Source organism: Podarcis filfolensis (assembly GCF_964270895.1).
Source record: "Podarcis filfolensis genome assembly, chromosome: 8".
NCBI lineage: Eukaryota > Metazoa > Chordata > Lepidosauria > Squamata > Lacertidae > Podarcis > Podarcis filfolensis.
In genome coordinates, this window is record NC_139611.1 from 87,528,014 (window position 1) to 87,642,570 (window position 114,557).

The 114,557-nt window shown below is 48.4% G+C and overlaps 1 protein-coding gene across 1 annotated transcript; it reads left to right on the forward strand.

Annotated features, from left to right (window-relative positions):
• Positions 1-6,919: 6,919 nt before the first annotated feature.
• LOC310768651 (leucine-rich repeat and fibronectin type III domain-containing protein 1-like protein) lies at positions 6,920-74,969 on the forward strand. The gene is made up of 6 exons (XM_083627217.1): positions 6,920-8,270; positions 47,533-48,946; positions 64,317-64,927; positions 68,548-68,669; positions 73,001-73,162; positions 74,644-74,969. Exons 2-4 carry the CDS (start codon positions 47,556-47,558, stop codon positions 68,613-68,615), a joined length of 2,070 nt encoding a protein of 689 aa, XP_083483343.1. The 5' UTR covers positions 6,920-8,270; positions 47,533-47,555; the 3' UTR covers positions 68,616-68,669; positions 73,001-73,162; positions 74,644-74,969.
• Positions 74,970-114,557: the final 39,588 nt, after the last annotated feature.

Here is a 114,557-nt window from a genome sequence, read left to right on the forward strand (position 1 = left end):
GGAGACTCTTGAGAGTCCCATGGACTGCAAGAAGATCAAACCTCTGCATTCTGAAGGAAATCAGCCCTGAGTGCTCACTGGAAGGACAGATCCTGAAGCTGAGGCTCCAAGACTTTGGCCACCTCATGAGAAGAGAAGACTCCCTGGAAAAGACCCTGATGTTGGGAAAGATGGAGGGCACAAGGAGAAGGGGACGACAGAGGACGAGATGGTGGGACAGTGTTCTCGAAGCTACCAGCATGAGTCTGACCAAACTGTGGGAGGCAGTGGAAGACAGGAGTGCCTGGAGTGCTGTGGTCCAGGGAGTCACGAAGAGGCGGACACAACTAAACGACTAAACAACAGCAACATGAGTCCAGCATTCAACAGAGGCATCGCCCCAGAACCTGCCTCCAGTGCGAAGGCATGTAATGCAGTAACAAAGATGACGGTGCATCTGAGCATGAACAAAGCGCATGAGCAGAATGGAGCGGAGGAGCTTGTGAGGCAGAAAGTGTGTCAGCCTGGGACGCCGGCAGCCCTCGCTTGCGAAGTTAAGCCTCTCAAATGCCCCAGGACTAACTAGCCGGAAACTTGCGCAGAACAGGCACATTTCCCCCCACAGAGTACCTGTTTTATTAAGAGCAACTGACAGGCCTATTATTCCCATCTCCCCGAGCTTCCTAATCAGACATGCTTTATACAGGATTATTTGGGTCTCGTGGAGGCAGCCTCTGTTTTTCTCTCTCTCTCTCTCCCCACCCCTTGCCCTCAATGCACCACATTTCCCAGACAACCCATCTCATGTGCCTTGCTATGGACGCTGGGTTATTAATCCCTCTCACGGACTCCTCTCCCAGAGGCCAACTTGGTGCAGCTGCCGATATTAAATTGGGAGGGCAAGGGGAAAAGGAGGGAGATCTCTTTAGAACTTAGCAATTATTTCCCTGGCTAAGAAAAGGGAGGGGAGGAGGGAGAAGAGGAGGAGGCTGGGAGGCAGAGAGGAGAGGGGTGTCCCAGGGCTGATGGGAGTTGTAGTATATATTTATCTATTACATCTATTCCCCCCCCCCCAATTTTTTTTATTCATTTTATAACACAAATAAAAAAGACAAACAGAAAAGACAAACAGTACAAACAAATTCTTGTCATATCCTTATTTTTCTAAACATTAAGTGGGCTTCCCCAAGTCCCACCTATCTGATTTTCATTTTCATCTTTTAGCATTAGGTCCATTAGGTCCCCAGTCGTGGCCGACTCTGGGGTTGTGGTGCTCATCTCGCTTTATTGGCCGAGGGAGCCGGCGTACAGCTTCCGGGTCATGTGGCCAGCAGGACTAAGCCGCTTCTGGCGAACCAGAGCAGTGCACAGAAACGCCGTTTACCTTCCCGCCGGAGTGGTACCTATTTATCTACTTGCACTTTGACGTGCTTTTGAACTGCTAGGTTGGCAGGAGCAGGGACCGAGCAACGGGAGCTCACCCCATCGCGGGGATTCGAACCGCTGACCTTCCGATCGGCAATTCCTAGGCTCTGTGGTTTAACCCACAGCGCCACCCGCGTCCCCTTTAGCAGTTTACATATATCATAATTTCTAACCATCTTTTTTTTATCACACTTAAAATAACTTCACGTTTTATCACTTACAAATAATACTATTTTAAAATACCCTATCTTCTACTTCTAACCCTACAGCCTATATCCACTTCCAAAGCTATTCTAAGATTTAAATATTAACATATTTTTTTCAAATATTCCTTAAACTTCTTCCAGTCTTCTTCCACCGTCTCTTCTCTCTGGTCTCGGAGTCTCCCGGTCAGTTTGGCAAGTTCCATATAGTCTATCTATTACATTTCTCAAAGAGGAACTCAAGATACTGGCACACAGTCATCTCCCTGCCCATTTGAGCTTCGCAACATCCCTGTGAGGTAGGTTTGGCTAACTGGCCCAAGGTGAGCTTTACGGGTGAGTGGTGATTCGGAGTCTGCTGTCTCCTGGGTCTCCAGTCCAGCGCTCTAACCACTATGCCACACTGTCAGTGAATGGCAAAGGCTGCTTTTATCTGCCGCTTTTTCTTCTCTGTAAAATTCCACACTCACCAGGGCGGCAGCTTTTGTTTTGAGTGGTGGAGGGTGTGTTGTGTGTTGTGTGTGTGTGTGTGTGTGTGTGTGTGTGAAAGAGCAATTTTCTGTTAAAGGATGGATGGCGGCTAACAGATTGGGTTTGAATCCTGACAAGACAGAAGTACTGTTTTTGGGGGACAGGAGGCGGGCGGGTGTAGAGGATTCCCTGGTCCTGAATGGGGTAACTGTGCCCCTGAAGGACCAGGTGCGCAGCCTGGGAGTCATTTTGGACTCACAGCCATCCATGGAGGCACAGGTTAAATCTGTGTCCAGGGCAGCTGTTTATCAGCTCCATCTGGTACGCAGGATGAGACCCTCCCTGCCTACAGACTGTCTTGCCAGAGTGGTGCATGCTCTGGTTATCTCCCGCTTGGAGTACTGCAATGCGCTCTACCTGGGGCTACCTTTGAAGGTGACCTGGAAACTACAACTAATCCAGAACGCGGCAGCTAGACTGGTGACTGGGAGCGGCCACCGAGACCACATAACACTGGTCTTGAAAGACCTACATTGGCTCCCAGTACGTTTCCAAGCACAATTCAAAGTGTTGGTGCTGACCTTGAAAGCCCTAAAGGGCCTCAAAGGCCCAGTATACCCAAAAAAGCGTCTCCACCCCCCATCGTTCTGCCTGGACACTGAGGTCCAGCTCCGAGGGCCTTCTGGCGGTTCCCTCGCTGCGAGAAGCCAAGTTACAGGGAACCAGGCAGAGGGCCTTCTCGGTGGTGGCACCCGCCCTGTGGAACGCCCTCCCACCAGATGTCAAAGAGAACAACAACTACCAGACTTTTAGAAGACATCTGAAGGCAGCCCTGTTTAGGGAAGCTTTTAATGTTTGATGTATTACAGTATTTTAATATATTTTTGGAAGCCGGCCAGAGTGGCTGGGTATAAATAATAAATTATTATTATTATTATTATTATTATTATTATTATTAAATGACACAGGTCAAAGCAGCGCTGGAGGTGTCCCCAACTGGCAGCAGCTTCAGACCAAACACATTCACCACTGGCCCAATCGCCTTGCAGTTACCATCACTTTGCTGTGCAATCTTTTTTTTCCCCCAATGCAAAAATTAGACAAAACTTTATTTGCAGCTTTGAGTGGGAGTTCCATATGCAAACTCTCCTCCACTTCCTGTTCCTTGAGATGGCAGGGAAAATTCATTAACACAGAGACAAGATGAAGGATGCTGGTACATGGTCCCCAGATCTGAATAGCAAGGTGGATAAGAACCTAAATCCACTTAGTCCAGCATCCGAGTCCATCACAGTCTCCTGTGGGAGGAAATCCCTCACTTTAGCTATCCACTGCGTGAAGAAATCCTATCGTTTATCTGTCCTGGATATACAGAATTTGGCTTCTTTACAATAAGAGAGCTTGATAAAAAAATAGATATTTTTTTCTTTGTTTCCCAATATGCATGCAGAGCGTATTGGAAGCAAAGAAGCATTCTTGCAGCAGATTTCCCAGGGAGCAATATATCGAAACACACCCCCTGCCCAGTTCCTGCTAACTTTCCTGCAAGAACTTCTCTGCTCAGCTTCTCCCATTCAGCTCAGATGCAAATTGACTTCCTCTCATCTGGAGAAGCAATCTGCGCTGGGCATCTCATTTCAAGCAACAGAGAGAGGTCCTCAGCTATCAGGAGACTGGCTCTCCTGTCGTTAGTTCCCAGTACTTCTTCACACAGAGCATAGTTAAACTATGGAACTCACTGCCACAATGCTGGTTGGCCATGAACTTGGATGGCTTTCATGGAGGAGGAGAAAAAATTCACCGGTGGTGACGGCTATCGATGGCTCCTAGCCAGGATGGCTCTGTTCTGCCTCCATGGTCAGAGGCAGCGATGCTTCTGAATTCTGGCTGCAGGAAATCACAGAGTAGAGTTGCTCTTGGGCTCGAATCCTGCTTTCTGGTTCCCTGCAGCCACAGTGATAAGAGGATGCTAGACTAGGTGGGCCTTGGTCTAATCCAGGGGTCAGCAAACTTTTCCAGCAGGGGGCCAGTCCACTGTCCCTCACACCTTATGGGGGGCTGGACTATATTTGTTTGGGGGGGAAAGAATGAATTCCTATGCCCCACAAATAACCCAGAGATGCATTTTAAATAAAAGGACACATTCTACTCTTGTAAAAACACGCTGATTCCCGGACCGTCTGCAGGCCGGACTGAGAAGGTGATTGGGCCGGATCCGGCCCCCGGGCCTTAGTTTGCCTACCCATGGTCTAATCCATCACGCTCTTTTTATTTTCTTATGAGCTCCCACCCCAGAGATCCTTTTCACGATTAAGGAATTTTCCTGGGACTTTCTGCAAGCGAAGCCTGCTTCCCTGCTGAGCTAAGCTAAGCCGATCCCTGATTCTGATGAATATTCCCGCGCAGGGGGAGGCAGAAGACAGACCCCCCCATAGCAGTGCTTATGAGAGCACTCAACATTTTGCAATTTCTGCATCCCCACATGATGACGCCCTTAGGATGTTGCAGGTTTCAGTGCCCAGATAAAATTGGATGCTTCAGATAGGACCCATTGTGTTTATGCTAGCAAGCTTCTGAGCTACACAGAACCACCACCCTCTTTCCCATTTCTGTGCCACATACAGGTTTCGGCCAGGAGCTCGGGGGGGGGGGCAGGAGGGAGAGGATCTATTAATATCTTTGCTGAGCCAGCCGGCCAGGCTTAATCCTGGCATGAAGTGCTGACTCCCCCAAACCTACCCAAAAACTGGGTTACTGCCATGGCTGAGTTCCTTCACGTTGGGAAGAAAAGCAGGAGGGCGGGCAGAAAAGGCCTCAACCTGCATTTCTGGAAGGAGATGCTGGGGAAACTACGCTGCTTATAAATCTGTTGCCGTAGAGCAGCGGGCAGGGAGAGGACACCTCACATCTCAGGGCTGAAAGTTAGAATCATAGAATTGCAGAGATGGAAAGCTGTTGGGTTTTTCTTTTCTTTTCTTTTAGGAAACCACCAAAATTTTGAGCCTTTTGGGGGAGACCTCCACCAAAAATTGTGATTTTAAGCCATGGGTAGGCAAACTAAGGCCCGGGGGGGGGGCGGGCAGATCCAGCCCAATTGCCTTCCAAATCCGGCCCGTGGACGGTCCGGGAATCAGCGTGTTTTTACATGAGTAGAATGTGTCCTTTTATTTCAAATGAATCTCTGGGTTATTTGTGGGGCCTGCCTGGTGTTTTTACATGATTAGAATGTGTCCTTTTATTTAAAATGCATCTCTGGGCTATTTGTGGGGCATAGGAATTCGTTCTCCCCCCCCCCAAAAAAAATATTGTCCGGCCCCCCACAGGGTCTGAGGGACAGTGGACGGCCCCCTGCTGGAAAAGTTTGCTGACCCCTGTTTTAAGCTGTTTCCGGTGCTTTTTCCATTGCATTGACATACATCCGGGGACATTTTGCCAATTTGGCAAAATCTTCCTGATGCCATTTTCACACCCGAAAAGCAAGACATGTCAGGAATGGCAAGCCTACCCTGGGTGAATTTTTGCATAGAAAGAGCCAGTGTAGTGGTTCAAGTGTTGGACTAGGGTCTGGGTGAGGCCAGAGTTCAAATCCCGCCACTCGACCATGAAACTCTCCGGAGGTGACCTTGAAGGTTAGAAGAGGGTCGTTGTGGGGATTAAATGAGGAGACCCATGCCTGCTACCTTGAGCTCCTTGGAGAAAAAGGTGAGATATTTCAATGGCTGCAGATTCTTGTGCTCATGTTCTGCTCAAAGGTATCTCTGTCCGGTTGGCTGCTGTGAGACCAGGATGCCCATCTATCGACTTATATCATGTTCTTATGTAAGTTAAATTGTTCCTTATGGTCCATTTGCAAAGCTAAGCAGGGTCCGTTCTGGTTTCACGTTGGATGGGAGACCATGTGTTAAGATTCTTGCATTGCAGGGGGTTGGACTAGATGACCCTAGAGGTCCCTCCCATTCTATTATTCTAACATTGCGTTTAAATAACCCGCTCTGGGACCTTTGTTGTTGTTGTTTAGTCGTGTCCGACTCTTCGTGACCCCATGGACCAGAGCACACCAGGCACTCCTGTCTTCCACTGCCTCCCGCAGTTTGGTCAAACTCATGCTGGTAGCTTCGAGAACATTGTCCAACCATCTCGTCCTCTGTTGTCCCCTTCTCCTTGTGCCCTCCATCTTTCCCAACATCAGGGTCTTTTCCAGGGAGTCTTCTCTTCTCGTGAGGTGGCCAAAGTCTTGGAGCCTCAGCTTCAGGATCTGTCCTTCCAGTGAGCACTCAGGGCTGATTTCCTTCAGAATGGAGAGGTTGGATCTTCTTGCAGTCCATTGGACTCTCAAGAGTCTCCTCCAGCACCATAATTCAAAAGCATCAATTCTTCGGCGATCAGCCTTCTTTATGCTCCAGCTGTCACTTCCATACATCACTACTGGGAAAACCATAGCTTTAACTATATGGACCTTATTGTCCATGGAATTTTCTTGGCAGGGATACTGGAGTGGCTTGCTGGTTCCTGCTCCAGGTGGATCAGGTTTGGTCAAAACTCTCCACTATGACCTGTCCATCTTGGGTGGCCCTGCACGGCAGAGCTCATAGCTTCTCTGAGTTATTCAAGACCCTTCGCCACGGCAAGGCAGCGATCCATGAAGGGGTATGGGACCTTAGAGAAGAAACGCGGCAACCAGCCTGCCCTGGGTGCCAATGATGGGTGCGTGTGAGCGTGCAAGCCAGCTAGCCCCCTAACCTGGGTGGGGCTTCTTCTGCGCCTTTAAGAGCCGGCGGGGCGGGGCGCCCGGTGCCTGGTCCGGAGCCCAGAAGCCGCCCTGCTTGTTCGCCGGCGCAAGCCAGAAGGAGGCGCTCCCTGAAGGCGCTGCTGCTGGCGCCGGGCATCCTGGGCCAGGGAGCCCGCGCCGGGTCTTGCAGGCTGCCGGCTCCGGCCCTCTCCATCTGCCCTCGGCGGGGCCATCCTGCCGGCGCGCTCCCTGCATCCCTCTCTCCATCCCCCGCATCTGGTACCCATCGCCTGGCAACCTGCATCCTCCATCCTCTGCGGATGCTCCGCTCTTGCCCCGCCGACCTCGAGCCCTAGAACCGCCGGGATTTTTTTTCCTCTTCCCTCCTCGGGGGGCTTTCTTCACATGCAGCGCCCGGCGGAGAGGGGCTCGCCGCTGTATCCCCCCACCCCGCTCCAAGCTGCGATGCCCACGGTGGGCGTGGGCCGCCCATCCCCCAACGGAGCAGTCCCTTTGCCCGGCAGCGCCCAAGCCGCCCTCTTTGGCTTCTAGAGAGATCTGCAAGGGCGATAGAGGAGCGGCGCTGTGGGGAGGGGGCAGAGGACAGGAGAGCCCCCCGGGGGACGCGCACCCCGTGCAATATTAACTCTTTGTCCTCCGCCGCGGAGGGATTGCAGACGGAAGAGATGGTGGTCGCCGCTGATTGATTTTATTATACATTAAACGTGCGCGTATATCTTCTCTGCTATCCGGGGCTGCTAATCTAACGCGGAAAAGGTGTTTTCTGGGGGTCCCCTGGATGGCCGCTGCCTTTGCGAAGAGAAACCTCTGGGCAGTTTTGCAAGCTCCACGCCCTGGTGGGGGGAGAGAGAGATCGAGAGAAAGAGAGAGAGAGAGAGATCCCTTCCCCCATCTCCATCTTCCTCATTGGAGACCAGCTGAAGGAAAGCAGAAGGGATCCCTCCGTCGGATGGCTCCCAGGGCTTGAGGATCGCTTCCGAAAGGTGAACCTAGGAAGATCTTGCAGGAAGGAGATGGGCTTTCCTCTTTGTTCTGGACAGCATCGTTTCAGGATGTGAAGCGACGGGCACCTCTCCTGGCGCAGCGAGAAGACCGCTGCCTGGGGACCTCCAGCCCATCTTTTGCACCGAGAGCCTGGCAGAAGACAGCGAGGCTGGCGCGGTGGGCTTCGAGCTCCCCTCTCCCCGCTCTGTAGCTCTACAGATCTTATTTCATCGCAGGGGATTTTGGCCAACCGGGGTGCCAATGGGCGCGCTGCCTGGGGTCCCTGGCGGTGCAGTGCTCTCCTCCGAACGGGCACATCGGTTTCCCCGATGGGAGCCCGGCTCCCAGTTCTAGGGACTTGGAGGAACTGGGATGGATGGTGGAGCAGCTGCCCTAGGAACCGGCCGCCGTGGGGAGTGAACCCCAACGCCTATGGGTCCCTGGAGCTGCAGAGCAAGGTACGTTGCTGGGCTGTCGGGGCTTCTTGGCACCCAGAGACTCCTCCGCAGATTTGGGGCGGAAGGCGACCTGTCTGGGATCCCGAGGGAGCTGGGTGGAGTATTGGCTCTGGAGACAATGTTGTAAAAAAATAAAAATAAAATATATTTGTAGCATGCTCTGCCTTGTGGGTCTTACAAAACCTTGCCCAAATAGAAATCTATGTTGCTAAAGAGCTCTCAGTTGCGTCTATCGGCTAGAAACATTTTGGGGGGTGGATTTGTGATAGATTTGGTCTTTTTGGTTTTTATTTTTTGAGGAGTTGGAGGAAGAACCAGGATTTTAACCAGATAAATGTGGTTTTTCTGAGCATGTGCAGAGTGCATTTGCTTTGCCACTGAATTCCTGTGCCTACTGAGGCCTCGCCCGACTTTGGCCATTTAAAAAAAAAATCTGGAAGATGAGGAAGAAGAAGTAGAGCATGTGCAGAGTGCCTTTCCCCATCACGGCTCAGTTATCCTTGCAAGGGCCATGGGAAGTGATGGGGAAGTCCTATACCACCTCATCCCTTCCTGTCCCCTTGATTTTCTTTTCGTAGTCCACCCCCCGCCTTCCTGCCCTGTTCATTAAAAACAGAATTATTCTAATCTACTCTTTCACGATGGGTGTGTGTGTCACACACTAAGGAGACGGATCAGTGGAGATTAAAATAAAAGAAAATTAGACACAAATAAGAACTCTCCAAATGGCCATCAAACCCTTGGCTCCCGAGGATGATATTGCTATCGATTACTATGGGGTGTAATTTGCATGCCCAAGTGCTTTACAGCGACTGTCTCCTTAACAAAGAGGAGTGATTAAGATGCTTTAGCGATCACCCCCCCCCGCCGTAAAATGGGGGGTTTTAATTATTGAACTCTTGGGTTTTGTTGTGAGATCATTCCTTCAAAGCCCTTTGAGCGAGGAGATGGGAGCGCACAGTGATTCATAATAATATGATCTCCCCTTTTTGTGGCTGCCTCGCCCAGCGTTCGCTCCCAAAGAGAAGTTGCTTTGCCCCCTTTTAAAACAAGCTAGAAGGGAAAACATCGCTTCCTCCGGACTGTGAAATTGCACTGCCCCCCCCACTGCGTGGGGTGAACCCCCAAAACCCTTGCAGTGTGGGAGTGACGTGTGTATGTGTTTGCGCCTTGCCCTTCCTGGCACCCCGAAATTCGCTGCCCACTCTTGCCAGAGTTGCTAGGAGAGCTGAGCCAATGAAGCGAGATTAAGGAAATTTACGAGATTTCAGGAGTCTCTATATCTGTGTGATATAAGGTGTGGCAAGTGACTGAAAGGGTTTTTTCCCCCTGTTCCTGAGCCCAGGTTTCCATCTCGCAGCTTCGTTTGGATGGCTCCAACTCTGTTTCTCCCACAAACACTGATTTTTTTTAATTTCAGCCATTTGGGACCTGGTGACTTTTGCATTATTATTATTATTAACCCACCCTTCATCCTAAAGTCTCAGGATGGGTTGCAACGATAAAACACAATATTTAAAACAGTTTAAAACTGTGGGGTGTAGTGGTTAGCGTGTTGGAGTAGGAGCTGGGAGACCAGGGTTCAAATCTCCCACAAGACATGAGTGGCTGTGACCATGTGTGTGTGTGTGTGTGTGTGTGTGTGTGTGCAATCACTGCCTCTCAGCTGACCCCCCTGCACAGGGTTGTTAAACAGTGGCGTAGCGTGGGGGGTGCAGGGGGGGCCGGCCGCACCGGGCGCAACATCTGGGGGTTAGGGTTAGGGTGCGCAAATCCATGGGTTAGGGGGCGCAAATCCACGGGTTAGGGGGCGCAAATCCACGGGTTAGGGGGTGCAAATTACTTGCCTTGCCCCGGGTGCTGACAACCCACGCTACGCCACTGTTGTTAAATAAAGAGGAGAACCATATATTACATCACCTTGAACTCATGGGAGAAAAAAGGGATATGAATGCAACCAACAAATAAATAATAATAAACTTGCAATCACAAAAATCAGGCGGGTCCTAAAAATATACACCCCAAGTGTCTAAAGCCAGGGCGAAGGGGCTTGCAATTTCCATCCCCAATCCCAAATTTCCTACAAGCAGAGGGCAAGAATCTTGGGCTGTAAGTATTTTGGGAATGTACGCTGTTGAGCAGCTAGTTTAAGGCAGGCTTTGCTAATCTGGTGCCATCCAGATGTTCTGGGCAACAACTCCTGTAAACTGCTGGGAGTTGTAGCGCACATCTGGAGGGTGCCAGGTTGGCAAACGATGGGTTAAGAGAAGAGGCTGGCTGGTTCTTTCCTCTGATGGGGACAAGAGGTTATAGGGCAGTGTTTCCCAAACTTGGTTTCTCCAGCTGTTTAGGGACTACAATTCCCATCATCCCTGACCACTGCTCTTGCAACTAGGGATGATGGGAGTTGTAGTCCAAAAAAAGCCAGAGAACCAAGTATGAGAAGCATTTGTATAGGGACACAATCCAAACACCTTCGTTCTGGGCTTCAGCACACCTCAAGTTGGGAATCTGGGGTATCCAGCGGCGATCCTCTCCAGATGTTGTGGGGGGCTCCCATCACCCTGACAATTAGCCACAAGATGATGGGAATTGTAGTCCAGAATATCCAAAGGGTTGGCTACCCATGGAGTGGATAGGGAATATCCATTTGTTTCTCTTTCATTTCCTTTCTCAAGTCTCTAGTCCTCAAGAAAGGCGGAAAGAAGTTTAGGGGTCCGCACTGAGCACGGACTTGGAACTTTTTTCGCAGAACATGTGAACTTTCCCCCAAAGTGTTTGTGTCCCCCCAGCCCCCATTTTGACTCTGCACCAGAAATAGTCATTCTGCAAGAGGCAGGCAGAAACATTCAAGTGGTAAAGGGGTGGGACATTTTGAACCCTTCCCTGACCCTCTTTTTTGGGTGTGTGTTTGCTTCTCCTGCCCCCCCCCTTGTCCCATGCCCTTGTTTCACTTGCTAATGTGAGCTAAATAAATTCTGCAACAAACAAACAAGCAAGCCCAAAGCCTTGCAATATTAATACGTCATGTAAATTAAAGCTGTTCTGCATAAATTAGTTGGAGCGGAGCGAATCTGGACTTTCTCTGAGCAGAAATCCGAGGGTAGCGTATGCATTATGGATTCAGTAACCCGCAAGTTGTTTTCCTCAGCGGAGCTCTGAAGAAGCTCTGTGCCTCATTTTGCACAACAGACCCAAAAAGAGAGTCGTGCTTTATTCCCCCCCCCCCCCGCCGCCTTGCAGTTTGGCTTACTTGCTCGAGTTACCACATCAATGAAAGATAAAAATGCAGAGAGAATACAGAACTTATTGCAGCAGAATAAATATCATATATTTATTCAAGCATATATATATATATATATATATATATATATATATATATATATATATATATTCTGCTGCAATAAAGAGTTCTGTTATGAACTCTTTATCTTTATGAATTACGGTGCTGGAGGAGACTCTTGAGAGTCCCATGGACTGCAAGAAGATCAAACCTCTCCATTCTTAAGGAAATCAGCCCTGAGTGCTCACTGGAAGGACAGATCCTGAAGCTGAGGCTCCAGTACTTTGGCCACCTCATGAGAAGAGAAGACTCCCTGGAAAAGACCCTGATGTTGGGAAAGATGGAGGGCACAAGGAGAAGGGGACGATGGAGGACGAGATGGTGGGACAGTGTTCTCAAAGCGACCAGCATGAGTTTGACCAAACTGCGGGAGGCAGTGGAAGACAGGAGTGCCTGGCGTGCTCTGGTCCAGGGGGTCACGAAGAGTCGGACAGGACTAAACGACTAAACAACAACAATTTATTCAAGCACCCTGTTAACAGATCTGATATAGGCCGCATTTTACGCAAGGTGTTTCACCGTGAGCCAAACCAGCTTCCTTTCGCATGAGGTCTTCATCAGTTGCTTAATGCAACCTTAGAAAACACAGCAAACCTGTACAAATAAAATAAAAATAAATGAAGGGCACGTTAAGGTCAGCGCTTCTGAAGTTATCAGCCAACCGTACATCAAAAGTGGCAAACTAAATATTCACCAACAGGCCTTGACATCTGGCGCATAAAATTTTAAAGGAGGCAGGCAAAACGATTCGCTTCAAATCTACGTTCTCAACAGCTGCCCTGGGTAGATAAACTGACAATTGTCAGTAATAACCAATTAAATTCGCATCTACTCTCTGAGGCCCCCAAAGAGTTTTGGGGGGAGAGGGAGGTTGGATTAGATAGGGCACAGTGAACTTTTGGCCCTCTGGCTGTTGCCAAACTACAACTCTCATGGCGACTGGCCGTGCACGCTGGGGCTGATGGGAATTGTAGTTTAGTAGCAGCTGGAGGGTGCCACCTAGATTCGACCTCGGAGCCCCAACCTTCAACTCAGTCATGCATTTGGTAACCCCTCTGCCCTGTGGAACTCCCTCCCACCAGATGTAAAGGAAAACAACTATCTGACTTTTAGAAGAAATCTGAAGGCAGCCCTGTTTAGGGAAGCTTTTAATATTTGATGTTTTATTCTGTTTTTAATCTGTTGGGAGCCGCCCAGGGTGGCTGGGGAAATCCAGCCAGATGGGATGATGATGATGATGATGATGATGATTATCCCAACTAAACATTAGGAGTTACTTTCTGAGAGCAAGAGCCGTCTGAGAGGGGAACAGATCCCTTAGGAAGTTGGTGTAATCTCTTTCATTGGAGGCTAGATAGCCGCTTGCCAGGGATGCATTCGCTGTGAATCCTGCATTGCAGGGGGTTGGAGTAGATGACCCCTAGGAGACCCTTTCCACCTCTTCAATTATATGATTAAATTAGAAAAAATGAATCATGAAGGCTGGACATGGTGCAAGGAAATCAGGACAAATTCTCAATAAACCGGCCATCTGGAGGAGCCCCTGCTCCAAATGCCCCATCCAAACGCCCCCTGCATTGCAGCGGGTTGGGCTAGATGACCTTTGGGTGTTTTTTTCTGTTAATGGAGAATTCTGAGGGCTCCCTTGGACAAAAAAACAAGGACACCAGCCTGGAATACCAGAGCAAAACAGCAGCCAGGAGGCTTGGTCTTGATTGAAGACTGTCGCAACAGGACTCCCACCTGCCACCAGGTGGAACAAGATGGAAGCCCCTAACAAAAGAGAACACAAACTTTTATTAGCTGCTAATCCCAATGTTACACCCCCCAAAACTACATCACTCATACATCATGAAAGGGGAGGTCTGGTGGCAGTAATCTGAGCATCCTGGACCCTGCCCCATGGTTCCCCTTGCCCTCCACCAAACACCCACCAAGTGAAGCAAAAGAGATCTTTACATTTCCCTGTTTCCCAGCCAAGTTCATCACACCCTTTTGTCTTCATCTGGGTTTGTTCTTTCCGGAATGGCTACCTGTCTGGCACTCAGGTATCAGGATGCCAGGGATTATCACTCAGGCAGAGGGGCTGCTGAGGAGCTGAGCTCACATGTATATATGAATTTCTGAAGTTTTCCAGTGAGCCAGTACATAGATGCATTTATCAGTGAATTCCTACATTTGGTATCGTGCAGCAAAGGCCCTTGGAATAGATAGGAAGAAACTGTGATGAAGTGTTTTGTGGGGACAAATCACAAAAGCGATTGTGCTGGTTTCGGTAGTGGGCTGCATGTGGATGATATCTGCTGGAGGAGCAACCCACCCCAACCTAGACATAAATTCCTGCAACATTTCCACGTCTAGAATTCTATGATTGGTCAGGTGGCCTTTAATCCCTCACAGCTCCCAAATAGGAGGAGGAGGAGGAGGCCTAAAGTGCAAAAAAAAAGCAAGGAGGGCTGTGCCCTAATTCTGAACCTAATTGTGTGTCATCCCCCCCCTTCAGCCTCCCCTCATCTCGCTTTTGCCCGCAAGGCTCGAGTCATCAGAACAGGCCGTCTGTAGCTGGAGGCATTGCTCATAATGTTGCCTATTGGCTCTGAAATTAATGACAGCAGGTGGGGGGTGCGGGCGGGGGAAAGGGCAGGCTTCCAGCCTCCCAAAGAAGCGCTGGAATCCTGGCAAAAGCAATTTGCTACCAGGGGAGGAGGAGGAGGAGAACAGTGGGCCTTAATGCCAATTGACTCAGCTCTCTCCCTCCACGATGGGCCCCAGCCTTGGCCTGGCTCAATGGGGTGCCCTCGACGTGGGTTGGCGTTTGGTCCCAGGTGCGCCAAAGCACCACGTTCATAGGGCTTGCCCCCTGCCTGCCCGCCCACCCGAGCAGATGTTGGATCTGGCCATGGTGACGCATGCCTTAGTTAGCTCCCGGTTGGGCTACTACAACATGCTCGGAGGTGGGCTGTCTTTGAAAAGTGTTCAGGAGCTCCAGCTTCTCCAGAAAGCGACAGCCAGACCTCCGAATGTGATCGGTTACATGAAGAAATGGAGGCAGTGAGAGATTTTACTTTCTTGGGCTCCATGACCACTGCAGAAGGTGACAGCAGTCACGAAATTAAAAGAGGCCTGCTTCTTGGGAGAAAAGTGATGACAAACCTAGACAGCATCTCATCCTCTGTCGTCCCCTTCTCCTTGTGCCCTCCATCTTTCCCAATATCAGGGTCTTTTCCAGGGAGTCTTCTTTTCCGTATAGTTAAAGCTCTGGTTTTTCCAGTAGTGATGTATGGAAGTGAGAGCTGGAGCATAAAGAAGGCTGATTGCCGAAGAATTGATGCTTTTGAATTATGGTGCTGGAGGAGACTCTTGAGAGTCCCATGGACTGCAAGAAGATCAAACGCATCCATTCTTAAGGGAATTAGCCCTGAGTGCTCACTGGAAGGACAGATCCTGAAGCTGAGGCTCCAAGACTTTGGCCACCTCATGAGAAGAGAAGACTCCCTGGAAAAGACCCTGATGTGGGGAAAGATGGAGGGCACAAGGAGAAGGGGACGACAGAGGACGAGATGGTGGGACAGTGTTCTCAAAGCTACAAACGTGAGTTTGACCAAACTGCGGGAGGCAGTGGAAGACAGGAATGCCTGGCGTGCTCTGGTCCTTGGGGTCACAAAGAGGCGGACACAACTAAATGACAGCAACAGGGGGCATGTTGAATAAAGACATAAGAAGAGCATGCTGGATCAGGGAAGAAGGCCACCTAGTCCAGCATTGCAGTCTCTCCTCTCCCCCCAGCTGTTTCCAGCTGCTGATCTTAAGAAGTATTTCTGCCTCTGACAGTAGAAGCAAGGTATAGTCATTATGGTTGGTAGCCAACAATAGCCCTCTCCTCCTCCCTGAATTTGTCTAATTCCCTTTTAAAGCCATCTAGGTTCAGCTGTGTGGAGGATTTCCCTTTATCGGGCTCAAATCTTCCAGCATTCAGCTTCCTTGGGAAGCTACGTGTTCCTGTCTTAAGAAAGACTTTCTCCCTCCTATTGGTTACTACCAAACTGCTTTAAGTGAATTCAAATCACCAGGGTCTGATGAGCTGCACCCATGGGTAATAAAGAAGCTTGCAGATATAATCTCGGAGTCTCTGTGTATAATATATGAGAATTCTTGGGGAATACATGAGGTCCCTGCAGACTGGAGGCAGGTAAATGTTGTCCCCATCTTCAAAAGGGGGGAAAAAGGAGACCCAGGTAACTACTGACTTGTCAGCTTGGTGTCAATACCAGAAAAGGTCCTTTTTGTTGTTGTTGTTTAGTCGTTTAGCCGTGTCCTCCTCTTCGTGACCCCCTGGACCAGAGCACGCCAGGCACTCCTATCTTCCACTGCCTCCAGCAGTTTGGTCAGCTCAGGCTGGTAGCTTCGAGAACACTGTCCCACCATCTCGTCCTCTGTCCTCCCCTTCTCCTTGTGCCCTCCATCTTTCCCAACATCAGGGTCTTTTCCAGGGAGTCTTCTCTTCTCATGAGGTGGCCAGAGTCTTGGAGCCTCGGCTTCAGGATCTGTCCTTTCAGTGAGCACTCAGGGCTGATTTCCTTCAGAATGGAGAGGTTTGATCTTCTTGCAGTCCATGGGACTCTCAAGAGTCTCCTCCAGCACCATAAAAGGTCCTAGAATGGATAATTAAACAGTGAGTCTTTGAACATTTCGGAAAGGAGCTGTGATTATTAAGACCCAGCATGGGTTTTTATCGAAAACAAGTCATGCCAGACGAATCTCATTTCTTTTATTTTGATAGTCACAAGCTTGGTGGATCAGGGAAATGCTGTGGACATAGTGTATCTTGATTTCAGTAAGGCTTTTGACAAAGTGCCCCATGATTTTCTCACGAGGAAGCTGGTAAAATGTGGGTTGAATGAGGTAACTCTTAAGTGGTTTTGTAGCTGGTTGACTGGCCAAACCCAAATAATACTCATTAACGGTTTCTTGTTTTCCTGGAAAAAGTGACCAGTGGGGAGCTGCAGGGTTCTGTCCTGGGCCTGTTGTTGTTCAACGTCTTTATAAATGACTTGGATGAAGGAATTGAGGGGATGCTCATCAAATTTGCAGGTGACACCAAACTGGGAGGGGTAGCTAATGCCACAGAAGACAGAAACACTCTTCAAAATGACCGTAACAGATTGGAGTACTGGGCCCAAACTGATAGAATGAATTTCTTTTTTTTTTTTTATAATATTTTTATTCAAGAATTTTTTCCATATAAACATAACATACATAAACATAAACATACAAAGACAAAAACAAAACAAAAAAAACATGTACCATTTCATATCCTAATTTCTTATACCTTTCTTCCCCGACTTCCTCATGCCTCCCTTTTCTGTATTCCAAATTCTTATCGATTACTCAGCAAATCTTCCCTTATTTTGATTTAGATTTAAACTAATCTTCCTTATTCTCCTTGTCTTAACCATTGCTAATAGTAACCATTTACTTTCCAGTCCAACATCATTCTAACTTTCGTTAACTTTGTGATATTTCTTTAAATAGTCCTTGAATTTTTTCCATTCTTCTTGCGCTGCTTCTCTTCCCTGGTTTCGGATTCTGCTCGTCATTTCTGCCAAACCCATGTAGTCTATCACCTTCATCTGCCATTCTTCCAGTGTGGGTAGCTCTTGCGTCTTCCAGTACTTCGCAATGAGTATTCTAGCTGCTGTTGTAGCATACATAAAGAAAGTTATATCCGTCTTTAACACCCCTTGGCCGACAATACCCAAGAGAAAGGCCTCTGGTTTCTTGGGGAAAGTATATTTAAATACCTTTTTAAGTTCATTATAGATCATTTCCCAGAATGCCTTAATCTTCGGGCAAGTCCACCAAAGATGAAAAAATGTACCTTCAGTTTCTTTACATTTCCAACATTTATTATCAGGCAAATGGTAAATCTTTGCAAGCTTGACTGGGGTTATGTACCACCTATATATCATTTTCATAATATTTTCTCTTAAGGCATTACATGCCGTAAATTTCATCCCGGTGGCTGATAGAATGAATTTCAATAGGGACAAATGTCAGGTTCTGAACTTAGGCAGGAAGAACCAGCTGCACCAATATAAGATGGGGGACACCTGGTTTCCCAGTAGTACATGTGAAAAGGATCTAGGGGTCTGAGGAGACCACAAGCTTAATATGTGTCAAGAGTGTGATGCAGCTGCAGCAAAAATAAAAATATCTAATGTTATTTGAGGCTACATCAAGCGAAGTCTAGTGTCCAGGTCAAGGGAAGTAATAAAAGGTAAAGGGACCCCTGACCATTAGGTCCAGTTGTGACCGACTCTGGGGTTGCAGTGCTCATCTCGCTTTACTGGCCGAGGGAGCCGGCGTACAGCTTCCGGGTCATGTGGCCAGCAGGACTAAGCCGCTTCTGGCGAACCAGAGCAGCGCACAGAAACGCCATTTACCTTCCCGCCTGAGTGGTACCTATTTATCTATTTGCACTTTGATGTGCCTTCGAACTGCTAGGTTGGCAGGAGCAGGGACCGAGCAACGGGAGCTCACCCCGTCACGGGGATTTGAACCACCGACCTTCTGATCAGCAAGCCCAAGAGGTTCTGTGGTTTAACCCACAGTGTAATAGTCCCACTCTATTCTGCCTTGGTCAGACCATACTTGGAGTTCTGTGTCCAATTCTGGGCACCCCAATATAAGGAGGTTGATAAGTTGGAACGTGTGCAGAGGAGAGAAACTAAGATGATCAAGGGTCCAGAAACCAAGCCTTATGAGGAGCGGTTGAAGGAGATGGGTATGTTTAGCCTGGAAAAGAGCAGACTGAGGCTTTTGGGACCCCTTCCTATGATTCTATAATCAAAACAAAAAAATTTTTTTTCCTTCCAGTAGCACCTTAAAGACCAACTAAGTTAGTTCTTGGTATGAGCTTTCGTGTGCATGCACACTTCTTCAGATACACTGAAACAGAAGTTGCCAGATCCTTCTATATAGTGAGAAGGTGGGGAGGGGTATTACTCAGAAGGGTGGTGGGAATGGGTGATTGGCAGATAGCTGTGATGAGCCTGTTGACGACTCTTAACGACTGTAATAGGTCTTACAGGAAAAAGCAAGGGGTGAGAAGGTGAAAAATGGCTTTGTCATGTATAATGAGATAAGAATCCAATGTCTTTGTTCAGACCAGGTCTCTCCATGGTTTTAAGTTTGGTAATGAGTTGCAATTCAGCAGCTTCTCTTTCCAGTCTATTTCTGAAATTCCTTTGTAGTAATACAGCTACTTTGAGATCTTGTATAGAATGTCCTGGGAGATTGAAGTGTTCTCCTACTGGTTTCTCTGTCTTGTGATTCTTGATGTCCGATTTATGTCCGTTTATTCTATCTGTAACTATGATTCTATAAAACAACTTCACTGGTACTGGTCTGTTTCCGGGTACAATTCAAAGTGCTGGTTATGACCTATGAAGCCCTGTATATGAATTGGGCCCAGAATACCTGAAATATCACCTCTGCCTATACGTCTGGGTGCTAGCAACCTCAGGTGAGTCCCTGTAATAGTAAGAAGAATAATAGAAATAGTAATAGTAAGAATAATAATGGCTGCTGTAGCTGGGGTTTGGATAGTCATCCGTCATGTAGTCCTTTGCTGTGATTCTTGCATTGCAGGGGGTGGTCTGGATGACCTTTGGGGTTCCCTTCGAACTCTACAATTCTGTGGTTCTCTTCTATCTCAGGGCTGTCTCTTCCATCCTTAGCAGCTGCCTTGCACCATCTGGAACTTGTTCCTCGCTTGCGAAAGAGCAAGGGGTCCTGGCCAGGGTGCGGCCGCTCCTCCCAGAGCACTGCACAACTGCTGCCCCACACAACCCCTTTTGCCATGGGGCGGGGAGCAACTGTGCTTCCAACCCTCCCCCAAAGTCCACTCTAGAAACGACTCCTAATAATGGTTTGCATGCACGGATGCGGCAAATGGGTGTGCAAAATTGCTGCGCCTTGCAAAAACACACTAACAGCAAGCAGAACTGGCCACAGTTCTGTGTTAGGATAATAGAGTCTTGGAACTGTAGGGCTGGAAGGCTCCCCAAGGGCGATCTAGTCCAACCCCCCTGCAATGCAGTGTTGCAGACGGTGAACTCATGTCCTCCCTGGGTTTTTGTTCTGTGAAAAGGAGCTCCCCTCCCCCAGAAATCTAGCTCCTCAAGGTGATGCATCTTGGGAGACAGGAGAAGGTGGGAAATAATTGGCTTGTTTTCAAAGCTTATGTTACTGCATGAAAATAAAAGCCAGTGTGCCCCCATAGTGTGGAACCTCAACCCCTTTGTCTCAGGTTCGGGGGGTGCTGGGACAGAGAGCTCAAGGCAAAATCCAACCTCTCTGCCTTTTCCTTCCACTGAAGTTCCTAGTCCTCATGAACTGTGATGGAAACACTCTCTCTTAACTCCTTAGTAAAGGTAACGGGACCACTGACCATTAGGTCCAGTCGTGGCCGACTCTGGGGTTGCGGCGCTCATCTCGCTTTATTGGCCGAGGGAGCCGGCGTACAGCTTCCAGGTCATGTGGCCAGCATGACTGAGCTGCTTCTGGTGAACCAGAGCAGCGCACGGAAACGCCATTTACCTTCCCGCCAGAGCGGTACCTATTTATCTACTTGCACTTTGACATGCTTTCAAACTGCTAGGTTGGCAGGAGCAGGGAGCAAGCAACGGGAGCTCAGCCCGTCGCTGGGATTCGAACTGCCGACCTTCTGATCGGCAAGTCCTAGGCTCTGTGGTTTAACCCACAGCGCCACCTGTGTCCCACCTTAACTCCTTAGCCTCTGCAAAATTTCATGCTGGATTTTGATGGGTGTGTGTGTGTGTATCAGGGACGGATTGAGGTTTGATGAGGTCCTAAACTACTGAAGGTAATGGGGCCCTTTATATGTCCAGCTGTCCTTTGTCAGCAACAAATTGTGCCTGTTTTTTTTTTGTTGAACATATGCTAGATGGTAATTGATGGACCCAATAGGTATATAAAGCCATTTGCACACAACAAAATAGGAGCCTACACAACACAAAATACAGTTTTATTTTATTTGTTTTTTATCTTATATTTTGGAAATGTACATCCAGTTTTTTTCCCTTTAATTTTTTTTGGGGCCCCCCAAGAGAATGGGGCCCTAAGCTAGAGCTTGTTTAGCTTATATGTAAATCCGGCACTGGTGTCTGTTAGAGAGAGAATGTCACACCTTGGGGACTGTCTTTGTACAATAAAGGTCATGCACACAGCCACTCACAGACTTTCTTTTTTGGACATGGGCCAGAACCAAGAAGGTATACTTGAACCCTGGTTTAAGATCTCCTGATATTCTTCCTCCAGACTGCTTGGCGGTTTTCCCAGAGTTGAAATCTCAACTTTTTAATGTGACCATAATTATCCTTTCCCCCAGTGGTCTTGAATTCCATCATTTTAGAAAACGTTTGCGTGTGTAGGCTGGAGCAAATCGACTTAACAAAGGGAGAAATCTGCCTCTTTGCTTGAACTTCTATTGAACTTTTTGATTCCCAGGCCGTCAGCGAAAGCAAAATAGCTCCTAATTATGCTCTTCATTTATTAATTAGCTGGTGATGGCTGGAGGTAGCTTGCCATCCACCCCCCGGATTTAATTCCCTACCTCGTTGCTCTTAATTGTAACAAACTATGCGGAAGAGCAGCACCAAAGTAATTTTCCCTTCTGGAAATATCTCTCTCTGCTTTGGACACTCAGATGGGAAGATCTATTAACCGCTGCATGTCTGGACCGGATGAGATTGCGGCTTTGACCTCTGCACTCTTACTGCCCCTTATTTTAACAGAGTCAGCTTTGCAGATTGCAGCAAGGAGTTCAGCTGCAAAGAGCAGACTCAAGATGAGACAGGAACAGCTCAGAGGCACTCCATCTCAATTGTCTTTCTCTTCCTGGTGTGTGTTGGGAATAATAATAATAATAATAATAATAATAATAATAATAATAATAATTTATTTATACTCCACCCATCTGGCTGGGCTTCCCCAGCCACTCTGGGCGACTTCCAACAAAATATTAAAATACCGTAATACATCAAACATTAAAAGCTTCCCTAAACAGGGCTGTCTTCAGATGTCTTCCAAAAGTCTGGTAGTTGTTGTTCACTTTGACATCTGGTGGGAGGGCGTTCCACAGGGCAGGCGCCACTACCGAGAAGGCCCTCTGCCTGGTTCCCTGTAACTTGGCTTCTCTCAGTGAGGGAACCACCAGAAGGCCCTCGGCGCTGGACCTCAGTGTCCGGGGAGAACGATGGGGGTGGAGACGCTCCTTCTGGTATACTGGACCGAGGCCATTTAGGGCTTTCAAGGTCAGCACCAATACCTTGAATGGTGCTTGGAAACGTACTGGGAGCCAAAGTAGGTCTTTCAAGACCAGTGTTATGTGGTCTCGGCGGCCGCCCCCAGTCACCAGTCTAGCTGCTGCATTCTGGATTAGTTGTAGTTTCCAGGTCACCTTCAAAGGTAGCCCCACATAGAGCACATTGCAGTAATCCAAGCGGGAGATAACCAGAGCATGCACCACTCTGGCAAGACAGTCCGCGGGCAGGGAGGGTCTCATCCTGTATACCAGATGAAGGTGGTGGACAGCTGCCCTGGACACTGAATGGACCTGCGCCTCCATGGACAGCTGTGAGTCCAAAATGACTCCCAGGCTGTGCACTTGGTCCTTCAGGGGCACTGTCACCCCATTCAGGACCAGGGAGTCCTCCGTACCTGCCCGCCTCCTGTCCCCCAAAAACAGTCCTTCTGTCTTGTCAGGATCCAACCTCAATCTGTTAGCCGCCATCCATCCTCTAACCGCCTCCAGAAACTCAGCCTTCAGCCAGGAGCCTAACCCAAGGCTTATTTCGACTCCCATAATTATCGTTTCGTTTCAGGCGAGAAGGAACCACAGGATCACAGAACCATAGAATTGTAGAGTTGGAAGTGTGTTTGTGTGTGTGGAGGTTACGGTCATTTTGCAAAAGCTCTTTGCACATGCTCAGAGGCTCCCACATACTACAAAGCCAGGGCAGAAACCCTGGGTTTTCATGCCTCGCCAGCTATTAAATGTTTTCACAGCTTTAGGCAAGCAATCCATTTTTTAATATTTTCTTTGCTTTCCCGCCCGCCCAAAGTGGACCTCAAGGAGGACCTACCCTGCCGGGTTGTTGTTAAGCTTGCTGATATAATATCTTTGTGAAGCGGCTTGAGCATGTGAGAACACTGTTTATTGACATAACACATTGGGGAGCAGCCTCTAATCGATAGGCTGTCATTTCCAGCGAAGACAGATGTTAATTTGTGGGGGTTTGTTGTTGTTTAGTCGTTTGGTTGTGTCCGACTCTTTTTTCTCCATTGCTCTAATGTGGTGGGCGGGGAGCGACGGCTTTCGAGGGGGTGTTTTGTGTAGGGTTGCTGGATCAGGCCAAGGAGTTGGAAGGGACCCCTGACGGCCATCTAGTCCAACCCGCCTGTTGTTGTTTAGTCGTTTAGTCATGTCCGACTCTTCGTGACCCCATGGAGCAGAGCACACCAGGCCCTCCTGTCTTCCACTGCCTCCCGCAGTTTGGTCAAACTCATGCTGGTAGCTTCAAGAACACTGTCCCACCATCTCGTCCTCTGCCGTCCCCTTCTCCTTGTGCCCTCCATCTTTCCCAGTATCAGGGTCTTTTCCAGGGAGTCTTCTCTTCTCATGAGGTGGCCAAAGTCTTGGAGCCTCAGCTTCAGGATCTGTCCTTCCGGTGAGCACTCAGGGCTGATTTCCTTCAGAATGGAGAGGTTTGATCTTCTTGCAGTCCATGGACTCTCAAGAGTCTCTTCCAGCACCAGAATTCAAAAGCATCCATTCTTCGGCGATCAGCCTTCTTTATGGTCCAGCTCTCACTTCCATACATCACTACTAGGAAAACCATAGCTTGAACTATACGGACCCTCGTTGGCAAGGTGATGTCAATGCGGGAATTCTAGTGCTGCAGAAATCTGCATAATCAGTGCAGGAATCATAGTCCAGCAACCTGTTCTTACAGTGACCACCCAGATGCCCCAAAGTCTGAAATCAGGATTCGAACACAGAGCCCTCTCCCTTCCAGTGGTTTCCAGCAGCTCACTTTCAGAAGCATTGCCGCCTTCAAATGTGGATCCTGGATTGATAATGGATGAAAATATATAGTCATAATATGTTAAGATATAGAGTTAAGATAAATGAAAGAGGGTAAGGATTTGCTGAACTGACTATGTGAACGGGAATACAAAAAAGGGAGGTGTGAGGAGGTCAAGGAAACAAGCAAAAGAGTTTAAAGATATGAAAAAAATGGATTTGTTTTTAACTTTTTCCACTTATTTTTTTGTTTTTTTTCTTTCTTTTTCTCTTTTGTCTTTTGTATTTTCTTTTTTTCCTATGTATTTCTGTATTTTTTTGTATTTTTCCTTTTTTTCTTGTTTTCTTTTTACTCTGTAAATTTCTGCTTTTTGTAAAACCTTAATAAATATTTTATAAAAAACAAACAACAAAAAAAAAACAAATGTGGATCCTGGCTACTAGCCATTAATAGCCCTCCGTGAATTTGTCTAATCCTTTTCTACGGCTGTGCAAGTTGGTGTGCAAGCTGCACGAAAAAGGGCTTTATTTTCTCCGTCCTGAATCTTTCAGCCATCCCGGGCCCCTCAGGGTAGGCTTGCATCCGTCCTTAAATATATCTTGTGCGTGCAAGTCCCCCATGTCCTTGACATCAAAATTCCAGCCTGCATTCACCCTTTTAAAATCTAGATTTGCCCCTTTCTGGGGGAAATCAAAATGCTGCACTCTTTCCCCCCCCCCTTCCCCTGCTTCATCTGCAAGCCCCCACGGAATAACGAAAGAGGCTATTTAAAAACAAAACAGGTTTTTTGTTTCGGAAGGATATTGCTTTTTCCGTCAACACTTCACATTAGCTAGATTGAGCTTTGGTAATGTGCCAAAATATGAAATATTGGGCGATTGCGTGGAAGAATCTTGACATGAATCTGCTGGAAATTATTTAATCGGCTAAGAGCCTTTATTGTTCTGGCGGCTTCATCCGTTCTGGGGTTCAGCCCTCTGGCTGAAACAGGTTCAGGGGCTAAAAAGCCCAGATGGATGCCACTTTTGGCTGCGTGATCGGCCTTGTGGGTATAGGGTGCCAGCCGCTGGCTACTCCCAGCAGCCTCCGGGTGATGTTGCAGGAAACCGCCCCCCAAATCATTCAGTTTGTACAAACACGACATACATGACATTTCTGTTATAAATTCTTAGTAAATCAACCATACATTGGATCCACTTTTATTTTACTCCATGAAGGAAGGACTATCAAAAGGGGGTAGCTTGATACAGGACGGCCATAATCCCTTAACCATACCAGCACATACACAGGAGCCCTGCCCAGTTGGCATGACAACCTTGATGGTCCCAGACAGAAGACCATCAAGGTCACAAAGGACTTGCATATGGGAGTGGATTCAACATGGACTGGAACAAAGGGCAATGATCAGATCTTCCTTCTGGGGGCAGGAAACTGCCAACTCCCCTTTGTCCTCTGGAAATGACTCATGGGGAGGGGGAAAGGAGGAACCAGCCAGGTGACGAGATACTCAGGTTACCTCCACAACTCCTCCCTCAACCCCTCCTTTCTGTTATGTGTCAATGATGTAGTCGTGATGTAGTTGTGATGTAGTTCTAGGGGTGTAGTTTGGGAGGTTAGTAACTAATAAAAGTTGGGGTCTTCTTTCGTTCTGGGCTTCCATCTTGTTCCACCTTGTGGCAGGTGGGAGTCCTGTCGCGACAGTCTTCAATCAAGACCAAGCCTACTGGCTGCTGTTTTGCTCTGGTATTCCTGGCTGGTGTCCTTGTTTTTTTGTCCAAGGGGGCGCTCGGATTTTTTCCGTTAACAGTGACATTTCCCCCATCTCCTCAGGCCATCTCCAGTGTTTCCTCAGCCCCTCTGGGGAACTAGTCCTCATTAAATATGTCACGTCAGATAGCAGTGGCGCCAAAAGCAGATGCTTGTGCCATTGATATCTGCACGGATTTCAACGCACAGCCTCCCCCAAGCACTCAGGAGGGTTTGCTGTGTTTATTTCTGCCAGCGCTCTCACAATATGATCTATAAATCCTGTGCCTTGCTCCCAGATATTGCAGTTGTTTTCTGGTGAGGTTCTCTGCATGTGCCCTCGAGCTGTTGGTTGGGGAATTCAGAAACTTGAGAATCTCTTGTTCTACTTTGTTTTAAAAAGATCCAGCTAGATAGCTCAGTTGGTTATGGTGCTGCTGATAACGCCAAGGTCACAGGTTTGATTCCTGTCAGGGACTCAGGAGCAGGAGCACTGGGGAGAGAGGAATTGGAGAGCGAAGGGGAAGAATCCGAGGGCAGCGTAGGGGAGTATGACAGTGGCCCGAAAGATTCCATGAGCTTCTCCAGCGAATCAGAAGATTCCCAGAAGGGGGCGCCGATGGTCAGAGCAAGGGGGGTCCCAGGGGGGACGCACCAGAAACAAGGGGCCAGCGGGGACCCCCAAAGCAGCAGTGGGGGATCGGGACCAGTTTCCCCACCAGAGCGTAGTGGGGGGGAAGAGTCACATGTGTCAGGGCCAGCGTCCCCTCCAGCGGGGAGAGGAGGTGAGTCAGGGCTGACCACGCCTCCATCGGAGAGTGGGGGAATGGAGGGGAGGTCAGTTGCAGCTAGCCCCCCCAAAGGGGGAAGCAGTGACAGCAGCAGTGAAACGGTCAGGAGGAAAGCTGCTGGCTGGGCGCGCGCGCCAAGTTCAAATGTGCAGGCGCGCGGAACAGCAGGAGACCCGGATGGGGAACCAGCTCCTAAAGCCCGCCGGAGGGAGGGAGAAGGCTCAGGGGAATCAGCGTCAGAAGAGGCTAGAAAGGGCGAGACCCCGGCGGGCAGGCGGACCCAGAGGAGGAAAGAGCAGCGGAAAAGATGGAGCAAGGCGAGGGTCTTAAACTGGTGTACGGGGGGGAGGAGATTCAGAGGGATCATCAGCGGTCTGACAGTTGAGACGTAGAGCTGCGCGCTGCGGCTCTGGAAGTGAAACTGAACTTCAATAAAGACTTTTGTACTTAACAACGAAGCAGCGTTGGTCCTTTGTGAGCTGGGACCTTGGGCAGCTCTGACAATTCCCATATGGAACAGCTGCATATTCCTGCTATTGCAGGGGGCTGGACTAGATCAGGCACGTCCAACAGGTAGTTCGTGATCTACCGGTAGATCACTGGACGTCTGTGGTAGATCACTGGTTGATCACTGGGCACCCCCAGGAAGCTCAACAAGTTTGGCTCCTCCCTGTTACGGAAAAATCTAGGTGTGAGGCTGCTCAGTCCCCCAGCTCGTCGGTCAGAGCCCTGCGGAATAAAGGAAGGAGTCCAGCCACCAACCGGAGCAAAGAGCTGTAGACCAAAGTTTATTGCGCAGCAGGTTCAAAGAGGAATTTTGAGCCCTGAAGATGGGGTGACAAGGACTTTTAAAACTTTCCCACCATATCCCAGAATACAGTCCGTACAGCATCATTGATACATCACTGACATGTCACAAAAGGGGAGGGGTAGGCGGGGGTTACACCAGTTTAACCTTGGCAAACATGTCCAGACAAGTCCTTGGTACCAGATTAGCATAAGCAGACATGGCAGCGTAAGACTCAGGTATAAGATTAGCATAGACAAATATGTCTTAAGTACCCACCACCCAAAAGTACAATAGAACTTCCTCTGCATGTCTGGAGCCTGAGGCGAGTCAGGTGATGAGATTTGGCTTTCCTTGGCTAACAATTGTTGTTGTTTAGTCGTGTCCGCCTCTTCGTGACCCCCTGGACCAGAGCACGCCAGGCACTCCTGTCTTCCACTGCCTCCCGCAGTTTGGTCAAACTCATGCTGGTAGCTTTGAGAACACTGTCCAACCATCTCGTCCTCTGTCGTCCCCTTCTCCTTGTGCCCTCCATCTTTCCCAACATCAGGGCCTTTTCCAGGGAGTCTTCTCTTCTTATGAGGTGGCCAAAGTCTTGGAGCCTCAGGTTCACAATCTGTCCTTCCAGTGAGCACTCAGGGCTGATTTCCTTAAGAATGGAGAGGTTTGTTCTTCTTGCAGTCCTCTCAAGTGTCTCCTCCAGCACCAGAATTCAAAAGCATCCATTCTTCCATTCTTCTGCGACCAGCCTTCTTTATGGTCCAGCTCTCACTTCCATACATCACTACTGGGAAAACCATAGCTAACAAGGTAAAGGTAAAGGTAAAGGTACCCCTGCCCGTACGGGCCAGTCTTGCCAGACTCTAGGGTTGTGCGCTCATCTCACTCTATAGGCCGGGAGCCAGCGCTGTCCGCAGACACTTCCGGGTCACGTGGCCAGCGTGACAAGCTGCATCTGGCGAGGCAGCGCAGCACACGGAACGCCGTTTACCTTCCCGCTGGTAAGTGGTCCCTATTTATCTACTTGCACCCGAAGGTGCTTTCGAATTGCTAGGTTGGCAGGCGCTGGGACCGAACGACGGGAGCGCACCCCACCGCGGGGATTCGAACTGCCGACCATGCGATCGGCAAGTCCTAGGCGCTGAGGTTTTACCCACAGCGCCACCCGCGTCCCAACTGATAGCTAACAATGAGCCCAGCAATTGTCACCTCTGGGAACTTCCTGGAGTCCCTTTTCAAGGGGAAAATGAAGGAAGGAAGGAAGGAAAATGGCAAAGGAGTTGATTTTATATTATTTTTAAAGCTAGGTAACTTCCCTGAGCTGTCAAGTTGAAAGGAAACTTTCAGGCACAATATTTGTAACATTTAACTTTAAAGATGTGCCCCCCCCCGTAATTTCCATAACACCCCCAAAAAGCTTGATATTTTTGCCCTGGATCCCTAAAAAACGTGGCTTTCTCCTCCCTAAAAAAAAGCTCAATGGCTTCAACCTGAACCCCCCCCCCAAAATGGGCCTTCCTCCTTCCTAAAAAAAGCAAAAAAAGCTCATCAACTTTGACTTGAACCCCCAAAAAGGGGGTAGATCATTGCCAGTTTTTAACTCTGTGAGTAGATCGCTGTCTCTTAGACATTGGCCACCCCTGGACTAGACATAGCTGTCAACGTTTTCCTTTTTTTTAAGGGAAATTCCCTTATTCTGAATAGGATTCCTCGTGACTGTTACGGAAAGGGGGGGGCATGTCTTCTTCACCTTCTTCTTCGCTACAATATATCAATTTATTTCCAATTGTCAATGTCAAAAGGGACTAAAATTTATAAAATTCATAGAAAATCAACGTGCCAATTTGCTCAATTTCTCTAGGACTCCATCACACCTCCCCTGTCCTCCATAATCCCTCAAGCAAGGTGTCAAGACCCTAATCCTGTCAAATCACTCTGCCAAGCCTTTCCTCCGGGCAATGCCAGGTGGCAGACTATGCATACATGGACCATTGTCTTCTCATCACCGGCACTCAGGATGTGCTTATCTGCGCATATCTCCAGCTCTGCATATTCCCCCCTCCCTCCTCCATATGTTAATCCGGTGTAACCCAACCTCTCCTTAATGTATTCATGATGTAATCTGTGTAACCCAACCTTTCCTTAATGTATTCATGATGTAACTGGGATGTGTTTTGCACTGTATTCTGGGACATGGGGGGAGTTTCAAAAGTTCATGTCACCCCTTTCTCGCTGTTCAATCTTGCCTTGAACCTGTTGCGCAATAAACTTGGATCTTCTGCAATTTGCTCCTGTCCGGCTGAGCTCATTTTCTTCCGCAGGGACCCACGGACTTAGTCCGATGAGCTGGGTGGCAGAGTAGCCCCGCACCCAGATTTTAGCCGTAACATGACAAAAGGGGAAAAGTTGACAGCTATGGGACTAGATGATCCACAGGGTCCCTTCCAGCTCTATAATTCTAATCCTTGTTGTTGTTTAGTCGTTTAGTTGTGTCCGCCTCTTTGTGACCCCCTGGGCCAGAGAAGAAGAAGAAGAAGAGTTTGGATTTGATATCCCGCCTTTCACTCCCTTTTAAGGAGTCTCAAATCGGATAACAAGCTCCTTTCCCTTCCTCCCCACAACAAACACTCTGTGAGGTGAGTGGGGCTGAGAGACTTCAAAGAAATGTGACAAGCCCAAGATCACCCAGCAGCTGCATGTAGAAGAGCGGAGACGCGAACCCGGTTCCCCAGATTACAAGACTACAGCTCTTAACCACTACACCACACTGGCTCTCGCCAGGCACACCTGTCTCCCACTGCCTCCCACAGTTTGGTCAAACTCATGCTGGTAGCTTCAAGAACACTGTCCCACCATCTCGTCCTCTGTTGTCCCCTTCTCCTTGTGCCCTCCATCTTTCCCAACATCAGGGTCTTTTCCAGGGAGTCTTCTATTCTCAGGAGGGGGGCAAAGTCTTGGAGCCTCAGCTTCAGGATCTGTCCTTCCAGTGAGCACTCAGGGCTGATTTCCTTCAGAATGGAGAGGTTTGATCTTCTTGCAGTCCATGGGACTCTCCAGAGTCTCCTCCAGCACCAGAATTCAAAAGCATCCATTCTTTGGCGATCAGCCTTCTTTATGGTCCAGCTCTCACTTCCATACATCACTACTGGGAAAACCAGAGCTTTAACTATACGGACCTTTGTTGGCAAGGTGATGATTGCCAAAATAAGCTTGGGACCGTTCTCAAAAAGCTGGCCGAGGGGACTAACAGGAATTCCAGCAGCTAGCGGTTTGCCCACCTTGAGACGAATAAATTGCGCAAAAATAGGCAGGAGGATGTAAGTTCATTTAATCTGCATAAGAAGTGCCTGCTGGATCAGGCCAAAGGGGGCCTGTTTAGTCCAGCATCCTGTTTTCACAGTGGCCAGCTAGATGCCTTTGGGGAAACCAGCAAGCAGGATTCAGAAGCATCAGTGAGAGCAGAGCATAACCTTTGATAGCTCTCCATTAATGTGTCAAATCCCCTTTTTAAGAGGTCCAAGCTTTTGGCCATCCCTGCCTCCAGTGGGAGGGAGTTCCACAGTTTAACTACGTGCTGCGTAAAGAATTCATTCCTCCCTTCTGTGGGATGTGAAACACAAGAGCAATCAAGTACAACATTCCTAGAGTGAACATGTTGACACATGGGGAGGAATGTTTGTCCAGCCAGCAGGTAAACTTCCTGTTTCCTTCTGGGCTGGGACAGACTTCCTCTGCGTGTGACTAGAGGTGGGCGTGGCCTCACCTGTGCAGGTAACAAAAGCATAGGACTGGCCGCCATCTCTCTCTCTTTGACTACATGCATCGAAGAAGCAACATCTGCTTAGCCAAAGATGCTCTCTTGGCCTTCAGCCCAGAGAGGACAGAGGGACTGTCTCCTTAGGAGATACTTTTCGGGTGTATGTTACTTTTCTATGCTAAGTCTACCTTCTGGCATCCGACTGTGAACAGAATGTGAGTGAGTAAACTCTTTTTATACTTTTATAGAAGACTGTGTCGCGTCTTATCTTTTATGAGGGAATAAGGGAAAAATACCAGAACAGTTATTATAGAGGCTTTAGCGAGCCTGAGCAAACGCATCCGCCATGAGTTTAAAAAAGGGGAATGTTACTCTGCTAAATTGTGAACTTGTTTACACAAGTTGGAAAGGCTGTTATCAGACAATATATCCTCTACTGCATCCCTGAACATTCCCACACCTTCAGCTTCACTGCATGGTCGGATCCAGATTTTCTGGGGCTCGTGCAGAGTGTGGTTCACCTGCCGGCTCCTCCTAGGCCAGGGTCTCGGTGCGGTTGTGCGATTCTTCTTGAACCGCCTGTGCGATTGACGGCGGCCTTGGCATGCGAGTGCCTGCGCCTTTTGTTCCAGATGCTCTTCTCACGTGGCTCCCTGCCCTCCTTTTCTTTCTTCTGCATCCTTGTGGTGCGTTGCATCACCAGTGGCGATGGCGAAGGAGGGAGGCCAAGGCAGGAAGGGGGAGGCCTCTTCGCGAAGAGAGCTGGTGACTCAGCCCCCGCTGTGGCAGGGGGAGAGATGAGGGTGCCACTCACTGTTGGGCATCACCTGCCCACAGGCAGATTCAAGCCTTCCCCTCCTTTCTGCGAAAACCTTGGCCTATCGTCCTCGTTGCAGGTAACAAAAGCAAGATAGATACTTGCATCAGCTTCCTTTGTTGTCTCTTTCATGTTCTCCTCCTCAGTCTAAACCGGGAGTTTGGAGTGCCACCATCCCCTCGTTCTAATAATAATAATAATTTATTATTTACCGTATACCCTGCCCATCTGGCTGAGTCTCCCCACTGAGAGCCAGTGTGGTGTAGAGCGGTAGACTCGTAATCTGGTGAACCGGGTTCGCTTCCCTGCTCCTCCATATGCAGCTGCTGGGTGACCTTGGGCTAGTCACACTTCTCTGAAGTCTCTCAGCCTCACTCACCTCACAGAGTGTTTTTTGTGGCGGAGGAAGGGAAAGGAGATGGTTAGCCGCTTTGAGACTCCTTCGGATAGTGATAAAGCGGGATATCAAATCCAAACTCTTCTTCTTCTTCTCTTCCCCAGCCACTCTGGGCAGCTCCCAATTGAGTGTTAGAAACAATACAGCACCAAACATTAAAAACGTCCGTAAAGAGGGCTGCCTTCAGATGTCTTTTAAAAATAAGGTAGCTGCTTATTTCTTTGACATCTGATGGGAAGGCGTTCCACAGGGTGGGCGCCACTACCGAGAAGGCCCTCTGCCTGGTACCCTGTAGCTTGGCTTCTTGCAATGAGGGAACCGCCAGAAGGTCCTCGGCGCTGGACCTCAGCGTTCAGGCAGAACGATGGGGGTGGAGACGCTCATTCAGGTATACAGAACCTTACCCCCAATGCCCCTGACCCTATAAAAAGCATTATTTAGACCAGCAGTTTGCATGACTCACTAAGGAAGATAAGAACACAACAAAAGTCAAAGCGGTAACAATTAATCGGACGTGTATTCAAAATCCATTTGAAACTAGCTTCCTTGATTCAGCAAAACTGATGAGGTTGCTTCAAACGCGGATAGTTATTTACACCTCTGGCAACCCCCTCCTGCCCCCCGGCACTTGATGCCCTGCTTGGGAATCACACCCCAGCAAGGGAATAGTACCGTCCCCTTGAGAAACCATGGTTCTAAATGGTGATTGTAGGCTGCTAGGAGCCAGAGACTTCTTTTGGTTTGCTGAGGTTGGGAGGGTTGCCAGGACAGGAGCAGCTCAAACAACAACAACAACAAATTTATTATTTATACCCCGCCCATCTGGCTGGGTTTCCCCAGCCACTCTGGGCGGCTTCCAACAGAACACTAAAATACAATAACCTATTAAACATTAAAAGCTTCCCTAAACAGGGCTGCCTTCAGATGTCTTCTAAAAGTCTGGTAGTTATTTTTCTCTTTGACATCTGATGGGAGGGCGTTCCACAGGGTGGGTGCCACCACCAAGAAGGCCCTGTGCTTGGTTCCCTGTAGCTTGGCTTCTTGCAGTGAGGGAACCACCAGAAGGCCCTCGGCGCTGGACCTCAGTGTCCAGGCTGAATGATGGGGGTGGAGACGCTCCTTTGGACCGAGGCTATTTAGGGCTTTCAAGGTCAGCACCAATTCTTTGAATTGTGCTCGGAAACGTACTGGGCGCCATTGTAGGTCTTTCAAGATGTGGATTTTGGGGAGTGTGACTGGTTTGTCTTCACCGGGTGTCAAGTCAAGAGGGTGCTGTGGGGGCCTCCCAGACCCCTCAAATCTCCCTATTTATTCGGGACATCACCTGGCTTCTGTTCCCGATCCCAAACATCCCGATTTTGCTTCCCTACGCTGGTCGCGCCAGAGCGAGGGACCAAAAGATGGGAGGCGTCGCAGGTTGGGCGTTGCACGCTGCTGAAATTTCAAAGCCCCAAGTCTGTCACTGCCCAGATCCTGAGATTCCAGGGGCCAAACCTGAGACCTAGGGGGGCAGCCCCTGGTGATGTCATGAGGACCCCCCAGTGGTGATGGAAATTAATTGGGAGAGGGTAGTAGAGAAGGGCAGACCCTCTGAGAGTCTATGCTGTAATTTGGAGCTACTTCCCACTGAGCGAAATCTTGCAAGCTGTGTGGAATCATTCTTTCATGTATATATATATTTGCTCATCCGGAAAGTCAAGCGCCCCGGGTCAGGCCTGGAAGTTTGGCAACCCTATTGGTGCATCGAGTGTGCGCTTCCTTCTGTAGAAAATGCCTCCTGCATTGGAGACCTGATCTCTAGAGTAGCCATAGTTGTTTGGAGATCTGGGAGTATGTTTGGAAACGGGCTGTGATGGCCTGGGAGTCTGATTCAGAAGCTGAACCTGAGGAGTCCCAGCCTGCACAGGAGTCCCCGCCTCCAGGGCCGGCTGAGCCAGGGCAGGGGCTTGAATCTGAAGGGCCTGCACCTGTGCCAGATCTTCAGGAGCAGACACCAGATGTATCCACTCTGGCTCCGGAGGTGATTGAGGACCCATTGCCTGCAGGTGCTCCACTCTCAGCCCCGTCAGAGGAAGCTGAGGTTGCCTCTGGGTCCAGTAACCCTCCAGCCTCTCCTGAGCTGCAGAGGCTCAGGGCAGAGAGGCGGAGGGAACTAAGTTCTTGCAGGAGGAGTGCTCGCCTCCAGGCCAGGAGAGGCGAGTCGCCTGTGGGCCGGGACCGCCTCTGGCTTCAGAGGAAATAAAGGCCAGTCAGCCCAGTCCCAGGTTGCGGGAGCAACGTCGTTGGAAACCTGTTTCTGCCAGCACCCAGACCTGTTCTTCCAGAGTTCCCGACCTTGCCCGGCTCCTCACTTTGGACCCCACTTCGCCCTTTGTGGACAGTCTCCAGACCCTCAACCCAGGACTGGACTCTGACCACGCCTCACAGTAACCTCCCCCCGGGGCCAGCACACAGGCATAATTTTTCATCGCAGGCCAGGCTACCGAAAAAAGCCGTCTCGGAGTGCTAATGGTACATGACACCGGAGAATCTCCATGTGATTCATATGAATTTAGACGATGGATGCTGGGGCCGCGAATGTGAATCAATCTTGCTCTTATCGACTCGTGCAAAGATGGCATCTGTGCATTGCGAGAGAACTAATATTGTCTGGGACCGTTGCCACCTGACTCTTGTTACGCGAAATATTGGAGAGAGCCTGGCATCCCTGTTGGGCCGGAAACAGAGTTGTACGAAACCTATATCTCCCATACACCTTAGTAAACGTCCGGGAGGATGGGAATTGTAATCTGGGGTGGTGGCGAGGGCTGTAGAGCACTTGGCTTGCATGCAAAAGGTCCTGGGCTCAACCCCAGACATCTCCAGGTAGAGCTGGGAGAGGCCCCTGCCTGCGACCAGCTGCTGCCAGTCAGTGTATACAGTAAGTACCATAGCTGTCAAGCGTCCCTTATTTGGCGGGAAAGTCCCTTATCCCAGCGCCGTGTCCCGCTGCTGTCCCTTATTGAAGATGTCCCTTAAATTTCCCGGGTTTCAAAGGAAGCAGCTCCTCTCCCTCCCTGCCAGCCAGGGAGGAGGGAGGCTCCAACTGTGTTGCTTGGCTGCCCTGCCCGCCCCCCTCCGGCCTCCTCTCACCAGCCTCGGCCCCCGGGAGCCCCTTCCCGCCGGGAGCCTCAGGCCCTTCTACCACCATCCTCCTCGCGGTCGCCAAACTGAGCGTCTCTGCCTGGGGCCTCCCCTCTGCCTGCTGCTGCCGCCATTGCTCCCGCTAGGCTGTGCTGCGGCTGCGCCGCCGAAGGACCCAAATGAGATAGGCAGCCTGGCCTATGAATTGCTGTGGAGCCTTGAGAGGAGAGCGAGGGCAACCATAGAGAAAGCAGTTCAGAGAGAGGAGGAGGAGGAGGAGGAGGAGGTGCAGGCAGGTGTTCCAAGGGCTACAAGGGAAGGACCGCTAGCGCTTCTCCCACAGATTTGTAGTGGTAGACTAACATAGATGGTCTGCGGGTTTATTTCAGGTGCTATTTCCCCCCCCCCTTCCTCCCACCCCGCTTGATGGAACTGAGAGCTGCAGATGGAGCACGAGAGAAAAGATAACAGAACTGCAGCAGCATCTTCATAACTTGGACTTCGTTTTGCATGAAAAGTGGTTGCTGCTTGTAGTTCTTTAATTGCAGTGTTTCGTCAGCTGGTGTCTTGAGCAGCAACCTCTGGAAACGAAGGGCTAAAAACCGGCGCTGCTCTCCAAAATTATCTGGTCCCTTTTAACTTCCTATTTCAGCTGGCTGACTAAAATCCCTTATTTTGGCTGCTGATCCCTTATTTCCGAGGCTGCTGGTCCCTTATTTTCAAATCTGTAAGTTGACAGCTATGGACAGTACTGAGCGAGATGAACCAGTGGTCTTCCTCGGTAATAGGCTAGTTCCTGTCCAGGGGGCCAGTGGCTGCCCATCCTTGGAGAAGGCCATTCTGGCAAATCTGTGCAGGCTGCGTAAGAGCCTTTTAAGAAGGCATGATAAAGTAACAGAGAGAGAGACAGTGTGGTGCAGTGGTTAGAGTGTTCCTGGGAGAGACTGGCTGGATGCAGAGGAGTGGTGGGAGAGCTGGGGAACCCCCAGGGGAAGAAGGCTCAGAGCCAGGGGATTGGTGGCGGGATGGTGATGAAGGATCGGAGGGAGAAGAGGGAGCAGGAGGTGTTGGAAGCCAAAGGGGCAGTAGGGTTCAGTGAGCAGGAAGAGACTGAGGGGCCATGTGCTGCTCCCGAGGGCTAACCATCCGGTGAGGTCCGAGTCCAGTCCGAGGTCGAGGGTGCAGTAGGGAGACAGTCCGTCAAAGCTGAAGCTGGGTCCAAGGCAGGGAGTTGGGTGAGGTCAGGAACTCTGGCAGAAGAGGAGGACAGGGTGCAGGCAGGAACAGGCAACAATCCCACAACCTGGGACTGGGGCTGGCTGGCTTTTATCTGCCCCGAGGCATAGGGCGGCCCCGATCCTCTGGTGACTCGCCTCTCCTGGCGTGGAGGTGAGCACTCCTCCTGCGAGAACTTAGTTCCCTCCGCCTCTCTGCCCTGAGCCTCTGCAGCTCAGGAGAGGCTGGAGGGTTACCGGACCCAGAGGCAACCTCAGCTTCCTCTGACGGGGCTGAGAGTGGAGCACCTGCAGGCAATGGGTCCTCCATCACCTCAGGAGCCAGAGCAAACTCAGCTGGTGCCTGCACCTGAGGATCCAGCACAGGTGAGGACCCTTCAGGCTCAGGCCCCAGCTGGCTCAGCTGGTTCTGGAGGCGGGGAATCCTGTGCAGGCTGGGATTCCTCGGGTTCAGTATCCGAGTCTGAATCCCAGGCCATCCCAGGCCAGGAGACAGATGAAGCATCTCTGCTGAAGAATCCAGGGTGTTTCCCCCTCCTGCTGTGACCGGCTCCCATCCCCACTGGTCTCCCAGAACCAGAAGAGGTATGAAGAGAGTGGAGCAGAGGCAGATAAGGCAAATAAGTCTCAGATTGGGAAGGACCCAGGGGAGGAGGAGTCTTAGAGAGCAGTGGGAAGGCAAGGACCTCCAGCCCCCCAACTGCCTCATTGAGGCAAAGGCCATTGGGAAGGGCTGCTGTGACCACTAGGACCGAGCTGTTCAGTTGCTTTGAATAAAGAGTTAACTTCATGGACATCGGGCATTTTATTGTTCTGTTGCTGACCCACGCCTGACTCCACCTCCGGACACTAGGGTTCAAATTGCCCCCTCGGCCATGAAGTCACTGCCTCTCAGCCTAGCCTTTCTCACAGGGTCGTTGTGGGGATTAAATGAGGGGTGCGGAGAGGGAGGACCATGTCCCCTTGAGCTCTTTGGAGGTGGGATCTAAACGCAATAAATAAAAATAAATATGGTTAATTCTTGGCGTACTAGAATGGCTTCTTCAAAATAACAATAATGTAATAATAATTTATTATTTATACCCCACCCATCTGGCTGGGTTTCCCCAGCCACTCTGGGCGGCTCCCAATCAAGTATTAAAACAATACAGCGTTAAATATTAAAAACTTCCCTGAACAGGGCTGCCTTCAGATGTCTTTTAAAGATAGGATAGCTACTTATTTCCTTCACATCTGAAGGGAGGGTGTTCCACAGGGCGGCGCCACCACCGAGAAGGCCCTCTGCCTGGTTCCCTGTAACCTCACTTCTCGCAATGAGGGAACCACCAGAAGGCCCTCGGAGCTGGACCTCAGTCTCCGGCAGAACGACGGGGGTGGAGACGCTCCTTCAGGTACACTGAACCGAGGCCGTTTAGGGCTTGAAAGGTCAGCAGCAACACTTTGAATTGTGCTCGGAAACGTACTGGGAGCCAATGAAGATCTCTCAGAACCGGTGTTATGTGGTCTTGGCGGCCGCTCCCAGTCACCAGTCTAGCTGCCGCATTCTGGATTAATTGCAGTTTTCGGGTCACCTTCAAAGGCAGCCCCACATAGAGCACATTGCAGTAGTCCAAGCGGGAGATAACTAGAGCATGCACCACTCTGGTGAGACAGTCTGCAGGCAGGGAGGGTCTCATCCTGCGTCCCAGATGGAGCTGATAAACAGCTGCCCTGGACACAGAAATGACCCGCGCCTCCATGGACAGCTGTGAGTCCAAAATGACTCCCAGGCTGCGCACCTGGTCTTTCAGGGGTACGGTTACCCCATTCAGGACCAGGGAGTCCCACACACCTGCCCGCCCCCTGTCCCCCCAAAACAGTCCTTCTGTCTTGTCAGGATTCAACCTCAATCTCAAAAGACAGGGAGTGCAGAATACGTATTTATGAAAAGTGTGTGTAACCATACAGCTGATGATCTCGGATACAGGGGGTGGATAGCACACCCAAAGGAACGAGGGGGCGGAACAAACCTTTCTCTGTAATTGCATTTTTGAAGAAAATCAAACGAGGTGTAAATAAATAAAACTTTGACTAGGACGAGAATGCAGAGGGAAAGGCAAAGCAAGTGTCACCGAGCCTGCAAATGCCGTTCTATGTACTTAGACAACGTCGGGGAGCAGAGTTTGATCTTTAAAAATAAATAAATAAATATTTGATATTGGGTAATGTGAGATTAATTAAATCGATAATGGGTATTTGCTAGATTCCTCCTCTTGTGTTTGTTCTCTGCTAGTTTGGTCATGAAATAGTAATCTCGCTGGATGTTCGCTGGCTTGGTGTTTGTTGTTCCGCGATGGCGGATATTTTTAATGATGTTGTGGCTTGGGAGAGACTTTCAAGGCCTGCTTAGATGCTGGGAACTGGATCTGGAAACAACAACAACGAATATTTATTTATACCCCGCCCGTTCTGGGTGGCTCTCAACAGAATACAGTGGTACCTTGGTTCTCAAACCCAATCTGTTCCGGAAGTCCAAAGCGTTCCAAAAACAAGCTACGCTTTCCCATAGAAAGTAATGCAAAACGGATCAATCCGTTCCAGACTTTTAAAAACAACCCCTAAAACAGCAATTTAACATGAATTTTACTATCTAGCGAGACCATTGATCCATAAAATGAAAGCAATAAAACTGGGTTCCACACAATTATGTGTCTAGATTCCACCTTACTCAACCCAAGTTTTTTTCTGTATGTGCAGAGCCTTTCTTGCACCTTATCGGAATTTTTTGCCCGCCGCTCTAGCATTCAGTGTTAGGTAAAGGTAAAAGGACCCCTGACCATTAGGTCCAGTCGTGGCCGACTCTGGGGCTGTGGTGCTCATCTCGCTTTATTGGCCGAGGGAGCCGGCGTACAGCTTCCGGGTCATGTGGCCAGCATGACTAAGCCGCTTCTGGCGAACCAGAGCAGCGCACGGAAACGCCGTTTACCTTCCCGCCGGAGCGGTACCTATTTATCTACTTGCACTTTGAGGTGCTTTGGAACTGCTAGGTTGGCAGGAGCAGGGACTGAGCAACGGGAGCTCACCCCGTCGCGGGGATTCGAACCGCCGACCTTCTGATCAGCAAGTCCTAGGCTCTGTGGTTTAACCCACAGCGCCACCCGCGTCCCATGCATTCAGCGTTAGGCTCCTGCTAAAACCGACTCTCACCAGTTTTGCGGCCAGGCAGGGTACCCTTCTGTACGTGAAATGTGGCCTCTGATAATGGATGTGTCAGAATTTCTACCTCACTTGCTGTGACAGCTATATTATTCCTCCACCGTCCGAAACTGTATGCCTCTGAAGGGCAGTTGCTGGGAATCGCAAGTGAGGAGAGCTGCTCTCGCACTCGGGTCCTGCTTGCAGGTTTCCCATAATGGGCATCTGTGTTGGCCCCTGTGAGGACAGGATGCTGTCCTAGATGGGCCCCCTTGGGCCTGATCCAACAGCTAGGCCCTTCCTATGTCCTTAACCACAACTATTCCAGCAACTGGGATAAAGACACTGAGTTTGGGTGTCCTTTAAATTTCCTTGGGGTTATTTATATACCTATTTGCGAAGTCGGAGCCGCTTTTGGATAATCTGTTTTTGTTATCGTGGAAAGAGACAAATGGGTTATCCAATTAAGGCGCGGGAACGCGTAGATTTGCAGGGAAATTGCGCTTTGCCAATTTGCGAGCGAATCAGATAAAACTCAATAAGAAAAGAAATGAACTTGAGGTACGTTCAGGCAAGCGGCCTCCTTAGAAACTTCTGGTTTGCCAGGACCCTTGGCTTTGATATCCACTTTCAGCGGCACAGTGGCTCAGTGTGTCTGGCTATTAACCAGGAGGTTGGTGGTTCGAGTCCACCCAGGGATGGCCATAGCTGTCAACTTACAGATTTAAAAATAAGGGACCAGCAGCCTCGAAAATAAGGCTGATCTACTTTGTTGTTGTTGTTGTTTAGTCATTTAGTCGTGTCCTCCTCTTCGTAACCCCATGGACCAGAGCGTGCCAGGCACTCCTGTCTTCCACGGCCTCCCGCAGTTTGGTCAAACTCATGCTGGTATCTTTGAGAACACTGTCCCACCATCTCATCCTCTGTCGTCCCCTTCTCCTTGTGCCCTCCATCTTTCCCAACATTAGGGTCTTTTCCAGGGAGTCTTCTCTTCTCATGAGGTGGCCAAAGTCTTGGAGCCTCAGCTTCAGGATCTGTCCTTCCAGTGAGCACTCAGGGCTGATTTCCTTCAGAATGGATGCATTTGATCTTCTTGCAGTCCATGGGACTCTCAAGAGTCTCCTCCAGCACCAGAATTCAAAAGTATCAATATAAACACACACGGAGCACTGCAACATGGCTCCCTCTCTCTCTAGCATCAGACAGCAAAGAGAGAAAGAACAAAGGACAATTGTCCCACTTCACGGAACACAGGAACACTAACTTCCTGTCTCCGTCACTTTCCACTCAGTGGAGTCAAAACATACACCGTCATGTGATAGACAGCAATCCCATGACTGCAATCACGGAGCAGGAATTCTAACACCACTGTGACTCTCAGCCTCTAGCCCTGTCCTGGAAGACTCTCCTTCTCCTGAACCATCGCTCAATCCTCTTGCTTCTAGCTCCTCCTAGCTGTTTGGCAGTGGAATGGACTCCCTTGGGAAGTTGTGGCCTCTCCTTCCTTGGAGATTTTAAAGCAGAGATCAGATGGCCATCTGTCATGGATGCGTTAGCTGAGATTCCTGCCTTGCAGGGGGGTTGGACTAGATGACCCCAGGGGTCCCTTCTAACTACAAGATTTATGATCCTAGCTCATTCCTTCCCCAGACTGCTCCGCCGTGTCCCCACCACCACGACCCGGGATCTAAGTCATCATCTTCTGTGTCCTCCCTCCCCTCTTCATCATCCAGCCAGTCCCTGACATTAGGGGTATTTCACCACCCGGAGAACAGGACGCTGGACTTGATGGTATGCCCCGCGGAGGACCTTAAGGTCCACAAATGACAACATTTTGGAGGTCCCAAATCGCAAGGTGGTTAGATTGGTCTCAACTAGGGCCAGGGCCTTTTCAGTACTGGCCTCGACTTGGTGGAACGCTCTGTCACAAGAGACCAGGGCCCTGCGGGACTTGACATCTTTCCGCAGGGCCTGCAAGACAGAGCTGTTCTTTCTGGCCTTTGGTTTGGACTCAGTCTGACCCTTATGTTTCCCTCCCCTTAGGGTTTTGGTTTATGGTCTACTTTTAAAATGAGGCTGCATTTTAAATTGCATTTTAACCTGTATTTTAAATTGGTTTTTCACCCTATTATGTTTTTTACTGTAATTTTACTGATGTTAGCCGCCCTGAGCATTATTTATGATGGAGCCTTGGCTCTAATGTTAATAATAATAATAATAATTATTATTATTATTATTATTATTTATACCCCGCCCACCTGGCTGAGTTTCTCCAGCCACTCTGGCCGGCTTCCAATCGAGTTCTAAAACAATACAGCATTAAATATTAAAAACTTCCCTAAACAGGGCTGCCTTCAGATGTCTTTTAAATATAAGATAACCGCTTATTTCCTTGACATCTGGTGGGAGGGTGTTCCACAGGACGGGCGCCACCACCGAGAAGGCCCTGTGTCTGGTTCCCTGTAACCTCACTTCTCGCAATGAGGGAACTGCCAGAAGGCCCTCGGCGCTGGATCTCAGCGTCCGGGCTGAATGACGGGGCCCTTCCACTCATTGACTCTGGCTCCCCCTGCTGTCGGCCTCCTGCCTCACACCCTCCCATGCCTAAGGAGCATCATCTCCTGTTGATTTGAGCTGTTTAGAAATTGGAGCACTTAACTGGGGAGCTCTGCAAAGGAGGAGTTTATGGTGGGCGGGGAAGGCAGCCGAACAATTGCACTGGGTGTTGCGGGAGAGGTGTGTCGGGGAATCGATCGGCGAAGGTCACACCTGGCGATTGTTCCGTGCCTCTGTTTGCGCTCCGCTGTTTGCCGGTTTGAAAAGCGTTGCCAGTGATGTCAAGGCCCTGCAGATGGGATGAGAGGAATGAGCGTTGCGGGATAAACAAACGTTTTGAATGGAGAGCCGTGTCAATAGGAGTGAATCTTGAAATCCAATTTAGCAATTCAGAAAAGCAGGCTAGAGGAAACGTCAGGTTTGTGTGTGTGTGGAAAGATATAAAAAGCCGGAGATGAGAGCTTTGTCAAATTGTAAATGATGTGGAGTAGAAGGAATTTTCCTCTCTCCCTCTTTGATGATGCTAGACCTCAGGGTCACGCGGCAGAACTGAAGCAACGGCGGGTTCAGGACAGGCATAAAGAAGAATTTCTCTACCCGACACGTAATTAAGTTACGGGATTCCATTATGACAAGATGTGTTGATGGCCTCTGGCTCCCATGGCTTTAGAAAAGGATTACGCAGATTCTTGGGAAAGAGAAATAGAGAGCTGCTAAATGGATGTCTGGGGTGAAAGTGCAGGAATGCCTGCCCCGCCCCTTCTCTGCCTTTCTAAACAGTGGAACACTTGCTTGGCATGCAGAACGCTCCAGGGTGTGGCTGGGACAGAAGATGGCTGGGATAGGTAAAGGTAAAGGGACCCCTGACCATAGCTGTCAAGCGTCCCTTATTTGGCGCTGTGTCCCGCTGCTGTCCCTTATTGATGATGTCCCTTAAATTTCCCGGGTTTCAAAGGAAGCAGCTCCTCTCCCTCCCTCCCTCCCTCCCTGCTGGCCAGGGAGGAGGGAGGCTCCAACTGTGTTGCTTGGCTGCGTTGCTCACCCAATAAGGAGTCTTAAGAACGACTGGGGGGGTGGAGCTTGCATGCCTTGTGCCGATCAAATCGGCCGCGTTGCCTGGGGACTCGCCTTTGCTCAGCGCTTCCCAGCAGAGGTGGTTTTCCTTGCTGCATCCCCTTTGCTGGGTTGCTGCGCTGTGGGAACCACCGCTTGAGGCTTCGTTTGGCTGCTGGCTGGGCTTTCTGCCTTTGGCTGGGAGGGGCTCAGAAGTTGTACATACCTGTACTTGGAAAATCCCTTATTTTGGCTGCTGATTCCTTATTTTCGAGGCTGCTGGTCCCTTATTTTCAAATCTGTAAGTTGATAGCTATGCCCCTGACCATTAGGTCCAGTCGTGACTGACTCTGGGGTTGCAGCGCTCATCTCGCTTTACTGGCACAGGGAGCCGACGTTTGTCTGTAGACAGTTTATCCGGGTCATGTGGCCAGCATGACTAAGGCGCTTCTGGCAAACCAGAGCAGTGCACGGAAACACTGTTTACCTTCCCGCCGGAGCGGTACCTATTTATCTACTTGCACTTTGAGGTGCTTTCGAACTGCTAGGTTGGCAGGAGCAGGGACCGAGCAACGGGAGCTCACCCCGTCACAGGGATTCGAACCACCGACCTTCTGATCGGCAACCCCTAGGCTCTGTGGTTTAACCCACAGCCCTACCCACGTCCAGCTGCCTTCAAATATCTGAAGGGCTGCCACATGGAAGGTGGAGTAAGAAACGAGATTCCGACTACAGCGGTACCTTGGTTCTCAAACCCAATCCGTGCCAGAAGTCCGTTCCGAAACCAAAGCATTCCAAAACCAAGGCACGCTTTCCCATAGAAAGTAATGCAAAATGGATTAATCTGTTCCAGACTTTTAAAAACAATCCCTAAAACAGCAATTTAACATGAATTTTACTATCTAACAAGACCATTGATCCATAAAATGAAAGCAATTAAACTGGGTTCCACACAATCACAAAAACAAAAAGAGCTGCCAGAACAAAACTGCAAAATAAATAGCAATAGACAGAGCTCAGCGTAACCCTCAAAACGGAAGCGTAACACTCAAATCGGAAGCGTAACACTCAAAACAGAAGCTTGGCACTCAAAACGGAGCACGTTCAGCTTCCGAAAGAAGTTCGCAAACCGGAACACTTACTTCCGGGTTTGCAGTTGTTTGAGTGCCAAGGCGTTTGAGAAGCAAGGGACCACTGTAAATATCAGGAAGAACTTTCCCTACCGCATGGATGGGAGGTCGCCTGCTCTTGATGGGGTTACACACTCCTTCTGAAAGAGCAGGTGCTTAGCTTGGGGGGTCCTCCTGGATCAGGGGTCTCCAAACTAAGGCCCGTGGGCCGGATAAGGCCCAAGGGACTCGTTTATCCAGCTCGCAGCGACCCCCGCCGCCCGCTCTTATGGGCGCTGCACTGCGCGACTGCCCACTTCCGGTTCGGAGGAGCACTGGAAATAGCTTGTGTGCATGCGCAAGGATTATTTGCGCATGCGCAGGCGTTATTTCCGGTGCACATCCGGGTCGGAGGAGGCCCTTGCACATGCGCACAAGCTATTTCAGTGCTCCTTCGACCCGAAAGTGCGCTGGAAATAGCGTGTGCGCACGCGTATGGGCACACGCTCCCCCACCCTCTGGCCCGCCGCACAATCGGCGCTGGAGACATCGGCCCGTGGCGCGGTAAGTTTGTTGACCCCTGTCCTGGACCCTTTCCTGTCGCTTGAGGCTCAGATGGCCTCAGTGGCCTTCCATCAGCTTTGGCTGGTGTCCCAGGTGCGCCCCTATCTGGACAGGGGTAGTTTAACTTATGTTGTCCATGCTCTGGTTAGATTACTGCAATGCGTTATACATGAGGCTGCCCCGGAAGATAGTTCGGAAACTTCAGCTGGTGCAGAATTCAGCGGCCAGGTTCCTCACTGGGTCAAGACGGTCTGAGCATATCACACCGATCCTGACCTGGCCGCACTGGCTGCCGATTAGTTTTCGGGCCCAATTCAAAGTGCTATTTTTGAAACTGATTCTGTATTTTGTGTTTTTATCATGTATTTTTATGCTGCTGCAAAGGGCCCTGAGATCTGAGGGTGAAGGCTGGAATGCAAATATAATAAATAGAAAAATAATAATAAATGAAAATGAACCTTTGAATCCCTTCCAACTCTATGAACCATCTCGACTCTTCTCTCTTTTAAAACGTTTTTTGGTAAATTTTTGAAGTTTCCTTTTGTAATGTGTATAAAACAGAGAGAAGGGTTATAAAAGCAGATGAAAATTTTGAAAATGAAAAACAAAGCTGTCAAACAGGGATATAGGATGAGTACAGTTGCTCATGAGTTAAAATAACAAAGACCAAGTGGGGAATATTTTTGCCAGGCTGTGATGAGTGTTGGCTCGAAAATCAGGACCTCACTGTATATTCAATTGTATAAAAAGTGCATGCATTGTCTAGTCCCTGCTGAAACCTCAAATTATTCCTTATAGCTAAATTCCAGAGTGAGTGATAACAAGCGCCCAGTGTAAGATTTGGGGCTATTTTCCACTGAGAGGTTCCCAGTTTTTGGCCTGACTGTGATTAGCTGTGCTGCTTGCATTGCAGTGGGTTGAATAGATGGCCTTTGGGTCCCTTTCAGCTGTGCAATTCTATGATTAGTTGTGAAGGACCAACCACATCTGCTATTGGGTCCCCGGAACACAGATTCACACAAAGCGGCAAAAAATCCTTGCAGGTTATTAACAGGATTTTATTTGAAGTGCGTATATGCAGAACAAAGGTACAGGGCGATAAGTTCGCAACCTGCACACCCAGTCAGGGTGCGCCCCCTTTTTATAGATTTGCAGAATACAGTACCACCTGATTTCTTGTAAACCGAAAGTTATGGCAACTTCCTATGTCCTTACATGGGCTTGCCCCCCCTTTCCTTCCTGCACCAGCCTCCCCACGCTATGAACCTCGACACGTGTTCACATGTAAAACATGTTATTTATACTAATAGCATTAAGATGGGGCTTTGTCTCCTGTGCTACCCTCCTCCCTTTCAACTCGCCTCCCTGTCTTCAGTCTCCCCCCGTCTGGGGCCACAAGAACACCCATTCAACCTTGCTCTTATCTTTTACCCGCCTAAGCCAGACATTCCAAAGAGAGGCCCATTTTACTGTAACATTTAAGCAACAGAAAAAACCCTGTCCCTCTGGCTGGTGTAGAAACCTCCCCCCTTTGGGATAATATAGAACAATTTGGAGGTTTTTAAGCAGAGCTTGGATGGATACGATTCTTCGGCTTTGATTCCCACATTGCAAAGGGGTCCGAGTAGATGACGTTTGGGGTCCCTTCCAACCGTACGATTCTACAAATCATTGGAGGTTGTTAAGCAGAGGTTGGATGCCATCTTTAAGCAAACCTATAGCTGTGATTCATTGCAGGAGGTTGGAATAGATGATTCTTTGGGGAACCTTCCACCCCTAAAACTCTGGAATACTGAAGGAGCCTCTCCACCCCCTTCGTTCAGCCCAGAAACTGAGGTCCAGATCCAAGGGCCTTCTGGCGGTTCCCTCACTGCGAGAAGTGAGGTTGCAGGGAACCAGGCAGAGGGCCTTCTTGGTGGTGGCACCTGCCCTGTGGAACGCCCTTCCATCAGTTGTCAAGGAAATAAACAACTATCTGACTTTTAGAAGACATCTGAAGGCAGCCCTGTTTAGGGAAGTTTTTATAACACCGGTATATTGAAAGACCCACACCAGTATATTGAAAGACCCACTGGTCTTGGAAGACCTACAGTGGCTCTCAGTCTGTTTCCGAGCACAATTCAAAGTGTTGGTGCTGACCTTTAAAGCCCTAAACGGCCTAGTATACCTGAAGGAGCGTCTCCACCTTCATTGTTCTGCCCGGACACTGAGGTCCAGCTCCGAGGGCCTTCTGGCGGTTCCCTCGCTGCGAGAAGCCAAGTTACAGGGAACCAGTTAGAGAGGCTTCTCGGTAGTGGCACCCGCCCTGTGGAATGCCCTCCCAGCAGATGTCAAAAAGAAAAATAACTACCAAACTTTTAGAAGACATCTGAAGGCAGCCCTGTTTAGGGAAGCTTTTAATGTTGAATAGGTTATTGAATTTTAGTGTTCTGTTGGAAGCCGCCCAGAGTGGCTGGGGGGAGCCAGCCAGATGGGCGGGGTATAAATAATAAATTTATTTATTTATATATTTATTTAATGTCTGATGTTTTATCATTTTTAATATTCTGTTGGGAGCTGCCCAGAGTATTATTATTATTATTATTATTATTATTATTATTATTAATGCGACCCAGCTGAGCTCCCTTCCTTCTAAAGTCCTGTGAGCTGCCATGGTGATGACTCCTTCTAACTTCTCCCCTCCCTTTGTTTTCTCTGCAGTTCCTCTCTCTGACGGCAGCACCATGGAGCGGCTCCTGCTCTGCCTCCTGGTGGTGCTCAGCACCAGCCTGGCCCGTGCCCAGGTGTGCCCCAAGCGCTGCATGTGCCAGAACCTCTCTCCCTCCCTGGCCATCCTCTGCACCCGGACCGGCCTCCTCTTTGTGCCCACCGTCATCGACCGGCGGACGGTGGAGCTGCGCCTGACGGACAACTTCATCACCGTCGTCCGCCGCAAGGACTTCTCCAACATGACCAGCTTGGTCCACCTCACCCTCTCCCGCAACACCATCAGCCAGATCCTGCCCTACGCCTTCGCCGACCTCCGCAGCCTCCGCGCGCTGCACCTGGACAACAACCGCCTGCTGTTGATTGGCGCCGAGCAGCTGAAGGGGCTGCCCAACCTGCGCCACCTCATTCTCAGCAACAACCAGCTCCAAGACATCTCCCCCGGAGCCTTCGATGACTTCGCCGGCACCCTGGAAGACCTGGACCTCTCCTACAACAACCTGGTGCAAGTCCCTTGGGACACCATCCGCCGGCTCAACAACGTCAACTCCCTCAACTTGGACCACAACTTGATCGACTACGTCCCCGAGGGGGTCTTCACGAACCTTCTCAAGCTGGCCCGCTTGGACATGACGTCCAACAAGCTCAAGAAGATCCCCCCGGACCCCCTCTTCCTCCGCATCCCCGTCTACGCCAAATCCAAGGGGTCTCCTCTGTCCTCGCTGGTCCTCAGCTTCGGCGGCAACCCTCTGCACTGCAACTGTGAGCTGCTTTGGCTGCGGAGGCTCACCCGCGAGGACGACTTGGAGACCTGCGCCTCTCCGCCGGACCTGCTGGGGAAATACTTCTGGACCATCCCGGAGGAGGAGTTCATCTGCGAGCCGCCGGTCATCACCCGCTACACCGGCCGGCTGGTGGTGACGGAAGGCGAGGAGGCCGTTCTCCGGTGCCGCGGTGTGGGCGACCCCGAGCCCTCCATCCACTGGGTCTCGCCAGAGGGCAAAGTGGTGGCCAACACCTCCCGGACGACGTCATACGAGAACGGCACGCTCGAGGTGCTCATCGCCACCGTCCAGGACACCGGGGCCTTCACCTGCATCGCCTCCAATGCCGCCGGCGAGGCCACCACGTCCATCGAGCTGGTGGTCAACCCTTTGCCGCATCTCGCCAACGGCACAGCCCCCAAACTCCCCGAGGCAGCAGGGCCCTCAGACATCTTGACTCCGGCTAAGGGCGCCCTCCCCGCCGGTGCCAACGAAACGGGGGCCTCTCAGGACAAGGGGGTGGCGGCCTCGGAGGTGTCGGCCTCCTCGGTGCTGATCCGCTGGTACCCCCAGTGGCACGTGCCCGGTATTCGGATGTACCAGATCCAATACAACAGCTCCTCGGATGATACCTTAGTCTACAGGTGAGCATCGCGGGGTTCCCGAGAGCGGCAGTTCTTGTTGAGAGTCGGGCAAAATCTCTGGCAGTTAAATGAGGAGAGGCAGCATACAAGTGAGAGGATTTAGACTTTAGGAGAGGATATATATATATATATATATATATATATATATATATATATATATATTGTGTGTGTGTGTATGCTTTTACCGAAAGATTTTCATGGATAACAAAGGTACCTATATAGCACCTCTGTTTTTCATTCATAGAGTCACATTTGATGTGAGACGCTGTTCACATAGTCGAAATAAAAAATATATAAATAAATTGTCTAGTAGCACCTTAGAGACCGACTACCTGACTAAGAGATGCGGGTGGCACTGTAGGTTAAACCACAGAGCCTAGGACTTGCTGATCAGAAGGTCGGCGGTTCAAATCGCCGCGAAAATTGTCCTGGCTTCTTTGCTCTTTGGGGCTGGGGTGGGGGGAACCCGGGCTTCCCCCGGCAACCCCAGCAGCTCTGGGAGAAGCGGATTTTTTTCCTTGATTTCCCCCTCTAAAAACTAGGTGTGCCCTATGGTCCGGTGCGCCTTATGGAGCGAAAAATACGGTACATTTTTGGGCTGTGACCTTTACACATCTTCCAGTCCCGAGATTGTGGGGAGGTACAAAGTTATTTTGGCACCTGTTTCCACCGCATCATTTCCCCCTTGCACTGGTGAAAGGTCTCAGAGACAAGGGTCACAGACCGGACACGGCAGACTACTGAGACCGCAAAAGGTTAGACAGAGGGCAAGATGTTCAGACAGCTGTGGCCTTATCTGTGAGGGGGAGTGTGCGCCACACCCCAAGGTCACATGTGCAGACCATAGCTGTCAACTTACAGATTTGGAAATAAGGCACCAGCAGCCTCAAAAATAAGGGATCAGCAGCCAAAATAAGATTTTCAGGGCACAGGTATGTTAGACTTCTGAGCCCCTCCGAGCCAAAGGCAGAAAGCCCAGCCAGCAGCCAAACGAAGCCTTGAGCAGTGGTTCCCACAGCGCAGCAACCCGGCAAAGGGGATGCAGCAAGGAAAACCACCGTCACCTCTCCGCTGGGAAGCGCTGAGCAAAGGCGAGTCCCCAGGCAAGGCGGCTGATTTGATTGGCACAAGGCATGCAAGCTCCACCCCCCAGTCGTTCTGAGACTCCTTACTGGGTGAGCAACACAGCCAAGCAACCCAGTTGGAGCCTCCCTCCTCCCTGGCCGGCAGGGAGAGGTGCTGCTTCCTTTGAAACCCGGGAAATTTAAGGGACATCATCAATAAGGGACAGCAGTGGGACACGGCGCTGGGATAAGGGAGTTTCCCGCCAAATAAGGGACGGTTGACAGCTATGGTGCCTACTGCTGAGGCTGCCTGCGTGCGGGAGTGTGCTCCGCAACCCAGTGATCATTCCTACTTCCTGTGGCAGTGAGTTCCACGGTTTAACTCTGTGCTGCATGAACAGGTTGCTTCTTTTACCTGTCCCGAATCTTATTCAAGGCGACACTTTTTGCAACCTAGAGGAAAGCCCTTGCCGCTTCTTGCCATCAGCAGAAGGTCAGGTTTTTCTGCTTAGAGGCACAAAACCCATTGCTGGCGAAAAACCTGTCACGCAGTCAGAACCTGTGGGTGCCCCATGCTGGCTGAGTTTCCCCGAAACACGGCTTTCCCCTTTCCACCGTGCGCGATTTCACCTTGGCTCCGCCGACCGCGGCAGCCTGCGAATGAGAGCAGCGAGTACCCGTCATGCTTTGGGTGCCCAGCTCCTGCCTTTTGAAGTCGGCCTCAGATAAAGTTGCTGTTTTACCTTCTGAAATCCTCCCCTCTGGAGGCTGAAGGAGAATAATTCATAAGCTGCCGGAGCAGGGGAACCACGCTGCGATCAGTGGAAATCCGGTAGCGAGGGAGCTCCGGGGTCCTTTTCATCTTAAAGACATCTCCGTGTTTGTGATGGTTTATCCTTGCCGGAGGGGAAGGGCAGGTTGTGCGGTCAGCGAGCTGGATTTTTGGCTTCGGTCAGCGCTGAAAGGATTCGGCAAATGTCAAGAACTGTGGACAGGGCTATGCTGTGCGACACTTCTGAATGGCAGCTTCTGGAAACCCCGGGAGATGAGAGTGTTCCTGTGGTCGTATCCTGCTTCCCTTTGGGGCATCAATTTGGCCCCTGTGAGAACAGCCATTGGCCTGATCCAACAGCCAGGCTTTAAAAAATTTTCTAACGGAACCCGCAGGTCTAGAGGCAGTCTATCTAGATCCCCAGGTACTTTGGGGTATTTGGCCACTGAAATAATCATATAGAATCATAGAATTGCAGAGTTGGAAGTGTGGGATGTGAAACACAAGAGCAGTCAAGTACAACCTTCCTAGAGGGAACATGTTTACACATGGGGAGGAATGTTTGTCCAGCCAGCAGGAAACCGAAGAGGAGAGTGTGGGATGTGAAACACAAGAGCAGTCAAGTACAACAATCCTAGAGTGAACATATTTACACATGGGGAGGAATGTTTGTCCAGCCAGCAGGTAAACTTCCTGTTTCCTTCTGGGCTGGGATAGACTTCCTCTGCATGTGACTAGAGGTGGGCATGGCCTCACCTGTGCAGGTAACGACAAAAGCACAGGGCAGGGCAGCCATTTCTCTCTCTTTGATTACATGCATCGAAGAAGCAACATCTGCTTAGCCAAAGATGCTCTCTTCCAGCCAAGAGAGGACAAAGGGACTGTCTCCTTATGAGATACTTTCCAGGTATATGTTACTTTTCTAAGCAAAGCCTGCCTTCTGGGATCCAACAGTGAACAGAATGTGAGTGAGTAAACTCTTTTTATACTTTTATAGAAGACTGTGTCGTGTCTTATCTTTTATGAGGGAATAAGGGGGAAATACCAGAACAGTTATTCTAGAGGCTTTAGCGAGCCTGAGCAAACGCATCCGCTGTGAGTTTAACAAGGGGAATGTTACTCTGCTAAATTGTGAACTTGTTTACACAAGTTGGAAAGGCTATAATCAAACAATATATCCTCTCCTGCATCCCTGAACATTCCCACAGTGCTCAAATCTGGTATAAGGGTTTCCCACTAGATGGGCCATTGACTCAATCAAGTACCCAGGCTTTTCTTATGGAACCTCCACGTGCAGAGTCAGTCTATCAACATTCCTAGATTCTTAGATGTATTAGGCCCCTGGATGCTGGACCAGATGGGTCCTTGGCGTGATCCAACCGGCTTTTCTTATCTTCTTATCTTATCTTAAGCTCCCACTATACGTTTTCTCTCTTCCTGCAGAGCTGCCTTCATAATTTAATAAGCCTCCGCCGTGTGCTCCCTGCCTGCCCCGATCAATGCCGCCTTCTCTCAGAAGGAGCAAGGAGACCCTCTTCCAATTAGTTTATTTAAGAGACGGGCTATTATCAGGACCGATCGCAGCAGCTGCTTGTCTCTGATATGCTCTTCTCTCTCTCGGCTGCTGAAATCTGCTTTTTTTGTGGGGCGTCTGTTTTATTTATGTTTATTCCTCTACTAATGTTTAGCGTCCTATTGTTTCCCCCCAGCCGTCTCTCTAAGTCACCTTGAAGACTTTTTTGCACGCGGTCGGAAGTAAGGGGAGCAGGCTGCACAACTTGGCCAGGAGGAAAGCGCTTTTGGGAAAGTCAACGCGGGAAGCTAGGGAGATCCTTCTTGCTGAATCAGAACTTGTTGTTGTTGTTTAGTCCTTTAGTCGTGTCCGCCTCTTTGTGACCCCCTGGACCAGAGCACGCCAGGCCCTCCTGTCTTCCACTGCCTCCCACAGTTTGGTCAGACTCATGCTGGTAGCTTCGAGAACACTGTCCCACCATCTCGTCCTCTGTCGCCCCCTTCTCCTTGCGCCCTCCATCTTCCCCAACATCAGGGTCTTTTCCAGGGAGTCTTCTCTTCTCCTGAGGTGGCCAAAGTATTGGAGCCTCAGCTTCAGGATCTGTCCTTCCAGTGAGCACTCAGGGCTGATTTCCTTCAGAATGGAGAGGTCTGATCTTCTTGCAGTCCATGGGACTCTCAAGAGTCTCCTCCAGCACCATAATTCAAAAGCATCCATTCTTAGGCGATCAGCCTTCTTTGTGGTCCAGCTCTCACTTCCATACATCACTACTGGGAAAACCATAGCTTTTACTATACGGACCTTGGTTGGCTAGGAACACTGGTCCACAAATCCCAATACTGCCAACACGGACTGGCAGAAGCTGTCCAGGATTTCAGGAAGGAGCCTCTGCCATCGTTACCTGGAGATTCCAGCAGGACTTGAACTTGGAACCTTCTTGTTTGCCACTGAGCCCCCAGTGCCCTGTGTGTGATTGTGCGCCTGTGTTCAGCAATTTTCCAGAAGCCGCGATCAAATTCCGTGCCTAAATCCAGCACCGTGATGAAGCCTGATATGGTGACCTGCATTAAAATCGTGCAAATCAAGGCCCTGATTGCCTTTGCATGAATTATCCTTCCTTTTCTTCTCGGCTTCTTTGCATAATTCATTCTGCCTCTGAAGCGCTAGGAGAAGGAGAACCGCAGTCTCCTGACCCCCAACCATGAAGCTTACATAAACAGCTCCTCCTCGGGGCTTCTGAGATTCAAAGCCTGCTTCTGCAAACCTAAGGTCTAGAAGCTTTGTGTTGTTTTTTTAAAGGGGCAGAGATCCTTCGGAAACCGAACTGCTGCATTTGCCCCTCAAATCTTGGCATGTGCCAACAGCATAAGAACATGGGTAGAGCCTGTATGCTGGATGAGGCCAATGGTCCATCTTGTCCAGCATCCTGCTCTCACAATTGCCAAATACCCTTAAGAACCAAGAGATCCAGATAGACTGCCTCAAAGCCTGGAGGCTCCATAAGAACCGAAGAAGTGTCTGATTGCTAGCTCAGGCCAAGGGCCCACCTAATCCAATATTCATAGCTGTCAACTTACAGATTTGTAAATAAGGGACCAGCAGCCTCGAAAATAAGGGATCAGCAGCCAAAATAAGGGATTTTAGTCAACCAGCAGCCAAACGAAGCCTCAAGAGGTGGTTCCCACAGCGCAGCAACCCGGCAAAGGGGATGCAGCAAGGAAAAACACCGTCACCTCTCCGCTGGGAAGCGCTGAGCAAAGGCGAGTCCCCAGGCAACGCGGCCGATTTGATCGGCACAAGGCATGCAAGCTCCACCTCCCAGTCATTCTTAAACTCCTTATTGGGTGAGCAACGCAGCCGAGCAACACAGTTGGAGCCTCCCTCCTCCCTGGCCGGCAGGGAGGGAGGGAGAGGAGCTGCTTCCTTTGAAACCCGGGAAATTTAAGGGACATCATCAATAAGGGACAGCAGCGGGACACGGCGCTGGGATAAGGGAGTTTCCCGTCAAATAAGGGACAGTTGACAGCTATGCCAATATCCTTTTCCAGGGGCAGAGTTGGTTAGAGCGTGGTGCTGATAACGCCAAGGTTGCAGGTTTAATCCTTGCATGTGTGGGATGTAATATCACCAAAGCAGTCAAATACAACATTTCCTGTTTGCCCAGGGTAGACACGCAGGGGAATGTCACTCCAGCCAGAAGGGCTGCCTGCCACGCCTGGTTGGGAGCATCCTATAGAATCATAGAATCATAGAATCCTAGAGTTGGAAGAGACCACAAGGGCCATCGAGTCCAACCCCCTGCCAAGCAGGAAACACCATCAGAGCACTCCTGACGTATGGTTGTCAAGCCTCTGCTTCAAGACCTCCAAAGAAGGAGAGTCCACCACACTCCTTGGCAGCAAATTCCACTGTCAAACAGCTCTTACTGTCAGGAAGTTCTTCCTAATGTTTAGGTGGAATCTTCTTTCTTGTAGTTTGGATCCATTGCTCCGTGTCCGCTTCTCTGGAGCAGCAGAAAACAACCTTTCTCCCTCCTCTATGTGACATCCTTTGATATATTTGAACGTGGCTATCATATCACCCCTTAACCTCCTCTTCTCCAGGCTAAACATGCCCAGCTCCCTTAGCCGTTCCTCATAAGGCATCGTTTCCAGGCCTTTGACCATTTTGGTTGCCCTCCTCCTTCCTCTGCATGTAACTCACTCTACGTGGGGCTGCCCTTGAGACTGACCCAGAAACTCCAGCGGGTGCAGAATGCCGCGGCGAGACTCCTTATGGGGTCCTTGCCATGGGATCACATTCATCCAGTGCTATACCTGCTGCACTGGCTCCCGGTGGAGTACAGGGTCAGGTTCAAGGTGCTGTTTTTCACCTTTAAAGCCCTATACAGCCTAGGAGCCTTGAACCTACGGGACCGCCTCTCCTGGTATGTCCCACGGAGGACCTTGCGGTCTTCAAACAAAAACATCTTGGAGGTTCTGGACCACAGGGAGGTTAGGCTGGCCTTGACCAGAGCCAGGGCCTTTTCGGCCATGGCCCCGGCCTGGTGGAACGCTCTCTCACAAGAGATCAGAGCCCTGCAGGATTTGACATCTTTCCACAGGGCCTGCAAGAGGGAGCTGTTCCGCCAGGCCTTTGGTCGGGGTTCAGTCTGATTCTTTTCTTTCTGTATAAGAACAAGCATTAAAGAGGCCTCCTGGCCTGCTCACAGGTCCTTTATAAGACCAGTGGTAACAGTTGGCCCTGGAGAATATTAACCACTCTCAATTTTACCCGTGGACAGCCATCTGCCAGATTTTAATTTGCTCTGAACTAATTCTAAGATGTATTTATGGTCTCATCCCTTACAAGTGGATGAAGCTTTCTCTGTAATTGTAGCTACAAACTCAAGCCTGCCTTCAAGACCATACTGTGAACTGAACGTAAAGAAACTTTATCATTACTTTCCGTGGATTTGTAACTGGCTGCCTGACCGAACCCAAAGGGTTCCTCTTCATCCTGGAGAAGAGTGACTAGTGGGGTGCCACAGGGTTCTGTCTTGGGCCCGGTCTTATTCAACATCTTTATCAACGACTTGGATGATGGACTCAAGGGCATCCTGATCAAATTTGCAGATGACACCAAACTGGGAGGGGTGGCTAACACCCCAGAGGACAGGATCACACTTCAAAACGACCTTGACAGATTAGAGAACTGGGCCAAAACAAACAAGATGAATTTTAACAGGGAGAAATGTAAAGTACTGCACTTGGGCAAAAAAAATGAGAGGCACAAATACAAGATGGGTGACACCTGGCTTGAGAGCAGTACATGTGAAAAGGATCTAGGAGTCCTGGTTGACCACAAACTTGACATGAGCCAACAGTGTGACGCGGCAGCTGAAAAAGCCAATGCAATTCTGGGCTGCATCAATAGGAGTATAGCATCTAGATCAAGGGAAGTAATAGTGCCACTGTATTCTGCTCTGGTCAGACCTCACCTGGAGTACTGTGTCCAGTTCTGGGCACCACAGTTCAAGAAGGACACTGACAAACTGGAACGTGCCCAGAGGAGGGCAACCAAAATGGTCAAAGGCCTGGAAACGATGCCTTATGAGGAACGGCTAAGGGAGCTGGGCATGTTTAGCCTGGAGAAGAGGAGGTTAAGGGGTGATATGATAGCCATGTTCAAATATATAAAAGAATGTCACATAGAGGAGGGAGAAAGGTTGTTTTCTGCTGCTCCAGAGAAGCGGACACGGAGCAATGGATCCAAACTACAAGAAAGAAGATTCCACCTTAACATTAGGAAGAACTTCCTGACAGTAAGAGCTGTTCGACAGTGGAATTTGCTGCCAAGGAGTGTGGTGGAGTCTCCTTCTTTGGAGGTCTTTAAGCAGAGGCTTGACAACCATATGTCAGGAGTGCTCTGATGGTGTTTCCTGCTTGGCAGGGGGTTGGACTCGATGGCCCTTGTGGTCTCTTCCAACTCTATGATTCTATGATTCTATGATTCTAAAAGAAGACTGTGTTGTCATTATTGTTTTTAAGAGGGAACGAAAGGGGATTTGCCAGGGACAATCCAATCTGGAGAAGCCAGACTGGATTAACTCAAATGGTTCTAACGAATCCATCAACTAGCAATATACAGGGGAATGTACTCTGCTACCAGCTCACTAGCGTGAGTGAGGAAGGATAATACTTAATATATCCTCTCCTACTATCCTCAACTTTCCCACAGTATGGGGCAGCTGCAAATTCCTGCATTGCGGGGGGTTGGACTAGATGATCCTCAGCGTCCCTTCCTGTGGGAATGTTCAGGGATGCAGGAGAGGATATATTGTTTGATTATAGCCTTTCCAACTTGTGTTAACAAGTTCACAATTTAGCAGAGTAATATTCCCCTTTTTAAACTCACAGCGGATGCGTTTGCTCAGGCTCGCTAAAGCCTCTAGAATAACTGTTCTGGTATTTCCCCCTTATTCCCTCGTAAAAGATAAGACACGACACAGTCTTCTATAAAAGTATAAAAAGAGTTTACTCACTCACATTCTGTTCCCAATTGGATCCCAGAAGGCAGACTTTGCTTAGAAAAGTAACATACACCTGGAAACTATCCCATAAAGAGACAGTCCCTTTGTCCTCTCTGGGCTGGAGAGCATCTTTGGCTAAGCAGATGTTGCTTCTTCGATGCATGTAGTCAAAGAGAGAGAGATGGCTTTCCTGCCCTGTGCTTTTGTTGTTACCTGCACAGGTGAGGCCACGCCCACCTCTAGTCCCATGCAGAGGAAGTCTGTCCCAGCCCAGAAGGAAAGAGGAAGTTTACCTGCTGGCTGGACAAACATTCCTCCCCATGTGTAAATATGTTCACTCTAGGATTGTTGTACTTGACTGCTCTTGTGTTTCACATCCCACACTCTCCTCTTCAGTTTCCAGTAACTCATGTTCAGAAGCAGAGCTGCCTCCTCTATGAACATGTCTAATTCTCTTCTAAAGCTATCCAGGTCAGTGGCCATCACTGCCTCAAGTGGCAGTGAGTTCCATAGTTCATGCTCCGTGAAGAATTCCTTTGTGCTACCCGTTCAGCTTCATTGCACCTCCTCTATAGGAGAGAGGGAGAAAAATGCTTCTCTTTCTCTGCTCCAGCCATGATTTAATAAACTTCCATCTTCTCGCCCCATTCTCCTTTTATCTAAACCGAAAAGTCCCAAATACTACAACTCTTCTTCAGAGAGGAATCGCTCCATCCCCTCCATCATTTCTGAAACTTTCCCAACTCTAGAATATCCTTTCTGAGGGGAGGGGACCAGAATTATGTGCAAAGTTCTCCAAATGCAGTCGCACCAGAGATTTGTATAATAATAATAATAATAATAATAATAATAATAATAATAATAATAATTTTTTAATTTATACCCTGCCCTTCCCGGTTCAAAAACCAGGCTCAGGGCGGCTAACAACAAATTTATTGTAAAAGCAGCAGAAAACACAGTATAAAAACACGAATAACAATAAAATTCAAACTTCAGAAATCAATTTAGGGGAAATCTATCTAATAAGCATTAGATAATCACCAGGGACGCGGGTGGCGCTGTGGGTAAAACCTCAGTGCCTAGGACTGGCCGATCGTATGGTCGGCGGTTCGAATCCCCGCGGCGGGGTGAGCTCCCGTCTTTCGGTCCCAGCTCCTGCCCACCTAGCAGTTCGAAAGCACGCCAAAGTGCAAGTAGATAAATAGGTACCGCTTTATAGTGGGAAGGTAACGCCGTTTCCGTGCGCTGCGCTGGTCCTGGCACGCCAGAGCAGCTTCGTCACGCTGGCCACGTGACCCGGAAGTGTCTCCGGACAGCGCTGGCTCCCGGCCTCTTGAGCGAGATGAGCGCGCAACCCCAGAGTCGGTCATGACTGGCCCGTACGGGCTGGGGTACCTTTACCTTTACCTTTAATCACCAGGGCTAGCTGGCTGAATTAGTCATTATGTTATTGGCAGTTTTATTTTCACTCCCTTTTCTAATGACCTCCAGCATGGAGTCGTTTCAGGTAGCTTTCCCCGAACTTCAGATGGCGGCGTTGGGATTGATCTACCCTGCGTCGAAATTATCGGTCCCTCGTCACCATTAAAACCCGAAACTGGTTGCTTCTGACGTGTGTGAGGACGAAAACAACTTCTCCCCAGAGCGTCCCACCCCCTCTGTCTGTGTGAGTCACCTGTCGGATGTGCCTCCTGACAGGAAGAGTGACTCAGTCAGAGACCCAACAGGTGGCTCATTCCGTCTCCTTTGAGAGCGATGGAGCGATTCCGTGACGCCGACAACTCAGTCGTTTCTCAGCTGGATATGCCTGGAATGGAAAAAAGAGCCCCTTTTCTCCCTCTCTCGTGACACTAGATTTTACGTTGCAAGATTCAGGGCACAGAAAAGGAAGGTTAACGTTTCGTTAACCTGCGGAACTCTCTGCCACAGGAGGCAGGGATGGCCAGCAAATATGGGTAGCTTTAACGAGAGTTGGGCAAATACATGGAGGCAGAGGTGCTGGGCTGTCACCAAGATTGGGGGGCCAGCAGATGTTAAACGGATCAGGACCGCCTCTTTCCATATGAACCTACCTGGACCCTGAAATCATCTTCCTTTTTCCCCCCTTCCAATTTTTTTATTAATTTTCCAAATTTATAGCTAACGTATCAACAAATATAAAAAGAAAACATCAAAAAACAAACAAACATAGATCCTGACTGTAATAATTCCTCTTTTGTTAACATTGTTAGGTGACTTCCTCAAATCCCCCTGTCTGAGTTTCCATATATATCATTGTAGCAGTTTTCCAAAACTATTTTCACATAAAATTTACTTAGTCAATTAACATCTTTCTTTCTTTTCATTTTAACTTTGAACATATTATTCTATAACATGCCATATTTAAATCCTAGGCCAGTCTGATACTTGCAAGCAATTCTGTTTAGATTATCTTAGCATATTTAGATAAATAGTCTTTAAATTTCTGCCATTCCTCCCGGTACTCCTCCTCCTTCTGGTCGCGGACTCTTCCGGTCAGGTCGGCTAGCTCCCCAAAGTCTTCATCTTCATCTGCCATTCCTCCACTGTTGGGACTTCTTGTGTTTTCCAATTCTTAGCTAACAAAATTCTAGCTGCAGTTGTGGCATACAAAAACAATCTGACAATTCTTGGGCAATTCTAAACCTGTTATTCCAAGTAGAAAGGCTTCTGGTTTCTTGATAAATGTATATTTCAACATTTTTTCCAATTCATTATAAATCTTTTCCCAGAAGTCTTTCACCTTGGGACAGGTCCACCTTCTTTTTCTTTGCATTTCCAACATAGATTATCACTCTAATGGTAGATCTTTGCTAGTTTTACAGGGGTTAAGTACCATCTATACATCATTTTCATAACATTTTCCTTTAACACCATACATGCAGTGAACTTGACCCCTCCTGGCATCCTGATACCTGAGTGCCAGACAGGTAGCCATTCCAGAAATAACAAACCCAGATGAAGACAAAAGGGTGTGATAAACTTGGCTGGGAAACAGGGAAATGTAAAGATCTCTTTTGTTCCACTTGATGGGTGTTTGGTGGAGGGCAAGGGGAACCATGGGGCAGGGTCCAGGATGCTCAGATTCCTGCCACCAGACCTCCCCTTTCATGATGTAACCATGATGTATTAGTGCTGTAGTTTGGGGGGGGGGTAACATGGGGATTAGGTAAAGGTAAAGGGACCCCTGACCGTTAGGTCCAGTCGTGACCGACTCTGGGGTTGCGGCCCTCATCTCGCTTTATTGGCCGAGGGAGCTGGCGTACTGCTTCCGGGTCATGTGGCCAGCATGACTAAGCCACTTCTGGCGAACCAGAGCAGTGCACGGAAACGCCGTTTACCTTCCTGCCAGAGCGGTACCTATTTATCTACTTGCACTTTGACATGCTTTCGAACTGCTAGGTTGGCAGGAGCAGGGACCAAGCAACGGGAGCTCACTCCGTTGCGGGGATTCGAACCGCCGACCTTCTGATCGGCAAGTCCTAGGCTCTGTGGTTTAACCCACAGCGCCACCCAGCTAATAAAAGTTTGGGGGCTCTTTTGTTCGGGGCTTCCACCTTGTTCCACCTGGTGGCAGGTGGGAGTCCTGTCGCGACAGTCTTCAATCAAGACCAAGCCTACTGGCTGCTGTTTTGCTCTGGTATTCCTGGCTGGTGTCCTTGTTTTTTGTCCAAGGCAGCCCTCAGATTTCTCCGTTAACAGTTGAGAGGAACAGGGGAAGAAGCTACCTTAGAGCATGCCACTCTGTTGTTCCAGTAGCTACTGCAAGGACTGAGAGAGAATTGCCTAGGATTTCAGACCAGGAGTTAGAGGCAGCCAGCGGGGATTGGACCCTGGGCGTTCTGCATGCAAGGCAGGTGCACTCTTCCGCCAATCAAACGGGGTGCCTCTGCCCAGACTTTCGTGGAATATTCCACCTCGCTTCCCTGCACCGTCCTCCTCTTCTGTTTTTCCTTCTTCCTGCACACATCCCCCCTCGAAGCTGCTGAGTTGCTCCTCTTATTTTGCAAGGAGGCAGAGAGGCTGTCAGAACCTGTCCCCTGGGTAGCTATGCCTCCCCTTCCCCCTGCGCCCTGGCAGATGGCCCAGAACTAGCCTGTCTGCCTGCCTGGCCGGAAAGAAACGGCTAATGTTAAGTGACCTACTTACGATGCGGAATGCAGCCATGTTGCCTGCCGCCTCTCCAAATCCCGGCTGCAGGCGTGGGAACGCAGAACTCCGGAGGCTGAGTTGATGCGAGGCGGTGGGGAGGGAGGCAGGCCAGGAATGGGGGAGACCCGGTCGCCCGGCCTCAGAAAAGGGCATTGTGGAGTTGGAAAATGTCCAGGGAGAAGTCATTCCCCTCCTCTCTTGTGAAGCAAGACACCAACGCGGACATCCAGGCAGGAGAGTCGAAAGGGAACTCTCCCTTTGAGCAGGGTACAATAGATTTGTGGATCTCTCTGCCGCAAGATGGGACGCGGGTGGCGCTGTGGTTTAAACCACAGAGCCTAGGGCTTGCCGATCAGAAGGTCGGCGGTTCAAATCCCCGTGACGGGGTGAGCTCAGTCCCTGCTCCTGCCAACCTAGCAGTTCAAAAGCATGTCAAAGTGCAAGTAGATAAACTGGTACCGCTCCAGTGGGAAGGTAAATGGTGTTTCCGTGTGCTGCTCTGGTTCGCCAGAAGCGGCTTAGTCAATCTGGCCATATGACCTAGAAGCTGTACACCAGCTCCCTCGGCCGGTAAAGCGAGATGAGCGGCGCAACCCAGAGTCGGCCACGACTGAACCTAATGGTCAGGGTCCCTTTACGTTTACCTGCCACAAGATGCATGAGGCTTATAATAATAATATTATAATAATAATAAATTTTATTTATACCCTGCCCTCCCTAGCCAAGACGGGGCTCAGGTTGGCTAACACCCGATACAAAAACAAATTGATTGAAATACAACTTGAAAAACAAGATTAAAATACAACTTGAAAACATTAAAACTTAGAGAGATGTCGATGGCTCTGGCTTGTCTCACCCCCTGGTACAGGTTCATGAAAGGGTGACTAAATTGATCCAGGGTTATGGAGAGGCTCAACAAGGAAGAAAGGCTGTAGCACTTGAGACTTCTGTAGTTAAGAGAAAGAGTGTCTTCTTCTGCTGAGCAAGATTGTCTTCCATAAACACTGTTTTAACCGTGTGTCTGTAAGTGGCTGTGGAGGCTGATTCTGGATCCGCACGTCCCTCCACAGTGGGGACATTGGTTTCCCTGCGGGAGTTGATCCCGGTGAGCGTTTGCCAAGCGTGCCTTCCTCTTAGGGCAGGCACGGCCAAACTTGGCCCTCCAAATATATAACAATATCCTGAGATTTCTCTGATCTCAGGACTTTCCCCCACCCCACCCCTGGAGTCCCATTTTAAACATTTAAAACCGCATCTTTTTCCAAACTCTTAACTTTTATATCAATCCATATTATCCATGGCAATTGTTACACTGCAAGTGAAATCAAAATCCTGTCAATGTTTCCATCTGCTTACAGTGGTCTCTTAGATAAGTTATAAATTTTTCCCATTCTTTTGTAAAGTTTTTGTCCTCTTGGTTTCTGAGTTTTCCAGTCAGCTGCTCTTTAACTCTCTCGGCAATCTGCAGAAAAACCTGAATTGCTTTTTGCTCCAATTCAGCGTTAAAGAGCAGGTTTTCCTGGGGAAAGCGATGGTGTAATAATAATAATATAATAATAATAATGATTGTTACAAGGTAAGAAAAGGTTATTTTTGTATGCAACAGCCGCAGCTAGACTTGTACATGCAAATAATTGGAATGGAAACACCATACCCACAAAAGAGGACTGGATTTGTAAATTATCTGAATTTATTGATATGGCGAGACTAACAGCAGCCATAAGGTACCAGACTAATCTATTCTGAGGGCAGAATGGGAATGCTATGAAGAGTACATGACTAAACACTGGTCTAAGGACAACATGTTGGTATGTATGGATTAAGCTTGTAAACGAAAATAAGAAAAATGTAACTATATTAAGAACATTAAGGTTAAGATATATAAGATGCAATGTACACTAAGAGACGACGAGCTGTGGGAGAGGGAATTCACAGGAGTGTATTATTTTCTTTTTTCCTCATTTGTGTTTAAGTATGTGAGATTGTCAAATGTCTGTTTGTTTGTGTATTTTTTAAAATAGAAATTTAAATAATAATAATAATAATAATACAGTGGTACCTCTGCTTGTGAATAGGATCCATTCCGGAGGCCCATTCGCAACATGAAAAGAGTGTAAGCTGAAGCGCCATATCTGCGCAGGTGCGCGGTGAGATTTGGTGCTTGTGCGCATGCGAGAGTGGTGAAACCCGGAAGTAACCCTTTCTGGAACTTCCGGGTCGCCACGGGACGTAACTTGAAAGAACATAACATGAACCAAACGTAACATGAGGTATGACTGTAATAATAAAAAAAAACCAACGCTCAGACACAAACCAGGAAAGTGCGGACCTGTGCCTAGACATCATGGGGCAAAAGGTACCGTATTTTTCACTCCATAAGACACACTTTTTTCTTCCTAAAAAGTAAGGGGAAATGTCTGTGCGTCTTATGGAGCGAATGCGTGGTCCCTGGAGCTGAATTGCCCAGGGGCAAAAAGCAGATCGTGCTTTTTTTTTTTTTAGAAAGAGGGAAGGGGGTGTTGAAACAAAGTCACTGAGCAGCTGATCAGCAAGCGATTGGGAGGGAGATAAGGGACTCTAGCGATAAAGGAGGCTGCCAGGGAGGGGGGAGGTAAAAACCCATGGATCCTCATGAGTTTTGCATTGGGCTACCCCAAACTCACCGTCAGATCACATATGCCTGTGACCACAAAAATCATACATCCACTGTTTCGTTCAGAATATTTTTTTTTCTTGTTTTCCTCCTCTAAAAACTAGGTGCGTCTTACGGAGCGAAAAATATGGTAAGTTTGGATGAGCCCTGTTAACTCTCTCTTTCTCTCTCTCTCTCCCCATCTCAGAATGATCCCTTCGTCCAGCAAAGCCTTCCTGGTGAAGGACCTGGCCTCTGGGCGGGACTACAACTTGTGCGTTCTGGCGGTCTACAACGACGGGGTGACGTCTCTGACGGCCACCCGCAGCCTGGGCTGCGTGCAGTTCAGCACCCCACAGGACGCCCCCCAGTGCCACTCGCTGCACACCCAGTTCCTGGGGGGCACCATGATCATCATCATCGGGGGCATCATCGTGGCCTCCGTCCTGGTCTTCATCATCATCCTCATGATCCGGTACAAAGTCTACAGCGGGCAGGAGGAGCACAAGAAAGCCAAAGTCAGCAACGTCTACTCGCAGACCAACGGGAACCAGCCCCACGGAGCCGGCCTGCCCTGCTCGGCCTCCAGACCCGAGGGGTGGGGGGTCGCGGACAGCTCGGGGGCCGCCCGGGTGCGGAGGGACTGTAGCGTGGTGGCCTTGGGCAAGGACAGTGAGAAAGGCCCCAGGAGCCACCCCTCGGAGATGGGGGCCGAGGAGGCGCCGTCTCCCCGGAGAAGGAGGTGGTCACGGACTAATGTGGACCTCCATAGCAACCCCTCTGGGCCTGGGGGAGAGGTGTCCAGGGCAGAAGAGCAAGGTAAGTGAGTCGGGAATGTGGGAATGTTCAGGGTGGCAGGAGAGGATATGTTGTTTATTAATATCCTTCCTAACTTGCTCTAGCAAGTTCCTTTACTTAGCAGAGTTTACATTCCCCTTTTTACATGCACAGCAGATAGCTGGTCGCAGGCTCGTGTGAGCCTCTCACTATTATACAATTCAGTCTGTCTCACATTAAATTGTACGTTCCTGGCCAGTTCCCTCAAATCCCTCTTAAAAGAATGAAAAATGCTGCTGAAGTGGCATACATAAATAAAGTCCTCCTTTCTTTTGGTATGTGTTGACCTAAAATACCTAATAAAAAGGCTACTAGTTTTTTTTTTACAAAAGTTATTTTTAACATTTTCTTCAATTCATTGTATATCATTTCCCAGTAGGATTTTACCTTCTTACAATCCCACCACATATGATAGAACGTACCTTCTGTTTCACATCTCCAACACTCTTTCTTTTCGTTTTGGTACATTTTTGAAGCTCTCCTCCCCTCTTGTATCCCAGAGCCAGAAGAGGCGTGAAGAGAGCGGAGGAGAGGTTGGCTTCATGCAGGCGCAGTCTCCGCTTGCTTGGGGAAAGCCCCGGAGAGGAGGGGACTTAGAGGGCTGTGAGGAGACAGAGGTCCTTTGGCTGGGTCGTGACGATATGGGATTGGGGGTGGCAACTCCCATCTCTTGCGGGGGCGCAATTAGTGTTTGGGTGTAACTTTCAACACCTCCCTTTATACGGAGGCGCAGATTGCAGCTAGAACAAAGGCAGCATTTTTTCATCTCCGCCAAGTTAAGCAGTTGGCCCCTTACCTCTCTCGCCCTGATCTGAACACTGTGATCCACGCGACGGTCACCTCCAGACTGGTTTATTGTAACTTGCTCTATGTGGGGCTGCCCTTGAGACTGACCCAGAAACTCCAGCGGGTGCAGAATGCCGCAGCGAGACTCCTTACGGGGTCTTCGCTGCGAGATCACATTCACCCAGTGCTATATCAGCTGCACTGGCTCCTGGTTGGAGTACAGGATCAGATTTAAGGTGCTGGTTTTAACCTTCAAAGCCCTATATGGCCTAGGACCCTCGTACCTACGGGACCGCCTCTCCCAGTATGTCCCACGGAGGACCTTACGGTCTTCAAACAAAAACATCTTGGAGGTCCCAGGCCACAGGGAGGTTAGGCTGGCCTCAACTAGAGCCAGGGCTTTTTCGGCTGTGGCCCCGATCTGATGGAACGCTCTGTCACAAGAGACTAGGGCCCTGCGGGACTTGACATCTTTCCGCAGGGCAAGACAGAGCTGTTCCACTAGGTCTTTGGCCAAGGCACAGTCTGACTCCCTCTTTTGGCAATCCTCACAGAACCTCTAGCCCAATGGTTGCCATGAATTTGATTGGAATTAATTTTATAATGAAATGATTTTAGAATGTTTTATTGTTTTACTGTTGTTAGCCGCTCTGAGCCCGGCTTTGGCTGGGGAGGGCGGGATATAAATAATTTTATTATTATTATTATTATTATTATTATTATTATTATTATTATTATTATCAGTATCAGCAACTGATTTTCATGGAGGAATTAGGCCTGACACTCAACCAAGTCTGTGGATATATATATTTTGCTAATAATGAGTTAACTCCATCTTTGAACTGTGTGCTTGCTGACCGGCACTCTCTTGTGACAGGAGAGGAATCACACTGCCTGTCACACGATTCTTTCTTGGTTCAGGGGGTTGGCAACCAGCAAACTCTGCCCAAAATTTGGCCCTCTCTGAATGGCTCTCTTCCCCTGGTCCCAAGGCAAGTGGTTCTGAACAGCTGGCTGCAATTGGAGATGTGGGATATGGCTGCTCCCTTTCCTTTTAAACTTTCCTTCTCCTTTCCCCCGTTCTTCAGACCTTCCACGCGCTGCTGTGGGAAAGACATTCACTCAGTTTTTGATGGCTGCATTCGACCTGCAGTGATATTGGGTTTCATTTTTTTTTAAATGACTGACATGCAATGGCATCCGGAATTTGAGCACCCGACCGCGTGCAAGGTTTTATATGTGAATCTTGCCCAAACTATTCATGAGAGGCCTGCAAGGCTAAGCCTCTCAAACATCTGCATTTGTACATTTGCATTTGGGGGGAAATCAGGTTCAAAATCCGAACGTTTTTGCTTTTCCGTTGTGATTTTAAATACCTGCTGCTGCTCTGAGCATTTCACAGAACTGATTTTCTAGAAGCAATGCAGTTCTGCTTGTGGAGAGGGAAAGCCACACCAAAAGTAATAATAATAATAACAACAATAATAATAATAATAATAATAATAAGAAGAAGAAGAAGAATATTTTTTTTTATTTATAACCTGCCCTCCCTAGCCGAAGCCGGGCTCAGGGCGGCTAACAACAATAAAATAGTACAACATACCAAAATCATTCATTATAAAATTAACTCAAATCAAACTGATGGCAACCACTGGGCCAGAGCTCTGCAAAGATTGCTAAAGGAGGGGGGTCAGGCTATGCCCTGTCCAAAGGCCTGGTGGAACAGCTCTGTCTTGCAGGCCCTGCGGAAAGATGTCAAGTCCCGCAGGGCCCTGGTGTCTTGGGACAGAGCGTTCCACCAGATTGGGGCCATGGCCGAAAAGGCCCTGGCTCTGATTGAGGCCAGCCTAACCTCCCTGTGGCCCAGGACCTCCAAGATGTTTTTATTTGAAGACCGTAAGGTCCTCCGTGGGACGTACCAGGAGAGGCGATCCCGTAGGTACGAGGGTCCTAGGCCATATAGGGCTTTAAAGGTTAAAACCAGCACCTTAAACCCGATCCTGTACTCCACCGGGAGCCAGTGCAGCTGGTAGAGCACTGGGTGAATGTGATCCCGCAGCGAGGACCCTGTAAGGAGTCTCGCTGCGGCATTCTGCACCCGCTGGAGTTTCTGGGTCAGTCTCAAGGGCAGCCCCACATAGAGCGAGTTACAATAATCCAGTCTGGAGGTGACTGTCGCGTGGATCACAGTGGCGAGGTCAGGGCGAGAGAGGTAAGGAGCCAGCTGCTTAGCTTGGCGGAGATGAAAAAATGCCGCCTTTGTTATAGCTGCAATCTGCGCCTCCATGGAAAGGGAGGTGTCGAAGATTACACCCAAACTCTTAACGGACAGTGCTGGCACTAATTGCGCCCCTGCAAGAGATGGGAGTTGCCCCCCCAAACCCATATTGTCCCGTCCCAGCCAAGGCAGCTTAATGAAAATTGGAGCTGATTGCAGCTGATTGAAATTGTTGCAAAGTGTAGAATTGGGGTGGGGTGGGGGCAGAGAGAAAATGGGATGTGATTCTTTGGCCGGGGATGGAAGAAGTGAGAAGGATAGACGAGGGGGAAGAGATCCCGGGGGCTTATGGACCAGAAACTTGCTGTTAGTGGGGTTTTCTGGCTTGAAGAGCTCTCTTGAATCTTTAATGGCTGTAAGGCAGGCAGAAGTTCAACAGGTGCTGTTTCTTTTACCACGCAAAGGGGGAGAAGCTGCAAGTCTAGCATGCCGACCTGCCTGGCACCCATCGGAGGAGCGGGTGCACCCTTCAAAGGGGGGGGCACCCAAGGCCTCTGCTCTAACACGCCCCCCCCCCGGTTGTCTCTGTTCCGTGCAGATCCCCAGCTGATGCCACCTGCTGGCGAGAGGAAGAATGGCGGCGAATGGACGGATGTCAAGATCTGAGCTCCGTTTGGGGGCCCCCAGTGGGAACAAGGCATGGCCAGACCGGAGCCTGAGGTGGGAAGTTCCCTCTCTCTTTCCCCACATCCCATCCGCCACTGCAGAGGAAAATTGCAGAGCGTAGTTGAACTGCGGAACTCCTTGCCACAGGAGACAGCAAAGGCCACCAACCTGGGCGGCTTAAAAAGAGGATCAAACAAATCCATGGAAGAGGAGAGGGCTTATCAAAGGCTACTTGCCAGCAGGGTGGATTTGATTTAAATCAAATCGATTTAAATCACGTTTTAAATCACTAGTCAGTAAGGCTTGATTTAAATCTTTCCCCACCCCCCCACTCATTCTTGCTGGTATAATCTTAATATTTACAACCAGATGAAGGAACGATAAATTTTCAGAGTAGTTTTTACGGTTGCCCGCTTGGCGAGTCCCCTGCGCACTGCGCTAAACCGGCACAGCATGGTGTGGGGACTCACTGAGTGGCGCCGAAAATCCTGCCGTGTGCAGGCGTGATTTTCGCTGCCTGGGCATGCGCAGAAGTGATTTGCGGCACCATCAAGATGCGCAGACGCAATTTCCGGCGTCGTGCTGCGCTGGTCCGGCCCACGGATGATCGCCGTTGGAGTGAACCAGCCCATGGTCGGTAAACTTTGCCACCCCTGAACTAGGACATGGGTAGGTAAACTAAGGCCCGGGGGCTGGATCTGGCCCAATCGCCTTCTAAATCCGGCCCACAGATGGTTCGGGAATCAGCGTGTTTTTACATGAGTAGAATGTGTCCTTTTATTTAAAATGCATCTCTGGGTTATTTGTGGGGCATAGGAATTCATTCATTCCCCCCCCCCAAAAAATATATAGTCCGGCCCCCCACAAGGTCTGAGGGACAGTGGACCGACCCCCTGCTGAAAAAGTTTGCTGACCCCTGGACTAGGACATGGGAGGGCAGGGTTCGAATCCCACCCCCTCAGCCATGAAATTCACCACCTTGGTCCGGCTGGTGCCTCTCAGTCCAGTCTACCTTGCAGGGGGGTTGTGGGGATAAAATGAGGAGACGGAGAACCATGTTAAACCACGTTGAGGTACTCGGAGAAAAAGTTGGGACGGAGATGCAATAAAACAATAATAATAGACAACACTGCTTCTTTCCCTCTCCACCAATTTAATCTGGATTTACCCATGGCTGGGGGAAATCCAATAAAGTTCTTTGGAACAACAGCATCCGCAACCCAAATCCTGTTGCCGACGTTTCCATTTGCAATATCTCAGCAGTTCTCTTAACAATATCAAGTCCCCTGGAGCCTTCCGAAGTTGAATTTCAGAGTGGGGCATGTCTGTGCATGCAGACTAAAGGATTGTGCAGTGTGCAGCTGCTGATAATGCATTTTGGAATCCCAGAACTGCCGAGTTGGGGGGACCCCAAGGGTCATCTAGTCCAGCCCCCACTGCAACGCAGGAATCGGAGCTAAATAATCCCTGGCAGTCGGACACGAAACCTCTTGTTTAAAAATCTCCAGTGAAGGAGAGTCTTCCACTTTCCGAGGCTTTTTGATCGTCGAGCGGCTGGCAGAAAGTCATTCCTATAGCGTAATCAGAATCTCCTTTCACATTATCTGAATCCATTGGTTTGGGTCCGTTTTCTATGTGACAGTCCTTCGGATATTTTAAGATAGAGGGACGCGGGTGGCGCTGTGGTCTAAACCACTGAGCCTCTTGGGCAGGGGTCAGCAAACTTTTTCAGCAGGGGGCAGGTCCACTGTCCCTCGGACCTTGTGGGGGGCCGGACTATATTTTGGAAGAAAAAAAAATATGAACGAATTCCTATGCCCCACAAATAACCCAGAGATGCATTTTAAATAAAAGGACACATTCTACTCATGTAAAAACATGCTGATTCCTGGACCGTCCGCGGGCCAGATTGAGAAGGCGATTTGGCCGGATCTGGCCCCGGGGCCTTAGTTTGCCTACCCATGGTAAACAGTGTTTCCATGCGCTCTGGTTTCCGTCATGGTGTCCTGTTGCACCAGAAGCGGTTTAGTCCTGCTGGCCACATGACCCGGAAAGCTGTCTGCGGACAAATGCCGGCTCCCTTGGCCTGAAAGCGAGATGAGCACCGCAACCCCATAATCGCCTTTGACTGGACTTCACAGTCCAGGGTGCTTTACCTTTACCTTTTATTTAATAATAATAATAATAATAATAATAATAATAATAATAATAATACATTTTATTTATATCCCGCCCTCCCCAGCCGAATATCTGTAGATATTGATGTTCCTCTGGCAGACAGATGTTGCAGGTTTGTGCGGCACATTCTAGCGCAGGATTCCAGTACCATACCCTCCAACATTTCTCCGACGAAAATAGGGACATCCTAATGGAAAGCGGGGTATTCCCGGATCAAATCAGAAACCAGGACGGCTTCTGCAAATCTGGGACACAGAATTTACCTGCGCCTCCATGGACAGCTGTGAGTCCAAAATGACTCCCAGGCTGCGCACCTGGTCCTTCAGGGGCACAGTTGCCCCATTCAGGACCAGGGAGTCCCCCACACCTGCCCGCCCCCTGTCCCCCCAAAAACAGTACTTCTGTCTTGTCAGGATTCAACCTCAATCTGTTAGCCGCCACCCATCCATTGTACTTCTGCAAGCTTCAGGGCTTCTTTTCCCTTAACAGGCTGATGCCGCCGCCGACCGCCCCCCCCCCCCATTGTGGGTTGGTGACATCATTTTGTCCACATAAAGTAGAGTACGTGGAGAATTGCGCTTGCTGCTCATATATATATGAGTTTCAGTGCCCAGACCAACCCCGCTCTTGGCTTCTAAATCAATAGCGGACGGGTTATTGCAGGGTAATTGAATATAGCAGGCATGGAAAAGGTTTCAGCCATCTGTATTCGCAGAGGGATGGAAGACCAGGGCTGGTTTCAAGCCTGCCTCCAGGCAGCTCTTTTCATGCTCCTGCCTTTGGGCCTTTAAAAGAAAAAGGGGGAAAGTATTTATTATTAAATCTTACCCATATAACCCAAATAACCAAAGAGAACCTCGTGAGAGAAGAACGCGTTAAAAGCTAAACTGAATCGAGCCTCGCATGGGATGGCCATGCTTTTAAAGCATATCGTTTTCCTCCCAAGAATCCTGGGAATTCTAGTTTTGTTAAGGGTGGGAACCATAGCGCTGTGGGGGGTAAACTGCAGTTCCCAGAATCCTTTGCGGGGAAACGATTTTGTAAAAATATATTCATTGGTTTTTCAAAGATTTTGTTGAAGCAAATCGAACAAATCACAGAATGGTAGAATTCTACAAGTTGTCAGGAAATCTTCAGCCATGGTTCCTGCATGGCAGGGGGTTGGTCTAGATGACTTTGGGGGTCCCGACCGACTCCACATTTCTAAGGCAAATCTGGGCATGTGCCAAGTGCCTTTCCCTAACTGAGGAGTAACAGATTGAGGTTGAATCCTGACAAGACAGACGGACTGTTCTTGGGGGACAGGAGGTGGGCAGGTGTGGAGGATTCCCTGGTCCTGAATGGGGTCACTGTGCCCCTGAAGGACCAGGTGCGCAGCCTGGGAGTCATTTTGGACTCACAGCTGTCCATGGAGGCGCAGGTCAATTCTGTGTCCAGGGCAGCTGTTTATCAGCTCCATCTGGTATGCAGGATTAGACCCTCCCTGCCCGTGGACTGTCTGGCCAGAGTGGTGCATGCTCTGGTAATCTCCCGCTTGGACTACTGCAATGCGCTCTACGTGGGGCTACCTTTGAAGGTGACCTGGAAACTACGACTAATCCAGAATGTGGCAGCTAGACTGGTGACTGGGAGTGGCCGCCGAGACCACATAAAACCAGTCCTGAAAGAACTACATTGGCTCCCAGGACATTTCCAAGCACAATTCAAAGTGTTGGTGCTGACCTTGAAAGCCCTAAATGGCCTCAAAAGCCCAGTATACCTGAAGGAGCGTCTCCACCCCCATCATTCTGCCCAGACACTGAGGTCCAGCTCCAAGGGCCTTCTGGCGGTTCCCTCCGTACGAGAAGCCAAGTTACAGGGAACCAGGCAGAGGGCCTTCTCAGTGGTGGCACCCGCCCTGTGGAACACCCTCCCACCAGATGTCAAAGAGAAGAACAACTACCAAACTTTTAGAAGACATCTGAAGGCAGCCCTGTTTAGGGAAGCTTTTAATGTTTGGCAGACTATTGTATTTTAATATTTGGTTGGAAGCCGCCCAGAGTGGCTGGGGAAGCCCAGCCAGATGGGCGGGGTACAAATAATAAATGATGATGATGATGATGTAGCTAGTTTTGGGCACATGGCTTTCGAGGGACGGTCTCCCAGAGGGACTTAAACCACCCCACTCCCAGATTTAAAACAACCGCTCTCTCTTTTTCTTTCCTCAGATCGGAGCTGGGACTTGCAGCTCACCCCTCCTACGCGTCCCTCCAACCTCCCGGCCTCTCGCCAGGCAGCGAATCAGCAGCAGGAGCAAAGTCCTGCCTTCGTGGACCGGATCGGGGGCTGAGCTGGGGCTGCCAGGGGGGGCCACGTAAAGAGGCTGGGAGGTGAGTTCGGGTCCCGTTTTCGAAATGCAACGCATCGGTTCGCCTGGGTGGTCTGCGATTCTGCAGCCGTGCCACACAGAAGGGCAGTTTTGGTGCCGAGTGCAAAGCCTGCCCCGAACGCAATGCCCCAGGAGTTCCATCCCCCCATGGCATTGTGGGTAGAAAGCACGGGGGCTGCTTTGACAATTCTGTCGGCCATCTTGTGCTACGTGGCATGTTTCTTTTCCCACAATGCCTCGGGGCAAGTGCCACCTGGGGCTGGTGGTTGCCCAAAATAATACAGAGGGCAACGTTCTGGTCGCCTCATCTCAAAAAGGATATTGTGGAGTTGGCAAAGGTTCAGAAAAGGGTGACCGAAACAAAAAAGGGAGTGGAACAGCTCCTTTACAAACAAACTTGTTATTTAACTTTTTAATGGTTTCATTGCATGGTTTTGTGGGATGTGAAACACAAGAGCAGGCAAGTACAACCTTCCTAGAGTATAAGCAAGTTCACAATTTAGCAGAGTAACATTCTCCTTTTTAAACTGACAGCGGATGCATTAGCTCAGGATCGCTAAAGCCTCTATAATAACTGTTCTGGTAAAGGTAAAGGTAAAGGTACCCCTGCCCGTACAGGCCAGTCGTGTCCGACTCTAGGGTTGTGCGCCCATCTCACTTAAGAGGCGCTGTCCGAAGACACTTCCGGGTCACGTGGCCAGCGTGACAAGCTGCATCTGGCGAGCCAGCGCAGCACACGGAAACGCTGTTTACCTTCCCGCTAGTAAGCGGTCCCTATTTATCTACTTGCACCCGGGGGTGCTTTCGAACTGCTAGGTTGGCAGGCGCTGGGACCAAGCAACGGGAGCGCACCCCGCCGCGGGGATTCGAACCGCCGACCTGACGATCGGCAAGTCCTACGCGCTGAGGTATTACCCACAGCGCCACCCGCGTCCCAACTGTTCTGGTATTTTCCCCTTATTCCCTCATAAAAGATAAGACACGACACAGTCTTCTATAAAAGTATAAAAAAGAATTTACTCACATTCTGTTCACAATCAGATGGCAGACTTTGCTTAGAAAAGTAACATACACCTGGAAACTATCTCATAAAGAGATACTCTCTTGGCTGTACTTGACTGCTCTTGTGTTTCACATCCCACACTCTCCCACAACTCGTGTTCAGAAGCATAGCTGCCTCCTCTATGAACATGTCTAATTCTCTTCTAAAGCTATCCAGGCCGGTGGCCGTCACTGCCTCCAGTGGCAATGAGTTCCATAGTTCAACTATGTGCTCCGCGAAGAATTCCTTTGTGCTACCTGTCTTGAATATTTCAGCATTCAGCTTCATTGCATCTCCTCTATAGGAGAGAGGGAGAGCCCAGATTCTTATAGGGGAAGATTTTCATCTTGCCTCCCAAAAATTGCTTTCCGTGAATTTTGCCCGCATTTCAGAGCATCGCGGGATCTAAAGGCCTTTTCCTATTTTCTCTCCCTCCCCAGGTTGAATTTCCGGACTGCACATCACTCCTCCGCTCTCTCTCCCATCACAATGGTGCTGACCATCACAATTCGAGGGGTGGGGCCAGCAGCCCCTGCCCCGGACCCTCCTTCACGCCTCCCGCGGGGTGGGAGAGTTGCGCTGCACGCTTGCCGAGGTCTCACCCATGTGCTGTTTCTACTGGATTCTCACTTGTGGACCCCCGCTTTTCTTTTCTACGAAGCTCGCTCCCGTTTTTCTAAACCGTGTTCCGCAATTTTCTAATAAACAGAGTTGGAAACCAGCGACGGATGGGGTGGCACCGGGAAGCTCCCTAAAAAGGGGTGTCTGTCTGTGTCTGTGTGGCTTCTTTCCATAGCTGTCAACCGTCCCTTATTTGGCGGGAAAGTCCCTTATCCCAGCGCTGTGTCCCGCTGCTGTCCCTTATTGATGATGTCCCTTAAATTTCCCGGGTTTCAAAGGAAGCAGCTCCTCTCCCTCCCTCCCTGCCGGCCAGGGAGGAGGGAGGCTCCAACTGTGTTGCTTGGCTGCGTTGCTCACCCAATGAGGAGTCTAAGAACGCCTGGGGGGTGGAGCTTGCATGCCTTGTGCCAATCAAATCGGCCGCCTTGCCTGGGGACTCGCCTTTGCTCAGCGCTTCCCAGCGGAGAGGTGGCGGTGGTTTTCCTTGCTGCATCCCCTTTGCTGGGTTGCTGCGCTGTGGGAACCACCGCTTGAGGCTTCGTTTGGCTGCTGGCTGGGCTTTCTGCCTTTGGCTCGGAGGGGCTCAGAAGTTGAACATACCTGTGCCCCTTGGAAAATGCCTTATTTTGGCTGCTGATCCCTTATTTTTGAGGCTGCTGGTCCCTTATTTTCAAATCTGTAAGTTGACAACTATGCTTCTTTCCAGAACGAGTAAAGGATAACATGAACTGAACCGTTTCTTAATAATGACCCCCAAAACTCCGTTGGCTCAAGCCTGGCAATAAAAGGAGAACCAAATCAGCAAAAAGTTTGCACTGTCCACAAAAATGCCATCCTCTCTCCCTGCCTCCTAAGTTTCCCAAACACTGCAGCCCTGTGCATGTGACCAAAATGGGGGCGGGTTCATTGCAATAGGCCATGCCCCCATTTGGCCATGTGACAAAAGCCACTGTATACGTCTGTACAGTGGTACCTTGGTTCTCAAACTTAATCCGTTCCGCAAGTCCGTTCCAAAACCAAGCCGCGCTTTCCCAAAGAAAGTCATGCAAAACGGTTAATCCGTTCCAGACTTTTAAAAACAACTCCCAAAACAGGAATTTAACATGAATTTTATTGTCTAACGAGACCGTCGATCCATAAAAGGAAAGCAATAATCAATGTACTGTACTATAAAAAAATTAAGGTAGTATTGTAGATGATAAAAATTAAAAATAGTTCTTTTTCTTACCTGCGCTGATGATAGTCGTTGTTTGGATGGGGGGGCTTTTTTATACATTTCCGCAATCGCAGATTCAATCAATCAGTAGCTGAACTGGGTTCCACACAGTCACAAAAACAAATGAACAGAAAGAGCGTCTAAAACAAAAATGCAAAATAGATAGCAAAAACAAAAGTGCCAAACATAATAAAATAATAATAATAATAATAATAATAATAATAATAATAATAATAATAATTTATTTATACCCCGCTACTCCCCAGCTACTCTGGGCGGCTTCCAACCGAATATTAAAAACAATACAGCATCAGACATTAAAAACTTCCCTAAACAGGGCCGCCTTCAGGTGTCTTTTAAAAGTAAAATAGTTGTTTATTGCCTTGACATCTGCTGGGAAGGCGTTCCACAGGGCGGGCGCCACCACAGAGAAGGCCCTCTGCCTGGTTCCCTGTAACCTCACTTCTTGCAGTGAGGGAACTGCCAGAAGGCCCTCAGAGCTGGACCTCAGTGCTTGGGCTGAACGATGAGGGTGGAGTTACAGATAGGTAGCCGTGTTGGTCTGCCATAGTCAAAACAAAAAAATTTTTTTTCTTCCAGTAGCACCTTAAAGACCAACTAAGTTAGTTCTTGGTATGAGCTTTCGTGTGCATGCACACTTCTTCAGATACTTCTTCAGATACTTCTTCAGATGAGGGTGGAGACGCTCCTTCAGGTATACTGGGCCAAGGCCGTTTAGGGCTTTAGAGGTCAGCGCCAACACTTTGAATTGTGCTTGGAAACGTACTGGGAGCCAAGGTAGGTCTTTCAAGACTGATGTTATGGGGTCTCGGCTGCCACTCCCAGTCACCAGTCTAGCTGCCGCATTCTGGATTAAATGAAGTTTCCGAGTCACCTTCAAAGGTAGCCCCACATAGAGCGCATTGCAGTAGTCCATGTGGGAGATAACTAGAGATAACTAGATAACTTCTGTTCTGGAAGTCCATTTGAAAGTTCAAAAGCCAAGGCACGGCTTCTGATTGGTGCAGGCGCCCCGGAAACAATAGCCAGCTTCCGAAAAAGTTGTTTGGCTTCCGAAAAAGTTCGGAAAACTGGAACACTTACTTCTAGTTTTTTGGCATTTGGGAACCAAGGCAATAGCCAGCAGCTGCATCAGATGTTCGGTTTCTGGAAAAGTTCGGAAAACTGGAACACTTCTGGTTTTTCGGCGTTTGAGAACCAAGGTACCACTGTCAACCTCATAAAGTGTCTCTTAACCCCTTAGTCACTTCCCTACAATGCTTTTCTCCACATTCCTCAGGTGACTTTAACAGAAGAATGGAAAAATTCATGGAGGAGAGAGCCATCGGTGGCTACTAGCCACAATGGCTACGTTTTGCCTAGAAGGCAGCAGTGCTTCTCAACTCTACAGAATCACAGATTTGTAGAGCTGGAAGGAGCCACGAGAATCATCTTGTTTTGCAATGCAGCAATCTTTTCCCCAGCCTGAGACTCAAACCCAGGACCCTGAGATTGAGAGTCTCATGCTCTACCAACCGAATGCCAGTTGCTGGAAGCTGCAGGCGTGGAGTCTTGCGTTCGAATTCTGCTTGCTGGTTTCCCACAGGCTTCTGGTTAGCCAGTCTGCAAAGAGAATGCTGGACTAGATGGGCCCTTGAATTGAGCCCATCCTCTCCAACATTCCTTGGGTGAAAATAAGAGACATCCTATTTGCGGCCTCTCAGACATATCTCGGACAAAACATAGGGATGTTCCTCTGAAAGGGCAAGAGAGACAGTCTGGGGTCAAAGAAATAGCACAGAAACCGGGACGGCTTCTGTAATTCCGGGGACTGTCCCTGGGAAATCGGGACACTTGGGAGGGTCTGTGATCCTGAAGGACTCTTCTGACGACAACAGTGTTGCGTTCCCAAAACAAGGAAGGATTGGACTCTGATTAATAGAATACACATGAGGCTTGACCAGCAAGACTCTGGGAGGAGTTGCCACTAACAACAACAACAACAACAACAACAACAACAACAATAATAATAATAATAATTTATTATTTATACCCCGCCCATCTGGCTGGATTTCACCAGCCACTCTGGGCGGCTTCCAACAAAACACTAAAATACAATAACCAATTAAACATTAAAAGCTTCCCTAAACAGGGGTGCCTTCAGATGTCTTCTAAAAGTTTGGTAGTTATTTTTCTCTTTGACATCCGGTGGGAGGGCGTTCCACAGGGCGGGCGCCACTACCGAGAAGGCCCTCTGCCTGGTTCCCTGTAACTTGGCTTCTCGCAGCGAGGGAACCGCCAGAAGGCCCTCGGTGCTGGACCTCAGTGTCCGGGCTGAATGATGGAGGTGGAGACGCTCCTTCAGGTATACTGGACCAAGGCCGTTTAGGGCTTTAAAGGTCAGCACCAACACTTTGAATAATTTCTCTCTACCCGTCGGCCCAGGTCGTTTTATTCACCAAAGAACCTTTTACACAGTGTTCGTAAGAACCAATCAGATTTCCTCTGAGCATTTCAAAAACCCCACGTGGGACAAAGTCAGATCAGAAGAAATTCTTTTAACTAACAAAGAAGCTATTTCCTACTTGAGCATGCATATGTAATTCAGAGTAAATAAAAGAGGAAGCAAGGAGGAATGCTTTTAGGAAACTCCGGAGGTCATAAACAGGAGAGGAAGGATAGAATCATAGAATCATAGAGTTGGAAGAGACCACAAGGGCCATCGAGTCCAACCCCCTGCCAAGCAGGAAACCCCATCAGAGCACTCCTGACATATGGTTGTCAAGCCTCTGCTTAAAGACCTCCAAAGAAGGAGACTCCACCACACTCCTTGGCAGCAAATTCCACTGTCAAACAGCTCTTACTGTCAGGAAGTTCTTCCTAATGTTTAGGTGGAATCTTCTTTCTTGTAGTTTGGATCCATTGCTTCCGTGTCCGTGGGTAGTATTTACCATCTCTTTGTGAACTCTCTTCCTGAACTGTGTTCCTGGCGCTAAGATTAACAAACCTAACGATAGCTGCATCAAAGCTGACTATCATATTTATGACCCAGGATGCCTGATGAAGCAACTGGCCTGTGTATTTTGAATGCTTATACAGGCCTGTCAGGCTGAGAAATAGGACAGAGATGCAGAGGCGTGGGTTGATCAGAAATCAGATCAAAATGGCTCAAACCCAGTCAGCGCAATGCTTTCCTTGCTGACACATGGTCTGCTCAAGGTTTTTTATAATTCCTCATAGCAATCCCACCTGATCACTACAAACAGGGTACTGCGATGGGGGAGGGAAACTTGGCCTAATCCAGCTGCCTCTTCTCTCTGGAGAAAAATGGGAGATGTGGGGAAGGGGGAACTAAGTAAACATGTTTTCCCCAAGTGGAGACAAACCCTGCTGGCAATCACGTCTCCCCAGGATTACTGGAAGCAGAGAGAATTACACAGTGGTGGGAAAGAGAAGTAGAATAAATTGTTGTTGCTGTTGTTGTTGAGTTGTGTCCGACTCTTCGTGACCCCCTGGACCAGAGCACGCCAGGCACTCCTGTCTTCCCCTGCCTCCCACAGTTTGGTCAAACTCATGTTTGTAGCTTCGAGAACACCGTCCAACCATCTCGTCCTCTGCTGTCCCCTTCTCCTTGTGCCCTCCATCTTTCCCAAACATCAGGGTCTTTTCCAGGGAGTCTTCTCTTCTCCTGAGGTGGCCAAAGTCTTGGAGCCTCAGCTTCAGGATCTGTCCTTCCAGTGAGCACTCAGGGCTGATTTCCTTCAGAATGGAGAGGTTTGATCTTCTTGCAGTCTATGGGACTCTCAAGAGTTTCCTCCACCACCACAATTCAAAAGCATCCATTCTTTGGCGATCAGCCTTCTTTATGGTCCAGCTCTCACTTCCATACATCACTACTGGGAAAACCAGAGCTTGAACTATATGGACCTTTGTTGGCAAGGTGATGTCTCTGCTTTTAAAGATGCTGTCTAGGTTTGTCATTGCTTTTCTCCCAAGAAGCAGGCGTCTTTTAATTTCGTGACTGCTGTCACCATCTGCAGTGATCATAGGGCCAAGAAAGTAAAATCTCTCACTGCCTCCATTTCTTCCCCTTCTATTTGCCAGGAGGTGATGGGACCAGTGGCTGTGATCTTAGTTTTTTTGATGTTGAGCTGCGGACCATATTTTGCGCTCTCCTCTTTCACCCTCATTAAAAGGTTCTTTAATTCCTCCTCACTTTCTGCCATCAAGGTTGTGTCATCTGCATATCTGAGGTTGTTGATATTTCTTCCGGCAATCTTAATTCTGGCTTGGGATTCATCCAGCCCAGCCTTTCGCATGATGAATTCTGCATATAAGTTAAATAAGCAGGGAGACAATATACAGCCTTGTCGTACTCCTTTCCCAATTTTGAACCAATCAGTTGTTCCATATCCAGTTCTAACTGTAGCTTCTTGTCCCACATAGAGATTTCTCAGGAGACAGATGAGGTGATCAGGCACTCCCATTTCTTTAAGAACTTGCCATAGTTTGCTGTGGTCGACACAGTCAAAGGCTTTTGCATAGTCAATGAAGCAGAAGTAGATGTCTTTCTGGAACTCTCTAGCTTTCTCCATAATCCAGCGCATGTTTGCAATACATAATTAGGTTGCTGTAAATACAGTATCCAGCTTCTCTTCCTCTCCCCGCCACCAAGACTTCACTTTCTTTTCTTCTGTGCAGAATTTTGAACCCGGGGCTGAGTTTTCCTGGCACGGACCGCACGCCAAGTTGTCCACAGGCCCTTTTAGGCTCTTACTACCCCGTGATGCTTTGAAGGATAATTCCTGCTCTGGGCATCGAAGTTGCGTCCTCCCCCGTGTGCTGATTCCGCTTCTGACTTTGTGATTCTAAGGCAACAGAGCAGCTATGGGGGCCAGAGCCCCACAGAAAGCTTTGCCGTGACAGGTGGAGAGCCCCAGGGGGTCTGTGGGGAGCGGGAGAGGGGGGTTCCCAGAGGTGGCAGCCCTCCTTCGACTTGGCTGGCTTTGAAACGCAAGCAGTCTGGATGAATTAGCTGGGCTGACAGGCGTGATGGTTCCAGCGTGGTGGATAGGCAAGGAAAAGTCTCTGGGTTCTCCGCTGCCCCCATTTCCCCCTCTCCCCCCTCCCCGGTGTCAGGAGTTAATGTGGCCCATCATTTATTTGGTTTTCTAGCCAGTCCCCAAAGGCAGCGCAGCAACGGAGCGGTTGCATCAGAGCCAGCCTCTATAAAGCAAGCTTTAAACAAATAATAAATGTAATGGAAAGCTCTGACAAATAGTAAAAAAATCCCTGCTGCCTTGCCAGGTTTCAGCTCGGCTGCTGAAAGGCAGCGCCCAGGCTGGGAGAAACACACGGCGGCTCGGGACGGGGGTTTCGTGGGTTGGCTTATAAAAAATGTGCACAGGACTTTATGAGCTCAGTCAGTAGCTGGGCATGTTTAGCCTGGAGAAGAGGAGGTTAAGGGGTGATATGATAGCCATGTTCAAATATATAAAAGGATGTCACATAGAGGAGGGAGAAAGGTTGTTTTCTGCTGCTCCAGAGAAGCGGACACGGAGCAATGGATCCAAACTACAAGAAAGAAGATTCCACCTAAACATTAGGAAGAACTTCCTGACAGTAAGAGCTGTTCGACAGTGGAATTTGCTGCCAAGGAGTGTGGTGGAGTCTCCTTCTTTGGAGGTCTTTAAGCAGAGGCTTGACAACCATATGTCAGGAGTGCTCTGATGGTGTTTCCTGCTTGGCAGGGGGTTGGACTCGATGGCCCTTGTGGTCTCTTCCAACTCTATGATTCCATGATTCTATGAGTAGAGCGTGAGACTCTTAATCGCAAGGTTGTGGGTTCGAGTCCCATGCTGGGCAAAAATATTCTTGCGTTTCAGGGGGTTGGGCTAGATGACCCATGGGGTCCCTTTTAACTCTATGATTTGATGATGATGATAATAATAATTTTTATTTATACCCCGCCCTCCCCAGCCAAGACCGGGCTCAGGGCAGCTGACACCAGGTTCAACAATTGATTGAAATACAACTTTAAAACAAGATTAAAAAACAAGATTAAAATGCAGCCTCATTTCAGCAGAAACTTAAATCAAAAGCTTTTTTGGGGATGAAAACGTCAAGTCTTCGCCAAGGCCAACTATCCAGACTGGTCCTACGTGGGCCAGAAAAAAGCCAGGCAAGTCCCCAAATAGGAGTTCCATCACAGAAGGAGAAAGGAAAGAGGGGAGGGGATCAAGTTGATTCCAAGCCAAAGGCCAGGTGGAACCGCTCTGTCTTACAGGCCCTGCGGAAAGAAATCAGATCCTGCAGGCCCTGATGATGATAGTATTTATTTATTTATTTGTACCCCACCCATCTGGCTGGGTTTCCCCAGCCACTCTGGGTGGCTTCCAACAGAGTATCAAAAACATGATAAGGCATCAGACATTAAAAGCTTCCCTAAACAGGGCTGCCTTCAGATGTCTTCTAAAAGTCAGGTAGTTCTTTATTTCCTTGACATCTGATGGGAGGGCGTTCCACAGGGCGGGCGCCACCACCGAGAAGGCCCTCTGCCTGGTTCCCTGGCTCTGTGGTTGCACTGAGCAGAAGACAGTAAAGGAATAAAAAATTCAAAAGGTGACTAGGAGGTGGCATGATGGAACTTTATAAAATGATGCACATTGCAGAGAAAAAGAAGGCTGAGGGCCTTCTGGAGGTTCCCTCATTGCGAGAAGCGAAGTTACAGGGAACCAAGCAGAAGGCCTTCTCGGTGGTGGCGCCCGCCCTGTGGAACGCCCTCCCACCAGATGTCAAAGAGAACAACAACTACCAGACTTTTAGAAGACATCTGAAGGCAGCCCTGTTTAGGGAAGCTTTTAATGTTTCATGTATTACAGTATTTTAATATTTTTTTGGAAGCCACCCAGAGTGGCTGGGGAAGCCCAGCCAGATGGGCGGGGTATAAATAATAAATTATTATTATTATTATTAAGCATTTAATCCTGCATCTCCATCCCCGCTCCTGCAGAGATATACGCAGCAGAACCCAAATCAATACGACTGGAGGCCGAAGCGACTGAGAGACCCCTGGAGCCTTAAACAGCCGCAGATTTATTGCGGCAGAGATGTTTGGTGAGTAAAACCTGCCTCTTTTGATGAAGTGCGACTGAGAAAAATGGCCTCGCTTCTGTCGCACGTAGCTGGAAAGGGGCCAGAAGACCTTTGCTTGCCTTTACTGCAATGGCATCGTCGCAGCGTTGCTACCCTCTCTGGGTGATGCTGAAAAGTATCAGGATTGCATCCAACGTAGCGCTATAAAAATGCGTCCCATCAGCGCAAAATATTTCTGCTTGTGCAATGGGGGTCCCCCCTTTCTTCACCTTGCAAACCCCAACCCCAAATGTGTTCTGGGGTTCCTCTGGAGAGCGAGAGGGAGAAATTCCTGATGTGCAAGAAGAAATCCTTGCATTGGTTGGATCCTGTCCCAGGATTGGAATCCTAACCCTAAGACACCTGGCAGCAAGCTCCATTCAACTCCACAGGGCAAACTCTGAGTAAGGGCTCAGCCACACTGTTGCTTGCCTTCCTGCAAATTCAGGGAGGCTGGATTCCACAGTCAGGGAAAGCAGCGCTTCTGAATCTCCGTTGCTGGAAACCGCAGGAAGGGCTCTTGTGGTCGAATCCTGCTTGCTGGGTTGGCAAGCTGGTTGGCCACTGGGAGAAGAGGGCGCTGCATTGCAGGCGGGTTGGGCTAAATGACCTTTGGGTTCCTTTTCAGCTCCAAAATTTTGGGGAAAGGCCGGCTGGCTACAAATGGACGGATTCCTTCTTCAAACCAAACTCCAGTTTCTAGAAAGTGTTAACGGAGAAATCTGAGGGCTCCCTTGGACAAAAAACAAGGACACCAGGCAGGAATACAAGTAGGCTTGGTCTTGATTGAAGACTGTCGCGACAGGACTCCCACCTGCCACAAGGTGGAACAAGATGGAAGCCCCGAACAAAAGAAAACCCAAACTTTTATTAGCTGCTAATCCCCATGTTTTAGGGACGTGGGTGGCACTGTGGGTTAAACCACAGAGCCTAGGACTTGCTGATCAGAAGGTCGGTGGTTCGAATCCCCGCGACGGGGTGAGCTCCCATTGCTCGGTCCCTGCTCCTGCCAACCTAGCAGTTCGAAAGCACGTCAAAGTGCAAGTAGATAAATAGGTACCACTCTGGCGGGAAGGTAAACGGCGTTTCCATGCGCTGCTCTGGTTCGCCAGAAGCTGCTTGGTCATGCTGGCCACATGACCCAGAAGCTGTATGCTGGCTCCCTCGGCCAATAAAGCATTAGGTCACGACTGGACCTAATGGTCAGGGGTCCCTTTACCTTTACTAATCCCCATGTTACCCCCCCCCCAACTACATCACTCATACATCACGGTTACATCATGAAAGGGGAGGTCTGGTGGCAGTAATCTGAGCATCCTGGACCCTGCCCCATGGTTCCCCTTGCCCTCCACCAAACACCCATCAAGTGTAACAAAAGAGATATTTAAATTTTCCTGTTTCCCAGCCAAGTTCATCAAACCCTTTTGTCTTCATCTGGGTTTGTTCTTTCCGGAATGGCTACCTGTCTGGCACTCAGGTATCAGGATGCCAGGGATTATCACTCAGGCAGAGGGGCTGCTGAGCAGCTGAGCTCACATGTCTATATGAATTTCTGAAGTTTTCCAGTGAGCCAGTACAGAGATGCATTTATCAGTAAATTCTTACATTTGGTATAATGCAGCAAAGGCCCTTTGAATAGAAGAAACTGTGACCAAGTGTTTTGTGGGGACAAATCACAAAAGAGATTATGCTGGTTTTGGTAGTGGGCTGCATGTGCATGATATCTGCTGGAGGGGCAAGCCCCCCCCCAACCTATATATAAATTCCTGCAACAAAAGAAAGAGGACAAACTGCCAGGATTGCGTCTCTCTTCAAAGTGCCTGGCCTGGTCTAGTTTCTCTTATCTCCTCCTCCTCCGCCCTCGGATCTTGCCATCATCAGACTGAGCCCTCGCTTTCCCCGACACCTGTCATTTAAATTCAGGTCACTGAGTGGCTTGTGGTGGTGATCTGCATCTGGCTGGCAATGTCCTGGCTGCCCTGCCAGCTTTTGACCTACTTTCAGGGGAGAAAAAGACCCCGGAGGCAAAGAATTCCCACTACCCAGATGCATTTGTATAGAATCACAGAACTGTAGAGTCAGAAGGGATCCCGAGGGTCATCTAGTCCAACCCCGTGCAATGCAGGAATTACAGCTGAAAAACCATTGTATTTGGCAGCTGGAATATAAATCCGAAGGACCAAGGAAGACAATAAACTATGCTGGGCTGGCCAGCTCAGGCTCAAATTGGGAGTCCAGCGGCTTTGCTGAACTTGAGACCTTAGAGGAACTTATTTTTTTTATATATATAAGATATTTATTAAAGCTTTTAAACGTACAAAAAGAAACATCAAGAAAAACATCCTTTTAAACAAAAAAAAATGAAATACAAAAAAAAGATCAAAAAAAGAGAACAAAGAATTAAAATCCATTAAACAAAAAGAAAAATCAAGAAAAAATACAGCAAATCTTCCCATTTGTTTTCTTTCATTAACTTATTTCCCTGACCTCCTCACACCTCCCTTTTTTGTATTCTAAGTCAGTTATCCATTTCAGCAAATCCTTTCCCTCTTTTCAAATTTTTGTCCTGTAAATTTATCTTGGTATTAATATAAATTTACTTTCCCTCCTTTCACCAATTAACAGTCTATTTTTTCTAAATCTTTGTAACATTTCTGCTAGAATCACATGAATTCATTCCAACATCATTCTAACATTCATTAATCTTACAATGCTTCTGTAAATAAACTTTAAATTTCTTCCAATCTTCCTCCACCGACTCTTCTCCCTGGTCTCGGATTCTGCCAGTCATTTCCGCCAGTTCCATATAGTCCATCACCTTCATCTGCCATTTCCGCCAGTTCCATATAGTCCATCACCTTCATCTGCCATTCTTCCAAAGTGGGTAAATCTTGTGTCTTCCAATGCTTTGCAATAAGTATTCTTGCTGCTGTTGTAGCATACATAAAGAAAGTTCTGTCCTTCTTTAGCACAAATTGGCCAACCATGCCCAGAAGAAAGGCCTCTGGTTTCTTCAGAAAGGTATATTTAAATACCTTTTTCATTTCGTTATAGATCATCTCCCAGAAAGCCTTAATACTTGGGCATGTCCACCAAAGGTGAAAGAATGTACCTTCATTTTCTTTACATTTCCAACATTTATTATCATTTTCATTATATTCTCTCTTAGGGCATTACATGCCGTGAACTTCATACCTGTGGTCCATAACTGTTCCCAGTCAGCCATCATAATGTCGTGCCCAACATCTTGTACCCATTTAATCATAACAGATTTCACCGTTTCATCCTGAGTGTTCCATTTCAACAGCAAGTTATACATTCTTGACAAATTCTTAGTTTTGGAGTCTAACAGTTCTGTTTCCAATTTTGATTTTTCCACCTGGAAGCCAATTTTTTTATCCGAATTATATGCCTCCCTTATTTGATAATAATGAAGCCAATCTCGCACTCTATTTTTTTATTTTTCAAAACTCTGCAGTTTTAATCTGTCTCCCTCTTGTTCCAAAATTTCCCAATATTTCGGCCAGACCTTAGAGGAACTTAGATCTTCTGTTAACTCTTCTTCCCTCTGAGCACATTTCTTCTTCAAGGGCTCTGAATGAAAGACTTCTTTCCAGATTAACAGATTCTGGGTGTGGTTTCTCAGTGTACAGGAGAAGCACTTTGCACATGGTCAGAAGCATCCCTGAGCTCACACACTCCCAAAGCCTTAGCATTGCATAAAACACACACAAACCATGCGAAGGTGGACTCTTTCTTACGCTTAAGGTCTAAATCAAAATATTTGGATCGCTTGCCTTTGCTGGGCTCACAGGGGCACATTTGCAAATTGGAGAATAATTAATAATAATTATTATTCTTATTTGTACTCCCCAGCCCCCCCCCCCCCAGCCAGAGCCGGGCTCAGGGCGGCTAACACCAATACAATTACAATAAGAACATAATAATTTAAAATACAGGTTAAAATGCAATTTAAAATGCAGTCTTATATATCAAAACCATAAGGGGAGGGAAACATAAGGGTCAGACTGAGTGCAACCCAGATGTCAAGAAAGATGTCACGTCCCGCAGGGCCCTAGTCTCTTGTGACAGAGTGTTCCACCACATCGGGGCCAGTACTGAAATGCAGCCTCATTTTAAAAGTAGCCCATAAACCAAAACCCTAAGGGGAGGGAAACATAGGGGTCAGACTGAGTCCAAACCAAAGGCCAGGCGGAACAGCTCTGTCTTGCAGGCCCTGCGGAAAGATGTCAAGTCCCTCAGGGCCCTGGTCTCTTGGGACAGAGCGTTCCACCAAGTCGGGGCCGGTGCTGAAAAGGCCCTGGTCCTAGTTGAGACCAATCTAACCACCTTGTGACCGGGACCTCCAGAATGTCATTTGTGGACCTTAAGGTCCTCCACGGGGCAGACCAGGAGAGGCGGTCCAATAGGTGCGTGGGTCCTAGAAGCGGTTGTGGGTGAACGGCAACCTCCCTTCTGCATGCAGACGCCAACTCCTACCAGTTGTGTTATAGAACCATATAATTGCAGAGTTGGAAGGGGACCCCCAAAGGCCATCTAGTCCAACCCCCTGAAATGCAGGGATCACAACAGCCATGAAGCTCTCTGGGTGGCCTTGAAGGCCCAATTGCTGCCTCTCAGCCCAATCTGCCTCACAGGGCTGTTCTTTTGGGGGGTGAAAATGGGGAGGCTGTGGACCCTGTCTGCTGCTTTGAGCTATTTGCAGAAAAAGGTGAGCTATAAATTGGCACCGCCACATTTTCCAATCCCTGAGCCTCTGTTTCCTCTCAAACTGAGAGCACAACCCCAGACAATTTGTGCGTATTTGGTTGGAGCCTGTGAGATGGAGAGGACCCGGCGGACAATTTATTCGCCACTTCGATTCGGGGTCCATTTCTCCTGCCGGAGGAACCATCAAACGCCTCCGCTTTGCAGTTTGCTACAACTCCTGTCTCCCTGCGGTTGCGCAGCCCAGCTCCCTCTCCACATCATGGAAGCATCTTCTCTCTTTGCCCCCCCCCCCCCCGAGGAACAGGTTCTCTGCAAATGGCCCTGCCACCCCAGATGAGCATCTGAGGAAAGAGTCCTTTCCGCAGAAATAGAGGGAAGGTCAGGTCATAAAGACCCCTATTCATCAAGCTGCCGAGAGAGCAGGAGGAATTACGTATTTGGAGTCGGAAAAGGGATTTTATTTTTCGGTGGGGGAGAGGGGGGGGGGCTGTGTTGAAACGCGGCCAGCTTTGCTAACGCTAGAATCCTAGAATTGTAGGGTTGGAAGGGACCCCAAGGGTCATCTAGTCCAACCCCTGCTGTTAAGTTGTGGGTGAACATAACAGACGACCCAGCGATTCTTCAAACAGCTCTTGTTTATTCACAGGCCAGAACAGAACTGGGCTGAAGGGTTCAGCCAGCCTGCTTATATAGAGCTCCACTACAACGCAACTGCAACCACTTTCTGTAACTATCCAATCACTGAACGTCAATTTCAATCCCTTATTTGCATATGTGGACCTGAGTGAAAACTATCTACAGTATCCCCCTGCTGGCCCAGGGTGAGAACTTCAGTACATAACACCTGCAATGCAGGAATCTCTGACAAGTGGTCATCCAAGCTCTCTTTAAATTTTTCCAGTAAAGGTGAGGCCGCTGCCTTCTGAGACACCTTGCTTTGGAGAGGCAGGTGCTAAACGTGTTTGTGTGTGATTGGGAAGTTGGCAACAGATTTGTTCCATGGGTCAAAAGTCATACCTCATCTTACGTTTGCTTTATGTTACGTTCTTTCAGGTTACGTACCACGGCGACCCAGGAGTACCGGAAAGGGTTACTTCCGGGTTTCGCCGCTTACGCATGTGCAGAAGCGCTAAATCGCACTTTGCGCATGCGCACAAGCGCCAAATCGCACCGTGCACCTGCACAGATACAGCTCTTCAGGTTCCGCTCTTTTCATGTTGCGAACGGGCCTCCGGAACAGATCACGTTCGCAACCAGAGGTACCACTGTATTTGAAATATATAGATATATCTATATCTATAGACAGATAAATAGATAGATAGATATAGATAAATATAGATATATAGATATTGTTGTTGTTTAGTTGTGTCCGACTCTTCACGACCCCATGGACCAGAGCATGCCAGGCACTCCTGTTTTCCACTGCCTCCCGCCTGATGGGCGGGGTACAAAATAATAATAATAATAATAATAATAATAATAATAATAATAATAATTCTAAAGCTGCTTACAAACAATAGATAACCACAGGAGGGGAGAGTGGCTCTTTTGCTTGGGTCCTGCTTGCTGGTTTCCCATTTGTAGGGTTGCCGTATTCCAAAGCAAAAAATCCCCCCGAAAATAAAAAATAACAACCCCCGGACATTTCGTGTAAATTGCAAAAATCCACCCAGAGGGGAACGCTGCGCCCCCAAAACAGAACGTGTCCAGGAAATCCCGGGCGTATGGCTACCCTACCATTGGGGCACATGGTTGGCCGTTGTGAGAACAAGATGCTGTTCCAGATGGATCAGTGGCCTAATCCAGCAGCCTGGTGCAAGCGGATCTTGACTATGCTACCACTCAGTGGCTTTGTAACTGGCTGACCGACCGAACCCAAAGGGTGCTCATCAATGGTTCCTCTTCATCCTGGAGAAGAGTGACTAGTGGGGTGCCACAGGGTTCTGTCTTGGGCCCGGTCTTATTCAACATCTTTATCAACGACTTGGATGATGGACTCAAGGGCATCCTGATCAAATTTGCAGATGACACCAAACTGGGAGGGGTGGCTAACACCCCAGAGGACAGGATCACACTTCAAAACGACCTTGACAGATTAGAGAACTGGGCCAAAACAAACAAGATGAATTTTAACAGGGAGAAATGTAAAGTATTGCACTTGGGCAAAAAAAAATGAGAGGCACAAATACAAGATGGGTGACACCTGGCTTGAGAGCAGTACATGTGAAAAGGATCTAGGAGTCTTGGTTGACCACAAACTTGACATGAGCCAACAGTGTGACGCGGCAGCTAAAAAAGCCAATGCAATTCTGGGCTGCATCAATAGGAGTATAGCATCTAGATCAAGGGAAGTAATAGTGCCACTGTATTCTGCTCTGGTCAGACCTCACCTGGAGTACTGTGTCCAGTTCTGGGCACCACAGTTCAAGAAGGACACTGACAAACTGGAACGTGTCCAGAGGAGGGCAACCAAAATGGTCAAAGGCCTGGAAACGATGCCTTATGAGGAACGGCTAAGGGAGCTGGGCATGTTTAGCCTGGAGAAGAGGAGGTTAAGGGGTGATATGATAGCCATGTTCAAATAGATAAAAGGATGTCACATAGAGGAGGGAGAAAGGTTGTTTTCTGCTGCTCCAGAGAAGCGGACATGGAGCAATGGATCCAAACTACAAGAAAGAAGATTCCACCTAAACATTAGGAAGAACTTCCTGACAGTAAGAGCTGTTCGACAGTGGAATTTGCTGCCAAGGAGTGTGGTGGAGTCTCCTTCTTTGGAGGTCTTTAAGCAGAGGCTTAACAACCATATGTCAGGAGTGCTCTGATGGTGTTTCCTGCTTGGCAGGGGGTTGGACTCGATGGCCCTTGTGGTCTCTTCCAACCTCTATGATTCTATGATTCTATGATTAAGTGAGTGAGCCATGCCAATGGGTGGGAACCCAAACCAAGCATGCTGGGAGCTTTGTCGCTGAGGACAGGGTCGCAGAACAACCCCTTTTAAACCCGGCTTCCAAATGTCTCGATGAGCTCGAATCGAATCGTGCAGAATTTGAAGTGGGTGGAAATGTTGTATTACAAGAATCATAGAGTTGGGAAGGGACCCCCAAAGGTCATCCAGTCCAGCCCCCTTTCACAGAGGGCTGTCATTGCCCTTCTCCATTTCCCTCTCCTCCCTGTTGTACAGGCTCTATATACTCAGCATCCCACCCAATAAACAACAGGTCACGAACCTACCTTGGCGCAGAGGCGGGCACCTGAACCTTCCTTTGTTCCTTTGAAAAGTAAAAAATGATTGATCACCGCCCACCTTTTTTTTTCCTTAAAAAAAGCCCCTAGCAATCAAGCCTAATTGGGGGTTTTTGTGTGTGTGTGTGTTTTTGCAGCAAATAATTATCAGTCTGCATTAATAGCCGCTCAGCTGCTTATTATTCAGCTGTCAATATGATTTACTGTCTGTGACAGGGGGAAAAAAGAGGTGAGCATCGATAGACTCCCAGACGGGCAGATTTACTGGCGCAGTTTATTTTTCCAGACCTGCAGGATTATTTACAACTGTTTTCTCTGTGTTGGAAGTTTGGCGTATTTCCTGAAGGACACGGCGAGCGAGAGAGCGATGCTTTCTGGTGGAAGGGGAAAGAGGTGGGCACTGTGGGGGCGGCGAGATCCCTATTTTCACGGGAGAAATGTTGGAGGGCATGGAGTTGTTACGTGAGCCCCGAGCCAAGGAGATATGTCACTGTACAACCTTTAGAAGACACAGGGAAGCTTTTACTACGATTTTATATATATGTTGGAAGCCGCCCAGAGTGGCTGGGGCCACCCAGTCAGATTGACAGGGTGTTGTACTACTACTGCTACTAGTACTACTATTATATTATAATATAATTATTATATTATAAGCAGAGACATCGCCTTGCCGACAAAGGTCCATATAGTTCAAGCTCTGGTTTTCCCAGTAGTGATGTATGGAAGTGAGAGCTGGACCATAAAGAAGGCTGGTCGCCGAAGAATTGATGCTTTTGAATTGTGGTGCCGGAGGAGACTCTTGAGAGTCCCATGGACTGCAAGAAGATCAAGCCTCTCCATTCTGAAGGAAATCAGCCCTGAGTGCTCACTGGAAGGACAGATCCTGAAGCTGAGGCTCCAAGACTTTGGCCACCTCATGAGAAGAGAAGACTCCCTGGAAAAGACCCTGATGTTGGGAAAGATGGAGGGTGCAAGGAGAAGGGGACGACAGAGGCGAGATGGTGGGACAGTGTTCTCGAAGCTACCAGCATGAGTTTGACCAAACTGTGGGAGGCAGTGGAAGACAGGAGGGCCTGGCGTGCTCTGGTCCAGGGGGTCACGAAGAGGCGGACATGACTAAACATTATTATTATTATTATTATTATTATTATTATTATTATTAATATTAAAGCCATCCAGGTTTGTGACCTTGAAACTACAGGTGGGGAGAGTATTACTGTTGTGCTCAGATCCTGATTTTGGTTTTCCTGTCAGGCATCTGGCTGGCCACTGATGCTGGACTGGGTGAGCCATAGGCCAGATACAGGAGCCTCTTCATAAAGCAACCAGCCTGACCGTGTTATAAACAAAATCTGCCCTTTTTCCCTTGTGGGGTATCCAAGAACCCGTATAGAGTCCTTAAGTGGGTTCTCCATCGGTCAGAGAAAATAACAGGCCAACCAGAGAATATTGAGAAGCAAAGCAGCTAGTAAGCCTGATCTTTATTGTTCTGTTGCAACAGGGTGCTCCCCTCACACGCAGGAAAGGAGGAGGAACCCAGAACCAAATTGTGCCGTCCTTATATAGACATTTTAAATTCTCTGCCCTGGAGCTCAAGACTCCCCCCCCCATACATCATACCTACATCACAGAAGGGGTGTAACCTAAGACCACCCCCCAGATACATCATACCTACATCACAGAAAAGGCGGTCTACAGCAGAAATCTGAGTGTGTTGTTTATCTTGTCTGACAGGTTACCTGTTAATGCTCACTTGATTGGATACCCTGGGGAGCCTGGCTATTCTTTTGTAATGACAAATACTTAGTTCCTGAGCCAGGTCACAGGCTCACCCTATTCATACACAGACAGGATTAAGACAGGATTTTGTGAAGGAAAAGACAATGGGGAGGCTTTTCCAGTTTCCTTTGATCTTGCAAAGAAAACATTTGGTCAGTTTGGGAATCAAAATTAGTTTCAGGTCGGTCTTCCTGTGCTGATCTATGTACTTGCTTGGTTGGTACATTTATGAGCATTTATTATATATCTAAGACTTTAAAATTCTTATCACAACCGCTTTGCCAGGTTTCCTCTTGCAGATTCTAACCTCACCACCAACATGAGTGCAGGTCGGGAAGGGACCCCGGGGGGCCATCCAGACTGACCCCTCAATCCCAACACCTTTATTACCACCTTGACCGACGCATCAAGGTGTGAGCTGCTCACACAACACACGGCCTGCTCCCTCCTCTACCGAGTGCATTCCTATCCTTCTGCCCCTCCAACTTGTGTGTGCTGACAGTTTTTCTTCTTATTAAAAAAGTGACCTTCTTTCCACGAAGTTGGGATGCTCATAAACATTCTGTAATCTCCCCCGCTGAGCCCAAAGACCAGGGAGGCCTTGTTAATCCATTGACTGAAGCCAGTGCTCTACATCGGTGAGGTTTCTTTTTTTTTTTTTTTTTTTTTTTTTTTAATAAACTTTATTGTTATTCCAATAGTTAAAAAGAAAAAAAGCACATACAAAATATTTCATCCATAGAAGCAGCAGAAAAGAAAACAAAACGAAGAAAAGAAAAAAGAACCAAGTTCAAAATCCATACCATCTAAGTACTGGATCATTACTTAGGTCTATAACATTCTCTGACTTCCCACCACCACGGCGCGAGCTGTATTTCAACAATATCTTCAGCAGTATCTATAATACCCGTTATCACTACCTCACAGTTTTTATATTATGCCTACTGAGAATTTAATGTTCCCTAAAGTTGTCTCCATATATACAAAAAATTTGTTCCACTCATTAATAAATTTGGTATTTTTCTGCTGCCTGATCTTCTGCGTCATTATTGCTAGTTCAGTGTACTCAGTTAACTTGGTTTGCCATTCTCTGATTGTTGGGATGTTAGGTGTTTTCCACTTCTTTGCTAACAGTATCCTAGCGGATACTGTTGCATACTGAAACAGGGTTTGGTCTTCTTTCCTGATTTCAGCCCCCACCATTCCTAGAAGGAATGCCTCAGGCTTTTTTGGGAAGGTGTACTTTAAAATCTTTTTTAGTTCCTCATAGACAGCGCCCCAGAACTTTTTCACCTCCTCGCATGTCCACCACATGTGGTGGAAGTCTCCCTCTTTCTTCCTACATTTCCAGCAGGTCTTATCCCCGGTTTTATACATCTTTGCTAGCTTTGTTGGGGTGATGTACCAACGGTACATCATCTTTTCTATGTTCTCTCGGAGTCCGACACAAGCTGTAAATTTCATGTCTTTGTTCCAGAGTTTTGTCCATCTTTCGTATTCTAGGGGATATCCCAAATCTATAGCCCACTTAATCATAACCTCTTTAACCTCCTCATCCATGGTGTCCCAATCTAATAGTTGGTTATACATTTTAGTTAAGAGTTTTGTATTCCCATCTAATATTTCCAGTTGATACTTGGATTTATTCTTACTCATTCCGACTTTTTTATGTTCATTCCAAAGGGCCCCTATTTGATGGTATTGTAGCCACCCCGATAATTTATCTTTTAGCTCTTCATAGGGCCTCAATTTCCAACCTTTATCGGAACTTATCAGAAGGTCTGTGTACGTCAATCTTTTGCCTTCCATATTTAATTTTTTATTGGCTAAAATATCTATGGGCGACAGCCACCAAGGGGTGTCTTTTTCTATTATCCTCTTGCATCTATTCCATACTTCTAACAGCGCCCCTCTTATTATATGGTTTGAAAAACCCCTATGGACCCTTCCCTTATCATGCCATAGGTACGCGTGCCACCCAAATCTGGCATTGAAGCCCTCCAGGTCAAGCAGGTCGGTGTTATCCAGAACTACCCATTCTTTAATCCAGCAGAGGCACGAAGCCTCATAGTATAGTTGTAGATTCGGTACCGCAAACCCCCCTCTTTTCCTTTTGTCGGTGAGCAGCTTAAATTTAATTCTGGCTCTTTTACCCTGCCAAATAAATCTTGACAGGGTCTTCTGCCAGTCCTTAAACATTGATGTACCTCTGACTACCGGGATATTTTGAAATAGGAATATCATTCTTGGAAGAATATTCATTTTAATGGCAGCCATTCTCCCCTCCCAAGAAAGCTGTAATCTATTCCAGCTGTCTAGATCTTTTTTGCACTCCCTCCAGATTCTATTATAATTGTCCTCCACTAGGTTTATATTTTTTGGGGATACCCAAATACCCAAATATTTAACCTTTTTTGTTATCTTTATCCCTGTTTCATCTTCGATCTTATTTTTTGAGTTCTCATCTACATTCTTTACCAGCATCTTGGTTTTAGTTTTATTTAGTTTGAACCCGGATAGTCTTCCAAAATCCTCCATTAACTCAATAACTTCATTTATTCCTTTTAAGGGGTCTTCTACTGAGATTATTAAATCGTCGGCGTATGCCTTTAGTTTATATTCTTTTGTGCCAATTTTGATCCCTCTTATTTCAGGCGTCTCTCTTATTTTATTCAGTATAACCTCCAGGACCATGATAAATAACAGGGGGGATAACGGACACCCCTGTCTTGTACCTTTTGTTATTGTAAACGAATCTGTTAGATTGCTATTGATGATCAGTTTTGCCCTTTGATCTGTGTAGATAGCTCTTATGCCCTCTAGGAATGGCCCTCTTATTCCTATCTTTTCCATCGCTTTTAATAGGAAGTTCCACGAAACATTATCAAAAGCCTTTTCGGCGTCTATGAAGATTAACGCAGCCGGGACATCATTCCTAAGTTCTAAGTATTCGATTATATTAACTACATGTCTCACATTATCCTTTAGTTGCCTTCCGGGCAGGAATCCGGCTTGGTCTTTGTTTATTATTTTGTTCAAACATTTCTTTAGTCTATTCGCCATTATCCCTGCAAAGATCTTATAATCATTATTAAGCAATGATATTGGCCTGTAGTTTTTTATGTCAAGTCTGTCCGAGTCTGCTTTAGGTATTACTGTAATGTGCGCCTCTCTCCACGAATCCGGAGGCTCCCCACCTTGCAGAATATTATTACTTACATTACATAGTATCGGGGCTAGTTGTTCCTCTAGTGTCTTATAATATTTTGAAGAAAGACCGTCTGGGCCTGGGGCCTTACCGGATTTCATATTCCTGATTACATACCTGACCTCTTCCACCGATATTGGATCGTTTAGAAATTCCTTTTCCTCCTCTGTCAATTGTACCCCTCCATTCCTATCCAGGTACCTCCCTATCTCATTTATATCTTCATCTTCCTTCCCTTTGTATAGGACTTCATAAAACTGGAGGAACTTTGCTTTTATTTCACTGGGGTCTTCTATTATTTGGCCTTCCAATTTAATTTTGTTAATCACACTTTGTTTTTTCCTTTTTCTCAGTTGCCATGCCAATAGCTTGCCCGTTTTGTTTGCCGACTCAAAATACTTTTGTTTCATCTTTTTTATTCCCCATTCTATTTCTTCATTTAACAATGTTTCATGTTGGATTTGTAGAAATCTATAGGTTTGTTTGATCTTCTCATCCCCAGGGTTCCTTGTCAACTTCCCTTCTACGTTTTTTAGCTGTTTAATTATTTCTTCCTTCTTTGCCTCTCTTGTATTCTTTCTATGTTTGTTCTGCTGGATCAGGAAGCCTCTGAGTACTGCTTTACTTGCATCCCAGACAACATTGATTTTAGTTTCCCTATTCAGGTTCAGGTCAAAATATTCTTTTAAGGTGCTCTTTGCTTTATCGATGATCTCATCCTGATCCATTAAATAATCGTTCATTCTCCATCTATATGGTCCTAGTGATTTACACTTTATTTCCAGGAGAATTGAGTTATGGTCTGAGAACGTTCTGGGCTCTATTTCGCACTTCGCTGATCTTATCGTAAGCTCGCTGGAGATCCAAATCTGGTCTATTCTTCCCCAGCTTTGGTGTGGCCCCGAAAAGTGCGTAAATTGTCTTCCTGTTGGATTTTTAAACCTCCAAATGTCAGTCAGATCCAAATTTTCTTGGAGGTCATTAAAGGTTTTTGGGAGCTTCCCTTGCTTCCGTTTCCTTATTTTCTCACTTCTGTCTATCTCGGGTTCAGGGACTCCATTTAAGTCTCCCAATAAAATTAGTTTATGGTTTTCTAATTCTAATAATATTTGTTCCAATTTTTTGAAGAACACCGTTTGGTTTGTATTAGGGGCATAGATTGTTACAACATTAAATTTTTCCCCTTGATGGGTGATTTGAATCCCCAAAATCCTCCCCTCCTCATCTTTGCAGATTATTTTAGGATCCAATTTCTCTTTGGTGTAGATCACCAACCCTCTTTTTTTGTTCACATCCGAATTAATAAACTCCATTCCCAACTTTTTGTTGACCAATATATGTTTGTGTTTTTTAGCTACATGGGTTTCTTGACAGCAAACCACGTCACATTTTTTATTCCTCAAAACTTTCTCTATTTTATTCCTTTTTGATTTTTCATTCAAACCGTTAACATTCCAAGATAGAAAGGTTAAAGACATTGTTAAAATTGGACGCCGATTTATATCTAACTATCAATTCCCTGTTTTTTCCGCTTCTTCTGTCCCCTCCTCTTCCTCTGCGCCCTCCTCCTCCTCTACTTCTTCTCCCCCCTCTCTACCCTCCTCCCTCTCCTCCCCCCGCGTCCCTCCATCTCCGTCACCCTTTCTATTTGATACTCTATCCTCCATCTTACCAAACTCTTTCTCGTATCTTCTCAGGAACTTTTCTACTTCTGATATACTTGTCAGTTTAAATCTCTTGTCCTTGAAGAAAAAAGCAATCCCTTCGGGAAATTCCCATCTAAACTGTATATTGTTTCTTCTCAGGGCGCCTGTTATTTGTCTATATCCCTCCCTTTTGCGCAACAGTCTGACCGGAATTTCCTTAAGGACAATAATTGGTCTGCTGCCTATTATTAATTTTTTATGATAACTCGTTTTGAGTATCAAATTTCTCATTCCTATTGAGTTAAACACTACTAGGCAGTCCCCAAGGGGTTTGCTAGCCCTGTTCTGGTATGTTCTCATTTTAATCCTGAAGGCATTTTCAATCGTACAAGCGACTTCCTCTTCATTCATCTCTAACCACCTTGCTAGTTCCTTAATTATTCTCTCCTTAATGTTCTCTCTCGTTTCTTCTCCTATTCCTCTAAATTTTAATTGTAGTTGTCTCTGTCGCATTTCTGTCATCGCGATATTGTCCCAAATCTGTTCCTGTGCCTTATTCAACTCTCTCATCTCTCCCCTCACTTTTTCCGTCTCCTTTTTCTGTTCCCTCAGGTCTTTTTGAATTTTTTTGTTCGTCTCCTCAACTGTCTTAGTTTTAAGCGCTAGTTCTTGGATTTTATTCGAGAGCTCCCCTATTGCTCCCTCTATTCTCTTATCTATCGTCTCTTGCATTTCTTCTAATTTGTTTTCTATATGACTTTCGTTCTGTTTGAGTTCCTCTTTAATTTTTAACCACAAGTAATCTAAATCTTTGATTTCTTCCTGTCTGGATGCTTTTCTTTCACCTGGTGTTCCTCCTCCTCCCCTTTTCCCGTTCTTCCCCTGCATTTTTCCTAATTCCCTGTTATGTTCTTCTAGTGTTGCGTTCTCTCCCCTTAGGGGCTCACAATCTCCTTGCTCCCACGTCTTGGGACCTTTCCGTCTAGCCCAGCTGGTTAAACCAGTTAAACCGGATATGTAATCCGAGATATGTAGCCCGGGGTTTACGGTCTGTAACGCTTCTTCCCTTCTCTCCAGGGAGTTGTGCGTATCGCCTTCCGCTGCTAACCAATAGTTGACCTTGGACTAAATTACACAAAGGAGGGACCAAAAGAAGGACAAAGTTCCAGTACACTTCCAGATACAAAAGCCAATTCTGACCTACAATCTCTGATAATTATATCAATTAAATATTCCGATTAATTTAAAGGTTAACGTTCCTTCTAGTGCCACTAGGGAGTCTCTATATAATTTTCCCAGACCTCTACCAATTGTCCCTCCACGTTTACCAACGCTTAACAACTTAACCAAATACCACAGTAAGTGTAGACCCCTGAGGACTTAACCAAGTACCTCAGTAAATATTCCTTTTTGGGGTATTAAGGAGGTGAGTCAGTTCTTAATATTATGAGAGGCGGGGGGGAGGTGGAAGTGGGTTAAGGGTAGAATAGGTATGTAAGGTTACAGAGGGGGTAATGATGGCAGAAGGGGTCAAGAGTCAGGTATAACTATAACCAATGAAAAGCAAATGGAGGTGGGGTGAGGAAACCTTGGGGGGGGAAGCAACCAATAAGTACTAAACAAGTACTAAACAATAAACCACTTTGGTCGGCTAAAGTGGGGGAGGGTAATTAGAGTGCTTTAGACAATTATCTGTCTTTCAGCGTCTTTTGCACCGCCCTCTTATAAAGTTATAAAGTTAAAGTTATGAAGTTCTTATGAAGTTTCTTCGTGTGTCTCCAATGTCTTTAATAAAAGTTGGTTACCGACTTTTTATAATCGACGTCCTAGCAAGAGTGTCCGCGGTTGCTTCTTATCTCTGTCCCCTCAGAGTTTTTCTTGTCTTGATTCCCAATTCTGTTATATGTCTCTATTGGGGGTCGGTTAAAGAGACCGCCAGACCTTTAACAATAACCTCAAATCAAAGTCTCAAAAATCAGAGTCCAAACATAGTCCCAGACCTAAATCCACCAATAAATCCGCGCTGAATCTCAAACCGTAGAAGCTCAACTGAGGCACGCAGTTTTATAACGTTCCATAAATAAAGGTTCGTTAAATCTTGTTGGAAAAGATATCTCTCCTCGCTCCGTGCTTACACAGCTCGGCCAGTAGTAATTACTCCCCTTCACTCGCTGCCTGTGATTCTAAGACCTGCGCCATTTTCGCTCTCCGCCGGGTGGGATCCGTACATAAAAAGACTGTACCAACCAGGACTCACCCATCTGTAACCCTTAACTTCAGTATTGTCTTAAGTCCAAACACGACGGGGTGTCCATTTTAAGCCTATGAAGGTTCGTCGCCTTTCTCGGTGGAAGCCTGAGGCATCGTAACTCGGAGACGGGACTTTCCCCTGTTGCGCTTGCGGCCCCGCCCTGAACTCGCTCTTCACCAGGGAGAGTGAGCCACAGAGGCAAAAACGCCGCTCCACGCTGCCGGGAAACCTTCCTCCAGGGGTTCCCCCCCTGGACTTTTATTTTTTGGGGGGCGCAGTGCCCTTGCGACGCCCCAAAATCTCCGAATTACTCAGAAAGCCTTTACGTGGCTTTCCGCGCTTCCTCGCCGTCCGCGACCGGAACCGGAAGTCGAGACATCGGTGAGGTTTCAAAAGCCGCCGTCTGTGCACACTTGACCTCAGAATTTTCTTCCCACCTTCTGGGTCAAACAGATTCACTAAACCGTTGTTTCTCCAGCTCTCAAGCGCCACAGCGGGGTCAGTTTTTGGCTTGCAAAATAGGTATATGGATTTCCGTTTAGCTGAACTCCGGCGTGAGCCAGGATACGCTGTTTTCAAGGCTGGATTCATGCTGGAATAAATCAACACCTGGGCTTGGCAAACGGGAGGTGGGAGACGTCAGGGTGCAATAATAGGAGCACTTGTGCCTGCGTGAAGTGTCGAGATTTGGGCTGTCAGCGAGCCAGCCGCCTCCAAGCTGCCAGCGAGAGGCGTGCAATAGTTTCCCCGGCTGCTCCGGGCCTCGTCTGTCTCTCCCCATCAGGGGATGCATTTTTCAGCCTGGCAAAGGCCGCTTAGTGAGCTCATGGGCGCCCTGATTCTGACGGCGCTATGGTTCTCCTCGGACACTCGGAAAGCCTGTGGAAGCAGCAGGGCGTAGACAGGGCAGACCGTAAGTGCTCCCCAAGCCCCTGAGCTGCACTTACGGCTGGGTCTTGCCAGTGGAATCGTAGAAGTGTAGAGTTGGAAGGGATCTCCAACGGTCATCTAGACCAACCCCCTGGAAAGTCACTGCCCACAAGTGATTACTTCCAATTATGCTGTCTATATACAGTCATACCTCGGGTTGACTGTGCTTCAGGTTGAGCGCTTTCGGGTTGCGCTCCGTGGCAACCAGGAAGTAACGGAGCGCACTACTTCCGGGTTTCGCCACTCGCACATGCGCAGATGCTCAAAATGACATCACGCGCATGCGCTGAAGCGGCAAAACGCAACCTGCGCATGTGCCGTCGCGTCTTACGTTCCATTCAGGATGTGAACGGGGCTCCAGAACGGATCCCATTTGCATCCCGAGGTATCACTGTATATGTGTGTGTGTTTGTGTGTGTGTGTGTGTGTGTGTGTGTGTGTGTGTGTGTGGAGAGAGACGGGCTGTGCCTGGAAGGGGGTATCTGAGAACTTTTTTGGGGACTCCAGTTCCAACAACAACAACAACAACAACAACAACAACAACAACTTATATATCCCCCACCCATCTGGTTGGGTTTCCTCAGCCACTCTGGGAGGCTCCGAACAGAATATTAAAAACACCATAAAACACCAAACATTAAAAGCTTCCCTAAACAGGGCTGCCTTCAGATGTCTTCTAAAAGTCAGGTAGTTGTTTATCTCTTTGACATCTGATGGGAGGGCGTTTCACAGGGAGGGTGCCACCACCGAAAAGGCCCTCTGCCTGGTTCCCTGTAACTTGGCTTCTCGCAATGAGGGAACTGCCAGAAGGCCCTCGGTGCTGGAGCTCAGTGTCCGGGCAGAATGATGGGGATGGAGACGCTCCTTCAGGTCTACTGGGCCTTTGAGGCCATTTAGGGTTTTCAAGGTCAGCACCAACACTTTGAATTGTGCTCGGAAACGTCCTGGGAGCCAACGTAGGTCTTTCAAGACTGGTGTTATGTGGTCTCGGCAGCCTCTCCCAGTCACCAGTCTAGCTGCCGCATTCTGGATTAATTGCAGTTTCCGGGTCACCTTCAAAGGTAGACCCACGTAGAGCGCATTGCAGTAGTCCAAGCGGGAGATAACCAGAGCATGCACCACTCTGGTGAGACAGTCTGCGGGCAGGTAGGGTCTCATCCTGCGTACCAGATGGAGCTGGCAGACAGCTGCCCTGGACACAGAATTAACATGTGCCTCCATGGACAGCTGTGAGTCCAAAATGACTCCCAGGCTGCACACCTGGTCCTTCAGGGGCACAATTACCCCATTCAGGACCAGGGAGTCCCCCACACCTGCCCGCCCCCTGTCCCCCCAAAACAGTACTTCTGTCAGCTCTGGGTGGCATGGCTCCCCAAGGCCATAAGGCAATAGGAAACTGCTGTGCCAATCCAAGCTGGACGGCCGCCTGGCAGGGATTCTCGAGTGGCAATCTCTGCATTGCAGGGGGTTGGGCTAGATGACCCTAAGGAGTCCCCCCACCGACTTTACGATTCCCTGATTCTGTGATTGGATTCAGGAGTCCCCATCCCCCAGACACTTCGCCGGGCCCCCCCCCCATCCCCGCCATCCCTCTCCAAGGAAGCATGAGTGCAAGAAACTGCAATGTCATGGAAGATGTGAGTGCTGCCGGTTGCCATGGAGACGCTGATGAAAATATCTGTTAAGGTGCTCAGAGGGAGAAGGAGACACAGCTGTCGAATTCAGACTCACAACGCAGCCCCTTGTCTGGTACACCTCGTCCCCTCATGCTCCCCCCGCCCTGATTCCTACGCTCAAGTAGGGGGAGCTATGGGGAGAGGATGCCCTGGAAGACCACGTAAGGAAAATGTTCCTGAATGCTATTAATTTCCAAAATCAAAGGTGATTTATTTTGGGGGGGGCGGCGCAGAGGTGTGAGGTCTTCCAGAAGTCAGTGTCTCTCTCTAACCCTGGCTGTCTTTGCTGTGTTGGGCTACTGTGGGAAGGCACTCTGTGCATGCTCAGTAGCCCCAGCTCCAGGTCTGCCCTTCCATGGTTGGACGAGGGAATTTGAAGTCTGGACTCTCCAAGCTCCTAAGGTAGAGGGACCCCTGACCATTAGGTCCAGTCACGGATGACTCTGGGGTTGCGGTGCTCATCTCGCTTTATTGGCCGAGGGAGCCGGCGTACAGCTTCCGGGTCATGTGGCCAGCATGACTGAGCCGCTTCTGGCGAACCAGAGCAGCGCACGGAAACGCCCTTTACCTTCCCGCCGGAGCGGTACCTATTTATCTACTTGCACTTGGACGTGCTTTTGAACTGCTAGGTTGGCAGGAGCAGGGACCAGCAACAGGAGCTCACCCCGTCGCAGGGATTCGAACTGCTGACCTTCTGATCTGCAAGCCTTAGGCTCTGTGGTTTAACTCACAGCACCACCCGTGTCCCTACCTTACTAGGTGTCAAATACCACCGGCACATCATTTTCATATAGTTTCCTTTCAGCGTACAATGTGCCAAGAATTTCAAACCAGATTTCCATAACCTTTCCCAATCTGAAAGTTGGATAAAGGTGAAGGGACCCCTGACCATTAGGTCCAGTCGTGGCCGACTCTGGGGTTGCGGCGCTCATCTCGCTTTACTGGCCAAGGGAGCCGGCGTCCAGCTTCCGGGTCAGTGGCCAGCATGACTAAGCCGCTTCTGGTGAACCAGAGCAGCGCACGGAAATGCCCTTTACCTTCCTGCCGGAGTGCTACCTATTTATCTACTTGCACTTCGACATGCTTTCAAACTGCTAGGTTGGCAGGAGCAGGGACCGAGCAACGGGAGCTCACCCCGTCGCGGGGATTCGAACCGCCGACCTTCTGATCGGCAAGTCCTAGGCTCTGTGGTTTAACCAGCAGCGTCACCCGTGTCCCTACTTCCAAGCTCATAGTCCTCATTTATTTCCCACAACAACCCTGCGAAGTAGGTTAGGTTGCAAGGCAAAGACTGGCCTTAAGGTGACACCCGGTGAGTTTCATATTTAAGTGGGGGAATTTCAACCCCGGTCTCTCCCGAGTCCTCGGTGGAATCTACAAACGTACATATAAAAAACGTTCTGAAATGCATTTTTTAAAAAGCGTTTTTAAGGGTATATTGAATTTCCCACAAGACTCACCATTGCCATCTACTGTCACATTGTATATTGCCCTAAAAAGACAAATAAACAAATAAAAAGACAAATAAAAACGTTTTGTTTGCAGCTGTTTAGCGGAGTCCCTGGTATGACATTCTAAATCACTACACCCCCACCGCCATGTAAAAGATCACCGTTAAATGCTAATTAAACTGCAGTAGAATTAAAGCAATATAAAAAAACCTCCCAAATCCATTAAAATACAGATAAAGAAGACAACACAGCCTTTCCTTAAAGAACTTTCCTCCTTGGCCCCCCTCCTGCCCTTCATAGAATCGTAGAGTCGGAAGGAATCTCCGCTAAATCATCCTTCATCCAACTTCTGAATTTATTTATTTTTTAAATATTTATTTAAGAAAAGACATACACTTCAACAACACAGAAGAAGGAAAGAAGACACGAAGACTGAAATAGAATTAAACACGCAAAATGCAAATACTGGTTGTTTTATTTTATTTGAGAGAGGCAGAAAACGATGCGTAGAATTATCCCGACTCCCTTCTGAACGGCGATGGCAACTTCGGATCAGCAACTTTGGTTCCCGCTTTGCAGTTGCGCAAGATGATAAACTGACACCCCGCCCACCCCACCCTGGTGCCCAAGGTGGTCCCTACCTGGCTCCTTTGCCCCCCAACCTGGACCTACCGGGGGCTCCCTCGCCCCACTCCCCGCTCCCCCCTCTGGCGGTAGGAAGGATGCAGGAGCGCCCGGCGGTTTCCTAGCAACCGCGGGATGCGCTTTCCCCGGCCACTCCGCGCTGACCCACATTCGGCTGGCAGCTCTGAGCCTGGGGGGTTGCTAGGCAACCCCGCCAGTTTTCCTCCCATCGCGGGGACCGAGGCGGGGGGGGGAGAGAAACCCTACAACAATAACAACGTCCCTGCGGAGACATTTGCAGCCGTTCTGGGGCTCAAGGGATAGGGTCTTGGGTTGGGTGGGGGGCTGGAAAGAGAGGAGGAGGAGGAGAATCAGCCGAGCAGGCTGGCGAGGTGTGGGGTGCTTGCAGAGGGTTAGAAAGGGTGGGGTGGGAATCCAAGCTCCGGCTCCCCACTGCCACATCACTTTTTCTCCATTTCTCCGCGCTGCGAAAACCGAATCAGGCAGCTGACCTTTCGCCTTGTCAGAAAAGCGCAGAGTCCTTGTCGGGAAGGAGAGCGAGCAAGCGAGAAAACGTGAGGACCGAAGGAGGGTTGACTGGATCAGGCCCATCTAGTCCAGCGTCCTGTTCTCGCAGGGGCCAAATACCCCTAAGAACCGAGGGGTCCAGGTAGATTGCTTCTGGACATGGAGGTTTCATGAGGACATAGAAGAGTTTGGGTTTGATATCCCGCTTTATCACTACCCGAAGGAGTCTCAAAGCAGCTAACATTCTCCTTTCCCTTCCTCCCCCACAACAAACACTCTGTGAGGTGAGTGGGGCTGAGAGACTTCAGAGAAGTGTGACTGGCCCAAGGTCACCCAGCAGCTGCATGTGGAGGAGCGGGGAAGCGAACCCGGTTCACCAGATTACGAGTCCACCACTCTTAACCACTACACCACACTGGCTCTAACATGAGTTATAAGTTTAACGTAAGTTTGTTAAAGGTGCTGAGCGCTGTTCCAGGAGACCCTGTGTACCCCCCTCCACAAGAGCTACAATTCCCAGAGTTCCCTGTGAAGAAAGGACTGATGGTTAAACCACGCCGGGAATTATAGCACCAGGAGCAGAATAGCTAGAACTGCCGGCGCCCTATGCAAACTACAACTCCCAGATCTTATTTGGGGAAGCAGTGCCTGTTTAAAGTGGTATCACAGCGCTTCGGATATATGGTGCAAGTGTGGCTTCAGAGTGCTTGAGTCACTTTTCGAAAGCATTTCTGGGAAGTGTAGCTCTGCTAGGGGAATAGGCGTCTCCTACGAACTCTCATCGCCCTGAGCATCCATCGCCTCTCAACGGCTTCTACTGCCAGAAAATTCTTCCTAATGTTTAGTTGGCATCTCCTTTCTGGCCATTTGAATCCATCGGTTCGGGTCCCAGCATCTGGAACAGTAAAGGGGTTGGACTAGATGACTCCCTTCCAAACCTACGATTCCTTGCTACAATTAAAACAAGTGTGCATTTTTTTAAAAAAAAATGGTGCAAGCGAATCAGGACGAAAGCTCCTACGGAGGAGCCTCTGGTCCAAATTTCCCAGACAGCCCCTAAAGGCTTGCAGTCTAATATCAGAAGGGGCCTGGAGACAACAAGCCTTGCCCTTGTTGTAAACAAAACCTTCCCTTTTCCCCTTATGGGGTACCCAAGACCCCATATAGAGTGCTGACGTGGGTTCCCTATTGGTAGGAGAAAATAACAGAGGCCAACCAGAGAATATTGAGAAGCAAAGCAGCTAGTAAGCCTGATCTTTATTCATCTGTTGCAACAGGGTGCTCCTCTCACACACAAGAAAGGAGGAGGACCCAGAACAAAGGTGTGCCTGCCCTTATATAAACATTTTAAATTCCATGCCCTGGAGCTCAAGACCACCCCTCCATACATCATACATACATCACAGAAGGGGTGTAACCCAAGACCCCCCCCCAGATACATCATACCTACATCACAAAAAAGGCGGTCTACAGCAGAAATCTGAGTGCGTTGTTTATCTCGTCTGACAGCTTACCTGTTAATGCTCACTTGATTGGATACCCTGGGGAGCCTGGCTAGTCTTTTGCAATGATAAATACTTAGTTCCTGAGCCAGGTCACAGGCTCACCCTATTCATACACAGACAGACTTACCCTCAAGACAGGATTTGTGAAGGAAAAGACAATGGGGAGGCTTTTCCATTTTCCTTTGACATTTGATGCCTTATGAGGCTAAGGGAGCTGGGCATGTTTAGCCTGGAGAAGAGGAGGTTAAGGGGTGATATGATAGCCATGTTCAAATATATAAAAGGATGTCACATAGAGGAGGGAGAAAGGTTGTTTTCTGCTGCTCCAGAGAAGTGGACACGGAGCAATGGATCCAAACTACAAGAAAGAAGATTCCACCTAAACATGAGGAAGAACTTCCTGACAGTAAGAGCTGTTCAACAGTGGAATTTGCTGCCAAGGAGTGTGGTGGAGTCTCCTTCTTTGGAGGTCTTTAAGCAGAGGCTTGACAACCATATGTCAGGAGTGCTCTGATGGTGTTTCCTGCTTGGCAGGGGGTTGGACTCGATGGCCCTTGTGGTCTCTTCCAACTCTATGATTCTATGATTCTATGCAGAGAAAACATTTGGTCAGTTTGGGAATCAAAAATGGTTTCAGGTCGATCTTCCTGTGCTGATCTATGTACGTGCTTGGTTGGTACATTTATGAACATTTATTATATATCTAAGACTTTAAGATTCTTATTGCATCCTCACTGCCTCCTGTGGCAGGGAGTTCCATAGTTTCATCCCTGCCCTGCATGAAAAAAGGGTCTTTCACTGGATCAGAGGGATTTTTCAGCTGCAATTTCCTGCATTGCAGGGGGTTGGACTACATGACCCTCGGGTGTCCCTCCGAAACCTTATAATTCTGGGTTCTCACGAGGTTAAATCTCAAAGTGGCGAGACGGCTGCCTCTCTCGTTCCCTGCTCTCACGCTGCTGTGCGGCACAAACCTTGCAATTTCACACACTGTGGCTGCAGAGATGCTTTTTGAACTGTTGATAACAAGCTGTAAGACCATTAGGGCTGTTTTTTTAAAAAAAATTGGGGGTGGGGGTGGAAAAACCAGAAGAAAGATTGGGAGCTTTTAAAGCTGCAGCCATGGAGGAAATTAGCACAGAGTTCGGGAGGTGATAAAGAGCCTTCAATAATTGGTATTAGTGGTGGTATTTGGATCGCCATTAGTTAGAGGGTTAGACTAGGACCTCTGAGACCATGGTTCGAATCCCTGCACATCCATGAAGCTCACTGGATGACCTTGTGCCAGGCACTGCCTGTCAACCTGGCCTACCTCACAGGGTTGTTGTACGCATAAATGAGGATAATAATAATATTATAATAATTTATTATTTGTACCCCACCCATCTGGCTGGGTCTCCCCAGCCACTCTGGGCGGCTTCCAACAAAGATTAAAAATACATTATAATGTCACACCTTAAAAACTTCCCTGAACAGGGCTGCCTTCAGATGTCTTCTGAATGTCAGGTAGTTGTTTATCTCTTTGACATTTAAAGGGAGGGCATTCCACAGGGCAGGCGCCACCACCAAGAAGGCCCTCTGCCTGGTTCCCTGTAGCTTTGCTTCTCACAATGAGGGAACCGCCAAAAGGCCCTCGGAGCTGGACCTCAGTGTCCAGGCAGAACGATGGGGGTGGAGATGCTCCTTCAGGTCTACTGGACCGAAGCCGTTGAGGACTTTAAAAGTCAGCACCAACACTTTGAATTGTGCTCAGAAACGTCCTGGGAGCCAATGTAGGTCTTTCAGGACCGGTGTTATGTGGTCTTGGTGGCTGCTCCCAGTCACCAGTCTAGCTGCCACATTCTGGATTAGTTGTAGTTTCCGGGTCACCTTCAAAGGTAGCCCCACGTAGAGCGCATTGCAGTAATCCAAGCGGGAGATAACCAGAGCATGCACCACTCTGGCCAGACAGTCTGCGGGCAGGGAGGGTCTCATCCTGCGTACCAGATGGAGCTGGGAGACAGCTGCCCTGGATACAAAATTGACCTGCACCTCCATGGACAGCCATGAATTCAAAATGACTCCCAGGCTGCGCACCTGGTCCTTCAGGGGCACAGTTGCCCCATTCGGGACCAGGGAGTCCTCCACACCTGCCCGCCCCCTGTCCCCTAAGAACAGTACTTCTGTCTTGTCAGGATTCAACCTCAATCCATTAGCAGCCATCCATCCTCCATGGGGAGAACAATGGACTACACCTTAGAGAAAAATGGTGCGCTAAATATGCAATGAATGAATGAATGAACGATAAATTGATACCACCCCTTGCTTCAGTTGTTGCCACAACCCGTCCAGTTCCTGAAGCTTTTCTCAGGGATATGACCTGCGGAAAAACCAGCCAGTAAAACCTGCCTGGAGAACCTGGCTGGATACATTAATTTTTATTTGTTCCATAAAATTCATACACTGCTTGATTGTTCGAAAAATAAACCCTCAAAGCGGTTTACAGAGAACGTAAGACAATAAATTTATCAAAAAGAAAGATTAACAAGAATGACCTAAGACTTTTGAAAAGTTAAAATAACAAGAAAAGCAGATTAAAACTCACATCAACTCTCTAAATATCTGGGTAGGTTTCTCGAAACATTAATGTGGCATTTTTTAAGAAATAAACTTACTCCCAATCACTGGTTAAATTCCTTGAGATCAGGCTGGTGTTTTAAAGGAGAGAGACAGCCACATTCAAGCTATCATGAAAGGCAGAGGCGCAGAGGCCAATTCAAAAGTTGGCAACCCTATCTAGCAGTGGCAAAAATGAAGCCCAGTGAAGATACAAATCTTGTTCTTCTTTTAATCTCTGAAATATTAGCTGGATCTTTACACTGATATGCCGCTGTTTCAGGAGCTCACGGCAGCATGTTTCGTCTTAATTCCAGGCGTCAGCAAACTCTTTCAGCAGGCGTCTACTGTCCCTCAGACCTTGTGGGGGGCCAGACTATATTTTTTTGGGGGGGGAATGAACCAATTCCTACGCCCCACAAATAACCCAGAGATGCATTTTAAATAAAAGCACACATTCTACTCATGTAAAAACATGCTGATTCCCGGACGTCCGCGGGGCGGATTTAGAAGGCAATTGGACCGGATCCGGCCCCCGGGCCTTAGTTTGCCTGCCCATGATTTAAACTGTACCACAGTCCTGCAAGGGAGGCTTGGGCAGCGAACGAACAACTGGCCCAAGCTCATGAGGGGGGAGATTTGAACCCATATCTCTCCCAGGACCTTGCTTGACACTCTAACCCATGGGTAGGCAAACTAAGGCCCAGGGGCCGGATGCGGCCCAATCGCCTTCTAAATCCAGCCCGCGGATGGGACTTCTGGAGGCGGCGCCATCGGCAGTGGCGGATTCCCTCTAGTTTTGAGAGAGTAGCTCCGCGGAAATTGGGTCTTGCCGCTACGGCGAAGCGGGGACCCCTTCGAAATCACAGGCGGGTGAAGCCTGTGACCGTGGGACTCGGCGGGCACCTTTAGCGCCCCTCCCAATTGGCGAGGGAACCCTGCGAGGGGCTCCGGAGCGAAACGGGGAGTCTGGCGCGGTGCTGAGAGTCAATTGCTTCTTCCGTGGAGTGAAGCCGCATAGCTGTTGCCGGAGAGCGCTGACCTTTTTCCTGTGACAATTCGGCTACTAAACAACTACCCGTGAGTAGGTCAATTTTAAAGACCGGGGTATTCAAGAAAAAAAAGGATTAAATTGGCACTGAAGCGGGAAGGCGTAAACAGGAAGTCCGCCTTCCGTTTTCTGTATATAGATCAAAGCAAAGGCTGTCTAAGCTAAGACCGGGAGAGTTGCTGTCAGAGCTGCCCGAGATCCCAGCTCACAAAGGACCAACGCCACTTCGTTGTTAAGTACGAAAGTCTTTATTGAAGTTCAGTTTCACTTCCACAACCGCAGTGTGCAGCTCTACGTCTCAAACTCTAGACCGCTGAAGCTCCGTCTGAATCTCCTCCCCCCATACACCAGTTTAAAACTCTAACCTCTTCCTCTGCTCTTTCCTCCTCTGGTTCCGCCTGTCCGTCGGGATCTCGCCCTTTCTAGACTCTTCTGACGCTGAATCCCCTGAGTCTTCCCCCTCCCTCCGGCGGGCTTTAGGAGCTGGTTCCCAATCCGGGTCTCCTGCTGTCCCTCGCGCCTGTACATTTGAACTTGGTGCGCGTGCCCAGCCGGCAACTTTCCTCCTGACCGTTTCACTGCTGCTGTCACTGCTTCCCCCTTCGGGGAGGCTAGCTGCAACTGACCTCCCCTCTGTTCCCCCACTCTCCAATGGAGGCGTGGTCAGCCCTGACTCATCTTCTCTCCCCGCTGGAGGAGACGCTGGTCCTGACACATGTGACTCTTCCCCACTACGCTCTGGTGGGGAAACTGGTCCTGATCCCCCGCTGCTGCTTTGGGGGTCCCCGCTGGCCCCTTGTTTCTGGTGCGTCCCCCCTGGGACCCCCCTTGCCCTGACCATCGGCGCCCCCTTCTGGGAATCTTCTGATTTGCTGGAGAAGCTCATGGAATCTCTCGGGTCACTGTCATACTCCCCTACGCTGCCCTCGGATTCTTCCCCTTCGCTCTCCATTTCCTCTCTCCCCTGTGCTCCTGCTCCCGAGCCCCTGACAGTTGCGTTAAAAAGACTTAAATCCTAACGTCAAATCAAAAGAATTCCCTCCCTGAATTGCAGGAGAGGGGAGGGAAGAGGGGAAAGTATTTTTTGCCTGCAAAAAAAAAAAAAGAAAGAAAGAAAGAAAAAAGAAAAAAGAAAAGAAGGAGAGAAAAGGGAATAAAGACCACCACTTAATCCTTGGGAACGGATTGCCAGGATCAATAGAATTGCTGTATTGAGAGTCGCACTATTTATGGACAATGTAACTTTTTGACAGTTAACTCTGCAAGTGAGATACTTTTTGAAGGGCTTCTTTGGACTTGAGACTGTTGCTTATTTTGTTGAAGGGGGGACTTTGGAAAGTTGGAAAAGATACTTTATTGCAATATCACTGACTGTTACTGTGTCCCCCTAGAGGAACACTGAAATTGTTACAACTAGTTGGGGAATTTTCCACGTCTAACTAGCCAGGGAATTTTCCATTGCAAAATAAGCTTTGGTCGTGGGACTGACCTTGATCCTCAGATAAAGTGTTATGGCAAACCTGCCTCAGGACAAGAACTTGACTCAGGAAAAAACAACAAGATCAGGCAAGGTCAGACTGCAGCAGACCAGTGCAGTATTGCAGCAGCGCAGAGCATCTGCACCCGGCCCTTCTGCACCACAAGGGGAAGATCCTGCACAAGCTGGGTCAAAAGGAATGGCATCTGAAGAGGGATTTACTTCAGTATTAAGTAAGATTTATGAAACCTTGGAAAAATTAAGCAAACAAGTGCCTGAAGCAACAACTAAAATTGACCAAAATACTACTAGCATCAACAACTTGGGGCAGAAGGTGAATTCAAATACAGAATCTATTGAAAAACTGCTGCAAGAATCTACTTCGAATCGAAAGACAGCTGAGGAAGCAAAGGAAAAAGCAGCGGCTGTAGAGGAAAAGATAACACCGATATGTAAACAGCTTGGGGACCACCAGTCGCTTTTGTCTATGATTGAACTGAAGGAGAAACAGACTAATCTGAGGATCAGGGCGGTACCTGAACTTGAAAAAGACAGCCTAAGTGATTTTCTTACACAGGAATTTGCAGACTTTTGGAACCTGGATGATAAACAAGACTTCAAGATAGTAAGTGCTTTCAGACTTGGAAGAGGAGGGAGAAAGAACAGGGTGAGAGACTGTTTGATTACCCTCCGATCAAAAGAGGAGAGAGACAAAATACTGAGTCTGCACTTCCAGAATACCTTGGAAATAAACGAATCAAGAGTGGAGATATTTAAGGACATCCCGAAACATCTTTTGGACCTTAGGTCTAACTATGGAGATTTGGTGGCCCTGCTGAGAGGAAACAGAACCATTTTCAGGTGGGAATTCCCCCAAGGCCTATCTTTCACCTTTAAAGGGAAAAAGATTAAAGTAAGATCAGTGGAAGATAAAGAAAAATTTCTGAGAGAACACAAAGAAGACCTGCAAAAAGAAGCTGAAGAAGAGCCAAGAGCTTTAAAACCAGGAATACAAGGCATAGTACCACCACCTTTGGGATTGGACAAGTTAGAGAAAGTGATACCACCGTCAGAACAAGAACAATTATTGGGAGCAGTTGGAGGAGAAGCAAAATAAATACACCATGTCTCTGCAACTATTAAGTTGGAACATTCATGGATTTAATTCCCCGGAGAAAAGGAAGAAAGTCTTTCATTTATTGAAAAAGGAACAATTGGACTTGATTTGTTTACAGGAAACACATGTGATAAGGCTACATAGGAAAGTATTGATTAATAAAAGATTGGGCCAAGAGTTTATTTCATCAGACAAGGTTAAAAAGAGAGGAGTAGTTATTTATGCAAAAGAGAGCCTATCACCGAAATTTGTTTTTAAAGATGATCAAGGAAGATTTGTGGCAATCGAAATTCAGACACAAGGAGAAAAATTTTTGATAGTAGGAGTATATGCACCGAATGAGGGGAAATCCGAATTTTTTAAGAAGTTGCATGAGACATTGTTAGACTATATGGATTACAACATTATCATGATGGGAGATATGAACGGAGTGGTATCTACAAACATGGACAAGTCGCAGAGACAGGTAGTTACAAAAGATGGCAGACTACCAAAAACCTTTTTTGAATTGACTGACAATATGGATTTGATTGACATTTGGAGAACTAAGAATCCCTTGGGTAGAGAGGGAACTTTCTTTTCTGAAGCCAAAATGACATGGACAAGAATTGACCAAATCTGGATAACTAGAGGACTGGCACCTAAGACTCGAAAAGTGGAAATTTGCCCTAAAACTTGCTCCGACCATAATGCTGTGAAAATGGAGATGAAATTAACACCAACCGGTTCCTTTAGATGGAGGGTGAATGACACCTTGTTTAGAGATCAAGAGGTTATCAAGAAGGCCCAAAAAACCTTGAGAGACTATTTTGAGATAAATTTGAACACCACTATTGAAAAAAGAGTAATCTGGGACGCAAGTAAAGCAGTTATGAGGGGGTTTCTGATTCAACAGAACGCAATAAAGAAGAGAGCTCAAAATGAGAAAAAAGATAAAATTTTGGAAAAAATAAAAGAGGGTGAGAAGAAACTGAGAGCGAAACCAAAGTCACAAGAGATTCTGAGAGATATAAAGTTATATCAAGTGCAATATATGAAGATGATGAATCAGGAAATTGAATGGAAAATTAAACAAATGAGACAAAGGACATTTGAATCGGCTAATAAATGTGGAAAATTGTTAGCCTGGCAAATGAAAAAAAGACAAAAGCTCAATACTATTACCAATTTGGAAGTGGAAGGAAAGAACATTCAGAATCCAGTGGAAATTAGAAAATGCTTCCAGAGGTACTTTAAACAGTTATATACACAAGGGCCACAGAAAGAGTTTGATATAGACCAATTCTTAAAAACAAATGGACTACAAAAAATCTCTCAAGAAAACAAGTTAATGTTGAACTATAAAATTACAGAACAGGAGGTAGAAGGTGCCATTCAGAATATGCAGTTGGGCAAATCTCCAGGGCCGGATGGTCTAACCTCAAAATATTATAGATCTTTGAAGGATTGGTTAATTCAACCACTAAAGCAGGTTTGTAATGAATTTTTTTTGGGGGGGGGGGAAGCGCCAGAGTCGTGGAAGGAAGCCTATATTACGCTTATACCGAAAACTGAGTCTGAAAAGACACAAC

Coding starts and splice junctions, on each gene's coding strand:
- LOC310768651 (XM_083627217.1), top strand. CDS start 47,556: ATGGAGCGGCTCCTGCTCTGCCTCCTGGTGGTGCTCAGCACCAGCCTG. Junction 48,947..64,316: donor GATGATACCTTAGTCTACAG/GTGAGCATCGCG, acceptor TCCCCATCTCAG/AATGATCCCTTCGTCCAGCA. Junction 64,928..68,547: donor GTCCAGGGCAGAAGAGCAAG/GTAAGTGAGTCG, acceptor TGTTCCGTGCAG/ATCCCCAGCTGATGCCACCT.